At 39.8% G+C, this 112,522-nt stretch overlaps 4 protein-coding genes across 4 annotated transcripts; 2 read left to right on the top strand and 2 right to left on the bottom strand.

The window, feature by feature from the left end:
- Window positions 1-31,950: 31,950 nt before the first annotated feature.
- CALB1 (calbindin 1) lies at window positions 31,951-49,560 on the top strand. Its single transcript, XM_088537016.1, has 11 exons — window positions 31,951-32,081; window positions 32,254-32,330; window positions 36,834-36,908; window positions 42,373-42,456; window positions 42,545-42,601; window positions 45,150-45,227; window positions 47,550-47,605; window positions 47,699-47,738; window positions 47,829-47,882; window positions 48,013-48,084; window positions 48,495-49,560. Exons 1-11 carry the CDS (start codon window positions 32,000-32,002, stop codon window positions 48,606-48,608), a joined length of 789 nt encoding a protein of 262 aa, XP_088393142.1. The 5' UTR covers window positions 31,951-31,999; the 3' UTR covers window positions 48,609-49,560.
- Window positions 49,561-52,990: 3,430 nt separating this feature from the next.
- On the bottom strand, window positions 52,991-64,908 carry DECR1 (2,4-dienoyl-CoA reductase 1). The gene is made up of 10 exons (XM_088537011.1): window positions 64,834-64,908; window positions 63,038-63,240; window positions 61,798-61,855; window positions 61,583-61,669; window positions 59,254-59,401; window positions 57,529-57,628; window positions 55,832-55,904; window positions 53,576-53,722; window positions 53,258-53,320; window positions 52,991-53,159 (listed from the first exon to the last, which is right to left on the bottom strand). The coding sequence occupies exons 1-10, from the start codon at window positions 64,906-64,908 to the stop codon at window positions 53,100-53,102; spliced, it is 1,014 nt and encodes a 337-aa protein (XP_088393137.1). The 3' UTR covers window positions 52,991-53,099.
- A 3,844-nt stretch (window positions 64,909-68,752) lies between these two features.
- On the top strand, window positions 68,753-86,826 carry NBN (nibrin). The gene is made up of 16 exons (XM_088537013.1): window positions 68,753-68,785; window positions 69,126-69,259; window positions 70,397-70,542; window positions 71,886-72,045; window positions 72,538-72,641; window positions 75,107-75,224; window positions 75,351-75,541; window positions 76,405-76,505; window positions 77,748-77,886; window positions 78,191-78,457; window positions 78,757-79,213; window positions 80,109-80,180; window positions 81,160-81,315; window positions 82,798-82,911; window positions 83,292-83,341; window positions 86,307-86,826. The coding sequence occupies exons 1-16, from the start codon at window positions 68,755-68,757 to the stop codon at window positions 86,335-86,337; spliced, it is 2,271 nt and encodes a 756-aa protein (XP_088393139.1). The 5' UTR covers window positions 68,753-68,754; the 3' UTR covers window positions 86,338-86,826.
- A 5,193-nt stretch (window positions 86,827-92,019) lies between these two features.
- Window positions 92,020-106,428, bottom strand: OSGIN2 (oxidative stress induced growth inhibitor family member 2). Its single transcript, XM_088537017.1, has 6 exons — window positions 106,388-106,428; window positions 103,822-103,976; window positions 98,062-98,198; window positions 96,453-96,644; window positions 95,696-95,787; window positions 92,020-93,674 (listed from the first exon to the last, which is right to left on the bottom strand). The coding sequence occupies exons 1-6, from the start codon at window positions 106,423-106,425 to the stop codon at window positions 92,630-92,632; spliced, it is 1,659 nt and encodes a 552-aa protein (XP_088393143.1). The 5' UTR covers window positions 106,426-106,428; the 3' UTR covers window positions 92,020-92,629.
- Window positions 106,429-112,522: the final 6,094 nt, after the last annotated feature.

The following is a 112,522-nucleotide window of genomic DNA, read 5'->3' as shown; positions in this document are numbered from 1 at the left end:
GAAGTGAAATTACATACGGGACAGTCAGCAGGTTTAATTTGTGTTTTCTTCATTGAAACTAATTGTTCTGCTTTCAAGAAGTTATCTAATAGAGATCCAGTTCTGCACAATTCACAGTTTGTGGACATGCAGATTAAGCTGACAGCAGAGTATGCACAAGTGTGTTTTTGTGAAGTCATATGCCTGAACAGCTGCCTTTTCAAGAGGAAGAAAACACTAGCTAATTCCAGTTTACCACTGACCGATAAAACAAGAAATACCTTCTTGCATCTCAGTGAGACCAGAGATAACAGCTGAAGATACAGGAACTGCTCAGTATCAGAGATCTGACATCATATGGCATTCTCTATTCCTATTAACTAACATTTTTCTCAGCCGGAGAAAGGATGCATGGCATTTTCTATACTTTGGTACAGGGAGAGGCATTTGTTTGAAAATCAAAACTGATAGATTTTGAAGGAGGCTTACCATTTATTTACTCAAGCAACTTGCTAAAATCACACTAATAATATGAGAACCTTCCCTCAAAAATCCTCTCAAGATTTAAGAAAATAACCTGGGAAACAAGCGAACCATTTGTCTAATGAATAATCGTTCAAATTACAGTGGAATAAGAGTTAGCAGGCAAATAAATAAAGTCATTCCTACCAAATCAGAACTCCTATTTTGCTAATTATGAATGTTTCAAGTTCTGTACTAATTTTAGGAGCTCTGTATGAAATCTTGGCTCTATTGAAGTTAATGGGAGTTTCTGTCATTTCGAAGGGGTTCTAAATTTAGCTAAATGAATTTTCTCCTCAGTAGAGTTATTACATCCAGTCTTCTGTGCCTCCTCATAATTTTGCTGACGCTACCAAACTACATTTCCTTGCATTAAATATTAATATCTAGTGTTTTGTTACTTCACGTTATGTTTGTTTGAGCCAATATTTAATTATAATTTCCCCCAATCATCTAGTTTGTTTCTATAAGTCTGAGAAATGCCTTTAAAGTTTGGCTACTGTAGCCGTGCTCCTACAAAACACACTAAAAAATCAGGAATTCAGACCCTCCCAAGGCAGCTAATACTGCAAAAGTGCTACAGTTTTGGTTATCCAATAGTGAGATAATCTGTCTCCAGGGAATCACTGCTTCTCTGTATTTTCTTTTGAAGTCTCTTAACCCAGTCTTATACAAATTGGACCCCACTCTTGTGAAGATTGAAGAAGTTTGGTAATACAAGTTTGGACGTATTTATACATTTCCTTCTGAATTAGACTTGATGAAAACTGTTAATTTAGCTCAAACTCATAAATGCAAATAAAATCCTCACTTGACCTTTAGAATTTTCGTTGGGGAGGTTGGGGGTGAATCAGTCAGCGGAAATCAAAGATTTGGGGATGTCCCCAAATAACCCACATCAAAAATAGATTAGCAAGAGACAGCTGTAATGACCCAACTGTAATATTTTATCATGCAGAGAAAAGGCACCAGACATCAGGGAACAGCGTCAAGACAATTTTTTCATCTTTATAAAATATCACTTGGTAATAGGAAGAAACATTCCAAATTGTTAACATTTTGGCTGCAGGAACATTGACGGACCATGTGTCTAGACCAACCTGAGAGAAAGGGAAAGAGGAAGAGGAATTTTCTCTTCCTTTTGGAAACCTGCAGGGAATTATAGGGCCTCTATCACATAAGGAAGAACCCCAGAGAAACACTCGTATTAGCTCTTGATGAGATCTTAAAGGAAATTTACCTGCTTTACTGCAGTACTGTGCCTAAGATAAGGTACATCTGCATCATTTCTGGGATTCAAGCTGGTATCTTTGAACAACACTGCACTGTGCTTTGTGGATTCACCAGCTTGTTCAGGGTCATCATGGGCATCCCTGCACAGAGAGGCCCTGTGGTTCAGGTCTGTGTGACACTGCTTTGGATGCTGGAAACGGGGATCCCTGATATCAGTGTCGCCATGAGTGGTTCCAGGTGCAAAGCGAAGTTCAGCGAGGAGCCTCGCTCTATGCCAGGAGTTTAAAAGCCTGATAAGGAACACCCTCAACACATGCTCAGTCAATCATCTGAAGCAAACTTGAAGTCCAGCTGACCAAACTTCAGATGAAGCCAAACATTGAAGTACATTTATTAAAGAGAGGTCAAAATACCAAGTAAAAGATTCAGCTAGGACTTGGACAAAGAAAATAGACTTGCTGTATTTGAAGTCCTTTTACAGAACCAAGGGCAGAGATGCACTAAATTTCTGCAAAATGCAACAACTTCTGTAAGAGTTATGAATTTTCAGTATTCTTTCTGGTCAGGCCAAAATTGCGCAGATTGAAACAAAGCCAAAAATGGAGAGCGAAAATACCAAACTGAAAAATCAGCATTGCCATGATACTAATTTGGTGTTTGGAGAAAGAATTTGAAAAGATAATCGTATTCCTCTTAACCATGTGAATGACTCACTTTTTGACAAAGAACAGCAGTTTTGTGCCATTTTCAACAGCTGATGTCAGCTTTATCTTCATAAGTCAGGAAGCACAAAAATAGTTTCAGGCTCTCCAGTGAGTGACACATGGGAAAGAATGGCACCGGCTCCTCCCCACTCTGTCAAATTATGCAATTATATGTGAATGTGGGCCAAAACAATGTTTGCCTATGAAGTGAAAGGGAGAGATTTTTGACCGCTTTAGGAAAAAAAATCATAGCTGACTTCTGTTGGCACTACTATTAATGAGATTGCAAAGGCATTGACAAGGACTTAGACACTCTTTGTGGAAGCACTTAGCAAGGAATTAATAGTGAATCATAGTAGTGACTTTCTAAGAAAAATGACACTTTGTCCTTTCTTTTTCTCTTTGTAATGATTCAAAGTTGCCCAATATTAGGTGTGCATTGCTGAAATGTGTTTGTCTGGCCTGATAAGGCTGCTGAGAGCATATAGTTCAAGCCTAGGTTCATTCTCCCTTACTTTGCGTACTTGGCTGAGATGGCTAAATGGCCAAAGTTATTAGGCTATGCCTACTCTGCAGGACCTGTGATCTTCAGTAAACACTCTGTCCTTCAGGACATCCTGATCCCCTCCAAGATCACAGTGATAATTTCCTATGGAAAGAGTCCTCTGATGTTGAGTGCAGCGGGAGCCAGACCACGTGGAGGTCCAAAGCTTGTGGCAAAGTCAGCCTTAGATTCCACTGCAGCCACTGGAAAGGCCCTTTTAAGGACAATGCAGTCTATGTGAATACAACTCTGGCTCCCTGTGCTTCCAATGTAACAAGGTAGGTGCTTTATTTCAGCCGCCTAAGTCACTGTGTACCCTGGCTGCTTGTATCCTCATATAGGCTCTCAAATAATGCCAAACACTTAAATTATATAGGTGCAGAGGACAGTCTTATCCAGCTCCCATTTCTCTCCATTGCATAGAGAAACCAGGTCTGGTAGCCTTGAATGACAGGTAGTCTGAATTATTCAGGTCTCTGAAATCCAGATGCCACATGGCCACCCAAGTCTGTCTTCTGTACATCTGAATAAAGCACCTTTACTTCTGGAAAGCCCTGGACTAGCAGGGGATCCCATGGTGGATCACTGCTACCAAGGTAGCCTGGTATCTAGTTCATTCTGGCTTTGGTCTCCTTACTGTAACTGTCAATAAAAGAATTATATGTTACACAGAATCACAGAGAATCACAGAATGGTTAAGGTTGTAAGGGACCTCTAGAGATCATCTAGTCCAACCCCCTGCTCCAGCAGGGACACCCAGAGCACGTGGCACAGGGTGGCATCCAGGCGGGGTTTGAAGGTCTCCAGAGAAGGAGACTCCACAACGTCTCTGGGCAGCCTGTTTCAGGGCTCTGTCACCCTCACAGGAATGAAGTTCTTCCTCACATAGAGATGGAACTTCCTGTGTTTCGATTTGCACCCATTACCCCTTGTTCTGTGTCTCACCACCATCAAGAAGAGTTTAGCCGCATCCTCCCTACATTCTCCCTTCAGGTATATGTACATAGGAGGGCAATACAACAGGAGGAACAAATCTTGTTATTTTCTCATAATAAGAAAGTCCTGTGCTGAGACTCTCTCCATCATGAAATAAATGAGTAGTGTTTAACACTGCTCTCCGGACAACTTTAGAAGACAAAACAAAAAAAAAAAAAATCTGATATTGACCAATTCAAGTCAGGTTTGATTCACTTACTTGAAAATGAAAGCATCCAAGTTCCAGTCGCAAGGATCAGACTACTTGAAAAGCAGAGAGGTTGTGTGGAGCCCTATAAAAGTGGCCACTGCAAAGGAGAAAGAAAGTCTTGAAGGCGGAGGTAAAAGGTAAAACAGAGTTCACAGATGTGCACTGAAATACAACAGGGACATGGGGTCTAATTTTAAAAATGGTATTGCCTTCAATATTTTTTATATTTTCTCTATTGCTTAAACTCCCATTTATTGATTAAAACTGAAAAGACACTGAAGAAATATTCTTCTTTTTTGAAGAGAGAAATGCTTGTATCTCCCACACTAAGGAATGAACAGCACAGAGGTTGGCACCCAGGGCTCTGGAAAATAATGGGGTCACAACAGGATAAGTGAGGGAGAGGGAAACAGAAAGAAAAGAAATTAATATAGATATGAGAACAGAGAGAATAATGAATCTCTCCTTGGTCTTCTTCCTCCAGCAAAATATTGGATTTACCCTACTGGAAGTTTTCTATTCTCACCCATAAGAGAGTTTTCACCCTGTGCATATCATTATATCAGAATCAACAAGGGCAAGAGCTGATTATATTAACGAACTGTCCTCCTACCAGCTCACAGGTTACAACTTAGAGTGAATGAGCTTTGCTCCCCATGTCCAAGAGCACAGTCCTCTTCACCTGTAAGCCTTGGCTTCCCCTATATCGTATGGGTTGAGCTGCACAGCAGTTTTGTGGAACAGACTTAGGTTATCCCATGCAAACTTGGATTATTTTGCTTGCAATCTCAGGATTTCAGTCTGGAAGTCCTAAACTGATCTAAACTTTCAAAACAAAAGGTATCCTTTCCTTTAACCCATACCGCAAATCACTCACCGTGCTCTACAGCCTTTACTTCATTGGTCAATAAGCAGTTTAAAAAGTAAGAATCATATATTTATCATCCAAAGAGCACATCCGAAGAACACGCAAAAGGTCAGCAAAAAAGGAACTCAAAATAGTTATCTTCTGTTGGATAAGAAACATTGTGTGTGGCACTCAGGGGCCAGAATCAACACTTTTTCTATAACAGTGGAAAGAAAATAAACAAAGAACAGGCACTAATTTACAGGAAACAATGTAACTGTGACCACTGGCCAGGAAGGCTTCTTATATTACATTATGCTACATATGCAATGCCTCTCACATACCCTTCCCACATCATTCGTTCTGGCGTTGGCTTTAGCCTAATCTCCGGGTATTGTGCCATGCCTGTTGGTCGTTCTGGCACTGGAAGTACAGAACAGGGTGGGAGTACAAAATGCAAGTACATCCATTTTCTGAACATAACCTTGAAAACTTTCTCAGTTGTGCATCCCGAAACTTTGTGCTAGAAGGTGAGATGGAAGTCAGCCATAGCTGTGAAGATTAAAAAAGGACTTATCTTTTCTATCAACAGTTGGACTCCCCAAATCTTATAGCAATGAAGGGGCATAAATAACTGATTATCAGCTTGCCTACCTTTGTGCCGATTTATTCTCTGGATATAGCAAATATTTCATACAGGGTGAATGTGTGCAGATCGTGGAAGGTTATAATATTTCACTGACAAATCCGTAAATAAGTTGCATTCCCCAGTGTATTGCCTCAGTCTGCATCCCATCCTGATTGCATGTACTTCATTTTTACATCAACCTAGGAACAATAATAGGGCGTTGAAGCTTAGCCTTGCTCCTTATTGCCATAGATACTACATTTAAACTAGTACTCATGGTCAACTTGAGAGCCCTACTGAAAAGAGGAGGGTGAGTGGGTAGGGAGTACAGATCTAGTTACACTGATCAGATGCATAAATTCATGCTCTCTGCCTCTAGATACAAGTCTCATTTGTCGAATCAGCTCTTATTCTAGTATCCCAAAGTGGGCTCTGTGCCCTTTTGATTTACTGCTTAATAGTAGGCAGTAAGTAATTAATTTAGAAAGTCATGTATTTTTAGTGTATTCTTTATCATTTGCATTGTACTGATTGTACATGAGATCCTAAACAAAACTTCCAGTGCAAATATAATTTCCAGTGACCTCAAGCACATCCTTTTCTTCCTTTGGTACTGCCTGCCCGTGTTATACCTTGTTTTAGCTGCATTGCTGCCTGTATCCTGAACATTTGGGAGGAGGACTCTGTTGCAATCCCAGGCAAACTTTCTAGACCTTCCAAAAGAGCTTTAGTATTCAGCAAGCTCCAGTGTAAGAGAAGTCTGAGAAGTCAGAGAAGATGAGAAGAGAAGACGAGAAGTCATTCCATTTCTTTAAATGAATTATAATATAATAGCTTGACAAACTCTCCTCTAGACAACACTTCCGGAGAGCCATTGCTTGAATTTGCACTATGTGGAAATCGATGTTCACCCTTCTTATCTGGAAAAGCTTCATACTGCAGAGGTTTCTGTCCTGCTTCACTCTACTATAGCCCTCTTCCAGGAACTGCATGGCTGCTTCTTCAGCAGGGTTTGCTCAGGAAATGATCACAGGAAAGTGATCATGGAGAAGATGAGTGGCCAGTGTGTGTGTCGTTTCCATCTCTTACGAATTCTTGAAGAGGGAATTTTTCCTTCTGGGCTGAAATTTTTCCAACTTTTCTATCTTTCTCTGTCCCTCAAAAGACTGTCTCTGTTTACAGACAATCTGGGCTTTAACAAGCTGGATTTGAAAACTGATCCACCATGTCCGTCCATCTGAACAGTGGGAATGATTATGTTTTCCTTGAGGGCCTGCTACTGAGCAATTCTTTTCCATGTTCCCGCGAGGTGTTCATGCATACATGAATGAGGAAAGAAGGGTGGTGCTCGCAAGGAAGTGAGCTGCACGCTCACACAGCGGAAGTGTTTCCCTGCTTGAGTCCCCATAGAAAAATGCCATGTCAAAATTGCATAACAACTATAAAAAATGCATATTAACTAATACCATGAGTTTACTGCCTTGCCAGAAGGTTGTTTTAAAAAACATACACTGCTGTCTCCCATTCCATGCTTGTGGGTGCTCTCAGCACTGTTACTGATCTGCAAAACTCTGTTTCTATCATCATGTCACATAGATGACAGTTTGTCACACCATCCCATGGTCAGTCAGTAGCAAATTCTGCAGAGCTAAAGCTTCAGGATGCTTGATTTTTCAAGGCACTGTTCATACTCCTAAGTGAATTTAATGCTTATATAAAGGGGGTAGCGGGAGACCAGGATCTTGGGCTTATCCTCTGAATATCAACACCAAGGTAAGCTCCCCATCCAGGCAGACCTGCCAGGTCCCATTAGCCCTGTGTAGAAAGAACCACCTCTGAGCTCAGAGGTTTCGTTATGGCTCTGCATCATACAGAGGCTTTCATCTTCTGGTTCTGCATCCATGTGGAGCTGAACATTTGACAAAAGCCAGGAAAACAAGCATCATCTTGGACCAGTTGTGAATATTTTTTTTACAGAAACTGGCTTTGAACTGCTTATCTAGGGACAAAAGGCTTAGTCTATACATATGTATAGTTTTCAATGGGGAGAAAAGTATAGTTAATTCTGCTTCACTTTGACCTCCACCTTCTCTTTTTCAAATTGCTCATGGTGTGGAGACAAAAAAAAAGTATTTTCAGTCCTGGGGAAGGACTATGCTTGTGCAAAAACAGCCAGAGTTTTCTAATGTTTAGTTTTCCAGAGGAGTACACTTGCTCCAGATCTTTTGCTGTAACCAAATCACTAATGGACTCACTGCTTATGCAGTCACTGTTGCTACAGAGCTCAGCACTGAAAGCTGGGGAGGTGTTTATGACTCCAAAGGCTCATAAAGGAGAACTGTAAAATTATTCCTGCTGACCGTGCAGTGGAAAATTGAGAATGCAACTAGTTGCAATAGCATTTCCCAGACACTTTATACTTCCAAGTTAAAGAGCAAACTGTCTAATTGCAGCAATACTCACATCTAAGATAAAGTATAATATCCCTTGCAGAGGGTTTTCCAGTGCTTCATGTGTTCAGCAAGGAGCAATTTACATGTGCTAATAACTTGCTGTATTGCTCTTTTTTTTTTTTTTTTTTGAGCTGAATGGTCTGACTGTAGCAACCAACTTTAGTTCTGCATGATGATTATTTACTTCTTTGCTGTCCCATGCTTATGCTTGTTCAATTGTTCGTTCCATTACCTTATGCTTGGTAAATTACCTATAACTTTTATTTTTTCTGAATGGGATGCACAATGGATTGGGTCTGAGATAAGCATTGCTGAAAACAGGTTTTCTGACTGAGAGTTATGAGGTCAGTTGAAATCATCATAGTGGTCATTTTGCTTTTAAAATACAGAAGTCTAATTCTCTCCATTGAGCAATGCTGATAATTTAGTGTGTATGTTCTCTAAAAGAAAGACAAATACAGTGGTAGGGTGAAAGAGAAAACCATTCCCAGCGCACAGCACTTCTAGAGACTGGAGACCATTAATTAAAAATCATGCAGAATTGATTAACATTTCACATCAGTGTAGCAGCTGCAATGTAGAAAATCATGATGATATTTTTCAAACATTTCTGGAGCAAGAAAAAAAAATTAATTTCATTCAGGAGTAATGGCATTTTCCTCAAAAACAATTCCTTGTAATTAAGAAATTGTCCTACTGCTATGAGGAAGAGGGAAAAGAATCTGTTCTCTTCATCTCCTGTCCACATAGTAGTCCTTCAAACTGACCCTCACAGAAGAGGTGATTCTACAGAATTTTCTGGTTCTTTGGTCCATTAACAAACCAGATGGTCATTAGGAGCATGAGAATACCTCCGTTAGTAAGGGTGTGAACAGGACTGCTTATTGTTTTCACCAAATCTGACTTTTTTTTTTTTTTTTTTGACTTAGTGTTTTTATGGGTGGCACTGAGATCTTCCATTTTGATGTTGCCTTAGTGCTGCCAAGGTCATACTGACAATGAATTCAGTGCTTAGAGAAGATATATATCAGCATTACTATTTCCACTGAGGCAAAACTGTTTGTAGAATAACTAATGAACTGTGGTGTATCGTATATGTATACATTGTATATATATATATAATGATTTCAAAAGTTTTCATCTTCAAAACTCAGTCAGATGAAGGAGGAATTATTTACCCAGAGCATGGAGACGACACATGAAACTGCTTGAAAAGGTCCAGTCACACAAAGCTGGCCATCAAATAAGGAATTTTTACAAAAGGACTTTTAGACCATTCAAAGACATTCTAAGATACTCTGGAGTAACTTCCTCTGATTTATAAGCAACTTAGTCAAAACCTCTGAAGACCAAATTTCAGGCATACAACAGTATCTCAAGGGCTTCCATCAGCATGACTTGGTTTTGGATATGTTTCTCACTCCTCAACAGTATGCCTCAGAATTTTCAGTGTAAGAGAATCATATTTTCATGGCCTCTGGTTTTGAAAAAGATTTCCTTTGTCACATCACAGAGGATGTTGTGATGTGGTAAATTAAACAATAACTGGTTCTAGTGTTCTTTTCCCAATAAGTCTATCAAAATACAGACTGCTGCTGTTGTTCATTGAATCAGGAATTATTGCTACATTTTCCCCATTCATCTAAAGTTGTGCTATAAAGGATCAATAAAATCAATCTGTTATTTAATCACTTGCAATTAAGAATAAAATCTGTGAAATGATCATTAACCATATAAAGGGTATGTGCACTAAAGCCTTCCTGCTTGCTCTTATCTCCCTTTTTGTGAAGTTCCCTATTCCAGCAAAGATGGACAAGGATTAAAGAAATTGCTGGTGACTGCCTCCTTTCTCCTTCTATTTCAGACACAATACCACAAATACCATTTTATAACCTCACTGAAATCTGCTCCTGCATTATGATTCCTCAGTGGGATGCCAAGCCCTGTCTTGCAGAACCGTCACAGCTCCCTCCCTATCTGGCAAACATTAAGTTTACAGCTCCTAAGGGTACAAAAACCATTTCCCAATAGATTGAGAAATGACAAGGAGTATGATGCATAAAGTACTCAGGAGCTAATAACGAAATCCAATTAATTTATTTCTCCCCGAAGTAAAAATTGGTAAATCTTTGTGCAAAGAACTGCAGAAAGAATAAATGTTCATATGAGGCCAGTGGCAGCCAGATACCTAGGGCAAGAGAAAATGAGGGTGAGGGGAGGTGCACTAGGAAGATAAGAGGAAGAAAGAAGAAAGCAGAAGTACCTTTGCCAATCTAAATAAGAAGGTGAAATCAATGTTCACTAATAATAAATATTATTATTAATCATTATAATTAAATGTTAACTCATAATAAAGATATCATTATTAAATGATATCTGGGAAATTCCAATGGAGATGATTTTGTTTTGATGAAAGTACTTATTTACTCTGTTTCTGTTGCTTTTTTCATTGCCTGAGGGAGATTTCGACAGACAAGCCCCGGTCACACACAAATTTCCCAGAAATTTCCAAGACTGAACTAGCACTCACAGTGACCACAGGCTTAAGCACCGATGCACTGCGGAACACTTCAATATTTGAAACATTTAGAATGGCTGCTTTTTAATTAGGCCTTACATTAGGACGTTCAGGGAAAGATGGAGGAGGAAAACATTCAAAAAGCAAAATGCAAGATGTCTGGCGTTGTGTAACAGCAGGAACTGGGTGTTTCATCCCTTCTGATAGGGGGATGTGTTGCTGCACACAGCTCCTCCTGCAGCAACTCACAGCTCCTCTGCCGGCGATTGGGAAGTTGCCCCAAGCAGACGGGATCATTGCAGGTTCTCCCTCCCCTTCCCTGACTCCTCGGTCACTTCCCAAGTGCCAGGTTTTGCTCAAGGGGCTGAAAGCCTTTGGTGAAGGCTTTCCTATGAGGGATGGTGCAACAAAGAGCCCAGGGAAGTAACACCCACGCGGGGAATGCGTGTTAGGAAATGCCACAGGAAATCCTTTGGAAGAGAGGACAGAGGGACGAAAGCATTGCTCTGGTAGATTCCTGCCTCCTCAGCATCTTAACCAAAGCTCGATTGCTAAGGAGCAGCAGCTTGCAGAGATCAGGAAAGCTCCCTGAGGACCTGCAGCAGGCAAAGAGACCTTCAGAGAGCTGCTATTTGCAGAGCTAAGCTGAGGATGGGCTGGGATGGATGTCTAAAGTGGTGTGATGTGAGACGCTCAGTAGTGAATAGGAAGGATGCTAAATGGCTTATTTACAACATCATTTCCTCTTGACTTGCAGATGCTATCAATATTTGTGCATGTATGATATGCTTCTCTAGTTCCCTTCAATTATGGCCATTTTCTATGCCTTAATAAACAGATTTCCTACAATTACAGGGTGCTAGTGGTAGGGACCGGCTGCCTGTAAAGGGCACTGTTCTGAGTGGAGGCTGAGACTCGCTCAGTCATTTGTGAGGAAAAGTCCTAGATATACCAAACCTGGCCCTTTTTGCTGCTATTAATTACCTGGCAGAAAGGTTAGAATTGTCCTGGCGTATCTACCCTAATCAAGTTTGGTTTTGGGCTCCCTAGCGAGTCCTGATAATAGAGCATTCAAAAAAGCATCAGTCACTAATTGATTCTGCTGTGGAGCTGCTCCAATCTGTTTCCTCTGCTCTTAGACCAGCAGCAGTAAAACTAAGATTTGTTATGGGGATAATAAGACCTTTAGCAAGCAATCTTATTAAGTCCTTTAAGGAAAGATAGAGTGGCAGATCTCAGTTTAATGGCCCAATTAACCTCAGCATCAGTTGACAATATAGAAGGCAAATGCCCAGCGTTCCTCAAGCAAGGATATTGTTCAAGCCCCTGGCATGAATAACCACATTTTAGAGATGACCAGAACTGTGATGTAAACCTATTTTACTATCTCTGCAGTTTAGATACCAACTTACAAAGCATTTTCTGGCAAAATAACAGTGGCAGAAAAGGTATAATTTTGAAACTAGCCCTTAGTCTAGGAGAAATTTGACTTTTGTCTATAAATAGCAGCAACACTCACATAACCTAAATGCTCATTTTACTTTAAACTAGTTTAATTTAAGCAATAGAAGTTACACTTACTTTTAATGGGCAGCAGCTATTCATTAAATTTATAATGACATTTAGATACCCTGGTGATAGACATCTCAGAAATATCATATACATAGAGAGAGAAATTCATTATGCATTACAGAGATGGCTTGGAAGCGAAATTAACTTAAAAAAAAAAAGACAATCCTATCAGCTCCATCTGCAGATTGAAAACCCAGGCTGTTTTCTAAGGAATATAACTACACTGAAAAGTGGTATTAGCTAGGGCCCATCCTACAGAAAGTTTGAAAAATTTCCTTGCGAAGATGTGCACAGACTTAGGATTTTTCCACTATAAATGATCACAGTACTACTCCCACTGGAAACAATACTGCTTTCCCTTTCAGTTAGCATGTATATTATTTCCATAAAAGAAGTAAGAGTGGATTTGAGTTTATGCATGCAACAATACATGCACTTTGGAGGAGCTGTTCATTTCTAAGGGGCCCTGGCTGTGCCCTTCTGATGCCAATGGGAATATTTTTATCAGCTTCAGCAGACAAAAGTTGCGACCTGTGCATTAGGGACCAATAAAAAAAATAATTATAAAGCTCTTAGGATGAGAATAAGAAACCTTATTCTTTTATTATTATGAATTCTTCATTCAATCTCTTGATGCATTAATTGCACAGTAGTAACAATCCAATTTCTTAGCTTGGACCTTTTCCTCACGTCTAGTGCATTTCTTCTCTCTAAAATCAGTACTGCTGGGACCAATCTGCATTGCTGGGGTCATTTGTAAACATTAGCTACACCATTTACCGTTCGGAGAACTCAGCGTGGTACCAGGGACCAAAATGTTATTCCCACTTGCACATCACCAGCATTAATGAGGTTATGCAGACCAGTGAAGGTTGTTGGGTGAGAACCACTGCATTTGAGGTGACACCTTTACATCCCTTCTGGCCTTAGGGGAGCTGCCAGATGTTATCCTTGGCATATCATTAAGCAAGCAAAAAAAAAAAAAAAAACCAAAAAGACTGGAAGGTGGCTGTGTTAGTAGGAGAGTACACTTCACACATAAGAATGAACAACAAAGTTGGTTCAACAAAGATAAAAAAAACTCATTCATTTCAGTAGATACAGCTCTGATGATACAGCCTTTGTGTGCATTATTTAATAGCATGGGTCAGTAGGAATAGATCTACAGTGTCTGAGAAGCTTGCACCTGCACAGTGCTTATCCCACAGTTTTCCTTCGTCTTTCACTTCTGACTAGCTCTAGTCCCATGGACTGAATACTGCTTGTGGTTGGAGTGCATTAGTTTTACTCCTAGAGACCATTTTCTGGTTAAGTTTCGTCTGAAAGGAACCCAATTCATGTGTTCAAAAAATGCTTCATGATGGGTACAGATACACAATAAATGGGAATAGGGAGATTTGTTTGAAAAACACACTCCTGCTCTAGAATAAAGCACTAATGTAGATAAATCCAAATGAGGCAGATCTGTTATGCACAGAAGAGCCAGCTTCATGCTGGAGCTGCTCAGAGCAGGACTGTATTTGAATAGCTCTGATGAATTAGAAGCAATACATCCTCACATGGTTCCCTCTGTGCATCTCTCATTTTTCTCTGTTGAATAAGTCCTAGTGTGGCAGGAAACTCATTAGCAAATTCTTTGCTGAAAGCAATGGTTATGTAAGTTGAAGACAAGCATGTCGTCATAAGAATGTTTTGATTAATTTGCTGTTCATTAACTGTACACCTTGGTGATTGTATAGTAAATTTTCTTTCGAAGAGAACTGCAACAATTATGCACAGCTGTATTTTTTGAGAATCTAGTGTTCTGAGAACATTTAATTACCTCTAACAAATGTTCAGTATTTGTTTACATCAGGTCCCCATTTCAACTTTGCAGTGCACACTTGCAGGAGGACTGGCAATCTGAAGTCCCAGAGGGCTTCTTTCAGAAAAGTTGGCAGGGCAGAGCCTTAAAAAAAGGCCTCCTGCTTTTAAAAATGGTCAGGAATGCTTGCTGCCTCACATGTGAATGAGTGATACACCCTAATCCTGGCCACAATTACCAGCATTGCTGCGTATCCAAATTTTGACCTTTTTCCTGAAATAACATACACCTTTTGGTTACCTCTGTCAGAATCTCTAGCTGTTTTGGCTACCAAACTAGAGGCATCTTTGCTTTTTTTCCAGGCAAATCGATGGATTTTAATGAGAGAAAAGAGAGCAACCGAGGAGCTTTGCCTTTTACACCAGGAAAAAAAAAAAAAGAGTTTAAGTGAGGAACTTCTTTCTGTACTGCATCTGTGCTCTCCATTTTAAGGGGCATCATGGTGATGAAGATATCGTCAGTGTACATATACTAACTACAGATCCTGTATCATTCATAGTAAAAATAGCTAATGTAATCTCCTACTAGATTCAGTATTCACTGCAGTGTTGCCACGCACTGCTATAGGAGGACCACTTTCATTCACTTGCTCTTTCTAAGGGGAAATGATAGAGTCCCTGTGCATTGTATGAATTTCTAGGTTTCTAAAGAGCTTTATGATACTTAGCATAAGAGCACTTCTATAAATACGAAACGGCTATATTCTTTTTTTTTTTTTTTTACAATTTGCCACCTGCCTAATTTTTCAATAGACTTGCACAGAGTATGTTTTTCCTGTCACCTGATTTCAGCTAGGCCTAATTTGCTCAAAAAACACAGTTCATCATTTTCACTGAACTGCTGAGCAAAGATGGACCCAAGTGACTTATCAGTGAATAACTGACTAAGAAATTGGCTCTTCCACCTAGATATTTCCCTATTCTGCCACATCAAGTAAGTGGGAGGTGGTCTGCTTATTACTGTTTCTATATCTTGTTGATTTAGAGTAAGGGGCAATGAGTACTGTCCAACAAAAAGACATCTGAAATACAGAATGCTATTAACAGCTTTGTCTCATTACAGAGAATGAAGAGCCATATTTCAGGGTAACAACACAAAATCTGCCAAAAATCTGCATAGAGCAGTTGTAAGCACAAGGAGTACTTTGTGTGCACATGTAGGTAATGGCCAACTTGCATCTGGAGTGAGCAGGTACCTTTCTGAACAGTTTGCTGCTTTTCATCCCAAGGCACAACAGCGTGCACAAATCAAGCAGCCTGATAGCATTACCCTACGGAAATGTGTCCCCAGAGTCCAATGTTCCCTCTTCCTTCTTCAGCACTACCAAAATGACTCCTGCAAAAACCATAGCTTGTTACAGAGATAGTAGGACCTTGAGGAGTCCTGCCCTTAAATCTTCACCAATTATGAAGGAAGAAATTTAAAGGCATGATGCAAGGAGAAACCCAATAAGAAACTCTTGGATCTCTGCACAACATTGTTATTGCCCTGCTATTAAATTCCAGATAATTTTTTTGTTTCAAGTCTTTCTCTATAGGCAAATAGAACTTGAAAACCTTCAGTTTTTAAGAATTACTATTAGTATAAACATCACGTTATATAGCTGGATAGACAAAGATTTTTAGACAGTTTCCCTCCATTCCACAGCCCTGGGAAGGGACCCAGACTGGTTTACCCGGGGCTGGAGATAGTGCAGCATTTCTGAAAGAGATACATGAAAAGCAATACTCTAGGGGAAAGCCACCAAAGCTGGCAAAACAGAAAAGCCCTGAAAATGTGTCTTAAATTTCTCCCTGCTCCAGATTTTCAGCTCAAAATGTTTCCTCATGCAGGTAAGCACTGAGGCCCGCAGGGGATTAAAGTTGCCTGTGAGGCACCAGAGCGGTACCCGATAATCTTCTGACTCTGTGTGCTGCCCTACGCACTGATTAATGCTGCGCCACAGTAACTCATTCCTAAATCTTGCTCCAAGTATTTTTGTTTCATGAACTAAGCAGGAAATAGCCATTTCATTCAGAACACAGATGGGGCAGCTGTTCCCCCTTTCAGCATCTGCAGCTATCTGAAATGTAGAGATCTGCATTTAATTCTTTTTTTTTTTTTTTTTTTGCCATAATGGAGTTAAATTCAGAGCTTGAGAGGACCTTGTCTACTTGCCTCTAGGCTGTTTTGTGGGCTGCAAAAAAAATGTTTCTCCTTTATACTGTAAAAGCTATTTAGTTTTGCTTAGGAAAGTGGGACAGACTTTCTGTGACTGGTTGGAGATGCCTATCTGAGAGAGGAGACACCTGAGTGCTGGTGGCCAGGTGGTTTATATCAAGTAATTTTCAATAAAAGATCATTATAGTTAATCTGAGAAGACTTGTACGTTTTCAAAAGTGCCTAGGAATGCAGTCAGATTAGAAAAATGGATTGTCAAGAAGGTTTCACATTTAGTAGCTACAGCAAGGGTAGCCACTTTGTCTCAGCTGTGTTGGTGCAGCACTCCACATGGGCTGATGTGGCTTCCCTGGCTTCTGTGGTCTCATCTGGATCAACAGAAATTGCTCATCTTCCTTTATACATCCCTGAACCGTGTGGCACTGACATGTCTTTGCTTCTGCATAAGTGCAGCTTGCTCTGAAGAGGTTGACTTCCCACCTAAGCAATCTTCCCGAGACACTAATAAAATACTTCCTGCTGACTTCCAAGACCCCTACAGTCAAAGGCAGGTGTCCTCTTATCTTCAGTGGGACCTGAACTCAGGGTATTTTTCTTCTGAGCAAGTATGACAGGAATAGGCTGGAGTCTTTTTACATTTGACTCTGCACTCAGAGAAGTAACTTCATCCCTTTAAATAGGAAAAATAATTTCCAGAAGAGGATGGGACAGTTTTCCTGCAATCTCAAGAACGATTTTCAAAATTTCAAAATTTTGAAAACAACTGATGCACTTTCAAATTAGGTTTTTCTTGCCTCGTATGTTAGAGCCAGAGCTAGCTTATTATGTCATGGAAAAGCAAGATGGACTTAAACAAAAAAGCCTGGACAGCCCTTCCTGTTTTCCCATTACATTTCTTTATTCCATATAAAAGAGTCTGACCTTTTTTCATTTATTTTGATCTTTTGTTCTTACTTTATTACACAGCTGAAAGATCTGACACTACTTAGTTTCTAAGGTATTTATTTTCACCAAACTACTGTAAGAAAGAAAATTCATGAGTGGGAAACTGAAGTACTGAAGCTCTGTAGAGCTCCAAGGGTCATTCAGGGAGCCAGTTCAGAGAGAACTGAGCCCAGGCCTCCTAAGTCTCACAGCAGGATCTCAGCTATTCAATCATCCTTCCTTTCAATAGTACCACTGTGCCTGTCTCAAGATTGCTCTCACATGATAAATCTTTTTAATGATCAAAATAATTTTATTCGATGTATGTTAATTCATAAAAAGAAAAAAGGAATATTTTTATTGAATTATGTTCATTCTGTATCAAGGGTCTAGGATTACCTGAACTACACCTCCTTATTCAATAAAATAGCTATGTATTCATAAGAATGAATGCAAATAAGTACCATTGATTCCTTTGACCCTTTTAATTCATTAGCCAGGCAGATTAGTTTTTTAGATAAAGTCTAAGGGAAAAAATATACCCAAGGTGAATTTTGAAACAACTGTGTCAAACTGAAACTGATCCTGGATTGATCCTTATCTGCAAACTACGGGATATTTGTTCCATTGAACGTCAGAAGGATAAAATCAGTCTAAAGTCTCATGTTAGCGATTGGCAGCCACTTAAGAGTATTACACCTGAGAACAGGCTTTACTTTATTGACTATAAAAGTTAACAATGTGTCTTATCATTCTACTACTTAGGCAGCAAAATACTTTTAGATGGTAGATTTCAAAGTTTTCCAGTCTATAAGTATGCAATTTTTAAGTGCCTCAAGACAGGCTAGTACTTTTCTTAAAACCTCTCCTCACCACAGACCTCATAAAACCCAGCCTCTGCATCAATAAATATTCTGAACATGTAAGTGCATGTAATGTAAGATGCAACATTTGCTAAGTTCTGTTTTCAGAACTGACTCCAGCCTTTCTGGCTTTTCCTGAAAATTCAAGTAAGTGCTGCAATTATTTTTGGTAGCATCTATCTACCTTTGCTTCCAGAATTTGGAGCTGGCCAGAAGTTAGGGACATTAGGTTCTTAAAAGACAAACTTGGATTTTTCAAAGTATTTTTTCTGCTTGGGAACCCGCAAGGGCCTTACAATATCCACATCAAGGCAGATGTGGAGTAAGATGGTAGAGCACTTTAAAGCATTTCACTTAAGAATATATAAGACTCCTGTTACAATGCAAAGGAGACTCATGAATAGGGAAATGGTAGAATTTAGTTAGTCAAGCAAAGAGCTTTTCAAGCAAGTGTGTAGAAATTGTCAAGGAGAGTTGTAACCTAAGATGAGCCAGGTACCTGATTCCAAGGCAAAGGGAAGCTCCTCTTTCCGCAAAGCTTTTACAACTCTCAGCATTCATCCCACTTTAGAGGCCTGGAACAGACCTCTCACACCAAGGCAGATGCTTAGCTCTTCTTTTACAGCACAGATAATGCTGAAAAAGCCTTTTGTTTGCAGGACCTGGCCAGAGTACAGTGCAAAAGGAAGAGATGTCCCCTCCCAACCCAAAATCTTGTGTGAAGTGTCTGGTGGGATGTGGGTGCCTGGACTATGCCCATCTGTTCTGCCCATAAGGATGTACCTGCTGGGTGGGAGAGAGCTCTCACTCCCAGGTTTCACCTATACTCAAGGGGCAGGGGTGCAATTTTCCCTGATGGAGCTGCAGGATGATTAAATATCAAATGGCCAGAAAGTGAGCATAACTCTCCAACTACTAATTAAGATGCTCATTTGGGCAAGGGGACACCTGCCTCCCATTAATACCTGAATAGCAGCAGAGCTGAGACAGGAAAGCAGGTCTCTTTTCCCCTTTTCTTCCCTATCACTCAGGTTGTTTTACAACCGCTGGAGTTTGATCCTTCTCTCCAGCATAAGGACCATGCAGCTACACTACATGGTGTCAAACAGCTGCACTGAACCAGGAACCACAGAAAGCTTCAGCCTCTGCCAGCCCACCCTTGCACTGCTAGTCAGCCTGCCTGCGCTTCGCCTGCCACGTGAATCTGGTAGGAAGCGAGTGCTAACTGCCTTCCTTTCTCCCACATCTTTGATGGCAGTTGCAGGCAGAGAAGTAAAAATCCTGTTGTAAGGGAAGCAGAATTCTTTTAGGAATCATTCTCATGCCTGCACAACTTGGCCTTCAATAATGCATGTGTGGGAGACAGAAATAAGGAATAGGAGTTGCAATGCTTTCCTAACAGATCACGTGAGCTGGAGATGAGCAGCGCTGGGGTGAGAACTAAGCACGTGGCAAGGGTCTGAGGCCCTGGCATGCAGCAGGACTTCTGATGGCCTTCTGGTTCAGTGCAGAGGCTCAGTGTGTCTTGGCTTGATGGTTGCTTTATGGTCCACCCTAGATACCAAGAAAGATATTGCTTTCCTTTCTTTGGGTATTTAGCCCTAAATCACCTGTGAAAATGGGAAGAGAGTCTCTGAAAATTTTACCTGTGCTCCTTATTTGAAAATGCAAATCATATTCTTAGGTGCAAATGACTTCCAGGCCCTTTGATTCCTTGGTTACACAGAAGAGATGAAAGACAAGAGATTCCTGCAGCTAATGAGAATTCCCATATATGAGACATGGCATGATGAGCCACCACCCTGTGAGCCCTGGCAATGGTGGGACCAGTGCGGCGAGAGCTCTAGTATCCTTCACCAGATGTGCAGCTCATGCAAGAAGATGGTGTACAAGATAGACAGATTAACCCAGTCTTGTACTAAGCAACTGGACTGGAACTGAATCTTATCCTTGCGAATTAGACTAGTTAGGTCACTTCATTCAACTGCCCTTTCAATGGGCGATTATTCTGCATTCATATCTCCTACTGCCTTGTCTAGCCCAGTTTCAAATGCAGAGAGCTGTTTCTATCTATTATGTAAATAATGGACTTTGTCATGTGTCATAGAAGACTGATTAAGTCTTTCCTCCATTTCAAATTATCCAAGTGTACTAAGTATGAAATAGTGGTTTAGAGGGCTCTAAAGGAAATATATTTCAAAACTCTCTGGAGGAAACAGGATTCACCCAAGTAGGACTGTGCTCAACAGGCAACATCTGTGCTGGTATATTTGGGATATATTTGTATCTTTCTAAACTTTGTCTGCATCCACATGAAGAAACACAGAATTTGCAGGAAATGGAGTACATAACTTCTTTTAGAGGCATGGTTTACTTCAGGTGTCAAAATCTTTAATATCCATCCTACAGGTCTTGAATGCATAAATGTCAAGAAACTACAAATAGGGACTAACATAGAAATGATTCCCACTAATCCCTATTTATCTCTAAAGTGCTTGTTCTGTAGAGGCAGAGCTTACCTCCCCAGTTCGTTCTTTCTTTAACGTACTTGGGAACAAGAAACCAGCCAGCCCAATTACAGACGAGTTAATCACAAATCTGACAGCAAATGCAGACTGCAGTGCAACAAACGAGGTTTCAAACCATTAACATGCCTGTACAGCCATCGCTACCAGTTACCAATAGAAGATCCTTTGGCACTGCAAAATCATCACCATCACAAGGGGTACCATGGTGCCACTTGTGCCCCCCGCCTGGGCTTCCCTGTTCTCCCATCTTCCTCTACCTCTCCTAGTGCCCATCAGAGCTGTGGAAAGATTCCTTTAACTGGGTCAGTTTGCTCACCTGACGTGTCTGTCCTGGTCACCACCACACAGAGGTGTCATGAGAGCTGCCAAACCCAATTTGCTACACTTGTGGGTCTCCCTGAGTTGGGGACCATCCAGCAGCTGGTTAGACTGGCATCCAGGCTGCTTCGTGTGCATGATGTTGTGCCGAGCTGGGAAGCACTCAAGCAGTGGTGTCTGGGACTCTCTCCAGCCCCGTGAGAATTCTTGGGCACGGTGACCTGCTACTGGCAACAAGGTGCCTTGCTAAGGCAAGGCTGTGAGAGCTGGTCAAACAAGGGCATTTTCAGGTAGAAACTTGCCTCCTCCACCACCACCCTCCTAATTAAAACTTCTAGTGGAAAAACTGGGGAGTAGATGATTTTCTTTCCCCTCCCCCTCCTTTTTTTTTTTTTTTTTTTTTTTTGTCACAACCACCAAAACTCACAGATTTTAAGCTTTTGTGTCGGCTTCTTTCGTGCTTTCATAAACATGCTTTCCATGCGCTCTCCTTCCAAAAGGAGAATGTTCTGAACCATGCACAAAAGTTTGCTTAGAAAAAGCACTTGCCTCCCAAAGAGGTTGAGCAAAGAGAACAGGAAAGCCGATAACGAAGCCTGAAGCAGAGGTGTATCTGCCCTGGCTTGCACTCATTGACAGCTGACAGAGCTGCATGAGCAATGATTTAATACACATTGTTATAAACACCATGGATTGAAAGGCATTAGAAAGCTTTCAGCATTGTCAAGGAAATCACAAAAGCCATTATACCAGATTCCCTATTGCAGCTCAAAATACTTTTATTTGCCAGCGTAAATGTTTACCAGTGACCACTTCTTAACTACTTTGTCTCTTTTTTTAAAACAGCTGACTTCTTTGTGAAAAACTGGAAGGCTACTGAGGGAAGGAATGAAAAAATTTACCTGGTAAGGATAACACCTGCTAACAAAAATAGAAACCTATATTTAGGTTCTGTTTCTTCATGCCTGGTTAATCTGCAGAGCATGTCCGGGAGAGCAACTGGTGTTAACCAGTCTGATAGTGTGATGCCTGCAGCAATATGAACTTGTTAATCTTAAGTTTAAAATAGATCTTGCACAGTAAGTCAAGTTAACTGTGTCTGATCCGTCTAGTTTTATCTTAGACTATTTCATTTTGTCCTCTCTTTTTCCATGTTTAGGAGAGTTGACACTAATCTGATATAATGTCTTAATGATCGTGTAGCCTGAATTACATTGCAGGGGTGGGAAATCTTTACAGCCTCTCCATACTAATACTTTGATCTCAGTGAGGTTAAGTGGGACATCAGACATGTAGAGTTGAAGATACTTTGGACTCAGTTGTGCATGCATTTTGTTGGCCCTTGCAGTTTAGATCATAAATTAATGTGCCAGATCAAAAATTGGTTTATTCCATTTATGCAGGTTATGAAAAAGTTCACCTTTGCACAGCTTTGCACAGTTCACACCACAAAGACACCTAAACCTGATGATCTTTTCTGCCTTCGGGAAAATGCCTTCATGAAGTGATAGTGAATATCTGCAGCTTCCATTACTTTAACAGGATTTGGTTGTACTTAGGGCTTTAGAAAGTCATATTGTATGTTCATATATGAACATATATAGACTTAGGAGCCTGATATAAATCTCTGAATTTGAGGATATCTGCCAATCTAACAAAACAAATACTATTCTTTTTTCAGACTTGCTTGCTCGTGGGTGAAAGAAATTTTTCATTTGAAATATGCAGCTGCAAAGTGCTATATTTTAACTTGGTTTTAGTATTTGTTAACAACTTTGGTTCAAAGCACAGAAAAATTACACTGGGCGTTCATTTATCTTACATTATTAATAAACTTTCTATATCTCAGGAGACCTTCAAAGATTTTTTATCATAACATCGGGAGTCAGAAACCCAACCCTTTTCCTCTCCGAGAAGTTTCAAACACCAAAGTAAATCAGGTTTTTAGCTTATTGGAATTCATGCGGAAAATGTTTCTCATCTTGAAGCAGCCATTAGATATTTCCTTATTATATAACCACATTTAGATCCCTTTCTTCTTTAAATAATATATTTTTAATTAATTTTCATAGACTTTAGGGTTTTTTTTGTGACATACGACAGCCTCTCATCAGAATCCCCACTTAGCAGGATGGGAGGAAGGGAACACTGTCCTTCTAGTGCCTGCCACCAGCAGCCAAGCCTCCTCCTCCCCAGCACAGGATGCAATGGCCATATTAATAGGTGGTATAGGCTGCCTCCTGTGCGTAAGCAGCAACGAGCAGACCAGTCTGGATGCGTCATCTACCTCCCAAAAGGATGTCCACACAGACATCATGTGCATACGTCGTGGCCATTTGGCAGGGGAAAGATGAACAACTTCCCAGGAACTCTGGGCCTAGGTACATTGCAACCATATTGGTTAACAAGAAAATCCTTTTTTGAGAGTTAAAGACCTTCATAAAAGATTCAAGACTGCTTGCAGACCCCTGTCAGATTGAAGCGGATCTTTCCTACCCTCTGCACTCAGGGTAAGTGCAATCAGCCTGTTTGAACTCAGATTTCCTCCTACCCTGGAGGTCCCCTCCAGTGGGACCAGTGGGTCACTTCCACCTACCGAGCACGCATACCTTTTATTGCCTACCCATAGGAGCATGCTGTTGCTGTGTGCTTATGCCATATTGGTTTTTACATATGTGGAGAGAGGAGATCATGAATCATCCTGACCGGTGATCCCTCAAATAAGTTATTAGCAATAAGAAAGCTTCCGCCAACTTTGTCATCCACAGAATCCAGCCTGCCCACTATGCCATCCTGTGAAATCAAAGCCTCCTCCCACTTCCTTGAATTGTATCTATATCTGCTTTGCACGTTAGCTTTAGGAGCAGGTGACCTTGAAGATTTACGGGTAGCGAAAGGGAAGAACGAGAGTCCTGCATAAGAAACAAGAAAAGTCTTTTTGTGCTGATGTTTCTACATCAAAATGTCATTATAAACCAGACATACACAGGTACATTGTTTTTCTGAGTTAGGCATGCCCTACAGGGAACAAATGTGGTTTGTAATATTTAATAATGCCTCTTTGGGTTACTTGAAGCACTAATTACAATGATTAATCCAGCTCTATAAACTTGTCTTCTCAATGGAAAATACATTATACAGTGAAAAAAAAATGCTACAAGACTCTAGAAAAGTGGCTGGAAAGGTTGGCTGAAGCTATCTTTTTTTTCCAAAGGTAAAGGCTCTAAGTATGCTAAAATCTTATCAGTGCCCCTGTAAAATATTCCTCCGTCTGTACCCTGAGTTATGTTACAAAGAAGATGGGAACAGCCACCCCAGAAGATTTTACTCCTAAAATAAATGGAATGATAGAGTTTTGAATGGCAGAGTAGAGTGAGACTGCTCTAAAATTTGCATGGCACACATAAGGGAAGTGTCAGGTTAGAGGGAGCACCAATTCAGCAGGACAACTGCAGGACATGAGTGGAGCTGTGCTAGTCTCAGTGGCAGCACAATTATTTAATTCCTGTCTTGTCTGTCCTTCAGTCTGCAGAATGGTTTTGAGAATAGTTACTGGAGCTCAAGCTCGGCCAGAATGGGAGTAGTTATTTTCCTCATATATGGTTGGAGGAAGTCACCCACCTTCTGGTGGAGGAAGAACATTAATTTCTTCTCAGGCCTCCCTCAGGTCTATCATGAACTCTGCCAGACCGCATAGTATTGCTGGTGTTAAGTTCTTTTTTTCCATTTGTCAGTTGGTTTCTACAATTCTTTTTAGCTTCCAGGGATATTTTCATCTGCATGTTCTGGCTGTGGATTTGCATTTTGTATTTCAAATTGTTTTGAGGGATTAGCTTTTATGTTCCTAATAGACATTCCATGCTCTTTTCATGGTAAAGAGATAAGTTCTTTCCTACTCACTTCCAAGTAGTGGAGAGAATAGAGATGTAATCAGAAGCAGAGGGACAGTCATATCAAAATAGTCATCCTGAAAATGAGCACCTGATGCACCTGATGCAGCCAGCAAGACATTACTGAAAAATTATTGTGGCCTCAGGCTGCTATTCATAGTGAACCTGGGACAGGTTCACGGCAGACAAGCTGGCATCTGGAAGACAACACAGGCATGGGAATGTGTGAGACTTCCACAAAGAGCCCTGTTGCAGCTAATGGTGGATGCTAAGGAAAGGCTGTCCAAAAATCCTGCTTGTGGGACTGTTGGGAGCAAGGTTTCCTAGAGTAACCTTACATTTCTCTCAAAAAGAGACAAGGGACTAGAAACAGGGACCCAAGGTCTACCTTGTTTTGAGATTAGAGGAGACAGAGACAAAAAAAAAACACATATATATGGGTAAGGGAGTTCATGCAAAGTCACTTCCATGCCAGGTCATATTATGTATTCATCACACACTTTTCATGTTTAATTCAGCGCAAAACCTGATCCGATGACATGCCAATAACAGATACTTTTACATTTCATTGCTTTGCTTAAGTTATATTTATTTAAATATAGGTTGAACTACATTATCTTTCATTTGATACTATTGCTTCCTCTTCATTAAACTGGTAGCTTTACTTATTCTTGTTCCCTTATAGCCCTTAAATGAGGTATAGGGAGAAAGGATACCCCAGGAAAATCTTTCCATAGCAGATATTAAATGACTCATGAGAAATGATGCAGTTGGTTGGACTGTGCAGCCCTTGAATTTCTGCTGGCTCCTGCAACGCTGATATCTCAAGAGAGACTGAGAGAACAATCTTGCAGCCCAGGTATACCACAATAAAGAAGTAACAAAGATCTCTCTGTGAGTTTGGAAAGAGGGTTTTGAGGCTAAAGTTGTAAACTGATAATAGTTGGACATGCTGCACTGTTCTGCTGTGAAAGCCTAATGTTTAGCTTCTGCTTGCTTTAACTTACTAACATTTTCCATTCTCTAGATGTTGTAAATGTCGCTTCTTTCCACAATCATGTGAGGCTAGGCCCTGATCTTTGCTCAGGAGAAAGGGTCCAGCCCCTATATCAAACCTCCACATCATATTTTTAGTGCAAACCTTGGACAGTTTTGATAAATGTTTATGTTATTAATGGATGGATGGAAGGCTTCTAATCTTGAACTCTTTAGTAGCAGGTAGAATGGATCGAATTTTCAAATAAAATGAAATAAATGCTTTTTAATGTATCGCTTACTAGCTTCCAAGAAGCCACTGTGCTTTTCAGATGCTGAAATCATTTCCAGGAGATACGTAAGAGTAGCTGTCAGTTCTCTTCAAAAGTGATACTCCTTAGAGAATTAATAAAGAGATTCCTTACTAAATTTCTTTTTGCTCATCTTGAGCTCATGAACAGAGTAAATTATTTACACTTTTAAAGAACATTGAACATTTTTTTCTAGATCAGAGCCATGGTAAATACTGTTACCCAGCCCATCGTCCCAAAATAATGTTCTATTTTCTTGATAAAATCACACATTCTTTAATTTGTGAGAAATAAGGGAAATACTAAAAGAAAAAGAAATCAATCTATGTAAAAGAGGCTTAAAAGGCTTATATCATTTAGTAGATAAATAGCATATAGAAAAGTCATTCTTCCTTTGATATACAAGTTTACCAGCCATTGATCTTCCTTGAAAGCTGAGCATGGCATTACAGCAGCAATACGCTTGTTGGGATTTTGCAGAGAAAAAGTTAATAGAGTTAAATGTTTGAATCTGTAAACTTCTAGTCATGGTAATCACTGATCACAGATTTCTACCAATACTAAGAACTCACATTGCTCTGTAGCAGCATGAGGTGACTGAGATCTTTGTTATAGCTGCGCTTACGTTATTTTTGCTGATCTGGTTTTGGGTTCAGCAGAGTTGAAAGACGAACCTGTTCACCTTATTATATTGTTTGCTTTAGTTATTGTTTTTCCATATTACGGTTCAAGACTCTCATCATGTAATTTTATTGCTTTGAAGTTGCATGGGTTGACCTGTAACTGTAATAAAATAGTTTGGAACGAGATAACACAACTTTTTCCATTATTTACAAAAGGTTGAGACTAGCTGTTATACACCTAAATACTCCATAGCTTCACTGGAATTAATTATTTTTCAAACAACGAGTATGTGTTGGTAGACCCTTATACACACGGTCTGAACAGGATAGGACTGTGCTGTGAGCACAAACTAGAAAAACTTCCAGTTTAAAGTTTTATCTGAATCCTAATGAAAAAAACGCACTTCTTGTTTATAAATTAATAATATGTTTTTATTGTGAATAACCATTCTAGGACAGAGTTTGTGTCTCTCTTGATTCATACTCTTCTTAAGGAATATTAACTTTAGTGAAGGAAGTGTATGGAGAGGAGAAAGAAGCATTTTGCTCGCACTCAGTTCATGGGAAATTTGATCCCACATAGCAGCACATGACACCTAGTCTGGATACCACCACATTTAATATGTATCTAAGCTTCACCCCAAGATTTTAGACATGCAGTCAGCTATTCTTCCCAGTGCAATAATGTCTGATGGATGAGTTTGGACTGTAGAGCAAGTTCTGCTACAGGGTATGCCCCGAGCCCCAGTCCTCTGCTCACGTGGACTGTGGTACCTGTGGGCGGATGGTGCCGTTTCCTTTCAGCTGTCAGCTCAGCTTTCTCTCCCAAAAGAATCAGTGCCTGGCAAATGAGGACTGTGGGAACTGGGACCAGTGAGGCCTTCACAGCTCTCTCTCCACTGTGGAGTTAATCAAAGCAGGTATAAACGGCCTGTAAACTAGAAGCAGTCTGGGTTCTCCAAGACAGAGAAAGAAAAGCACCCAAAATACTCAAAGAGCCATAAAATCCTCCAGAAAGACTGTCAGTACTCCTAAATCAGGCTCTTGGAATTTCCTTGCAAGACATCTCACAAGACGGATCACAGAAAGTGTCCGTAACCAACCGCAGTGGTGCCAGGCCAGCTCCGCATGGTCTGTGCTGGGTGCTTCAGGCCATCCTCAAAGGAAGGGAACTGCTCCCTTGAGCAAGAGGTTCTCTCATGGCTCCAGGGATCTTACAGGACAGGGAGACATGGTGAAGCACATATTGTGCATACATTAGGCTACCTAATGTTCACCTGTTACTGAGCATTGCCTTGTCATCAGCACACTGCTTGGAAAGCTACAACTTCAGCTACTGTAAAATAGGTAAGAAAAGGATGGATTGGGCTCTGGCTTTTCCTGTCATAAGTAGAGGCTTGAGATGCACTCATGTCATTTCAATCTACAAATGACTAACTATTTTGCAACTTATAGAAATTTGATTAAAACACCTTTCTGAGATATGTGTTTTAGTGGGGAGAATAGAGATTATTTCTGTATCATAGAATCATGTAAAGATTATAATAAAAATCTAGGGATTTGTTTTAAAATGCTTACTATTTATGCAATGGTCCTCCATAGAGAGGGCAACACTGCAGTAAGCATTACTAGACCAGGATTAGAATTTCATCTGCAATGGTCCTCCATAGAGAGGGCAACACTGTAGTAAGCATGACTAGACCAGCATTAGAATTTCATTCTAACTCTTTCAAGTATGACTGTGCTGCTCGTCATCACTAGGTGTCTGGAGGTAACGAAACTCTTGGTAGAGGAAGTCCAGCAACACCTCAAGGCCACACATGTATTTGGCCTTCCAGAAGAAAGGTGACACAAAGGTCCCTTTTACTCGTAAACTGAGTAAACCACTACTCCTGTCACTATAGAGTATCTGTGTTTCCATCATAGGACATTTTTATTAGAGGGTTCATTGGGATCGCTTTTGTACTCTCTGCTCATCAAAACTCAAGTTTGGGATGATTCACATCATACAAAGGGCTTTTTTGCTTTTTTTTCCCCCTTCAATCACACTTTCTGACTGAGAATTATGTTTGTATTTCTTGCTTTTTGACATATATTAGATTGGATTGCTATTATGAATAGTATACTTGATTTCCATGGGTTTTGAGAAGCTCTGGGGATATTATATCCAGATGCTATTCAGACTGCGAGGAAACGAATCTTGAAACTAAAATTAGGAAGCCACTTCAATAATTTTTTTGATGAAAAAATTTAAAGACCACTAATAAACAACAAATGTATTCAAAAAGAAAAAAAATCATAATCACTTAAATTCCAGGTCAAGTCCCCAGCTAAGTTCACTGTAGCTTTCCTGACTTCTACTAGATGTGGATCTGGTTTGTTTTTTTGTAAAGAGAACCAACTAGTCATAGCTAAAATGACTTATGCTCATTAATCACTGTGTATATATGCACATCAATATACACATAATTTCTAAAAATATAAGAGATTTTGTCCTTTTATAAGAGTCAGTGGAAAATTTTGCATGGACTTCATTGGGTTATGGATCACATCCTGTATATATCTGCATTTTTAGATCTTTTTCAGTGCTTTCTGTCTTTCAATGGAAATTAATAGCTTCTTGGAATTGAAATGACCAGTCTCTGATTTAGTTTTTGCATAAAAAGCAGAGGCCAGTGGGATTAAATATGAATGGTGGCTTGGTCTGTTCTCATTAATCATGAGAATATGGCGTGCGGTTAGTTATTTAGTGATTATTTTTGCATGGGAATGTCCACTATTTTTATGTCAATATGCAGAGCCACTTAACGTGCAAGAATACATAAACCAATTCACCTCGACACACTGTTTCACAAGGAATGTATACAGACACGTAAATGACCTGTAGACAGTACTAACTTTGTAAATGTTACCATAACAAGAGGTCATCATGTCCAAGTATCATATTTGCACATAATTATACATGTTCTTAGTGGGGAAAAACAGCATATTTTGGAAATTCCTAAGAGATTTTTTTGAAATCGTCCTGACAACATAAAATCTATGTAAAATATTTTATCCTGAAAACTTCAGAAAATGTAAATATTAAAGCTCCTTTTCATTTAAAAGTCTGAGCAGCAAGATGAGTAAGGTGTGACTGGCCCCAAACAATACAGGATGAGACTTCTGGGTCAGGGATAAGAAAGAAGCAAGAAATTCAATGTGCCATTTGAAAACGATACACAGCAAGGAGCGATTCAACATGAGTTGCAAGTCAGAGGACTATTGAAAGGGGCTTAGGACTCAATTTCCATTTGTGCATGCTGCTGGAAGCTGAAATTCTGCACGACACGGAGAAATTCAATATCCTTGGCAAGTCTAAAAAGTTGCCTCATTGGCAGAGACTTCTATGCAAAAATGATGGAAAAGCCAATTCCATCTTTGTCTCCTTCCCTTGTCCTTTCATGACTAGGACCCCTTTGTCCTTTCATCACTAGGACCCCTAGGGCAAAGGAGAGTTCCCAGCACAGCACAAGCACATTTCTCCTTGCCAAGGCCAGGCTGCTGCCATGCCCTTGCTCCAGGTACGGAAGGCCTTGTGCATACTCTGCTCTCTCGTTGTTGTCATTACTTTATTGAAATGCATTAGATTTAGATTTTTTATTCTATTTTATTTTCAAGACAAGAGGTTGGCAAACTGCAGAAGCTTCAGGAAGTGGCTACTACTGAAGTCCACTACTCTGAGCAAGCCCTACCAGAAAAACAGTTCCTAGATGTGAAACTGACCCAGCCATGATTTTTTTTTTCCACATAGCAAAATAAAAAGCTTGATTACAAGGAAGTATTTAAAATTACTTCAGTAATTTTGTAAGTGCAAATCGCATTTATGGCTGTATAACAAGTGTGGACATTTTGCGCTAATGCTTACAAATATTTTGAGCTGAAGAAACTACATCATAGCTGCTGTTTCATTCATCAGCTCACAAAACACAGACCAACACAGTCTATCTCTTGAAGAACTTACAGCCAAACCATAGAAACATAATGAGTGAAAGCTGCACATAACAGGTGGAGAAACAGGAGAATGGAAAGATGGAGAGAATCAAGTACAAGGTCTCATGATTACTTAATTGCTATGCCCACATCTTGTTCCATAATGCATACAAGATTTCAGCCACCCAATCTACTGAAATCACTTTCACGACATGTCAGTCTTTAACTAAGCATCCACCTCTCATCCTGCTGGGTTATCCCTTGGCATTTTGCTGCCTCCTGTTCCACATTATCCAATCACTTTCCTCACACTATATGTGAGTCTCATTGTATTGTTGTCCTGCCATTGCTCATGTCAATCACATGCACATGGAGATTCCCATGTTTGCCAGCTGTTCTCATCCGCCATCCTTACCATAATGCCTACTGATTTGGCCAATGTTCTACAAGCTGATCACTCATCAGCTTTGCCACCAAACCATGCCAACTCAATGTAACATGTGAGGAACATGTTGCAGGAAGGGGCAAGGCAGATTCAGTGCTTCAGAGTACCTAGAAAACCCCAAGGATTAAATGAATCACCCCAAGGGAGAGTCTAACCATTCCTGACAGTAAAATACCGTGTTCTCTTGTGGCAGAAGGAGGACCTTTGGAGGGCTGCTCCATCCCAGCCACCAACCCACTGCTACAGGAGGTCTCGTGTCCAAAGCTGGTCCTACAGAAAAGCCTCTAGTGCAGTCAGAAGTGATTGTGGCTGTGTCCTTCACACCTCCAGCTGGGGAAAAGAAAGAGTTTGCTAGTGTGGTCCTTCATAACTACCTCTGGAGATGGAAGAACCCGCCACCAGGGCCATATTACTGAATTCAACACGCCTGTTCCCATGAAAGCCCAACAGGCCTTTTAAAGGGTAGCAGCTCTTCAAAGCTCAAGTCTTTGGGGAGCAACCTGCAGACTGTGCTTGGAAACAGAGCAGTCGGAAGCGGCGCAGCCAGGCTGACTCCTCGCACCCACAGGGCCCATCCTCCCGTGCTGTGAGCCGGGCTCCAGCACCCAGGAGCCTTTCCCAAGCGGACCCGGCCGGCTGAGGCGGCGGCTTCGCTCCTGCCGCTCCTCCACGTGCCCCACGGGCACGGAGGGCTGCGTGTCCCGGCGGGGCGAGGCCGGGGCGGCCCGGCCGGTGCCGCCGAGGGGGAGGGCAGCGGCGGGGCGGGAGGAAGGGAGGGCGGGAGGCGCCGCCCGCCACCGGCCCCATAAATAACCCCGGGCGGGCGGCGGCGGGAGGAGCCGCCGGAGCCGCCGCCGGAGCCGCGGGCAGAGGCAGCACCGCGGACAGCGCCCGCCCTCCGCGCCCCTCCGCGCCCCTCCGCGCCCCTCCGCGCGCCACCATGACGGCCGAGAGCCACCTGCAGGGCGTGGAGATCTCGGCCGCGCAGTTTTTCGAGATCTGGCACCACTACGACTCCGACGGTGACTACCCCGCGGCGGGGCGGGGGGCCGCGGCCCGGGGGGAGGCAGGGGCTGGGGCGGTGAGAAGAGAGCCCGGAGCTCCCGGGAGCGACGTCGCTTCCAGCGGCGGGAAGAGCCGGCGGGAGAAAGTTGGAGGGATCGGTGGCAGCAGCCGTAACTCTTTCTGTTGTAGGCAATGGGTACATGGATGGGAAGGAGCTACAGAACTTCATCCAGGAGCTGCAGCAGGCGCGGAAGAAGGCAGGCTTGGTAGGTTAACGTTTTCACTCCACTTTTCTGTCTTTGCCGTGAAAAAAGAGTTTTCTTGAGCAAACTCCGTTGTCCTGGGTGCTTCCGTCCCCTCCTGCCGCCACTGCACTGGGTGTTCCAGCAAAGGGAGGTAAAACGGTTAGAAAGGAGCAGCTTTCAAACCGAATAAATCAGCTTCCTTGGAAAAGTGAGTCCAGGGTCCACCTCCCTGGGGAGAAGGTGCCTCTTGCACCTCACCGGGCTGCGAGCGGCATTTCTTGTAGCGCGGCTGCAAGCCAAGAATTGCAGGTGCCTTTGCCTTCCATCACGGATGAGACCTTGTCCAGTTGGAGTTAACCTGATTCAGATATGTACTAATATAAAAAAAAAAAAAAAAAGAAAGAAAAAAAGATGCTCCAAGTTGCTGGACTCTATTTTATCTCCGTGGTTAATGGGCAGTACAGGCAGAAATGCATTTCTGCCCCTTGGTGGTCAATAAATAGATGTGCAGATGATTGCTAACCACCTTCTGCCCTTCACTAGTTACACATCAGGAATATCAGTACCCAAGCCTGGTAGCTAAACTGCTCAGAGGGGCAGCAAAGTTTTTTGCATGAGTTATTAAAGTGTTATCTGTAGCTTTCCTTCAAACTACACCCATTGGGGGGGGGAAAAAAAAAGAAAAAGAAAATAGAGGAAAAAAATTATTCTCTGTAAAGAATTGAATTATAATAGAAGCAATGCATTTTTAATAAATAAAATACCTTTAAAGTAATCAGTTTATAAAATAGGCCACTTAACATCTATGCTGAAGTACTTACTCCAAAAGTAACTGAAGAAACAGAAAACGAAATTATTCTAACTAGATGACATACGTCATATGTGTGAGATTATAGATTATTACTTTGTGTAAGAATACCTCCAAACTGAGCAATAGCTTTTCAATAATTAATTTTGCTTTTAAAGTTGCTATGTATCTTAAAACTAAATATCAGAAAATTAATATGCATCTTCTACTCTGTGGATAGTGATATCTTGCTATTGGTTGTATGAATTAGTCATGCAGCTAAAATACTGTCTCCCAGCAATGCCTCTAATGTTACTGAAGTCTAGGTACCAGTTAATTCTTCACATAGCCATCAGGGTAAGCATACATTTGCATAAGTGTAAGTTAGAACTAAAATTTCAAAAAGCCTCGAAAAACAGAAAATTATACAAGGACTGCAGTTTCAGTTTCTGTATTTAGGAAAATAAAGTCTATTTTCCTTTGCATAGGAAATGTTGAACATAATTTTAAATGCCTTACCTTTTCAGAATTTCAGCTGAACAAATCTCACGTATTAGAGTGCAGGAATCTTAAGCATGTCCATTGGAAAGAAGATATTAAAGCTTGTATATATTTAGTATGAATGGTATTCTTTATAACAATGTTGTATATACAATATTCCATAGTTAAAAAAGTTAGAAGCTCCAGATAAGGAAAAAATATTTATGATCTTAAAATCAGATTCTTTTCTCTTTCATAGTATGCATCTCCTCTCTTAAAAAATAGAGACATAGAGAAAGCCTTGCAAAATTATTCCTATCTGCCACCTGCTTCATCATTTCTGCTTTTTCTATGACCTCACACTGCAATCACTCTATAATTTGAAAGTGCTCAGGTGTTTACTTGGGTTTTTCCTTTACCTTTCTCTGAGTCAAGCCTATTTTGGGGGGGTTCAGCTGAAAAGACTAGGGTAGCAACACCAAAATCAGCACTTCCTCTATTTGCTCTGCCTTTAGTTATCTAGATACCTTGATCCCTGAAATCTTTTTCTAGATTATGGATAGATGCTATCCTAGGTATCCAATCTAACCTGACTTTTAGATTTGAAGTCTCACTTGCCAAACAAGCATCTCATTAGATTGTGTCTCATCTCACAGGATACTAATTCAGTAACTTTAAATTTCTTTTCTTTTTCCAGAAGGGACACAATGAGAAACTAGTGCAAATTATGTGCAATTTCCTTAGCTGTCCTTCTTTTAACACCCCAAAGCTTCTTTGTCATCATTAACTTCTGCATTTCAGGTCACTCTCCTGCTCACTATTTTTGAAATACTCAATTATGCATTCTTCATAGCTGGATTTTACATCAGTCATGCCTTATGCATTAAAGAATCACATTGATTCTGTCATTGAATAGGATGATTTAGCATTTCCCAATATTCTTCCCAATTACACAACTGTTCTAATTATGTTCTAATGCTAATCTTGTTATTAATCCCTTTAGAAAGTCCGTACTTTTACAGTTGCTTTTTTTGTTGGAAGAAGCATAGCATGCACTCTCATTCATGCCCACACCATGATGGGAACTGTCATCATTCCAGAGGGCAGAATTAGACCTGGAGGTTTTAGGGGCTGAGCTTTTCTTTGATAACACTGTGTTCTCACTTACACATCACATGAAGTACTAAATTGTTCTACTTGCTTTCTGGCATGTTGAAAGATAGACCACTGGCAAAGATGTAAACTGTAAAATACAGGAGTTTGGCTTCCATTTGTTGTGTCCTGTCCTTTACACAGCATGTTCTCAATTTAGGTCTGCCAACTGCTAAGAAGACCTGAGGGGTATAGTGGCTAACATAGAGCTGAAAGACCCACAGTTAGTGGAATTGGAGGAGTTTTTCTACATCTCTTTCCTACTTTCTCTGCATATAAATAATGACAGTATTTCTCCATGACACAGAAATATGGGATTTAATAGGCATTTATGTATGCAATCATGTAAGTGTTTCTGTACTGCCATCTATCCTTAGATTTTCAAAACATCCTCAGAAAAGCTGTTTTTTTCCACAGTTTCACTCAGCTGGATGAATGTCTCTTAATTTTTAAGAGGAGAGATTGAGGTGTGAAGGGTTAGTTTCCTAATTTAATTCCAAAGTACTGCATCTTTAACAAGATCAGGACTACGCTTGGTTAAATTTAGGCAAAATTACTGACTGATTACATTTATTTGAATAGTATGACTTAAATAACTCATCAATCAACCCAAGAGCAGCTGAAATGAACATCATGGGGGAAAAAAATAACTTTCTAAAGAATGCATTAGCGAATTAGAGGAGTTCTGTTTTGTTTAGCCTGTTGCACTTAATGTTTGGACACTGGCACTGTGGAGGTGCTATTTGAAAGATTAGCAAAATATTTAACCAGGACTAATTAAAATCCATGTGTCCAAATTCTTCTTTTTAACTACTAAGCACACTTGTCCCCACTTTGGGATCATTAGAAGAAAGGTGACATTGAAATGTGTTTTATTAATAATCACATCTTAATTAAAGTCATCACAAATTACTAACCTGCCATGGATGACTTTGGCAGAAATAGGATACTAGGCCATGATTGCATCAGTTACAGAGAATTGACATTTTAGTAAGTTATGGTAGATCAAATTTGGGACAAACTGCAATAGACTTTGTACAGCTGAAATTCCTTATGTCTCCAGTGAGAGAATGACTTATGGCCTATATAACCAATCTATTATAGCAAGTAAAATTTCCAAAGACATTATATCTTCATCTATAACCATAGATTGATTAACTATTTTAGTGTAGCTGTAACCCTGCTTCTTGCTGCATGGCTTTGCTAGCTCAAACCTGTAAGAAATACAATGAGCAATAAAGAGGATTCAGTATGGAAGACTATATCAAAACAAAGTGTGTCAAATCAAAGTGTCAGATAAAATATTTAGATATTCACCCCAAGAGTGACACCTTTGTCATAGCCTAAAGTGGAGGTAGCCGTCGAGAACAAATGTGGAGCTGGAGCCATAATTCATGCAAAGAACAGTTAGGCTGATGTTACTTTGTCAGATTTAAGGTACTGCTCCAAGTTTTCTCCTTCCTTTCTTTCTACATTATGGCAGTAAGATACCCATTCCATTTTTCTGATAACTCAGTATTGAAAAATATGATATCCTCATGGGTTCTTTTAGGGTTAAAAGAGCACTCATTGTTCAGGCCAAATCAGCTCAAACATATGGCTATGTTTGGCTATATGGCTATTTTGGTGTTCAGACATGTTATACTAAAATGTTCCTTATTTTGAAGGATTTTGCACAGCCTTCAAGTTATTCACTTACAAAAAAAAAAAAAAAAAAGGAGAGAGAGAAAGTGACTAATAATTACCTATGAACTTTATTGTCATTCTTAAACAAAAGAGCTGCACATCTGTCTATAATTTTCCTATTCTGTAAACTAAAATAGGAGTTCAGAGTATTTAGATGCCAATCATTCATACTGACTATAATATAATTCTTTGGGAAGTAAAATTTATCATAATGAGATTATTCATCATTTAAAAAATAACTCAATTTCATTTAAACTGCAGGAATCCAGCTGCAGTAAGTGTGAGTACTAAGTTAACTGTAGTGTATGTTATTATCTGGAAATAATTAATGGAACAGAATAATAATAACCAATGTTCAGTACTTTGCATGTGCTTCTCTCCATCTTCAAAATAATGATGTTTTTATTGTAACTTCATAGGATTTAACACCTGAAATGAAAGCTTTTGTGGACCAATATGGGAAGACAGCTGATGGAAAAATAGGAATAGTTGAGGTAAGACAGACATTTTATAACAAAGTACTGGCATGTTTACTTGTGGAGAGTACATTTAATGCAGAACAATATGAACATAACATGTAAATATACTTCATTTTCCACAACATGGAAATTTTATTCTTCTGTCCCAGATCTTTAGTAATTTTCCACTAATGATTTTTTTTTATTAGCAAAAAAGAACATCACTTTTCAGGCACTTCAGTGGACTTCATTTAACTTTGCAGGCTTTATTCAGTGCAAATAAACATCACCAACAAGTGAAATTTCTGCAAAGTAGTTAACAACTTGATTTCAAAAATATTAAGTATGAAAGATATTTGTGAATTATTTCTGCATATGATTGTAAACTAATGCTCTGTTACAACCCGTACAGTGAGGAGACACAAAGGAACGCAATGTGGCAGTCTTTGCGTGTAGTCTGTTGTAAAAAAAAAATCATATGTGATAAAATAGCATGCAGCTTAATAACCATGTTAAATTTAAACATTTTTTTAACAGTAGTTGTGATGCAGTTTGTGAAAGATATGGATTTCTCATGAATTTCTTTACTGAATTTTAACAGCAATTTAGGCAGAAAAATTGGCTGTTCCTTACTCAGCTTTCCAAAAGAGACAAAGATGCAGCCAGCCAAGCTCTTTTACACTTGCCCAGCTCTCAATAATTTTGCAATGCAGGAAGAGGGCAAAAAGGAGAATTCTTTGGGTTACAGTTTGAGAAACCACTATTTCAGGCATAACTCTACAAGTCATTTATGTCACATTGAGTGCAGTGAGACTGGACTCATTTATCATTAAATGATATTACTTTTTTTTTTTTTTTTTTTTTTTTTGGTAATGAGAGATCCGACCTAGAGAGCTAATTAACAAAAAGTTGGAAGCAAGCCAGGTCTTCAAAATTTCTACAATGACCAACTTTGTGTCAGTAGCTATTTTTAAAATAGAGGACTGAACAGAATCTATAAAAGTCAGTAGGAAGCATTAGTGCTGATGTAATAGATCATTCCAGGGTATCTTTTCTCCCCTTTCCTGTGGCTGAATTCTACATACTTGTCCAAGTGCATATCAAATTAAGACTAAACTTTCATGGAGATTTGGAAACAATTTGTTTCACTTGAGGTTTTTCACAACAAATGATTAAAAAAATGCATCTTTTGACAATATTTATCACTGGTCAAACAATTCTGCATGTGTAAATAACCAGTGGTTGGACTAGCATGTTTATTTTTGCACTAACTTTTTTTTCATTTGGTATTGAATAATCTTGTTTAATGGCAAGTGTGTGTAGAAGTATGCTTCTGGCATAGCAGGCACTGCATGCAAGATTGTACAGCCAGTGCCAGGAAAACACTGTGGTAGTTTGCTTTGTAAAGATAATTGAGAGTTTAACCTTTCAACTTCTATTTCTGTTTCTGCTATTGACTTAATAGGTAAAGGTGAGCAAATCCTTTAGGGTCTAATACTATAAGGTGATTACCAAGCCCAGGGAATTGCTAAACATGCTCAACACCCAGAGAAGCCATTGACTATTGAGAATGCTCAGTCGCTGACAGCAGGGTTCTTCTCTCTTAATATAGCAGTTTTCTAAACCAATAGCTATATTTTATTTCACTTACATCAGCGTGAAGCTTGATTTGGAAAGTGCTGATGGGACTCAGAACAAAATATGAGCAACACAGCATTAAAGTTGATATTTGGACTTGATTCTCTAGCCCTATAAATGAAAATGTCTAGTAATTCCAAATTGCTCCCATCTCATTGACATTGTACATCAACTAGTTTTTCTGAAAGAAGTGTAGAATGTGGTTTGAAAAACTTGTGAAAAGGCATCCGGAGTCCCAGCCATAGTAATGAATACCACAGGACCTAAAGAAAATTGTCCTAGTGAATAAGAAGTTTCCAGAAAAGCTCTATTCACTGGCAGGAAACGGGGAGTTTTAAGAGTTATATTTATATGAATTATAATGAAAGTTATTTTAAATAGCATTAAGTATCAGTAAAATTTACTTTGTGAATGATTTCTAGAAAAGAGTTCAAATCTAATTTTAAACATTCAAAGTATTTTTCCTCTTAGGTAGCCTATTAAAATTTCTCTCTTACCTCTCACAAGCTTGCAGCTGAGTGGAGAGAAGTCAAGCCTGTCTCAGGCTTTGGGAATGCTCCCTGTTGCTTGTCATGCAGAGATAGTTGACATGTTCTCCATTAAAGTAGCAGAGCTCAGAGAAATCTTCACTAAACCGCTATTGCTCCTTGAGAGGCTGCCACTGCAAATGAAAACATGCAGTAATCCACGATTACTCACGAACACTTTTGGATTCTCTCTATTTTTGTGCTCAAAAAGAAGCCTTTTTTAGAAATAGTGACAGGTAAAAACCTAGTGGTGGTACAGAGAGAACCTGGAAGTCAAGTGGTGATTTCTCCATCCCTTAGTAATACAATCTCTCAAGGAGAAAGCAATTTAATGCTATTTGATGTAAAAGCTAGAAGAACTGACCTTCTCTTTGGCTATATTGCCCCTATTACCCCATAGTGCATGAAAGAAAACAGGAAAGATCTATTTTGTCAGAAGGCTGAGCTAATGCATTGGATATTGAACTACACTGTCTTTGAAAAGTAAAAGCCTGTGCATTTCTCAGTGTGAGAGTTGCAAAGTGTGGGAGAGACAGTTTAAAATAATTTTCTTCCAGAGGTAATACACTCTGCAGCCCAAGTCTAGTTTAGTACTATTAGTGAGTTGTTACTGATTCTTGCATCTAACATCTTTGCAAAACTCTCCAAAGTTAGCTCTAGCTAACAGCACACCATAATGGACATTTTGAAATAACCATGTGCTTCTAAGGAGGACTTCAGTGTGTCTCTGATTGCAAAGTTGGGATTCATTCATGAGGGTTTCATTCCATTCCATTCATATCCACTGTAAGCATAGGAAAGTATTTCTACTGAATTAGGCATCAAGGATGTGTTGGAAGTTGTGCGCTTGCACCAGACTTGCAGGGATTTTCTAACGCCAACCAGAGTTTTATTATTTCCTTTTATAGAAAATCTTCCTCAAAGCAAACGGGTATTTCCTAGTGCAGATGTGTTCTCACATACATGAAGAAAATGTTGTAAGATGTTGTAAGGAGCCAAAATCCCATAGAGTGATCTAAGAAGCCTTTTCACAAGTTCATCGGGGGTTTTCTTACAAATGGTATAAATGTGTGGGCCTATGTCATCTATAAACATGGTTAGTTTTTCTATTTTCTGTTTGGGGCAAGTACTGGCCCACAAGCTACTTTGTCCCACCAGTTATGCCTGTTTTTTTTTTATTATTCTTTTATTCACATAAATTCTTTCCCACTGCTGTAATCGGCCCTCCCTGTCAACCCCTGCTTATTATTATAACTTTGTGCCCAATTCGACTTCTGTTCTTGAGCAGGAAGAAGTGATTTACCCCTAAAACCAAAGCCCCCTGTCACAGCAGAGAAAAAAGGCATTTTTTTCCATAAATCAGTACTAAGTAATGCATATATGAACACATACATGTAAGTATCTATGACCACATACTTATCCACATGTGTATACTCTATTTCTATCTATAATGGAGTAGAACTTGGAAAGCTGCTAAAAAAACATATTGTTTTAGTTGATTAAATTTGACAAGCAACCATTTAGCAAAAGCACTGAGAATGCTCTCTGATAGTCTATAATCAACTGCTCCATTACTGTAGGAAGCGTGCTCTGATGTATGTTTTCAATTGCACTAACAGTTAGCAAATACAACTGATTTCTTGCACAGATAATTTTAGAGAAATGAGGGATCTGTTTCCATCTGCTTGATGTGCCTGCAGACCGAGTGTGAGCTGAAGTCGCCTAAAGCGCTGCTGAAATCCAATAAAAAAGCCCAAGCAATTAGGACAATTGCACTGAAATAGGCAGATGAAGAGATTTTAGGGCATGAATAGAATGAGCAGAAACAGGAATTTGAATCAAAATTTTGACACAAGGCTCCAAGAAGTCTGCAGATGTCATTTTTCATAAAATGAAAAGAAATCTTCATTTTTGCATGCTCTCCTCCTAGTAAGCACAGCTGGTCTATTCAAGTAAAAGATTTTCTTCAATCAAAACAGATTTCATACACTTTGAGCAAAGAAAAGATATTGGGCTTTTGTTAAAAACAAATCAGGATTTTACATTAAATTATATAGCATATTTTCCATCTGAGACATTTTTCAGTGGTTGAAATTGAGTTATAGTAAATGAACATTTTCAATAATCAGTACAGTAATGTCTGAAGAACCACCCCTGATTCTGCAGGGAAAAAAATCCCTTTTGATTTCTTTCTGATCTTTATAGCTCATCTTGAACGCATCTCTGAACCTGGTAAATGATCACCACTTTCCATCCCCTTATCCCTTCTGCTTTCATTTTCTCTTGTTCTTTTTTTTTCCTGCTTTCCTTACACATGTGTGTGCTTCATGTCACATCCCTTTTTCCTTTTACTCAGTAAAAGGAGGTGTTCTCCTTTTAGTTTTGCTCAGTACCTGCCAGCAGTCTTTTTTCCTTGCTTCCTTACTTCACGGTGCTTCTTGCTCACTCTCTAACATCCCTCTTCTTTTTTCTTGTTTTCCTCTTCACATTCATAATAAAGCTTTCACCACAGATCCAAACTTTGCACAAGTGATATTTTTCCCTAGTTAATCCTTTGCTACACATCTTTTCCCTTCTCTTCCTTTTTTTTTTCCCCCCTGACTTTCAATTCTGTTTGACCTTAAATATGGCAAAACTTCAAGCCAGTGGCTTTACAAAGGCATCTTCCAAGCATTTCAGCCTAAGGGATGAAGCTTCTTCTAGGGCTTTCTTATAGGTTGGAATGAAAAACACTGGCAGGAAAGCAAAGGAGAGATAGTCTGAGATGTGGAGTGTTCAACATGCTTACATCAAGGTGGGAACACAGATATCTGCACCTCCACTTGTACATGGGTCACAGCACCAACCAAAGTGAGAGCACCCAACATATGGGGAAAGAGCTGTTGGCAAAGTCCTGGCTTTGGGTAAATCCTTTACTAGCAGCAGATATGAAACTGGAACAGAAATCCCAACTCTAGGGACAGCTCAATTCTATGGAGGCTTCCCAAGATCTTCAGTGGGATTAATGGAGTCTAAATTATTGATGTTATGAAATTGGAAGTAAAAGCAGTAATCTTTCTTACCTGGGGAGCAATGTTACCTAATTCTTATTTGTGGGTTTCACATATCCTCCAAAGATATGGGTAAAAATATATGGTAAATATATAAATAGGTAAAAGTATAACAAATGGGTAACAAAACTTGAATTTAAGTTCTTCTTAGCTCAGTCATAACTAAGCTCAAACTTAGCTCAAAAATAATTCTTTTGTTAGATCACAAAGTATTTCATATGCTTTTAAAGGTTCAGGCAACCTAATGAGGAATCAAATTTTAATCTTTCTTAAAATCTATTGCAGCTTGCTCAGATATTACCGACAGAAGAAAATTTCCTGTTGTTCTTTAGGTGCCAGCAGCTAAAGTCAAGCGAAGATTTCATGCAGGTGCAGTATGACAATTTTCCCTTTGTAAAGTCCTTCAAGATTAGCTTTACCTGAAGATATAATTAAATCTTTCGTGTTCTGATTGCAGACATGGAGAAAATATGACAGTGACCACAGCGGTTTCATTGATTCTGAGGAACTAAAGGTAACGCTATCCGAGGGTATGCGGGAAGTGTGAACGAGCATTGGATCGCAGCCTGGGCTGCTGTTTCCTCGCACACCCACTCTTGCATGTTTTTGCATTTCAGACATTACTGGAAGGAAATATGATTAGCTGATGTTTTTATCACTTGTAAATTACTTTAAGTGAAACCCAACTCTGATACATGTTTCTAAAAATGTTGTTTAATTCAGATCAATGTTTGTCTCAAGTGCCTCAAGGCAGCAGATACTCCAGTTTAGAAGTCAGGTGATTTTAGCCTTGGGAACGCAGAGAGTTCTCTGAAAGCTATATACGCTTATATGTATGCTGGTATTTTGGTGAGGGATGGTTTCATTTTATTTCCAAGGTCATTGCTGTCATTAATCACTATACTGCAGGACAAATTACACTCTCTCAAATATCTTGCAACACTGCTGTTTGCACTGAAATATTGTTAGGTCAACACAACTGGAATTGCATTGCCTGTGCTTCATTAAATTAATGTGAATTTGGTATCAACTTCATTATTCACAAAGAGCAGAACCAAGATAACCATATTACCCATGTTACTCTTGCTAAACATCTTATCCTTGGAAACCTAACAAAGGTTAAAACTAGCAGGAATTCCTTCCATAATCATAAAATTCATAAACTTGTAGACGCTGACCATACCTGGGGAAGCAGACGCTGAGTGAGAAGGTATTATTTTCACAGTTTAATTACACCTGGTTAGTTACTGTAGCTTTACACTCAGAGTATCCAAAACAATTCATAACAAGAGAAAGACCTAGCAGGGTTCATCCGTCTTATTTAGGCTATATAGCCCATTTGTGGCATTCTAGAAGACCCCCTTAAGCATTAGCAAAAGCACCCGAAGGTCAAACTGTTTGAAATCTTTCCAGATTGTTTTTTTTTTTTTTTTTTTTAGAAAAGAGAAGTCATATAGTAAAATCCCTTTTTTCTTTTTTTTTTTTTTTACCTTTTTCCCATCCTCTTGGAGGACAGTATCTGTATGATGGTTGGTGAGGATCTTGCCTCAGGGTAGTCCTTAAACAGAATTGGTGGATCGAAAGTTTGCAGGATCGGGGAGAAGTTGTGGGTCATACACAAAGCATTGAGGACTTCCCATTTGTTATACAGGCTCCTAAGGACTTTTGCCAGCTAGTGTGACTTAAAGTAGACACTAAAAGATAGGACTGATGGAAGAGCAGCTGGAGAATTAAGAAATTTTACCTAGATCCATGGTGGTCTCATACTTCCTGGGCTGAGAGAGCTTGTCTGCAGGAGAGAAATACCATCATTTAAATATTATGAAAATATTCCAGTTTTATGACTGATCAGTATTTCCTGAAAAGTTCACACATTTTAAGCACATGCTCTGTATAGAGCACACTCACTTATAACTTTTTAAGAGAAATTTAGGTGGAAATTAGGAAAAGTTTAGTAGTAATAATAGCCATGGAGGAGGAGGTAGACTCTCCATCACTGGCTATATTTAGGAGTAGTCATAAAATATTAGACTGTAACTCAGGAAGCTTAGATACAGATGGCCTGTTTTCTATGAAAAGCACAAAAGATTAAACACACCTCTGTGACTTCTATTTGCAATACTTCTATGATGCTCTTTGTATACAAACTAATAAGAAGGCTTTTCAGTACAGAAGGGGTCAAACTGAGACAACTATACTGGCTATCACTAATGTGAGCATTGACGCAGTAGCATTCAAGTTAAGGATGTCATCTGTATAGAAATAGATTTTCTTAGGAGCTCCCACCAGTTCTATCTTGAAATGAGGCCCAAATTTCCGACGAGACAATGATGTCAGTGAAACTAATTAGAGGGGTTATTAGGTACTTTGCTGTGTGTTGAGAGTCCTACAGAAATTGCAGGTCTTGTAGTGCCTTGGCTAAATAAATATTTTTGTCACAAAACTAGGGTAGCCATTTAAAACAGTGAGTGGGGGAAACAATTCTATTCTTTATAGAAGAAATGGCTGGTGATGAAAGCTATGGGATAGCATGTCCAATTCTTAAAAAAAAAAAAAATGGCTGCACTTACCTGAAGTATAAGGTGAGAAGGAGCAACATAAGTTCACATGTTCATTTCTAGATACTGCCATAGGCAAGGAGAAAACTTGATTAATCATTGATCTATTCTGTAAAATTGTTAATATGTTGCAAGAGGAGATTAGGCATTAGGTTTTTCAAGCAGCTTCAAGGTTAATTTATGTAATTTGCTGATAGAGCTGATTAGGAAACAGTATACTTGGAGGCCACTCTATTTTTTCAAACCCACAGATAGCATATAAGGCATGAAGTTCTATGAGTCACTTTTTTCGAATTAGACTCTGCAGCATATTTGAATCAGTCAAAAGAAACCGTTGTATTCTTAATGGTAAACTACTACTTATTTTCATACTTTTTTTGTACTTCATTAGTTATATTAAAGTGAGAGTAAAATAGAATATGCCATCATTTTCCTCTCAAGTTAGCAAGTTAAGCATTTTATACTGCAGACAAAAATTCAACTGTTACTCCTCTATTTTAACAGAGCTTCTTGAAAGACTTATTACAAAAAGCAAACAAGCAGATTGAAGATTCAAAGCTAACAGAATACACAGAAATAATGGTAAGATTTTCTACAGACATTTCATGCAGCCTGGATTAATCCCAACTGTGTTTCTCTCTAGGCACTGAAAGGCTCCGTATGACAAAAAGAGCCCACTGAGCCCTAGTCTTGCTATATCAGTCATCCAAATACATCTTGGATGCACATCACAAGCACTTCTGCAGCTGCAGAGATGCTATCTGAGATCGAAAGTTTGCAGCACTGCTAAAAAAAATCTCAGGATTTTGGAATCTTCTCAAGTTTTATGTAATAGTAGATCATACCATGGCATATCTCTGATAAGTGTCCGTGTGCCACTAGATGTAAAAGAGAAGTCTTCACAGTTCGTAGAAGAAAAATTGTACCTGTCATAAGATTAATTACATTATTATGTTTCAGTCTATTTAATTTGGGATTACTTTTTATATTCTGTCTTTCTAGAGTGCTGTAGGGTCTCTTGTCTCAAACGCCAGAGCGGTTTCTTATCGCATTTGCAGCATCTCCCTTTTCCCTTTTCTCCCCTTGCAAGGAGGAGAAATGAATGTTTTAGGTAAATACCAGAACAACCTGGCACTGCCCAGGAGTTAAATCCGGCTCTCCTTAGGGCATCCCTCCCAGGCCAGCGCTGCGGGAACGCCGTAGAGACCAGGGCTGTCTTCTGCCCTGGATTCCAATTCTTGTCCTCAGGAAAACAAGTGTATAAAACTGGATGTTTATTTCACTGAAATACTTTGACTTGTTGAAAGCAAGCTAGATAGCAACAGCCCGTGAACTGGCCCAAAAGTAGATGAGAAAGGTTACTCAAAACCTTTCCTGACTGGTGATTTATTGGACCAATATGAACCATTTAAGGAGAACAGCCCTTGTTTGTTGACTGGTGAAAATATTATATTTCCTTTATGTTTAGGAAGCTTCCAGATCTTCATCTTAAAGTGTGCACTGAGTACTGCACCTGAAGGAAGACATAATGGCAAAGAATTAACAGCAATGAGAAATAGACTTAAAAAGCCAAAGCTGCTTTAATCACCCAATAAAAGAAAAAAAAACAACAACAAAAAAATAGAAAACATAAGGTAGTGGCCAGCCACTAACATCCCATCAGAAATTGTTAATATTAGAGCTACCTTTGCTTACTCCCTCCCAAAGTAAATCTGTTTTCACCTGAAACACATGCAAGGCAGATACAAGGAAAGAATGGGTTAAAAGAAAGCAGGAGTTTATATAGAAATGAACATTCATAGATTTTTTATTTTCTAGTATTCCTAGGAATCTATTGTGAATCAGCAAAATAGAATTGGGTCTTTTTCACAGCATTAATTCCATATTTAAAAGGACACATGCTTATCTCAGTGCAGGACTCTGTTTTTCCTCTTATCTACAAATTACATCTAAAATTACTATGATTCAAAATGATGGGATAGAGTGTGGGTGTTTTCAGTACAATGTCTAGCAATGTTTTGTACCATTTGCTGCCTTGTCATTATTTTATGTAGTGAAGGCAAAATAATATATAAAACTAGAAAAATGGAGCTATGCAGTAAAAGTAGAAGTGCTAGGCCAATATAATATCTCCAGTGATTTCTAAAAATGAATATAAGCTGTTCGTGCTTCCTAAGCAGCAGGAGCCCATCCTTGCAACTCTTGAAAGGAAAAGATTTTATGATGACTAAAAAGTACTAGAATTACAATTCGGTCATTTGGTCAAATTACATATTATATTAATTCCTGTAATTTAATTACAATTATCTGAAGGCATTTACTTTCCTGTTTTTATGCCACCAACAAGATTTATCGATTATCTAGAGCATCTGTTTACTCTTTTCTTGAAATATGTCACAGAAGAAGTATCTGGTTTTTCCTCATACTCTTAGACCTGGCAGTCAACTGAATAAAAATGTTTAGTATTTTATATCTAAGGAAGTGAATGCCTTAAATTTTACTATGCTTTACCTGAACGCTATTTTATATATAAGGATAAAGAATTACGGTGCTATAAACATGCTGAAATCAAGAGTATAATGTTATCATGTCAACATTTGCCTTGCTGTTGAATAATGACAGGCCTGCTTCGGGTAGGGGATATTCACACTGCAGTCTAGAGGCTCATAACAGGTTAATCAGAATTGCTTGTCTGGTTTCTGATGTAGCAGAATTAATTACTATAAATTCATTATTTTACATAAATGTATTGCATGGCAAATGCAACAGATTATAAAAAAGGGGCCATCATTTCAGCATTAAATAGAGGCACATTTTCCCTGAATTTAAGTTTCCCATAGATACATTTACTTTGTTAATGTGGATAAATTGTAATTGATAATGTAAAAATATATATTCTTTCAGCTCAGAATGTTTGATGCAAACAACGATGGAAAGTTGGAGCTTACTGAACTGGCCAGGTAGGTCTTGTCTCTTTTCACAAAAAATATTATCTACCAAAGGCTGTTACAGAACTCATTAAATATTTTGACTTTTGTTTTTTCTCTCCAAAGGCTACTCCCAGTACAAGAAAATTTTCTTATTAAATTTCAGGTATGAAACTTCACATTCTTATGATGAAACTGCTAGCGTCACACACAATTAATGTAATTAATAGATTCTTTTTATCCTTTTGGTATTTAGGGTGTCAAAATGTGTGCAAAAGAATTCAATAAAGCCTTTGAGATGTATGATCAAGTAAGTTACTGGAAAACCTTTATTTGAATTGAGCAGTTTGATGGCATTCATTTTCTGAACTTGCAGAAAATAAGCCATAACCTGTGGAATAAAAATCAATGTTTGAAGTCTTATTAATGCTGTTTTTCAGGATGGCAATGGTTATATAGATGAAAATGAACTTGATGCTCTCCTGAAGGATCTGTGTGAAAAGAACAAAAAGGTAAGCCTAGAGGGTTCTTTCTTCCCCTACAAGATTAGATTTATTTTGGATTTTAAGGACACTTTAATCCACCCAATTCAGATAAATGTAGAACTTCTAAGTCATAATTCCTGAAGTCCAGTGCAATTAAAAATCTTGGCAAAAGTCAGAGCAGTGTAAATCCTACCTAAGGGAGCTGTGATTACATCGCAGCTCCGTCGGAAGCTCGTGTCTGAGCCATTAGCTGTCAGCAATCTAATGTTCACCTACAAAATGGGTAAAGTTCAAATACATAAACAAGAATTTCAGTGTGTCACTGTAGGACAGCCTGGGAACACCTGTATTTCCTATTTAGCTTCCACTATAGGCAGCAAACTTGCTCATGCTGGTAACTAAACTGGATTATAAAGCATTATCTGTTCTTTAAATAGGAATTAGACATCAACAACCTTGCAACATACAAGAAAAGCATCATGGCCTTGTCCGATGGAGGGAAGCTTTACCGAGCAGAACTGGCTCTTATTCTCTGTGCTGAGGAAAATTAGACCTCTTCTAACATACCCACCTAACTAGTGATGTACTCTATCTACACAATAACTGTGCACTATAAGGAAGTAGGCTGTATTTTTAAATTGCATATAGAACATTAGCCAGGATGTGTGGCACATTCCTTTCAGTTTGTTTCTATACTGTTTGTAATGTACAGTTTTTGTAACTATAAGATCGAAAATGAGAATGTCTGTGTTTGGGCCGGTCTGTATATTCAATAAGAAATTAAACTATGTTGGAGTTGGGTATTTTTTTTTTTTTTGCTTTCATAAAAACAGCTGGAAAAAAATTAAACTTGCCGACACTGTTGTGGGCCCCACATCCTTTGACACCTGCAACGTTTTTTCTTCTTGATCTCTGTAACAAAAATTTCTAAAGATGTCTCTACAAGTTACAACTAAATATGGGTTTTTAAATGAAAAAAAAAATGTGAGGAAAAAGACTTAATTTTGCTTTAGGAAAAAGGGAGTTGGAAAGACATTCTCCAAAATTTACCAAGGCACTGAAAAACATTTTCAGCTGCCAAATCATCCACTTACAGGTCTGTGATCTCTGCAGTTTTCAATCACTCTTCCCATTACAAACGCCTTGCACATAGACAAAGCATTTGCAAGCAGAAGAAATCTTGGATAGCTCTCCCTCCAGCCGTTGACAAAAATATAGTGTTTTCAATCTAGTTGTTCAACTTTATTGAATTTAAACATAGACATTGCGGACACAAAAGCCTATATTTTGTCTTGGAGTCCTGGCTATGGCAGGTAGCATAGTTAATACACACATTAGCACATGATAGCATAAGTGTACCTTTCATGACTATTGCTGTGTCAGAGAATACGACAATCCATTTTCTAAACTATTTTCACCTTTTGCAGGTTATAATTATTCTAGTAAATTGCTGTTTTTACATCATATTCTGTGTAATCTATAATTAAATTTAATATCCTAAGACTGTTGGTGTCTAGTTTGTCTATCTCCCACATTCTTTTTCTGTAGATGACAAAACAACTGTTTGGGAAAAAAAAAATGTGCCTCCTTGGATCTTACATTGAATGTCTAAGCTATAATAGTATAACCACCTAACACCAAAAGGGACAGAAGATCTATTACAGATTTTGTACCATGTTTAGTTTACATGGTGTGCTCTGCCTTTTAATATGCTTGAGAGGTATTTTTTAAATGGGAATTACAGTACGGAAATGGCTTCTTCTGCCATATATATATTTTGGCCTGGCTCTGTTTTTATTTTACATCAGTTTTATGCCAGCACATTTCTGTAAGTGTCCAGGTGTACTGGTGTAAGAAGGAAATCAAGCTGTGTCTTAAAGTCGATAAACCTAAGATGCCTCCATAGGAAACTGCATTTCAGCAGCAGGCCCAACTTAGTGGATTAGCTATATACAGCCTCTCAAATGTATCCCAGTGTCTAATTTAGCAAGCAGAAAGAAGCATTTTAGTTGAAATGAGGTGTCAGAGAGCAAGGCTTGAATCCCACAAGGTCCTTCTGTCACATAACTCCCACTGATGCTAATCCTCCAACTCAGGCCACACTCCAGCTTCTAACCCCGCTTTGAGTTAAGGGGTGGACAGTGGCACTGGCGGGGGGAAAAGGCACAGAAAATTGACATAAGATTGACCTAGGTGATTTTCACTGCTTTACTCTACCCCATGCACAGTGATTTAACTTCTCACCTGCTTGCTCTCCTCTATTCTCTATGCAATGTGAAATATAATTGTGTATGTCAAGCAAAGGAACAGTGAATAGATTATCTGCCTATCAGTACAATAAATGATTGAAATTGTTCTAAACTGTGCACTTGAAACGCTGGGTTTTGCCTTATTTTAACATTTTAAAAGTGTAAAGGAAAAAAATCACCTTATACAGCAATAGATGTGATGTAAAGTGACTGCTGAAGTCAATAGGGTGGAAGATGAAGTGTTTAATGTGCTTTGACAAAGAGTCATCACAAAAACTGGCATCTATCTTCCTAAGCACCAGTAAAGTTACCCATTAAGGCTCTGTTCACACTTCTACTACTGCTCTTACTGATCAGTGCCCTGCAGAAAATATACCTAAAGCAGCTCTCAGTCGTGTCTGTGCAGAATGTTTCATATAGCCATTTCTCCTAGGCATAATACGGACTAAAAGAGAGCACTTTAACAGAACAGTTCTAGCAAAGTGTGGGTCACATCAGCATAAAGCATAGCAAATATGGCTAAGTCAAAACTGCTGCGGAAACACCAGAATTAAAGATCTCCAAAACATTCTTGGACAGAGCTCTCTGTGCCAGGGTCACAGCGATGAGGCTTGGTGCAACGAGACAGCTGGTGGTAGGGAAGACTGCAAGCTCCTTTCTTGGGATAGATACTTGGTTACAAGAAGCATATTAACGTAGCAGCATGTTAATTATGTGCAGCAACGCACCTGCTAAACAGAGGAGCTGACGTACAGGTAGTTACGTGGGATCTACATTGTTGTTAACTATCTTACTGCCTAAAAATACGCATTTTACTACAATAGAAGCAGCATGGTGACTGCACAGGCCATCAGTGCCGCCCAGGGGCCGCACCACAGCAGGAGACATCAGCAAGGCACAAATGGTGGCTGCCACGCGAGCCCCTGGCTGCAGAGAACACCTCATTCCCAACGCGGATTTTCCCACCCATGGGATCCAGCACAGGGCTCCAAGTCAGTGCTTCAACTACAGCGCTGAGGCCCTTGCAGGGCTAGTCCCAACGTTTCACGCACCGTAGCAGGGTGCTATCTACAAACAGTGCTGCACCATTTTGTCTCACAAAACAGGCACACATTGCTTCTAAAACTGCATTTAAACTAGGATTAAGTGTTTATATCACTAGGCACTCCTAGCTTTTTAGCCCCATTTCCCCTTTGGCATCGTGCATTTCCACCAAGCCCTCATCATCATCCTTGCATTGTTGAAGCACTATGAAATCCCCATCTACTTGCTACAAGGAGACTCCCTATTTAGGCAACAAACTCTATGCAGCTTTTCTGAAATGTTGAGCACCTCCAGATCCCTCTGAAACCACCCAAAGTTGATCTGCACCAATTAAAATCAGGCCAAGGCCCTAAAACCCCGCTGAGGGTTCACAGAAGAGCTTCCTTCCCCGGAAGGCTCCCTGTGAATTAAAGCGAGTTCCCCTCAGGTGCGAAGTTGGCCTGATTCTCTCTAGTGAGGCAGGCAATGAAGGAAAGAGAAAGATCCTTTCGGCAGAACAGCTGCATTAACACAACGCAGACATAAGCTACGAGGTGGTTTCCAAGGCAAATGTCAGCAGATGTTGGCTTGAAGGGTGAGTAAAAAGCAAGACAACTTGACTAGGCCTCACTTGCAGGAAGACACCCTGAAACTGCTTTTATATTCCTAACTTTTCAATCACTGCGTATCAATCTCAAAGCACATAAAAGCATGGACAGAATGCTGCATGCAGGGATGGAAAAAATTTGGGATAACACACAATTTTTAAGAACTGGTGGAGATTTCAGGCTGCAAAGGCCAGATCTGAAGTTAGACTTCCTCCTTGGAGCACTGCATGTATTGTTAGAAGAGGGGAAAAACAGGCAAACTCCACAATTCTGGAAAACTTCATAATTCCAAAAGAAAGAAAACAATAAGCTTGCCCTCTTTTTAGTAGCCTACTTATAACTAAGTTGACACATTTCTTTTGGGATTAATGAACTTAACTACACGCAGAAGTAATGCCACCTTAGAGCTCCTTTAGTACCAACCTGTGAATGATAATGGAATCCAGGTTTCTACAGACCTCTGCCAGTAAGTTTCCACCGCTTTCAGTCCCAAATTACTAGTGTCCTTCACTAGTGTAAGTAAGCCTTTTTATGCTGACACTAGTCACACACACACATTAACAGCAAATGAGGTTTTAGTTTCTCACTTTCAAGAACATTAAGTTAATCTACGATAAAGACAGAGCAACTCAGGAAGGAAGGATTCGTCCCTAGATACTATTTTTAAAGTTCAGCAGAAGATAATTAACAGATTGAAAATGTCAGCAAAAGCTGCTACTGAGTAGGTTATATATCTCAAAACTTAGTATGGGGAAAAGATTACCTTAGAACTTACATTCTGTCTTTACTATATACTATTGAAAACTTGGGAGACACTTGCAAATTCAGGACTTATAACTGAGCTGCAAATAACAGGGCTTCCTTAGTTTATCTTAGATTAACAATTATGTTCAGGTATGATGTTCCTGAAATGCTACTGAGATTACAATATTAAAAATTACTTGCATATACTTGGAAAATGGAAAATGCTCTGAAATATTAAAAATAAAACTAACCATAGACCACAGCATGGCTTTGCAAGACATTATGCAGAGTAAAATTTTAATAGTGTCAGCATATAAAATGTTTTGAAAGCTATTCCTTAATAGGTCATTTCTAAACATTGATGATTTCAGTAGTTTGTTTCCTAAAACCATCACCAGGAACACAGTAAAATGGTACTTTAGGAGCCCTTTGTTTCCCTGATCTTTGCTTCCATCACATCCCACTCCTCCTTGGTAACCTAGTAAAAGAAAAGAACATTTTATTGTAATTCAATATGTATTATTACACATCCAAGTATTTGTCTGAATGCCAAAGAGTAGGTAAGAAATTTACTACCTTCCTCAATTCATTCAATTCTCCTGCTATAGCAACAAATTCTCCACCATCCATTCTAATAACCTACAGAGAACAAAAACAGTATAGTTAATAGTTTTCTTAGACATCTACTTAAGTCAGTTATTACTTTAAAAAAGTGCTTTTTCAGGCTTTAAATTACTACAAAATACAATGAAAGTGTTAATTACAATTGTAAAGAATTTCAACTTGTTTCGTTTAACTTCTCAAATGTCATATTATAACCAAGACTAGGAGACTGGTAGCAAAACTCCGACCTCACAAAAGTTGATTGTACAAGCAAGAATGATTAAAACTTACTGCTCCATTAACCCAGCTCGCGTAGTCACTGCATAAATAGGTAGCAAGATTTGCAATTTCTTCTACAGTTCCCACACGGCCACAGGGAATCCTCTCTATATATGTACCCTCAAATGTGCCTGTTGGGTCCAGACGGCTAAAAGCACCCTGAGAATTAAGAGAAATATTTGAACAATTGTTGTATCAGAAATTAAAATCAGAAGAAGATTAGATTCCTTAATATGGAAGACCCAATATGGGAACTACCATATTGGGGGCAAACTGTACTACAGCTTTGTCAGAAAAAGGGAAAAAAAGAAGAAAGCAGGAGACAGAAACACAAATTATCTGTGTTGCACTGGTATGTGCTCACCCACCAAGGGTGATAAACTGGAATTATACTTGCTTGGGATCATCACCCACCAACTATCTATGAAACAAAAAGGGATTATTATAATCCTTTATATTTTTTTTTCCAAGTGCCTGGCAAATTCCTGACAAGTATTTGAAGAAATAAGCAAGCCTCAAACCTGATGCATGTCCATGGAAGAGGAACCAAGGGGCAGTAGGGAGAGGAATGAAGAAAGTGACAGGAATAAATTATACATGCCACAGAATAAGGAAAAGCAAAAAGCAGAAAACTAAGTTTCAGTTAAACTGGAACAACAACTAGAACTAAAGACACTAAAATTTGCTATCCAAATACCTTAGAATGTCAGGGAAAATAGAAGAGATTTAGTTGTTCCTCCTGGCTTTTCCACAAAGAAACCATTTGGGATTTGGGAAAATCAGAATTAGTGTTAGTAACATTTATGTTACGTTAAGGCAGTTATGAGAGTTAATGACACTGAAGCTTATGGCTCTGCTATTTAAGTATTCTACAACAGGATTTTTTTTTAAATGTAAGCTTTTACAAGGGATGCTTCTTTCTCTTCCTACCATGCCTTACAACAGTGCTTTCTAAAGACAGGGCTACGCTCTAGAGCAGAATGCCTCCATTTGCAATATCTTGTTTTAAATAAAGTAGGCCTTGATTTATACAGTTTCTCTAAAGCTGTAACTCTGATCAGTATAACAAATGGAGTAAAGGCTGCTTGCTTTCTTCAGAATACACATTATCTCAAATGTGATAATTTCCATCTAAATGTAAATTTACATCTAGATTTACATCTATTTACATCTAAAATAATGATGGTAGGTAGCAATACTGACAGTTAAAGCAGGTTAACTGTCCAAAAATTATGAGAATCTTTAATTCAAAGCGGATGCTAAAAGTTTGCACAGATTCCAAAAAAGAACAAAAGACAAAAAATAGCAAGTAAATCCATGGAGATCATTACACTATGAAAAAATAACAACTACATCAAACAATGCCATAGGCCAGCAGGGGCTGGAACATAAAGAGGAAGCCTCGTTACATGTTTTTTCTTAATTATACTCTTATCTAACAAATTCCTAAATATAAGGCCTAGAGGACTTTTGGTATCATTTTATAAGGTTGTTTCAATGCTCTTACCACCATGCTGATAGGCACTTATCTTTCCTTTCAGTCAAGAAAGAAAAACAAAACAAAACACCTCAGTTGTCCAGTGAAGCATCTAAGACTGATGAGAGGAAGGAAAAAAAAATTAAAAAAGACAACACACAGCAGCACCTCCAGAAACCACTGCTAGGAGCCATTACTGCTCCTGACTTTCCTTATTGGACTCGTGTGAAGCAGTTCCTCCTCTCTGCTTGCTGTGCTACCATTTTCCTCCTATAACAGCTGCTCTGGCTGACCTCCTTTGAACACTTTGCTCCTTTTCATTCATTTCTAAGTTGTACATTCATCACTGCCTTATTTTTTCCCCTCTAATGTTGCAATTTTTGATAAAACTCACGAGGTTCTGTCTTCTAACAGGGTCTGCAATTTTAGGGTTGATCAAATACTTATAAATGAGGCACTCAGACAGAAATAGGGAGCTGCACTTCACCAAGCTAAGAACTCATTTCACTTGACAAACTGTAATAGCTGGGTGCTTTTAAGCAACTGTATCATTAAAGGCAGACGTGGGTTTCACTTGCATTAGCGTGGCAGAAGGGGCAGTGGCAGGTTTCAAAAGTCTGAAACATTCTATTTTACAACATTTTACGCATGAAGATTGAGAAGAGAAGCAGTGTACTTAGTAGCTTTGGATCATATTTTGAATTTAAAGGTTATAGAAAAGGTTAGAACATCTTAAAAGCAACTCTGTACTACACAAAACATATCCAAATGTTTTGCTCCATGCTATGTACCTTTGTTTTTACTGGACCTGGTTGAATCACATTGAATCTCATGCCATATTTACCCCATTCAGCCGCAAGAGACCTAAAAATTCATTAACAGAATGCATCACCATTTTAAACACAGTATTTTATCATGCTATTCCGCAAAGAATCATAATCAAAATGAAATGCTAAAATTTGAGTCCTAAAGCATTTAAGATTTTTTGCTGTTCCTGACAAAAAATATTTCCAAAAAAGTCACATTCACAAACAGAGGAATTCCGATTCTATATATATATATCGTAACTAAAGTAAATTGAAGGAGTGATTCTTTCCATCCATGAAGCACAGAAAAGATTTTGGCACCCAAGCTCCTTGCAAACAACTGTTAGGCCCCTACCCTCCTTTTGCACTTTAAATCACCTTAGAAGTACGACATCTTCACCACAGTTCTCAAAGATGCTCTGCACTTTCGGATAAGGGGCCATTTTTGCTTCACGGCAGTTTTTTTTTTTTTTGAACAAACACTTTAGATGTATTGTCTGCTACAGAGGATTAATAAGCTCAGTGACAAAGTCTTTTAAAAGTACATACTGAAGTAGTACTCAGCTCTATAAAACAGATCATGACTCTGTTTTCCCTTTTCTTTTATAGATAAGGAATTCTACTCACCAAAAAAGGCTGCAAAAACATTCAGTTGCTTCTGCTGAGGTGCAGAGGAGGGACTATTTATTATCATAGACTGCAATATAGTTATTAATGATAGAAGCCTTTCCCTTTGCTGAGTAACATGGTTATCTGTTACATGCTACTGTTATGAGCTACAGTATAGCTGCAGACCTTAATTTAAAACTGAGAAAGGAAACATTTCTTTGTGAAACTAGCTATGTTTCAGTAGAGTAGCCTCTACTGAAATACAAACACACCTTTACTATTTACATAAGTAAATGGAAGGCACTATGAACATTGAACAGTTCTCCTGATGACCACTTGCAAGTGCTGGTTTGCCTGTGACAGCCAGCAGGGAAAAAGAATCGCAAAACTCCGAAATTCTGTAGCTTGCTGTTACCAAAAGTAGTTTCATTGATTTCTCCTTATCCCTTCCCATCAAAACTTTGCAGTTTAGTTTCTTATCTTACACTGGCTCTCTAACAATCATCCCATTTTTTTGACAACTCATCCAACCCAAAGAGGCTAAAGAGGTTGGGAGTGGGCAACAACACAGCATCTTTTCCTCCCTGCCCTCCAAACTACTGATTTATTTTTCAACTTCTGTTACACTTAGGAATTCAGAACTTTCCACAGTTTTGCAAGTGAAAAGACTTGTATCAAAGAAATGCTACTCTGCCATTTCTTTCCTCTTCTAACAATAGTCAAAAATACTTTGTCTGACCACTTGCTAAATTTTCCATTCAAAAGTACTAACAGTGTTAAAAAGTTGCAGAAGATGGTCCAGATAAAACATCTAAGCAGCAGAATTCCTAATAACTACATGTGTGTCTATGCACACATGCACTCATGCATTCATGCTTTTGCCCTGATAAAAATTATCACAATAATGTCATTTAGTATTCCCTCCTTTCAGGAGCTGTCAGGATACTACTTTCTTGCCAGAATAATGAAGGCTCTCTTCCAGTATAATGGAACTACAAGGACTATACCAACCAGGCACCAGTTACTCTATGTGACGAATGTGAAGAACAGGATGTGCTTTTGCTGTTACTCACTTGCTCATTGCTTCTACACCAGCTTTGGCACAGGCACTTGGCATCACAAATCCAGAACCACTCTCTGTGTAAATTGTCGTAATAGCCAGGAACGCTGCTCCTGGGAATTGCAAAAACATTACAAGGAATGAATAACCATAAAAAAGTTCAGGCTATGAATTCAAAGTGAAAAACAAATGACAGCAGTGCAGACGTTTGCAGCTCAAGTGGGAAGGATACCACCCTTTTCCTTTCTGTTCCCCCTTTTCCATGAACAAAAACAGATGCTGGTTGGGCTTCAAACCACAATCTGAAGTCACAGACTACAGTAACAACGAACACATATGGGCAAATTTAAGTCTACACAGAAGGAAGGCCTAAGACCTTACAATGTCTTTTTAGAAGCTGCTGCAGCCAACTGGTTACTAGTAACCAGGCATTTTGTCCCCAATTCCATCAATTCGTAGCTAAAATGACAAAAAAAAATCAGTATGGAAAGCTAAGTTTGGAAAAGTGTTAAAATTACACAAGTTCATGGCACAGTTCACTACTTGTGCCACAGAAACTAAAGCACCTGCAGACATAAGTATGTGCCAGTGGTTTAGACACTGTCAAACATACATCATCCTGATAGATAGCAACTAAAAAAACAGTGACGCTTTCCATCATTTCTGAAACTAAGGTCCTTCTGCGCAAAGAAAAGGACGGGCAAACAAGAAAAAATGAAGGTGGGGAGTGAAGGGGCAAAAGGGTAACATCTGACTTACTTGCAAAACTTTTTTTTTTTTAAAAAAGTCTTAACTACAAAGTTGTGCATGCAGAATCACCTAGATAGCAGGCATACAGGAAACAGTAAAAGACATTTGTACATTTCTACATTAGAAGAGAAAGGATGACAGGCAATACGAAGGGAAATGGCTGAGACAAGACTCTGCAGAATTTGAAGCCATTATGAAATATGAATAAATGAAAACTATTCTTCTTCCCGTTCAACTTTTATTAATTTTAACTTGTTGCAGGAGATCAAACAGGCATCTGGAAGGCCATAAAGCAGATTATTGCAATATTTTGCTATAATGATAGTGAAATAAGAGTTGAGGATGTGGATTTTAAAAGTGTCATTTTGAATACTCTACTGCTAGCATCCCCATGTTATGTGCTGCTGATGCATTTAAGAGATATCACGTCATCAGAACTGTTGCTGAGATCTGTATTTAAGATTAACTTTATATTGTTATAATTAATGTTGTACAATCCCAAGTATTTGGTTTAGAAATGCAAGTATGGAGAATTTTTCAGGGCAAGTTTTGCAGAGACTCATCTTGTTCAGCAGTTGAGAAAATACTGTGCAAATAAAAATAAATAAAATAATAATAAAAATATAATTGTATATAATTATATATTACATATTATATAATTATGTATTATATTATTTATATAGTATATATAATAAACAAAATATATAATAACATATATTATACTATGTATATTATATATATCATATATAACCATATTATATAAATAAAACTATATTATAAAAATTATTTTATATTAAAAAAACATAATTTTTAAAATAATACAATTTTAATGCAGCAGCTGTATCAAGGAAAAAAGGTATCATATACATAACATAGACATAATTGTTTGGTCAGATTTGGTCAAATTTGACCATCAAACACAACAGCGAGAGAAAACTATAAAAAGATGTTAGATGCTTAGCTACTGCTTTTCTTAAATGAAACATACCTTTTTGTGCTTTAATGAGCTCCTTCCCAATTTCCAGAGTGACGAAGGCAGTACCGTTAAGCACAATATCAGTTATTGTTTTCCATGCATTAGTAGAAAGTCGCTCAGAAGGGCAAATGAAGTTTCCAGCTGCATTGTTTATCACAATCTGAAACAGATTAATAAAAATGTAAAAGTTGCATTAAAATTAGTTCATGAGCCTAGTATTCAGTGTTAATACATACTTAACAACTCCACCACTTAAGTATTTTCAATACTGCCTCAACAGCATCCCAGACGAAAGCTACTGCCTCCCAAGTTCTGAGGTCACGTACGTTATTGCTTGAATCACTAAATAAATAAAGCAGTGATAAAGATGCAATAACAAACCTAGTGAATTAAAGGTGTTATGAAACAGTATTATAGGAATGTAGGTGAACAGGACTACCAAATAAATTATACAAAAAAAAAAAAAAAAAGGACTGCTTTCTAACTGGGAATATTAAGGATGGAAAAACAAATACAGAAGGAGCAGAGGCCCAGTGGCAGTGATGCCCAGACTTGCGATACCCATAAACATACCTGTCGCATGTCATGAAAAACTAGATAGAAAAACTGAATATTCATTCACTCTGCAGTCTCTCAGATACATAAAGTAGGTGAAATTAAAGAGACACAAAGTGCCTGTAAAGAACACTTAGGACACAGTTTATTCAAAATCAGCTAGTGTATTGAAAATGTAACAGAAAGCAAGAAGACTCCTCCCTCTCCCCATACAGTTAAAAACCTAGAGATAAGGACGTGCTTGGGCCAAGAAACATATAACTCATAGTCAACATAATATATGAGAATAACCTTCTAGCTATTAGAACACGGAGCAAGCCTTACAGCAGTGCTACAGCACACAGCTGTGAGAGGCACATCCTCCACTTTGGACGTGCCCCGCGTGTAAAATTTCTCCTTCATGTCATTAGTAAGCTATAAGGTGCAAATCATCCACAGTACACCACGTTTAAAATATCACTGCATATACTATTATACTATACAGCAGGATTAATGTCTTTATCATATATTCGATCAGCTAGCAAAACCTAAGTTGCTCCTATCACTAGCAAATCAGGATGGGCTGCCTATACTTGCTTAGATTCCAATACATCATGCTTGATGCACAGTCTAAGGGCTCTACATTTTCTGACAAACTATTGAAAGATGTTTAGCTCTTGACTGATTTTAACGGAATTCAGTTTTCAAACTGGACCTTCTTTGTATTTTTAATAAATCGTAAAAAAAATATAGATGCTTACTTGTGTTTCTAATTTGGGAGACATTAGATTAATAAGCAGCAGGCGTAATTAGGCACCACCACAGGTAAGGCCCCTTTTTAAGGAAGATTTTAAGGCAATATTCTGTTCACTTAATTTATATGAATCTCATCACAACTGTTTCATTTGTGACCTTCCACTTGACTCCCGTTTGGGCTTAGGACACGATCCCTGCTGCACGTGCCACGTGCCTGATTCATGCTGGCAGCAGAGCCCCTGGGCTAAGCGAGAGCCACACGGGCACCACATACTCAAGGACAAATGAAAATGGGATCTGTTATCCTTGCAGTTTTATAAGTAACTCCTTGTTAACACCTGGCAAGACCAAAACCCTGTAGAATTGAGCAAATTCCTAAAATCACCTAGTAAACAAAATAACTAATAGGGACAGCAGAGACTAAACTTCAGAGCTGAAATGGAGGAATAGGTGAGCTCCCCTAGAGGCCTTTGAAGCAACTCCTCCAGCAGCTGCATTGCTAAAGCTCTTGTGCTTCCCAGAGCAATGTAGAGGATACTCCAATCGTGATGGAGGAGGGAGCAGCACTCTCATTCTCAGCTAGGTGGCCAGTTTGCTCAGAAGTGCACAAACTTGCAATTTGTGAATTAGCAAAATAATTAATTAGTGAATAGAGAATTAAGGAACTAGAAAGCTAATGACTCATCCTAGTGGATTAACACCTTGTTTGCTCTTTCACCTAATAAGCTTGTGAAAATAAGGTCTGTTTCACACAGTGCACTGCTCTGTAAATGTGAGAGATCACAACAAACAGACAGCTTAGAGAAAAACAGTTACTCTTCAAAATGGCCACAACAGTGTTCTATTTGGCTACTACATGTTTCAGTAACTACAGAAATAGAGTAGACAATACAAGTGCCAAAGTCAGCTTTATCTCAAAGTACAGCCACTTTTTGTCTAAGTGTCTTTAGACACTATTGCTTTTCTACCATATTAATTTTCTTCCTATCTAGCATGCAGAATGTTTTCAGTAAGGAAGACCGAAGTTCCTCCCTTTAACTAGAACACTTACATTAGGAGGTCCTCCAAGTTGGATTAATTCAGCGACAGTATTCTTAACAGAAACAGGATCTCTCACGTCACACTGGATTGCATAAACCTATATAATTATGGAAAAACAGCTGTAAGCCTTCAAAAACACATTCATAAGTTAAACAATCCACAGAAACTTGTTCAGGAATAAAACCTTTTAAGAACTATTCATATTCACAATCCTGAACACTTTACCTTATTCCCTGTTTCGGAAGAAATTTCTTCAGCTGTTCCTTTCAAAACATCAAGCTTCCTAGGAGAAAAAAAAGAGCATAATTATCACTGGATTTCAATTAAATAAATTTACAATTCTGATCAATATAATCTGAAATATGACTTTCCTTCTGAACAGAGTTAAAACTTAGAACACCATATGTGTGGGTGCACTAAGTTTAGTGAAATCTTACTTTAAAAAAATACACATAGTTGCTTATTTTCTGAAAGAAAATTATTAAAATCCAAGTCCTCTTTCCTACTGCTACTGAAAAGCAACTCGAAAGTGACTACAACAAAATTATTTTGTGCTAGTCAAAAGCAGTAGGCTAGCAAAAATATTTATATCTAAGTAAATATTCATAATAAATTTAATAGCTACTACTCTACTAGTACTCTATGAAGGAGATTTATATATATATATATACACACACACACACACACACACATATAAAGACTTGAAATGATCTATATCACTAGAAAAGTGTCATAATGTTTTTATTTCAATTAAAAAATCTTTTTTCTTTACTGAAATACTATCTAACAAAATTTTAGAAGTATAATCTTCATAACAGGAAAACTATAGCTGTGCAAAGTCTTAAGAATTAAAGAATTTAATTTGACAGTGAGGGTGACAGAGCCCTGGAACAGGCAGCCCAGAGAGGCTGTGGAGTCTCCTCTGGAAATCTTCAAAACGCTCTTGGATGCAGTCCTGTGCTACGTGCTCTGGGTGGAGCTGGGGGGTTGGACTAGATGATCTCTAGAGGTCCCTTCCAACCTTAATGATTCTATGATTCTAATTATTTCTGGAAGTTAAAATCTACTGTATAGGAATCACCTGCAAAAATATACTCAGAATGATTAACAACATGCATTTCAATTTTGTGCTCTTTTATACTTTTGTGGAATTCAATTTTTAACTTTTGGGGTTGTTTGTTTTACTACTACTTTTCATATTTTTCTACTTGTTTCTTCCTATTGCTGGCTTCACAGCAGATCTAAAGGCAACAGACAGTTCAAGAGTTAGATATTTGTAAATATATCAGCATGTTTTTGTATTTACCATATAACATTGTAATTTAAAGTTTCCCGAAATAAATAGAAGATATTATTTTTTATTATTCTTTGTAAGCTTTTACTTTCTTCGGCAAAACTGTGCAGATACATCAATTCAGCATTCAGTACCAAATGAAAGCTCTAAAATAAGTTTGTTAGTATTTACCGGCTTGCTATAACACATGTGGCACCCAAACTGGAGAGGGCTGTTGTCATCGCTTTGCCAATCCCAGTACCTCCACCAGTTATAAAAGCCAATTTGCCTTGGAAGGTTTTCGGTGGCAACATCACGTTTGGGACAGCGGGAAAGAACACAGCTTGCGGTGCATTGCTGTACTGGTGCAACACATTAGGCCCACGGCTGAAAAACTGAAAAAATAAAAAGAAAATAAGTTTTCATTTGTATATCGAAATTCTCATTTCTGGATAGAAGATGTTATATCTCCATCGTCCTAAGAAAATCTAATTCTGAGTAGCAACTAAGACAGCTTTCCTACTAAATGTAAAGTCAGGGACATCACCTAACACTAAAGCCTAAAGACCTTCCTATAAATGCAAATATGAAGAAATCACCTGAGCTATTTTAGACTCTTTTATTCCAATGGAAAAAATTACCGAAAAAAAAAATACTGCTGTGGTATTTTTCCTTATGTTCAGTATTATTCTTATGCCTGTCACTTTTGCTCATATGTGTGGAAATTCTTTGAGTCCACCAACTCATTTCATACCCTAAAGCCAGATTTGGATTTTAGGGTCATAAATATGTGGCACTGAGGATTAACAATAACCTTCCCGACTGTGAAATCACATGTATATATAAGTCTTCATAGACTCAGAAGCTTCACTAGTAGCTTCCAGGCTTTGATCCGTTGCTATTACAGTCCACAGAAGATTCTCCTTTACTGGTTTGAATGGCGTGGAATTAAACTGCATAAAATATTTCCCTTGCCATTAGCTGGGCTCTTAAGCAAACTGATACAGTCTTCTTGACAAATCTGGGCAAGGTTAGGCATTAGCACCACACTCTGTCCTAGTAAAAATATTATTTATAGAAAAATAGCTCTAGCAAACTAATCTCAGCAAAAAGCCATGCCACGTACTTTAAGAAATAAATAATTACAATAGTGATCTAAGTAAAAATATTCCAACAATGCAAAAGAACCTGTGGTATTTCGAAACACCTCAAATAATACAAGTTTTTTGTTTACTAAATCCTGTTTCCAACACTGAAATTAACAGATTGTTTTTAGTAGTAGTTGAATAATCATAATTGTCATGCCTCATCCTGTATGGATGAGGATTTCCTAGTGCTTAAAGACAACCCAAGAAACTGCATGCACACTTTTGTATGCAGTAACACACATGCAAGCAAACAACACAGGGAAAAAATGTGGAATTGCATTTCTCATGTAACAGCTTGTGTTTCAATAAAATGATTAAACAAAAAGTAAGAATAGGGAAGAGGTGCAGGCACACTAAAATAAAGACAGAAAAGTTTAAACTAAATTTATCATGAAAGCAAGGTAACACAAGCCAGAACTACATATTAAACAAGTAATTCGGGCATGCTTTCTGGAACTGGCACCCTTTGGCCGCTTGCAATACAGTCTTCAAATAAATAAATAAATGGGATTTAAGACACACAGGCAGCTCTAATAGAGAGTCCAAAGATCACTCCAACATTTTTTTCTGAAGTGACAAAACCCTATTTGATCAGATCTGCCACCGAACGATGGCATAAGGGTTAAAACAATAAATAATAATAACAACAGGGATCCCCTCGCCCCTGGCAGCGCCTGCAGCCCGCGGCTCGCGGTCTCCCCCCCAGCCCGCGCCGCGGTCGGGACAGGGAGAGCCTCCCTCGCCGTTTGCGGCAGTTTCCCGTGCCGTGCCGTGCCGTGCCGCGCCGCGCCGTGCCGTGCCGTGCCGGCCCCGCGCCGTGCCGCGCCGCGCCCGCCTCACCCGCCGCGCGCCGCAGAAGCAGGAGGCGCCGCGCACGCCCGCCCGCGCCAGCCGCGCCGCTGCCACCGCCGCCATCTTCGCTGCCGCGAGCCGGGGCGGCGCCGCGAGGCGGTACCGCAGCCGGAGCGGGGCCGCCCCGCGACGAACAGCCGCGTCCGCGGTGGCACCGCCGAGGCGGGGGGCGTTCACTGGAGCTGGGGACGCTCCCGCCTCACAGACAGCGTGGACACGGGTGCCCGTTAGACACGGGCGCGCAGGCCGTGCCCTCGCTCGTCCCGCTCAGTCTTCCCTGCGGCCTGGGCACGGGCCAGGCCGGTCGCTGCTGGGGGTCACCGGCTCCCGTGCTCAGCTTTGGGATCCAACCCTGCTGCCTCTCGGCCAGTGTTGTGGGGAGAAGGCTGCTTATTTAGGGAAAGCTGTGGCAAAACAGTGTGACAGCTGGGATTCCCAAATCCTCCCTGATTCGTGGTGAGATTACATGAAGCATATTCACAAATCCCTCCCTTACAGCAGCAGAAAACAGGATCCACGGCAGCTCTGTCAATATTCCAGCTACTTTTGGCTTCACTGTGAAACAAAGTTTAGTGGCAAGATGCCTATTGCCCTTTGCTCATTTCAAGTTGAACAAGGTGAATGACATTCAGAAAAAGCCTGAGCAGTTTACGAACACAAAACCATGCTAATCCACAAGGGGTTATTTTGAGATAACGACATTCAATTACCTCTGTTGGGAATATAGACTGGCCACTAAAAGCAACAACATATTCTAGAAATCTAAAAATGTTGAGTAGAAACGACCATAGAGCTAGATTTGTATGGTTAAAAACTCGATATGAGAGATGATGAACACATCACTGCACCACTGCACCTAAGCTACCTTGAATTAAATGGAAATTGAATGCTATGGAGGCTTGGAAGCGTAAGAGTTAAATTCATAAGGCTTAGTATTCAGCACACTATATATAAAGTTAACTAACAACATTCAATGTGTAGATTAAAAAAAAAGTTGATATTGTTTATTGGTAAATTCTACAGCACTTTATTATTATTGTTACACACTTTACAGTGGCCAATGAAGCAATAGCAGCAAAGCATTAAGTAACAGTCGCCACAATATTACTACGGTAATTTTTTAAATGTCTGGTAGGTGTTAAAGATTTGTTGTAAGTTTTGGATAAGAATATAAAAAAGAAAAAAAGCACAACACACTGAGACTCAGGAGATGTGTAAGCCCCAAACATGGGCAAAGAAAAATTGTTACAAAAAAAATCCATCACTGTACACAAAACAAATACTTCACTGTAACGAAGCTATCAAATAAGAGGAAAGGAATAACAAAGGCAAATCTTTAATGTATAGAAGCACAAAAACATGCCTAAGAGAACCAGTAATGCCAGTCTTAAAAAAGGCAAGAAGGAGGACCCAGGCAACTACAGGCCAGTGAGCCTCACCTCTGTCCCCGGAAAAGTGATGAAACAGCTCATATTGGCCGTTGTCTCCAGGCACATGGAGGACAAGAAGGTACTCAAGAGTAGTCAGCATGGAAATCTTACTTGACTAACCCAATAGCCTTCTATGATGGAATGACCAGCTGGATAGATGAGGGGAGAGCGACTTCACCAAGGCTTTTGACACCGTCCCTCACAACATCCTCCTAGGCAAGCTCCAGAAGTGTGGGATAGATGAGTGCACAGTGAGGTGGATTAGGAACTGGCTGGATGGCAGAGCTCAGAGCGTGGTGATCAGCGGTGCAGAGTCTAGTTGGAGGCCTGTAGCTAGCGGTGTCCCCCAGGGGTCAGTCCTTGGTCCAGTCCTGTTCAATTTATTCATCAATGACCTGGATGAAGGCACAGAGTGCTCCCTCGGCAAGTTTGCTGATGATACCAAACTGGGAGGAGTAGCCGATACCCCAGAGGGCTGCGCTGCCATCCAGAGGGACCTGGACAGACTTGACAACTGGGCGGTGAAAAACCTCATGAAATTCAACAAGGCCAAGTGCAAGGTCCTGCACATGGGGAGGAATAACCCCAGACACCAGGACAGGCTGGGAACCGACCTTCTGGAGAGCAGCTCTGCAGAAAGAGACCTGGGTGTCATGGTGGATGATAAGTTGACCATGAGGCAGCAGTGTGCCCTCGTGGCCAAGAAGGCCAATGGGATCCTGGGGTGCATTAAGAAAAGCGTCTCCAGCAGGTCGAGGGAGGTGATCCTGCCCCTCTACTCAGCCCTGGTGAGGCCACATCTGGAGTATTGTGTCCAGTTCTGGGCTCCACAGTACAAGAGGGCTGTGGAGCTGCTGGAGAGAGTCCAGCGCAGGGCTATGAGGATGATCAGGGGCCTGGAACATCTGCCCTATGAGGAGAGGCTGAGGGAGCTGGGCCTGTTCAGCCTGGAGAAGAGAAGGCTGCGAGGGGATCTAATCAGTGTCTATAAGTACCTCAAGGGAGGCAGTGAGAAGGATGGTGCTGGCCTCTTTTCACTGGTGGACAGAACTAGAGGAAACGGCCAGAATCTAAAGCATCGAAAGTTCCACAGGAACTTAAGGAAAAATTTCTTAACAGTGAGGGTGACAGAGCACTGGAACAGGCTGCCCAGAGAGGTTGTGGAGTCTCCTTCTCTGGAGATCTTCAAAACCTGCTTGGATGCCACCCTGTCTCGATGACCTCTAGAGCCTTAAGCATTCTGTGATTTTATGAACCGTTGTACTATAAAAGTGAATAAGAAAATATGTTCAAACAGAATTTCAGAAGGTGCTTTTCAGTGTCTTTCATTGCTGAATTTCAATTTCTTTATCAGACACACTATTTTCAGGTAATATTTTCAGGAAAAAGTTGTCTCAAAGACTGAGAATCAGACACATTTTAAAAAATGCAATGTAACCTTGATGCCTCAAATAACAGCAGCAACGTTCACCTAGCTGCTATGATAAAAATAAAACATAAATGAAGATTGCCTTAATTTTAAAATGAAATGAAATTTATTCTGATTTACCATTCTCGCTTCAATTTGGAAGGGATTCAGGTGTGAATGTAGGAGATCTTAAGAATGGATTAACTGAACTATTAAAGCATCAAATCTCTGGTTTAAAGCAGATCAGGAGGTGTGGAGAGGAGAAAAGGTCTGCATCGAGAAACATCTTGTAGGATAACCTCAGGAATTATAGGTGTGTACACATGTCATTGGCTATTACAGCAATTAAACCCAGTAACACGTAGAACAATGTGATCTAAAATGCCTTTGCTAGCAGCAGTCTCCTCCAAGGGTATTAGTGTCTCAATAATCTCTTATGGCCTAAGAACTAATGACCATGTGAGAATTCACAGACATAACTTTAAAAATTAAAATATGCCTATATATTTAAAATATTTTATCCTGAATTCTCCCCTTCCATCTCGGCTTTGTGGGTTACAAATTGCCCATGGACAAATCCGAGCAACCTTGAGAACAGCAGCTGCCGTTTGCAAGGGCAGAGGGCCGCCACCAGCATTCCTTAGCTCAGATGCAAGCGCATTCGGGAGAGGGAAGGAATTTCCTCTTCACTTTCCACCTAAATTCAGCCGTGGGCACATGGGAATTCGACACCCCGCTGTTCCCCAGCTGAGGGCACACGGAGAGCACGTAGAGGTCGCCCAAGGCCGCGGAGATTAGCAAGAGCAGCACGGATCCTCCCGCGCGGTTTCCTCGTTGATGTGGGAATTGCCGGGATTTAATGGCGCCGCTTCCAGCTCCGCCCGCCGGGGCGGGGGGCGCCGCGGAGGTGGGATCCGCGCCGGGGAGGCACCGCGCATGCGCGCGAGGCCGTTGCTCCCAACGGCCGGGACGGCGCGGCGCAGCGGAGACCCGGGGCGGAGAGCGGGGCCTCCCGTCCCCCGCGGCGGCAGCGGCGCGGGGCGAGCCGAGCCCCGCCGGCCGCCCCCCGCCATGTGGAAGCTGGTGCCCGCCGCGGGAGCAGGTGAGGGAGCGCGGCGAGGCCGCGGCGCCGCCGCCGCTCTCCTCCCGCCCCGCCCCTCCGTAGTCACGCGGCGGGTGGCACCGGGTGGCGGTTGGGGAGAGATGTCCCCAAAATGCGAAGCCTCCTTCCGCCCTGTGACACTTCGTTTCTCGTCGCTCAGGTGTCCGCTTCCTCTGCCGGCAGCAGCGGCGGCTCATCCCGCTCGGCGCACCGAGCCTGTTTTCTCTGTATGCAAAACTGACATTCAAAGTGTATTAAAGAGCCAAGGGGTTCCTGAGAGCTTGGTGGTGTTCTCAATGAAGCGAGCTGACTGTTTTTCTCTTGTTTTGCTTTTCTCCAGGAGAGCCGTATCGGCTTCTGGCTGGCACCGACTATGTCGTGGGGCGCAAGAACTGTGCCATTTTGATACAGGATGACCAGTCCATCAGCCGGAGCCACGCGGTGCTCACTGTAACTCGTCCTGAGACAACCCTTGTAAGTAGCCAGAATTTTGCTACATTACCGATATACTCTGGGTGTGGAAGACTGCCTCAGTCTGCTGTGACTGTAGAGTTTCACTTTCATTTCAGCTTCACTGGTGTCTTATAACTGGAAATGAAACAGTGATCACTTGTCTTTGCTTAGTCTTTAATTCTCCTCCAGCTTGCAGCAATATGTTGAGAAATTGAGTGCCATAGTTCCACTGGCCCGGGTTCCCATATGGGCGTTCCTTCTATCCCCAAGTGAAGATTTGTTAGGCGTTTGCATTAAGATAGTAGTATCAGAAAAAAATAATGTAACTAAGTTTCCCTGTTTAGACAAGGATTAGGTCTTGGTTCTAGAGGGCGTTTCAGTTGTCATCTTCCCATTGCGGTTCTCGAGGTCATGCTTGACTCCACACCATATTTGTTTAGAGAATTGTGGAAATACTTATTTCCCAAGGAGGCTCAGCAAGCAGCACCTTAGTATCCCTTGCACATTCTCATTTTTACTGACACTTAAAAAAAACACTCAGTGGGAATTTCATTTTTGTAATGATGCATAATATTTGAAAGAAAATATTCAAAATGTATTTGTCCATGTTAATAATATACTGGATAACTGTGTAGCAGAATTTTCTAAAAGTGAGCTGAGTTTCCTCACTGCTTACGAACTGATGTCTGACCATGACAGTATCTATCTAACCTGCTCTCAAGAAATTCTGGTGTCGCCAGACTTTGCAGCTTGCAGAAGACCAAAAATGCCTATAGGAGGAAATAGGGTATCCCTTACTAGATGCCATAGGTGCTAAGTAACTTGGGCACCTATGCCAGGGCTAAACAGCAGGTTAAAGAATCAAAAATAAATCTCAGAGTCCTGCTACATTGTGATTGCAGAGGCTCTGGGGTAGCCTTGCAAAACCTCCAAAAGTACTGGATATAAGCAGTATTAAAGAACTGAAGCTGGAAGTGTGTGCGTTTTCCTTCCCTGCTTTGCAGTAGGAAAGAGAGATGCACAGCCAGCATCATTTTCCAGAATCTTTACTTAGGATAATATCTTATGGGCTTTTTCTAACATATCTACTGCTTTAATATATAATAACAGAAACTTGTTTCCAGTTAACTAACAAGGCTTATTTATGCTTATTTTCAGAGCCAGTCTCTCTCAGGCCCTCTATTAACAATAAGAGATACCTCCAAATATGGTACCTTTGTTAATGGAACAAAACTGAATGGCGCTTCAAGGACTTTGCAGTCTGGTGACAGAGTCAATTTTGGAGTCTTTGAGAGCAAGTTTAGGTAAGAACTAGTTACACTGATAGTAAAATGCCAGTTAGATGATTGCGGCTTTCAATAGGAGTATTTTAGCACGTCCTGTAATGTTACAAGAAGAAAAAACAATAAAAAATTCAAATTGCAGGTTTTTAGAAAGCAAAGGAGATAAAAAAGTATTATTTGTTTATATTCTGCACTGACTACTTCTGACATTGGCGTTTTGGAAGATGTTGTACCATGTACACTGAACGTCTTCAGACTATTCTAAATTAAGAAGAGCTTAGTTAAAGTGTTAGTTAAGGAAAAATAATTCTAAAACAAATTGCTCCGAAGAAAAGAGGGAAGTTTAGGGGAGAGAAAGAATTTTACTTAGTTCTTAGTAGCTGTTTATAAGGTAATGAGAAGATAATTGGAGAATGCTTTAGCTATCAGATGCTGTTACTGTGACATATGCCTGCTTCCTCTTTAATGAACAAAACTTGCTATTCATTTTCAAATTTAATGTGCAAATGAGCAAATCCCTGCAAATATATAGCAGCACTCCTTCAGGTAAAGTGGCAGATAAATAGCATGTTTACTAAAGACCTCTAAAATATGTATTAAGGCAACCACAATTTGGCCTTTTTTCTTAAAAGTTAAGTACTCTATTACTACTTCTATTATTTAATGGTAAAAGAGCTTCTTACAACAATTTGCTTTGGATGTTTTAGATAAACAACCCTGAAATGTACAGGATCTCATGTCACAAAATCAAACGCATTGTGACTTTTGCACCTGAAAGATGATTTTAATCTCTTTTTGCCTTATCCACTGAAGGCAAACCTTGGAATCTAGTATGCTGTAATTCCATGTGGAATTCCGTTTATGTCTGCAAATGTGAATAGGCATATGGTCTAGAGTAATGGCCATCCATCAAAAATTACTTAAATTCTGTGGAACTTCTATTTCTTAAATATTAATTAATTTACTTTACAAACTCTTCTGTTAAACATACTTTTTACCTCTAGAAGCGCTTTTTACCTTGGGGAAGAACAAACAACAGCAACAAAACAAAAAAACCCAAAAAACCAGCCTTGCAGCACTCTGGAGGCACTCATGCCATGAGAGGTCTGTGTATTTTTTGGGACCAGAGCATTTGGGTAGCCTCAGAAATATTTTAGGCATTAAATCAAAATGCTATTTATATTTTCTGAATAAAAAACAGTATTTGCATTCTTCAGTTAATTTTAAATCCTAATTCTTGTATCCTTGATCCATGTAAGATGTATGGGGTTGTTGTGAAACAAACATAGTTAACAGTCATATCTGTTTTTCACAATTCTTCACTGAAACTACAAAGACGATTCCTTTATGTTTGTTCCTTGCAGAGTAGAATACGAGTCTTTAGTTGTCTGCTCCTCGTGTTTAGACATCGCTGGAAAAACTGCTCTGAATGAAGCCATCCAGCAGCTGGGAGGCCTTGTAGCCAACGAATGGACCACCGAGTGTACTCACCTTGTTATGGTGTCAGTGAAAGTTACTGTTAAGGTATGTTGAGCTGCTGAATACTGATTGAGCTGCTTTGCAATTTTCCTGCAAATGGGAATGGTTAAGTTCTGGGCCTGCTCAAGACTGAAAAAGATGCGTTTGACTTTAGCTGGACAAATTTTCCCTTTGCAAAGCAATACAAAACTATTCTTTTTTTTTTTTTTTTCCAAGTTTAGAAAGAGATGTACTTTGAGAGTTTGGAGAGAAGAGAAAATGAATAAAGCTATTTAAATAAAGGAGAGAGTAGGGAGGGAATGGAGAAAGATAAACATGCATCTCTATTTCAAACAAAAATGTCAGTGCAGAGTGCAGAAATTAACAAACAATTAAAAAAAGTTAAAAGCAAAATTAACCAATTTCTCAACAACAAAGTCAAAATTGTATTCATTTGTGCAATATTTTCCACTTTTGAGAACTTACAAAACTAACGTTAGTTGAAGCATATTCTAGATGAGCTTTTCAATGCAGTAAATTTATTTTCCATCTTTTCAGACTATATGTGCTTTGATTTGTGGTCGACCGATTATAAAGCCAGAGTTTTTTATTGAATTAATCAAAGCTATTCAGTCCAGACAATGTTTGCCAGCTCCTGAAAGGTAAGTATCATATTTTCAGTGTCACAGAACTACATTTATGGGAAATAAATTATCAAATAAGTATACATTTATCTGCTCACCTTTAACAAACAGTATGAATTGCAGTAATTTTAGTTGCAGAGGAATGCTTAATATGAAACAAATTTTAATGTTCCGAAGCTGTTCTTGCTTTCATCTCTGGAGTTCATGTTTATAAACATCTCCCTCTCCCTCCCTTTCTCTCATACATATATATGTTAACTCTTGATATTTATTATATGTATTGAGATTTTACTACCTCTGCATTGGAATTTGTTGTCAGAAGTTGCTCTACAATCTCCATAGTAATATGTTTGAAACAACCTTTATACTCTTTGGAGAGTAGATAAATTAACACCATTTTTATGAAAAAAAATTTTATAAAAGAAAAGCTTATTTTAGTATGAAAACATATATAATACAGTTTTAGGGATTAAATTAACATGAAAGGGTAATTCTTATGTTGAAATAAATAAATATTGCAGAATAGCCCTTCTGGTCACTTTTTCCATGTAGACAAGTCTAAATAATCCTGTTATTCTATGAGAGAGTTTCACCTGAGCCTGTAAAGCAACCATTTTTATCATGAAGAGGGAGACTGTCTGCTTTTTTTTGTATGAACACATAATTTATGCAGGTAAGAAATTCTCATCATGTATTATTTTAAAAAAAGTAAATTCCAGATACCTGTTCTTTAATCATTTCTATTCCTATCATGCTTTCAAAGACATTAAAAAAATAAGACAACAAAGGCAAGTTGAAATAGTACTTGGCATTTGGAAAATAACAGGTGTTGAGCCCTTATCTTAGTTAATAGGGAAAATAATTTGTGAAGTCAGGTTATTTGAAGTGCATTAAACCCAATAGGATTTTTCTGGATGGGTTGTTTTGCCAAATGGATACCAGACCGTTGAGGTAGGTGAAATGAACTCTGAGGAAGAATAGAAATAACTTGGTTGTTTTTAATTTTTATTTATAAATGTGTGTGCGCGTGCACATGTATGCGCATCCACATACACACTTGTATGCTTACAAATCTATCCATATGTGTATGCATGTCATGACATAGAGATTTAATTAATTTTTCTTAATGGGTCTGGTAATAGCTGTTGATAGAATAGTTTCAAGGAGCAGGGAAAGGGCAGGTAAACAAACCTCAGTGGTGTCCCCAGGGTAAAGGGAGGGGAGCTGTAGAGCATTCAGGAAACTTGTAGCTGTTTGTTAGGTGTTAAATATATTTCACAGCATATAACAGTGCCTTGCTGGAACAATAGTGCCAGTCTGGAGCAAGTGGTAGCAAAGATTCTTTTAGTTTCTAGATGCTGTTTTACAATTGCAGAGGTTTATTCAATGTATCAAACTGGCCATCTCAAGAGTTTTTCATCTTTAAAGCTCATTTATTTTCCACTTTAGAAAAGAAAGGCAGAAACTTGGTAAACTTCTTTCTTCCACTTAAACTTTTGTGTTGTGTTTTAAAGCATGTGGGAAAACTAAAGAGAAACTACTGAGAGTTCCTGTCTGGACATCAGTTGTGTCAGATTGTTTGTTTATGTTACTGCCACTGAAAGCCAACCACTGGTGGCCTTATCTTAGATTAGCTTGTTTTAGTGGTACCTCCCTGTGAGGCTGCTCTTACTGTTTATTTAAACCGCTTAGGCTCTTAAAAGTGGGGTGTGCACTGTCAATTCTTTAAGTATTGAAGTCCTGAGAGCAGACAGTGTAATTCAGCGGTCAAGTGCCCCCTAAAATAGAATTTGGTAGGTATGTTTCTCTAACATTTTTCTTAACTATTAAGACCCTCAGAGGAACTGAGCAGTACTCATAGTGGTGTTGCTGAATTCAGAGCTTTTGAGGAGAGTAGGAGAGTTTCAGAATCCCATGATAGAAAGAGAGTATGTCCCCTTGGAACTTAAATCAGGACTGGAGGGGAGTTTCAGAGGAAAATAGATGAAGATTGGTTGAGAAGGAGAAAAGAGAGAGGGAGGAGGAAAAAAAAAAAGGCAAGTTGATCTTCTGAAGATTGCTGCTGAAATTCAGTTTCCAACAGGGAAGACAGTCTCCCCCTGAGGGATAGAGGAACCATTTTTGTTTGGAGATTGCTATTAGCTACTAGCTAATAGCTTCTCATTAGGTGCAAAATGAGATTGCATTCTCATTTATCAATATTATTAGTTCATAATGTACCATAGTTGCTTAAAATAAGCCGAACGCTTTCCTGAAAGTGTTGTGCTTTTTAGCCAAGGAAGGAGGAAATCTTGGTCTTAGCTTAGATGCTGAGAAATGAGAGACTCTGTTGCCTTTTTCAACTTCTTGAAAAATATTTATATAAATAGTTTTAATGGAAACGAGTACATTATTTTACCTGTAAAGCTTTCCCATTAAGTAGAAAGAAGTATTAGTAAATATTGATTTCTAAATCTGAATTTTATAACTCTGATTTTCTGCAGCTTTTATCCCCCAGTTGATGAGCCTTCCATTGGCACTGAAAAACTGGATCTATCTGAGCATCGTGAAAGGAAAAGGATATTCAGTGGAAAAACTTTCATTTTTCTAACTGCCAAGCAGGTAATTGGGCTTTTCATTCCAGAAGTATTGTAATCTGTGGACTCATACTCATTCAGTGCATCAGGATGTAAAGTTTTCCATATATTTATCTTTTTACATGTTACTTATTTTTTGCATTCTCTTTAGCACAAGAAACTGAGTCCAGCAGTTACTCTTGGAGGAGGAGAAGCAAAATTGATGACAGAGGGAAAAAAAGAAACTTCTTTCCTGACTGATCCGGAAGTTTGTGTTGTTGATGTTGGTCTGACAAACTCACAGATCCAAGTATCTGAGTCTGTAAGGAACTGGACTGATTCCATTCTGACTCTTCTGCATAGGTGAAGCATTGCTCTCTTATACTGCAGTAGAGTAACTTCAGATTTTTTATCATGATTACTCGTGGTGTTTGCATTCTTACAGTGTAGGATACCTAGAAAGAAGGCATGTTAATCATTGCTTTAAGTACTTACATAATGTAGTATTGTAGTAATTTATTTTTTGAACTAGAAAGAAAGGATTTGACTGATTTATGCTTGTTTTTTTTTTTTCTTTTTTTATTTAAGTTTAAAATGAATATATTCTGAAATGGAAGCTAGATTATCTGTACTGATATTGAATGAGAGAACAAGCATCTTAAAAATACTACCTTGTATAGTAATATATTGCGAAAGAAACCAAGAACCCAGCTCTGTAAAACTAGTAGGTAACACTGTTGAGTTCCCCTGAGTTTCCTGTAAAATGCAAGATAGAGGGAAGGCCCCACTGTGCTTACGCTTTCTTGGCTGTTTTACAAAGAGAGCTGTTTGTACTGAGATCTATCTCATCAGAAGTAATTGAGTCTTTCATGTCACTGTTGTAGTCAGGTATAATTTTGAATTAACGGAACACCGTATGTGGTTGAATGCCCAAGTCTGACACCAAGCGGAGAACGATGCATCTCCCAGATTCCTGGGACCAGGCAAGCTGCAGCAGCGAGAAACATGGAAGTTTGTACGTTTGGGTCACAAGTATGTTGGTGGAGAATTAGGCTGTCTTACTGTTTTGTGGAAAATTGTAGCGTAGACTGGTGTTTTTGCTTGGAGAAGGAGCGGAGCATTTTGTACTATGCCCTGTTTGTGATCATTTGCTGCTTCATCTTTGAATCTCTACTGAGAAGCATTTATTTTAGTGCTTTGTCTTAATATTGTTTGTATGTTGATAGCAAGGATCTAAGGGCTATTCCTGAGGCAGAAATTGGACTGGCAGTTATCTTCATGTCCACAGAAAGGTACTGCAACCCTCGAAAGCAGCCTGGAGACAAAGGTAATTGGAGGAAGAGAACTATAAAGTTAACAACATGGAAGAGGCAGTATTTCTACAACTGTGGGTTTTTTTGTTTTTGTTTTTTGTTCTTCGTTTTGCTAGTCTTAAATGTAGTCGAAAAGGTAACTCTTCTTTAATGGCCTTGCAATAAACTATGCTGAAATGTAAGATGTACGAGCCCAAGAAGGAAACATAACAGGGTATTCATTCAGTGTACAGCAAATAAGAAAAAATAAGAACAAATTTTAGAAATGGGTAAATAATGGGTCATGAAAATAATGAAATTATCATAGAAACCCTCAGAATTACATAAAGGAAAAATGCATGTGACTGAGAGATGAGTGGCAATTAAAAATACATTATTTTGTGTTGTAGAATCATCATGAGACAACTGGAACAGGCTGCCCAGAGAGGTTGTGGAGTCTCCTCCTCTGGAGGTCTTCAAACCCCACCTGGATGCCACCCTGTGCCACCTGTTCTAGGTGTCCCTGCTGGAGCAGGAGGGTTGGACTAGATGATCCCTAGAGGTCCCTTCCAACTTCAACCATTCTGTGATTACAAAGTGTGAAAATAGTCCCTGTCAGTGTCCTTTGATATAAAGATGAGGTGGTTGCATGAAGGCCAGGAGTGTAAACACAGTATCAAAGTTCTATAGTCTCTTCCTGCTCAATGGAGCAATAATGTAACTGGCTAAACAGAAAGCAGCAAAAAATGCTTTAAGGCATTCCCTCACTATGGTGATTGTGAGCAGCTTGTCTGTAGAGGGCATTTTATCTCTCTCTTTCTCTTTTTTTTTTTTTTTTCCCCCTTAAAATATGAAATAGCGGTTCTGTGCTATTAGGAGTAATCCAAATTATAACTGCTACATATTAGAGATCACTATGAAATGCTGAGTGCAGATGATACTGGATCTTGTGCTCTGCTTTTTTTTTTTTTTTATTATAATTAAGTCCATACTACTGTATAAATTCCACAGATCATTTTTAAATCAGTAAAATCCCATAACTTAGTGTATTTTTAACTAAAAATGAATGCCAGAATCCTCCCATATAGAACCATTTCTCTTTGATTTATCTGGACGATTTCATGATTAAGAAATAAAAAGCTTGAAGACCACTTTGTTAAAATTTCACTTGTTCAGTTACCGATGGTGGTAACATGATAATACATACCAAGAAAAACAGAATGGAAAAACAAAATGGATGATAACATTTTAACTTTTTTTCTTATGTTCATTTGCAGCTGCATCTAAAGCTGCTTCTACATCAGCTGTCCTAGGGCCAGCCATTTCCCAGAGTTTGGCTGTGGATGAAACCGTAGTGCCAGCGACTCTGGACAGCACAGTATACATAGCTGATACCCAGCTGGAAGAGCAGGCATGGTGAGCAGGAACAGAAATAGTTTCTAGCTAATATTTGCAAATAAAGTGAAATAGGTGGCAGAGGAGCTATATGATTGCCATGGGGAATGATGTAGAGGGTCTGAAATGAAATGACAGTAAACTGCCTATAATGAACTAATTCCTGATTTGAGATAGATACACTTATAAACAGTGTAAACAAGTCTGCTAAAAGTAGGGGTACAGCTTAAAAAAAAAAAAAAGATACTGTAAATCTGTGGTAACTTTTTAATGTTTCAACTTTTTAACTTTTCTTTTTCCCCTTCTTTCCCCCTCTCTAATACAGCACGGAGACAGTGAAAACTCCCCAGAGGGACAGAAGAGGAAAAATGGCTTTTCAGGATACAACTACTGTAAAGGGAAATCCTAGTATAAGTGGCAATGTAAATACAGGAACCTTGATGTCTAGAATGAACAAAACATCTGGATTTAGCCAAAAAAGTCATCCTCTCTCACCGGGTAAATTTTCAGAAGTGGCTAAACCTAAAGAGAGTGTCTCGCATCAGCAGTCCAACTCAATTACAAACTACTTCCAAGTAGCTAGAGGGAAAAGGTATGTTGAGACACTGTTTCTAGAAACTCACTTTAGCTCAAGGGTGTACATTTTTTTAAAAACACAGATTTGACTAGTATAGAAATAAAAAGTGGTGCTGCACTTTATTTATTTTCTCTCTCTCTTTTTTTTTTTTTTTTTAAAGATCAGTATTTTAAATCGTTGTCTCAAGGTAATTTATGTTCATATTTTGCAGTACAATCAGTAAAACCTCAGGAAGCTATTGTTTTGCTATTGCAGTTAATCATATTTAAGTATATATATTTTAAATTTGTTTCTTTAATTACCTCTTGGCTAAGGGAAAGAACTGAAGAAGGAGGAGAAACATCCGTACCTAAACTGGCAAAATTGGAGGAAACTTTGTCACCAGTTTTCAAGCATACTCAGTCCACAGCTTCATCAGCAGGGTACATCAAAGCAGAACAGTATCAAAAGGAAAGAAAGATTCTGGACCAAAAAGCAGATTTTGCACTGGAAGACACAGGTATAAAGAGGGAAACCAGTAAACTAGCAAATGATAAAACTGACAATACGGAAAAGCAAGCACCAAAGAAGAGAAAGGAGCTGGAGGATTTGTCTGAAGATACAGAGGCACTAGAAATTGTGTTTGGAAGCAGAGACCTAGACTGGAAAGATGACATGGAAGGTTATGGCCAGAAATCCCAAGGCAATATGCTAAAAAAAAGATGTTTGGAAGCAAGAGGAAGCAAAACTGAAGAAGTAAATGTAACCCCAAGAGAGGAGAGTAAAATACTGGTAAGTTATTTACTGAGGCAGCCTGACCTTTGGAAGTTACAATTTCATTAGAAGCATGCAAATAACTAAAGCTGCATAATTTAAAATATTTTAAAACTGTACTATTATTTTTACTTATGTAACCTTATACTTACTTCAGGCATCTTCTGTTGGATATTGTAGGAGTGTCTGGCATCTTTTCAGTCAGAGAATTTCTGGGAGTCTCACATAAATGTTTTGAGTTCTCTTGGGCAGGAATTTTAGGAATCTTCTATGTCCCTAAAAATGAGTTATTGGTAAACTGCACATATGAAAAGTCTGGTAAGCTTTTGTGAAAAAAAATGTAGTTTTAATGCTGAACAAACAAACTAAAAAGATGGAAAGTTTTCTGTCAAGTCAAAACAGGTGCAAATCATCTGAATATGAAACAATCTTAGTAATTTAGAAACTTAGTATCTACGGAGTGCATAAAGCTGATCTGATCATTTCAACCACTGTAAATAACTTAGGAAGTACCAACTTGGTTTTAAACTATGGGAGGAAAGGCACTTGCAGAATGCTTTTCCGTCCTAGTAAAGAAATGTCCTGTTGGAAATATACGAAATTGAAAATATTACTGTTTATATTTGGAAACCTTTTTAGCCTTTTTTGGAACCTGGCAGGACTTTGAAAGTTGTAGATGTGGACAAAGCTTTTGCTGCCTGTGTAAAATAAAAACATGTGAGCAAATAACTGTATTTGGTAGGAAAAAAAAATAGTGCAGTCAATTTTGTTACTGTTAGTGCAGTCAATTTTGTTACTTTTTTACTATTGAAAATTTTAAATTTATTGGAAGGAGTAGAAAGTAGTTGTATATAACTATGGAGTCATAGTTGCACTTAATTCTCGATTGTTTTGACAATATTTTCTCATACAGAAAGAAGAGGAACTTCGATCGGTTTTAACTCCTGGAAAGAAAACTGATATTAAGCAAGAGTTGTCAGCCATGGTAAGGAATACATCAATTGTAACTTCAAATGCCTTTGAGAAATGCTGACAAATAAACATCTAAATTTTTATTTTAAAATCATATTAGGGGATCTTATTTTAGGGTAAGGGATCTAATGGTTATACTCCTTTAAAATAAACCTTTGTAAATTTGAATAGGACAGTCTAAGTTCTTAGCTGGGTAAGGCAGCGAACTGTAGTTCATCTATACATCCATGTACTGATCCATCCGTTATGGATAATTACCATGACTGAAACTACCTAATGTAACTACCTAATGTAATTTTCTTGCCCCTTATTGTGGTTAATATTGGTCCTGGCATTTTTGTTAGGTAACTACTTAAAGACCAGACAAGAATGGGGTGGTCTTGTCTGCTCTAAAGAGATCACAACTAGAATGGAAGAGATGGAGTGTTGGAAGAACGTGTATAACATACGCACGTTAACAGCAAATAGCAAACAGCAAATGTGGGTTAGAGATAACCCGGGATGAAGAAAGGAGGGAGGCATAGCTGGGAATGACAGAGGAAAAGGTGAGGTGGAACAAAACTGAAATGGAAAATTTTGCAAGAAGAAACAAGCCAGTGAATGAGGGGCAGGATGGGTGTGTGTAGGGAGAGCAGTCCGGCAGGGAAAACGCTGTGCTGGTTTCCAAAGTGCGGTAAATCTCTAGTCTAGAATTTTGCTGAGGACGTTCAGCCTCATCTGCCTTGGAATCAAATGGAGTTCCCGGTTAAGTGAACAATCCTGGTGTTACTGGTCCAAGTAGGAGGCAGGGCGTAGAGAAGGAAGAGGGAAGTAACTCTTGGGTGATAGCTTAATTGCAAGTAAAACTGTGACTTTTTTAATGGAAGTGTATGTTGAAGCAAAATCCTAGTTAATCACAATGTCAAGGTTCCTCATTTATTACAGTGTTTTTTTAATAGTCTTGCTTTATCAACAGATTGTTGGAATTTAACCTTTCTTTCTTTCTACACAAGAACCACAACAGTCTTCAAGATGACTCCAGCAATCTTCCTAGCAGACTGCTGCTGACTGAGTTCAGGTCACTGGTTGTCAGCCGAGCAAAAACAAACAGTCACCTCTTTACAAACACCAGTTATGGGGGACAGAAAAATTTCAAGACCTTCAAAAAGGTTAGTGAATAGTTGAAATGGTCACAAGGTGGCACTGTTTTAAATATTTTTATAAAGTACTATGTTAATACCATAGAAATTAACAGTAAACAAAATATTGGCTCATAAAATAATATGCTAATTGTTTTTTTTCCCCTATAGCTACCATCATTAAAAAAAAAATTTCAGTTCTCTAGAAAAGTATCAGACTGATTAAAAAAAAATGTCCCAAATAACAAACTTGGAATAAGAGAGCACAAGTATCAGACAATCTTTTAAGTGGTGTGTACCATAATGTCAGCTAGAATCACAGAATGGTTGAGGTTGGAAGGGATCTCTAGAGATCTCTAGAGATCATTTGGTCCAACCCTCCTGCTCCAGCAGAGACACCTAGAGCACGTGGCACAGGGTGGCATCCAAGCAGGATTTGAAGATCTCCAGAGGAGGAGACTCCGCAACTTCTCTGGGCAGCCTGTGCCAGGGCTCTGTCACCCTCACAGCAAAGAAGTTCTTCCTCACATGGAGATGGAACTCCCTGTGTTTTAATTTGCACCCATTACTCCTCATCCTGTCACTGCCCACCAACAAGAAGAGTTTGGCCGCATCCTCCTTACATTCTCCCCTCGGGTATTTGTACATGTTGTTAGATGTTAAAAATAGTTGCCACAAAAGCAAACAAAAGTCTAGACAAGACACATCTTGGCAGAAAGTTTTTCTAGGTAAATGAAAGGGAGATATTTTCAAAGATTCCATAACTTCAGGTTGCACCTCCAAAAGGTCACCATTTTATTTGCAGGAGACCTACGCGGAGCATTTGATGAATCAGTCTTGCATTAGATAAATTAGTCTTGCATTTTATCTATTTTTATCTGTTCGCACTTTATTTCTCAGTAGCACGAAAAACTGTCACTTCATGAAAACGAGATTATTGCTTGCTTGGCTTTTGGAACTAACTTCAAGAAAATCCTTTGGTGGTCAGTGTAAAAAATATCACTTAAGCTCCTATTAAGAAAAACACAGTACGATGTAAGATTACTAAAAATGTATTTCAGTGAAGAAAAATGGGAGCATGTCAAATACGGCAACTTTTAAGCTATCTGAGAGGGTGCTGTCACTTTTTGAACATGTTTTAAACTTCTGAATAAACTTCAATATTTTTCCCACTTCTTTTAAGTTACTCATCTATTCTGAGTTAAAATAGAATCTATTAGTATATACAATCATTTCTAATGCTTTTGAGCTTCATTTGATATACTAGAGCAAAGTTGCCTTTGCAACTGGTTGCCTATTTAGCAGAGGCAACTTGTCATTTTTTTTTTCCTTTGGTAAAAGGAAGCAGTTAATAGCTTGCTGAAGATACTGGATTTCACCTTATCTGATGAATTTTAATCAGACAGACTTACTTTCATGCTATCTCAGTAGACTTTCTGAATTTATTAAAACAGACCGTTTACTTGTAGGGTGGTGCCTTGCATTGTGATTGTAAGCATAATTGTTGAACAGGTTGCTTATCCAGGGGCAGGACAACTTCCGTACATCATTGGAGGATCAGATTTGATTGCTCACCGTGCTAAAAAGAATTCAGAGCTGGAAGACTGGTTAAGGCAAGAAATGGAGGTAAGGAATTCTTTCTCAAAGATGAACAAAACGTAACTTGACTCCTGTCCAGTGGTTCCAACAACCAGTGGTCATTTCTGAATTATGCTTAGGGGAAAAAAACACAAAAACAAACAAAACACTTCTGATAAAAACTCAACTTAGCAACTAATAGATTAGCTTGTATAATAAATTTGTGGCTGCCTACAAACAAGTGGCCAAATTTGAGTAATGAAATATTATCCAAATTATCCGTTATGATAATGCAATAAATGGAGTAGTGGTGGTGGGGAAAAGTTACTTCTAGAGGGAAAACTGTTAGTACTGGACTGCATTGCTTTTCTCTATTGTTCATTATCCTCCTCATTAACATTAGATATTGAATCTTCTTATTTTGCCAGGAACAGAATCGACATGCAAGAGAAGAATCACTTGCTGATGATCTCTTTAGGTAAGAATTTTGTTTTAGTTGGAAGTCTATATTTTACATCACATCTTTGAACAAATTCCAGTTTTATAATAGAATACTCTTTACTCTTTTCAAAAATCCTTGTATTTCCACATCTTGCATATACTCAAACTGACTTTCATCTTCTGGTGAAGAAGATACCTTCAACTTTGTGTGCCTTTTTTGCCTTAATTTTTTATGCCTTAAATTTCCAGCTGCATTCAGACTTGCTCCATTTTCTAGAGTGAGTGTTCTCAAACAAAATGTTGCTATGTCTTGTCTCACATGCACATAAGCTGGGCAGGATTCCGGGGCCAGGTTATCTGACCTCAGTATTTGCCAGAGCCTGATGAAATGGTTTAAGGTTGCAGCTGAGTCACTTTCCTGAACTTCTAATCTGAACTCCCAGCAAAAAATGTTAGTGTCTAACACTTGCTTCATGCTGGCCATGGCACTTGTCTGTCCCTCTGCCGAGTCACTTGAGGGAGCTAAAGCAGCAGAAAAATAGTTCCATGACAACATTTTTGGCAGCACTGCTTTCTTTTCTGCTAAGGTCTCTGATTGAGTTAATAACTCCCATTTCCAGAATTTAAAGCAAAGATTTAAAAAAATCTTCAAGCATTCAATATAGCCCCTGTGTGACTTATCCTCTCTAAACTGCTTTCAAAGCCACACATAATAAAACAGAGATAAAAGATATCCTGTCTGTTTTCTTTGTTAGAAACTCCTGGAATGCCTTACTGCCTCTCCAGTCTTCAGACTTGGGAAAGGTGGCATTTTTATACCCACAATGCTGTGCTTCCAGTTTGGTTTTCTCTTATCAGAGTTTTAGACTAAGAGTTTTCAATCAGGTCTTAGTCGTTACTTGTGTCACAGGAGTGTGAGTGGGGTTTTTTTTGGAAGATGCAGGTTCCCCTTGGGATATTACTCTGTTGTAATTCTTTACATTATTCATCTCTAAAATACAGTCTGGTTCAGCAGTTTCCTTTCAATACCCCACACTTCAGTTATGCACCACATTCCCTAATCTCTCTGAATAATCCTATTCAGTTAACTTTTTGTCCAGTTTTTCAACTGTAATTCTGTTTTAATAATCTATAACTATTCTCTAATTTAAAAAAAATCTAAAGTAATTAAGTTGGCCCCTGTATCAAGTTTTTATCTCTGAAGTACAGCATTTAAGTATGACAACTATGAAAACATTTATAAAAATGTTGTGCAGCCTCATTATAATACTATTCTAGGATTTAAACTAGTTCAAAATACTTTGATTAGTTCTAGCCTTTCAAAACACAGCAGTAGAAACTTAAATCATGCGTGCTTATGCTTAGAAAAGCTTTTTACCTCAAAGTTAGTTCATTTCAGATGTTAAAATGCACAGTGTTCAACAGATTGTAACCAAATTTTGTGCTTAATCCTGAGTAATACCGCTTGGCATAATGCTAGTTTAATGATTGCAATTTGCCATGAAAACTGGATTTAAAGATGATGAACCCAGAAATGTTTGTAAGGTGAGTTGCTGCTAACTCAGGTCATGCTATGGTGCAGGAGGATGGGAAGCCCATATCACCCTTTCTGTTAAGCTGCAGATCAGATGGATTACGCTCAAAAATAGCCCTTTGTGATCATCATTCCCTGTTCATAGCGAGCTCTTTTGTCTCTCTGTGCCACAGTAATGGCATCTTTGTGCTCCTCTTTCCTGTTCAGGCCAAGACCATGCGCAGTTTTCTTTCTCACATAGTGTTGTTTGATTTCTTTCTGTCTGCAAAACATCATTGAGGATTCATTTAATGAGGAGAGATGGGTGAGATGGGCACAGGATGATGTTCAGGACTGCCGGTGTCTGCACTTGCAGATGGGTTAAAGCTGTGGGTGCCTCCTGGCAGGGTTCTCTGTACCATTCCCTTCTGCTCATCTGACTCTATTCCCCCCTCCTCTTTCCATAAAAGTAAGAGTTAGTGTCTGGAACACGTTCTTCAATGAAAGAACTGATTTGTAGCAAAGCTTTAGCAATAAAGTCAAATGTTAACAGGTTAAGTAGAAAGATGTTTTGGTTCAAAAAAGATTTGACTTACCTTAGTTTTCCATATGTGAAGAAACAAGCCACCACTGTGTGACTTTCAGCCTGTTAGTCAAATGCGTGCGCCCTGCTTCCACACCGTGGGGGTTTCAGTTCTGCCCCAGGGGCAGCGCAGCAACAGCAGTGGTCTCATACCTGCCTCGCTAAGTGGTGATGTGATTTGGCTCACAAGCTACAACAACAAAAAAAAAAAAGTGATGAATGAGATGAGAATTAGTGGAAGTGAAGCTGCCTGCTCATTCCGTTGTGTGTAAGGTATTCATGCATGATGCAAAAGCACATAAGGTATTCTAAAAAATGACCCAGGGCTTGGTGGGGGGAAAGAGGGCATGGGAGGAGTGATGCACAAATACAGAGAGAGAAGACCAAGTGAGAACGATACAGTTATAGTGTACAGTGTACAGACCAAGTGATAACAATATAAATATGTTGTAGTAAATCAGATCAATAGCTGGTATCCAGAAAGTAGGTATAAATAACTAAAAAAATGTAAAGGAGAAGAAAGGGCAATGAAATGCTTTACAAAGCAGGAGCCAGCAGAAGGGTTTTCTGCACAAGTCAAGGACAAGTCTTGTACACCACTGATTCACTCTGTACCCTCTTAAATGAGGAACTTGTACTGAGACAAAAGCTTGAAGGAGTTTATGTGTGTCAAGTAGATACTAAGTATCTAGTTTTGAGTTTATTGCACAGGTTTGAGCTTCTGCATCCCTCAGTGAAAGGCAACTACTGTAGTTAATCAAAGATATGCAGTCCAGGAAAGAATTGAACACCATCTAGTGCTTAATTGTGAATGCACTGTAATGCATAGTAAAGCTGCTTACATCACGTTCTTAACATTGAATATCATGAGATTTTGCTTCTTTATGACAAATCTTTTTCTTACAGATATGATCCTAATGTGAAAAGGAGAAGATAAATTGTGACCTGAATGTACAGTACTTCTCTAGCAAAATCTGCTTTCTGCTGCTTATAAATGTTTACTGATTACAATGTGTAATATATACATATACATGACCATTTAAACTGCTATTGTAAGACTTGTTTTTAAGTCTTGCTTTTATTAAAAGAGGAAAAAACAGTTTCTTTCACCATTTGGTTTATAGATTAGGCATGATTTCAAGGCCTTAACGTTCTTGCTTCAAAGTAATGAAAACTTCAGCAAAATACCATAGGTATTTAAGATTTCATTTCATGTTGTTTCTTTCTACTGTTTACTTTTAGTTCTGTTATTTGGTGGGGAGGGGGAAGAAACGAGTATCAGGCTTTTTTCTTTTTAATTTTTTAATTCTTTTTAATTAGACTTTTTTGGGGGGGTAATGTCACTGTATTGTTCTGATGTGGGAATTTTTGAAGACTTGTAAATTACACAAAATTTTAATAAACTTGGGTCTGAGTAGACAGAAAATGTTTACTGAGCTTAAACTTCTTCCCATTTGTGAAGTTGGTGACATTAGCTAGCCACTAGTTTTGTGAGATTGCAGATATTGAAACAAATGCTTTAATTTTAAAAATTCAGTCACTTTTGCCATGTTACCACTCTTTAAATTTCTGGTACATGTCTGAACAGTCTCCAGTTAAGTCAAACCCTCTTATACATTCAGAAACAAAGATACTGTGCCTCGGTAAGCCTTGCAGCAGTGACAGTTTAATTTCGGGTTCCTGAGAAGAGCGAGGTAGGTGCAGTTTCATTCTTTGGATGTTTTCTTTCGTGTGCAACTAGAGTAGAGGTTGAAAATAATTGTTCAAGGGAAGCCTAGAAACTACAACTATCAAAATTTTACATTATCTATATGCTTTCCTGTACAGGAGACAGTGAGAAACAGCTACCCCTATACCTCAGAAGTAAGAATTCTGATAGAGCTGCGTCTCACATCCTGTAACTAGTTTTCAGTTGTATCAGGACTCAAGGTAGAAGGCAGGAAGATTTGTTGGGAAGGATTTGATCATTTCCAGGAGCCAAATTAACAGAATAAAGCAATGGTTAAAGTGTATTTCTTTGGCTGTGGGGCACATTCACCAGGGCTGGGTGACAACTCCTGCCTTCAGAGATGAAGCTGCAGCCTCCTTGACTGTTCTTCCTTCCTCACCAAGCAAAATCTTTTTCTTTGCAGTTCGATGAATTTTTGAACTGAAAATGGGAATGCTTCAGGTGCACAACTGCGCACCAGTCCCCTCTTCAACTGATCCTGGTGATAACTATTACTTATTTTTAATAAGGAAGTAGAAAGTGTAGCTTTCTAAAATTAACCTCCTGTTCCTCTGTGGGTAGGAAATGCCTGTGCAAATATTTCTGCTAGACACTTGTCTTGGCTTTTTGGGGGGAGGTGTTTGGGTTTTTTAGTTTTTTTTTTTTTTTTTTTTTTTAGGCTTAAAAGAGGTCCCTTCTTTGCCCCTTTGAACCCTCTCTTTGGGGAAGACACGAAAAGTTCCGTCTGAAAAGGAAAGAAAGATTAACTTGAACTTCAGAATGGGGAATGGCATGGGAAATAATGTGTGTGACCCCGCGCTGAAGACTTGGGCAAAGGACGATGCAGAGGAGCCTTCCTCAGAGAAGGGGAGGAGGAGTTACCTGAGCCGCCTTTGTGCATTTTCAGAAGTATTGCCTTGAGGAAAGGTAGCCTGGGGAGAAACGTGTGGATCCTGGAGCTGAAGGGAGAGGAGAGAGTCTCTTGTTTGAGCTCATTTGAATTTGCAGCTTTAAATCACTTTGAAGATCCATTTGTTTAAAAGGTCTTAGAGGCCAGAGATAAAGTCTTCATGACATGTAGGTTTCCACATGTATTAGATCTAGTATTCACATCTCCTCTTATCTAGATCTTTTTTTATGGCTTTTTTTTTTGAATGATTTATGTTTATCACAAATACTAAGTCGTTAAAGCTTTTGGTATTAGGGGTGCTTGTGATATTTTATAGGCATTTTTGTAGTGATTTACCTTTGCATTTCTCAACTGCACGAAGCTAAACGTCCTCGCAACACAAGAGAGGCAGAGCGAGGGCAGCGTTGCTGCGAGGGCAGCGTTGCTGTGGTGCAGGCGCTGTTTTCCTCCAAGGCCCAGTCCCTGGGCACTGTGAGCTGTGGCCCCGTGGGGACTTGTCCCTCCCTCGCTTCAGGGTTGCCGTGAAGCAAACACGGCCACCCCGCTCCAGGGCGGCTGCTGTGGCGGCCTGGAGGAGATCTCTCACCACCCCCCTGGCTTTTCTCTGGGAGGTATATTTAAAAAGGCAGTAACAGACATGATATCTAAGCTCTTCCCTCACTTCAAATCACAACCTGCAGCCCTCCCCTACCCCCTCTTTGACAAAATCGTGCTGTTACCTAAAAATACCAAGCAAGGGCTTATCTTCTTCATCCCTCCTTGTCTGTCTGTGTAACCACAAGCTCATCTGCAGCTGCGGCGGGGGGAGGAACTGCCTTTCTGTACCCACCTCGTCTTCGCTCGCGCAGGAAGGAGACGCACACAACGCACAGACTGAATATACTCTTTATTAGCAAGGCTTTTAAAGCGCAGTCTGGCATGCGGCGGCTCAGCTGAGCGCAGAGGAAGGCGGCGGCGCTGGAGCTGCTTCACGCGCCACCTCACTGGAGCTTGGGCGCCACATCCGTGCAGTGACAGCGCGCGCTCAGCTTAGCTCGCACCCGCCTCAGGCGACTGCCCCCATCACTGCCTTTTTCAGGAAAACCTAACAAGATTTTTTTCCTTTTCACTGTTGAAATTTTTCTGCCCCTGCCTATCCTCGCTCCCCTCTTCTCAGGGGGAGCAGTAGTGGGAAGGCCCCAGCGCCCCCATCCCCATATACCCTGAAAACGAGCTGCTTGTCTGGACCAGCTTCCTCTGTCTCACCCAATTCCTCCGTGGCTCCAAGCCTATGTCGCTGCCCCTGTGTCCCACAGGATCCATTCCAGGTTTGCCTCCACCTCAGTGCATGCCTGGCACACCAGCTGAAGAGCTGATTCAGCCTACTGAAGGGCTTACTGCACAGCCCACTTGGTTTCCCAGGGGGTTTCTCAGGCCTCACGCTTACCATGCCTTTTTCCTAGCACTTTCCCTCCCTTCAAAACTCACCCTTCTCTTTTTTTTTTTTCCTCTGAATCCATCTACTGTCACCTTTGACCACTTGCGTGGAGTCCCAAACTCACCATTTCTGACCATATTTCTAGTTGATCACCTTAAAATCTAAGGCAGAGATGGCAAAATATTCCCGCTCTCTCCTCACTGCTCCTCTTTTACCATTTTTCTGACCCTCTCACCACATTTCCAGGGCAGTAGGTCTCATTTGCATAACATTTTCAAACTCCCTCCACTAACAACTTTGGCAACTACTTTAGCAACCCTTATATATCATTTTGCTTCAGGTTTCACTATCAGAACCACCTCCAGTAGGAGCTACAGCACCAGATCCATCCCAAACGCTCAGCCAGGTTGTCATTTTTTTCCCTACACCTCTGCACATCCCTCCGGCACCCCCAGGGCTTCGCCCTGCCCTCTGCTTTAAAGGGCTTCTCCAAACCGTAATACTGAACTTCTAGGTGAAACCGCTTGAGTTTTATTCCTGTTTCATTTCATCTCAGTGCTCGGTTTGCACACAAGAAAACACACACGAGCTCAGCATGCAAGACTTGGTCGGGGTTATCATCTCATCAAAGCTGAGGTTTTGCTCACGAGTCACTTGTAGCTCAGGAGGAAGATGCAGTTCAGATGTTCTCTGAAGTCCTGTTTATACCACTCTCGTCTACATAAGAGCACATAACCCACAGGGATTTCACAGAGTCACAGAATCACAGAACGGTCATGGTTGGAAGGGACCTCTAGAGATCATCTAGTCCAACCCCCCTGCTCCAGCAGGGACACCTAGAGCACGTGGCACAGGGTGGCATCCAGATGGGTTTGAAGATCTCCAGAGGAGATTCCACAGCCTCTCTGGGCAGCCTGTGCCAGGGCTCTATCAGCCTCACAGGAAAGAAGTGTTAATCATGTTTGTCGCTCTCCGCTGGACCCTCTCTAGAAGCTCAATGTCCTCCTTGTACTGGGGAGCCCAGAACTGCACCCAATACTCCAGGTGCAGCCTCACCCGGCCAAGAGGGCACACTGCTGCCTCATGGTTAACCTGTTGTCAACCAGGACTCCCAAATCCCTCTCTGCAGAGGAAGCAGAAATACTGAGGCAGGAAGCATGGAAGTTGGGTTTGCCCATAGCTCTGGCTCCAGGCAGGGCACCTCAGAGCATCTTCCACCCCCAGGCACAAACCTTTACCTCGTTTAAAGCTCTAATTCCACAACCGGAAACTAGATCTGTAGGAATCACACATGCATACCGACACAAAATGCAGCAGTTTCATCCCAGTGCAGGTGTATTCCCAACCAGTAATTGCAATGAATTTTCATGATCATATGTCATACTCAAAATTATTATGTATCACAGGTTTAGGTTACTTACTGTTTCTGCTTAAAAAGGCAAATTATTTTCTTCATAATCGCATTGAGATGCAGTAAGTCTAGAGCTCAGCATATTTAAGACAACCTCAAATAACATTAACTATAAAAATGAGCATCTTAACTATATTGCCAATGCATGGTTGAATTCATACCATGTAGGCAATGCACAAATTAATATAAAAATCACCTCATTTATGTTTATCTTTATGCAATTAAGATGGCTCTAAACTAAGATTTATTACAAGCATTTTTATCATTTTATACTTGACCAAGAAAGGAAGGCTTTAGACTTCCACTGATAATTATGTCATTTTAACCCTTCTGCTTTTCAACTTTATGTAGACGTATCAGTAAGTTACCCGAGCTTGTGTGGAGAGGCCTGTAGTAGGTGCAGAGAAAAGACACTTATAGCATAAAGATATCTCAACAAATTATGGAAGTCAGACACTGGGACACCACTAGCAATTTCGCAAAGTCTAAATCCAAACCTAATTTCCTCTTTCTAATCTGCTCAAGTTCTAATACAGACATTTTACTCATGCAAATACAATACCTTAATCTAACATGACATTCTTCAACACGCACACACAAAAGCACCCACAGCAGGGAATTTAAGTGGATAACATCTATTCTATCACACTGGGCCTGACTTAAAATGTTTGGAATGAATCAATGAAAACCAAGCACGTGGCCATGGAGAATTCAAAAGATAATCTAATCATTTTCTAACCAGTGGTTGCTTACCTCACTACAGAGAATAATCCCTGAGTTTCAAAAACTGCAGACTAAACTAGTTTTAATGTTATATGCTGCTCCATAAACAAACAAACAAACAAAAAAAAAAAAAAAAAAAAAAAAAGGAGAAATAGCCAAAGCTTGGTCAAATGGCAAATGAGAATATCTATCGTTCATCAGTCTTCCTGAACTCTGTGCTGAGGAAACTTCTCATACATTTTTTTTTCTGAATTTGTATTTCCAACATTTTTTTTTCATTAGAATATTAGATACTCATCATATTGACACCGTAATAAGAGCACTTACATCAGCACTTTATTGTTTGCGTTAATCATACCACTGCAGAGGAACACATCTCAGGTTGTATCTCTCTGTTCTGCCCCAGCTCGAAGCATACCACTGAGAAAACATTAATGCATTGACATATCATGCAGCAAAGGGGAAGGCTTATTCCTTTATTCCAATTCTCCAGTAGGATAATTTGTAACTGTTGAGCAATATGCCTCTGCTTACAGAAATCTTGCTTTAGTAAAGGCCATTTCACTAAGTGCTCAGAGTATTACTGTGTTACTGCGGCAAATAAATAAATCCTTGTTTCAAACAGAAGGCTCCAAACTTGCTTTGGGACCAAGAATCATTTTATACTACTAGAGATTTCTGCTTTTAGAAGTTAGCTGAATTTCAAGCTAAGAATATTTTGTGGAATTTGACACTAAAATGCAAAGCCATGGTGGCAGGCTTGTTTTTCCCAGAAGAATTCTGCTCTTTGAGCTGAGCAAGGGATGACAGGCAGGTCACTATAAGTTAGTCTCGTTTTCTGTTTATCTGGGAGCTATTCCAGTCGAGTAGGGATCAGTTGTAATAGCAGACCAATTGCTGTATTTTGAAAAGATGAAGCATTGTAGTAACAGCATCCTTTACTGAGCAATACAAGTGCAGGTTACTTGTACACAACAAAAATGTGACTACTAATGACTTCTGTTGCGAGGCTGTTAGACTCCATCTGTAATTCCATCCGTGACGGTTCCTAATCTCTCCCCTATGGTACCCCATCACCTCCTCCATCCCTGCTTTCAATCAGTTCGTGCTTCTTCTTTTGTCTTATTGCCAAGCATCGTGTAATGCCCAATGCACCTCCTTTTAAAAACCGTACAAAATTGTCTCCAACCAGAGGACCTAAAGCGAAGAGGTTGGCTTCTTTAGTGCACTCATAAGTATATGGGTCGATCTCGATGGGGTTCCCCTTGCACGTGATGGGCTGATTCGCGTGATGCCCTATGCCATGTCCTTGGTCCTTCAGAAAGAAAAGATTTGGATGAGATCCTATCAGAACTAAGGCTAGAGAAAACTTCAAAATTTTCTTCAGTCCGGAGGCACTCTGAAGAACACATTTCATTTCAGGCTTGAAAGAAAGCACATTGTGTTCAGGGAAACTGGTGTAAGCAGGATGCAGACTGGAATCTACAGAATGTGACTGAGTGCACATCATGTGATAGACTTTGTGGTACTCAGGATAAAGCGTTTGGGGTAACTGCTTGAAAATCAGACTGGTGTCAGTAACTCTTCTGCGAAACACGTGGATCACAGGGATGTTGTTGTTGTAGGCACACAGGACCGCGTCAGCCGCCGTGAGCCCGGCGCCCACGATCAGCACAGGGTCTGCCTTCCCACGCAGCTTCCCTTTGCTTACGGCAGCTCCAAAGTCAGTCATGGAATGAAGCACAAAAGGAAAGTCCTCTCCCTCCACCTGTAGTCGGCCGGGGGAATCAAAGGTCCCAGTCGCGAGGGCCACGTTCTCAGCAAAGAGGCAGAATGGCACGTGGGAACCATCTGCTGCTCTCTGATAGCCTCTGACTTCCCAGTTTCTCTTAATCAGTGATTTCTGTCCCTCTTCCATTTCCATTTGCAAACGCTGGGTTGAATTTAGTTGACTTCCATCTTCATCATCTGTTCCTCGATAGAGTCTGGATACCGATGTTATGTAAACATTGTCTCTGAAGTTCTTTTGGAGGCCCATGACTTTGACATAGTGCTTATAATAACAAGCTATTTCTTCTGGCATTACTCGGTCACTCTTTATATTTCTAAAACAAAATTGAAAGGTTCCAGTTAATATTTGGCTGTACTGGTAGCAGCATCACACTTGACAGACTACTTGACTCAAATTTCAGAGGGTTGATACTCAGTATTAACTAACAGAGTTCACTACCGTCAAACTCATTCAAGATGTTTTACGTACTGATTCCTGATGTACAAGACAAGATTTACAACACTAAGAAACAAAAACTTGAAAGTGCTGAAGTAACAAGCAAAACCAGCATAAAAACATTCTAACAGTATCAGAGCAGGATAGCAATTCTCTATGGGAAGGTTTCACAAAGCCAGTTTAATCTCATTGCAGTCAGCAACACAACACCAGCAAAAACTGTGCTCAGGGAGAACAGCTTTACTTGGGATAAAGTTGTCTCTCTTAAGTGCCATCTTTGAAAGTCTTACGTTCACTATATTGTGTTTGCCAAGTACAGTAAGGAATACTTCACTCACACATCCCTTGCTTACAGCTAAAATCAGTAGGTATCAAGTAGTTTCATATCACAGAACTTTAAGTCCCACAGGAATTAAAAGAGCAAATATTACAGAGGAAGTTAGAGTGATTTTGATGTTTGAATATCTAATTAAAAATAGTTCACTGAGATCCTGATATATGATCTATGTCTTTCTCATTGTGTTTGCTGCCTTATCACTTATTTAAAAAGAAAGCTGAAAAAATAGTTATCTTCAGCAATCACATTAATTTGGCTGCTGCTCTTTTAAAGAGAATTCTAGGAGACAGCCAAAAGAAAAATTAGTACTGACCATCAGGGCTGGCACTGAATTATGCTTAAAAGTATATTTACAAGAGGTCAGGCTACTTATAGATTACCAGGATAATAGTATACGTAATAGTAAATGTTCAGGTTATTACTCTGCAAAGCCCTGTGAGATACTTACTGAGATGATCATGATCTCTTACAAGGAAACTGAGAAAAATGTTTACGTGACTAAAAGTTTTCACATGCAATCAGTACATTTAAATATATTTGTTTAACTGTAGTAAAACAGGTCAGCATTTTTTAGTATTGTTCTAATTTAAAATATAAACAAATTAGCTACAGATAATAAGGATCTTATAGGACTTAAGCTACTAAGGAGGCAAGATTACTGCGGTTATCTAAGTACACGATTAAAGTACAAAGGTCCTGTTTCTTTACTGCAAATGTTGTCCTAAAACAAGGAGCTACCTGCTCTTAAAGGTTGCTTTAATTCCATTCCTTTAATTCGAACCAGATAGAGCAGAAGAAATTATTCATTTTACTTAGAACAAAGCTAGGAAGATTCAGATTTTAGAAGAAGTCTATCTAAAGGGCCCAAGTTTATGTTTTAACACAAAGGCTTTTGTAAACTAATTGTATATCTGATGTTTGACTGAGCTCGTGTAAGATAGTCATCTTATAATTTCTATTTTTACAGTCTCTGAGGTTGTACAAGATAGTATTTTTTTTTCTTTAAAATTTGCTCAGGGAACTTACTACTGTAAGTTCTCTTACTACACAGAAAAATACTTAATTATTCTTTTAAAATTAAAACCCACATATAATTTTTAGATGCTGCAGCACTTTTTTAGAAAGCAAATGCTGAAATAAATTTTCCCAAATTAAAAAACAGCTACCAGGCACAGCAACTTAAAAAAGAGGAACTCACAGTAGCTCTACAGATTTTAAACTCCTCTCTCAATTCCGATCAGAGCTGCTTATAGAAACAGCACTCCTCTGTGCTGCCCAGCACAGTTCTTCGTGCAACTTCGACAGCTGCTTGCAAACATGGAATTGTTTTATATATATTTTCAATGCATTCAAAATCCATTATTTTGGCCAACCACTGCCAATCTTCTTCCACCAGAGCATATGGGGGTGAAACATTTCCACTGTCATGAAGCAATTTATTAAACAAGGCAAAAAAACCCACTCCTGTAAGCAGTGAAGCTGTTTTGCAGTTCTTAAAACAAGGCTATCTGGATTCTCATAGCAGCTACATATCTTTCAAATATGCCAAGTGATATTTTTACCTGCGTATGTTGGCTGCCCACTCTTTAAATGCAAGTCCAGGCAATTCCATCCAGTCTCCAAAACTGATTGTTAACATAGAGCCTTCCATAGACTGCGGTGAAAAATAAAATGTGTAACCAGATAATTTTTAAATTAACATATTTATGTAAAACATGGAGAAATTCTCATTATACGCAGGGTAGTAAAATACTAGAATATAAGAATATGTGAATACTATATGAAGTGCTGAGGAAATAAGCTTTCATATTACAGTTAGACACTCTTTTAATAATCACATGATCCAATAAAGTTATCAGAGAAAAGCAGAAAGTGGACAGAAAACAAAAGAAAAATGAAAGTGAGTTACTGAAAACTCCAAACAGGTATAAGAAAAGGCTGAAACCAATGGGATAGAACACTACAATTCAAGACAGCTTAAAGCACCTGGAAATAATGCAAAGATAGAAGAAAAGTCTCAGCAAATACATTCCATTATGAATCTAAGATAACAGGGGAGGAAAAAAAAAAAACCTAAATCAAAACAAAAACTAAAAAACAAAACCACGCAGACACAAGACTACATTCATGCTCACAAATCCCCTTCATGGGTAACTTTCCCTTCCTCTTTTTGTATTTCTAACATATTTGTGCTTTGGTAAGCTGAACAGTTGGAACTGCAACAGCCATTAGTATCTAAAAAACAAGTCTAGAGAGCAAAACCACCGAAAACACAAAATTATAAAGTTATCCTGCAAGTGACACACAGAATTTACTTACATGCCAGGCCCCACCAGGTGGTCCTTTACCCAGCACTATATGGGGAATATAGTGATGTTGCTCCAGCTTCCAGTGCAGCGTGGATGGGTAGTCGTATCCGAAGTCGGCATCGGGATGCAGCAGCGTATCGAAAAGCACCGCCACGGGGTTGGGGGAGCGCCCCTCGAGGCCTTCCGACAAGTACTCGAGATCCTAAAACATGGGAGAAAGTTCTCCATGTTCACGCAGCTTTTACCACACGTGGTATCACTCTGAGGTACAGAAGTTTAATTTCAACAAAAAGCAAAGAATTTAAGCTGGAATTTAAGTACAGATAAATATTTAATGCAGAGATGCGCTCAAAACTTTTTTTAAAAAAAATAAGCAAGATTCAGGATTTCTAAAACAATGCAATAACAAATATTTGAAGAGAATATGGAAGCCACGAGGCCAAGTTTTACTGACAAAAGATAGTTTAGCTTCCCAAACTGGGAAAAAGATTGAGAGGAAGAGGAGATAAGAAGAACATGGAGTGTCTGTAGCCAAAAACTAAGGCACCTTACTGTCCTGCCAAAAAATCAACCTTGATACTTAAGATCAACATCCTGTGAGAACAGTGTGGCATTAAAACAAACAAACAGAAACACACAGCCAAAAGACTCTTACTCTTCCACTAGAAATACACATGCATGCTTCCAGTCCAAACAAATCATAGATCATAGAGACAATGCAGTTCATAATAGCGCTGTCAGTAATCAAGAGTGGAGCGAGTAGAAGATAGCAATGTGGCAAACAAATTGTGGAAGTGTGCAGAAAAATAACACACAGGAGAAAAATAGTGGAGGAGATTTAACCATTCAAAAAAGACAGAAAAATCAATGTATACAAGGATAACAATGAGCACAAGAGTCACTGTGACCAGAACACAAATAGTGAAAGATGTGTACTGTTCAGAAGAGAAAAACACGTTCATCTCTCATGTTACTGAAAATTGAGTTCTAGGAAGAACTGTGCTACTTAGGAATAGTCTAGACTTGAAGCCTGCATACTTAAGTACATTGGTAGCAGGAGTCCCTTAGTCCTTAATGATGGTACCAGCACGTGAAAGTCAAGATTCCTTCATCAGCTACTCATTGAAAGACCAAGTGCTGCTTTATACAGTTTTTGGCAAGTAATTAGGACATGACAAGCAGTTTTTGGTGTGGCAGTAACTTGATTCTATTTAAATTAAGTTGCTTATTAAATTAACAGAAGAACAAAAGAACTTGTTAATGCATTAGAAATATAACTAGGTAAGTACACTAGCTTTCCACGATGAAACATGGGGGGATAAATAGTTTTCACCTGAAACATATATAAATTTGTTAACAGCTACTGAAGAAAGTATATACTGTCCTTAAGAAAAATGAAGTCAACAGATCAAGCCAATTGCTTGAGGCCACACAGTTACTGAGCTTTATTGGGCCTATTCTTTGCAGCTTAAGAAAGTTAAGCCTTTTTTTTTGTGCATGACACTACTTTTATCAAAACTGCAGAAGTATTTTAAACGGGATCACGACAGAAAGCTTACTGTTCTGTAACATATTTTGTAGGAGGAAAAGATCTGGGTAAGACGGCAACGAAAGCTTACTTGATCAACGATGGAAAGATGCCGAGCTGCTTCCAGCTTCGTGTGCAGCACGGGGTTTGGATGCACGGCCTCAGGAGACAAGTACGGCCTGTATCCAGACAGCAGGTAAGAAAGACAGATTCCCGAAGGGCCATTTCCTATTAAAGGAGAAAGCCAGTAAAAATATAAGCAAAAGTTTACATGTCACCAAATAAGCAGAAGTAAAATTATACACTGGAAATATAGTGTGGCACCATTCCTATTCAAAGAAGCTTATAATGTTTGCAGTAAACTAAAACCTGCCTGGAACTTCCTCCAAACAGACTCAGTAAAATCTTTTTCAGATGACAAGAAATTAGCTTAAAAGTACAAATATAGTATTTAAACTAATTTTAAATTTTTGATTACACTACCAATGAAATGCAACACATGGAAACAAATTTGTATGTATGTCTGTTCATGACTGTTTACATTATGCAACAAAATTAGAATTTAAAAAAATCAATAGCTTAGCATGCAAATTCACCAGTGCTGTATGAAAAGGATAAAATTTGGTCTACCTGTCAATCACCCATATGTGAATAGTTTTACCATCTTACAACTCTTGTGTTCCACTTAGACTGGGTACTGCAGAAAACAGAAAGACAACCACGAGCGTGTGCTACTTAGGTGTGACCACTAGAGAGGAAGAAATAAACCACAAAAACAAAGCTCAAAATGGTCCCAGTCTGAATGAGAAGCTACAGACCCAGCACGACAGACACGTAAAAGCTGAGCGAGAGCACATACATACAGCAGAAAAGTGCTAAAGTACATTAAACTCATTTAAGACCATGTTCATCCTTAACCATATCAGCACCAGTATTCTACATCCTTATTTGTTTTACACTATTTTATAATTTATTTGCATAAATTACTGTAATTTTAATATCCTGTTTTTCAAATATCCCAAATAGATGGGGCAACTACATAAGTTAGCACAAATATCAGGTAAATATTTCTATTCCTTTGATCAACACCAAAGAAAGTAAAGGATCATATTTGTCACATGCAAATGCTCAAGGTCTTGGAGTAATGTTCATATTGCAAAGTCAAAAAGCAAGACTTACTAAATACTATGTCAGAAAAAAGGACATGATATGATACCTAACATAAACGTGTGACTATGTACTGTTGTTTCTATAGCTCCCCTTCCTCATGAGCTGAATGAGAAGCACAGTGTTATCCTGATGAGACACTACTCAACATTTTGTCTTTGTTTTCGAGCTGAAGTGGCACACACAGTGCTCTAGCTATTCACATTCTGAGCTAAAAACACAATCACTGGTTTCTTCAGGGCTTTCATACAGCCTCATGATTGGGATGTTAAGTTCTTGCTTCCTGCCCTTTCAACCCTTCTTTGATCTCCTTTCACTGTCCCCCATATCTTCTCACCCGCTGCTTCCGTCACTAGTTTCCAATCCCACTTCTCCAATGCCTCCCTTCTCCAATTTCCAAGCCCTTACATTCCCTATCAGTTTGCCTAGTCCCTATATTCTGGTCCTCCTGTCCACTCACTCTCTCAAATTGACCTCTAATCAGCAAGTTTTTCCAGAGGTCTAGAAAGGCCTAGAACCCAACATATACATGAGACAGCACAATGATTCCTTGAAGTGTCTCTTATTGAATGCATACCTTTTGCACCAATATATGGAGGCAGAAGCAATACAGTACTTGCCAGAAAACTGTATACTGTAAGGAGCATTAAGTACTGGGAGAAGGTTACCTAGGAAAAATGTGGATTTCCAGCACTGGGATCTCAAAGTTAGAACAAAAACCTGTAAGGAATGGTTTAAATATTTGTGACCCTGCCTATGTATTTTCCAGACCGCGTTCATCCCCGTTTGTCCATTTACAAAGAAGAGCTCAAAGGGTCTTTCAGACAGTAAAGCTTCCTTCTCAAACCATCCTACCCTCCCACAAACAGATGTCAGCAAGAGACAGCAGATAACACTTCAGTTTAAAGCTCAGGATGGATGCAAACCCCTCTTAACATCTACTTGTCATGTCAGATGTGAGAGAGAACCTTAACAATGCACTGAAGCCACCTATAATAAAAAGGAGATGAACTATAGACACAATCAGAGTGTTTTCGCAGTTTCAGGAGTACTCCCAAGATTGAATTATATATTTAGTGACTTTGAGGAGAATTACAGGGGGAAAAAAAATAGAAATTTAAACCTGAAGAGTTTGGTCTTTATTCACACACAATACTTCCCATAATGCTTCTCATCATGTCTGGGAGATTAGATACTATTATATAAATTTCAGGTTTATAGTCAATATATTCCCAATATCCATAGTCCTATTTAATTTTGCCTAAGTTTGGAAGAAACTTCAGATCAACAGCAACCTACAGCAGAATTACCTTTGCTTTATGTGCCTAAATTTAAAGCAAACAACCAAAGATTGTTATTTGGCTGAAAATTTAAGACCATATTGTGTTTACCCTGTAACGATCAAAGCTTGTGCAGGAGATGAAAATGTTTAGCACAGAGCATCCTCTGGATTTCGAGCTCCTACATGAAATTTTGCACTTCCAACTCATCCAAATAGAATTTGTTTCTTCACCATTTCTTGGGGGAAAACAGATACAGCAGCACAGTACAGAATTTACTTAAAATTATCACCAGTAACACAGTACTCTATGCCAAACAATTTATCCAAATAAGAATCAAATCATAAATGAGACCTCATACAGCAAGAAATGAAATGGTGAAACTAAAGGAAGGGCAATATAAATTAACATTCAACCATGAAGTCAATTGTTTGGACATATGTGCCATCTCCCTCTGATTATTACAATGGTGCTATGAGAAGGTAACGCTGGGAAATTAAATAAGAACTTTTTAATATAATGATGTACAGAAAACTGCAATCACCAAGATATTCCAGAAATGAAAGAATAGCATGGAGAAGATCAAAACAGGGAGCTAAGGTGGGGAAAGAACCTACTTCTGTGTTCTGCTATAGTTTTATATCATATTAGGTCCTTTCTAAGGCTTCTTCAGCCATCTGTGAATTAGAGATAATAGGCTGTCAATGGAGAAAATCGACTTGAGATTTTTTCCTAATATAACCGAGGGACAAAAAAAAAAAAAAAGACATTCAGGCAATTTGGATAACGTATTTGTTTGCCACTGGAGACAGTCAAGGTAGTTGTGATTGGTGTGAGCACACAGAAAGGAGTTTTAGACAAAGCAAGTACTGAGCACAGGTATTTGCATAATGCATATTTACAAGATCAAACAGTGAGTCATTAACCATATGGCAAACCTATACCAAGGTTGAGCAAATGCCAGGAAACTGCTGCTGCTCAACTAGGATGCAGATTTCACCAAGTGATTCATGTCTGCCACATGCACGTTAATGTATTACACGAGCACTACTTTGAGCTATCACTGAATAGAGCTTTGAGAAGAGGCACTGCACAAACACTGCTATTGCAGAGCTGCGTAGGTTTAATGTGAACGTATCACATGGAAACATCATTCTCTGCATTATCTCTCTGCTTGCTTGCTGTTGGCTTGCTGTAGCCCAGATAACTCACTGAAGGCCTCCTTTACTCGAGGCCTTTCCTTTATCCTTTCATCAAGTCCTGGCAACAGGGAATTGGCGACCTCCTGTGCTGAGAAATCCTGGCCAAATACAAACCATCCTGGCACTCTCACCACAAGCTTTCCACCTAAGGAGCCTGTTCCTTCTTCTGTCCCTAGCCTTGGCAAGCCTTTACAACAACAAGGCCTCAACTATTTAAACAAGACTACACTTTCATAGAATCATAGAATCATAGAATGCTTAGGGTTGGAAGGGACCTCTAGAGATCATCTAGTCCAAGCCCCCTGCATACGCAGGGACACCTAAAGCACGTGGCACAGGACTGCATCCAAGCGGGTTTTGAAGATCTCCAGAGAAGGAGACTCCACAACCTCTCTGGGCAGCCTGTTCCAGTGCTCTGTCACCCTCACTGTTAAGAAATTTTTCCTTAAGTTCCTATGGAATTTTTGATGTTTCAGTTTCCGGCCATTTCCTCTAGTCCTATCAGTGGCCACCACTGAAAAGAGACCATCCCCGTCCTCTGCACTCCCTCCCTTGAGGTATTTATATACACTGATTAGATCCCCTCTCAGCCTTCTCTTCTCCAGGCTGAACAGGCCCAGCTCCCTCAGCCTCTCCTCATAGGTCAGATGTTCCAGGCCCCTGATCATCCTTGTAGCCCTGCGCTGGACTCTCTCCAGCAGCTCCACATCCCTCTTGTACTGTGGAGCCCAGAACTGGACACAATACTCCAGATGCGGCCTCACCAGGGCTGAGTAGATGGGCAGGATCACCTCCCTCGACCTGCTAGAGACGCTCTTCTTAATGCAGCCCAGGATCCCATTGGCCTTCTTGGCCACGAGGGCACACTGCTGCCTCATGGTCAACTTGTTGTCCACCATGACACCTAGGTCTTTCTCCGCAGAGCTGCTCTCCAGAAGGTCGGTCCCCAGCCTGTACTGGTGTCTGGGGTTATTCCTCCCCAGGTGCAGGACCTTGCACTTGGCCTTGTTGAATTGCATGAGGTTTTTCACCGCCCAGTTGTCCAGTCTGTCCAGGTCCCTCTGGATGGCAGCACAGCCCTCTGGGGTATCGGCTACTCCTCCCAGTTTGGTATCATCAGCAAACTTGCTGAGGGAGCACTCTGTGCCTTCATCCAGGTCATTGATGAATAAATTGAACAGGACTGGACCAAGGACTGACCCCTGGGGGACCCCACTAGCCACAGGCCTCCAACTAGACTCTGCACCGCTGATCACCACTCTCTGGGCCCTGCCATCCAGCCAGTTCCTAATCCATCTCACTGTCCACTCATCTATCCCACACTTCCGGAGCTTGCCCAGGAGGATGTTGTGAGGGACGGTGTCAAAAGCCTTGGTGAAGTCGAGATAGACGACATCCACCGCTCTCCCCTCGTCTATCCAGCCGGTCATTTCATCATAGAAGGCTATCAGGTTAGTCAGGCAAGATTTCCCCTTGGTGAATCCATGCTGACTACTCTTGAGCACCTTCTTGTCCTCCATGTGCCTGGAGACAACGGCCAGTATGAGCCGTTCCATCACTTTTCCGGGGACGGAGGTGAGGCTGACTGGCCTGTAGTTGCCTGGGTCCTCCTTCTTGCCTTTTTTGAAGACTGGAATAATTTAATAATTTGAACTTTAATAATTTGAACTCGCTAATTTGACATGGATTCACTTTGGTGCAGACAAACAATATTTATGTAACAGCATTGGATACAACAGAAAGAAAAAGGCCATTAATGAGGAAGTTTTGTACCTGAGCAGCATACAACACATATTTTACTGTATGTGCTCAGCTGCCCCAACTGACCACACAAATTTCTACCAGTGCAGCACCAGCAGCTTCTGTGTGACCTGATGCAGATGTAACAGCAAATCCAGTCCTGTATGACCAACGCTACAATCAAAACAGTTCTGTTAATACTCATTATTTGTTGTCAAATGCAGTTAAACTTCATCAAACCACATCTTTATTGCAAACATACTTCAACAGCAAGTATTTTAACAAAATTCAATGATACTGCTGTTAACCACAAGAGCTGTATCAGTCTCAAAGTTATTTGCTGTGCCAATTATTTAATTATAAGTAGCTTTGTACAGCAGGTCTGCAGAGGCAATCACAGTCCCAGGGAATCAAAAAAAAAAAAAAAAAAAAACCCACACAACAGGATAAAACAAACCTTACCTATTATTACTACTGGCAGAGTGAGCAGAGGGTCCCCAGGCAGGACAGTTTCTTCTATTAAAGGCATTCTTTTAATCTTGCTCCCAAGGCTGTCACCAAAATACTGGGCAAAGGAATTCAAAAGTTGTCCTTCGGTTTCAGGGCTACTGTAGCTTCTAGTGCAAAAAAACAGAGGGGATATGGCTGAATTATGATCAGAATAGCTCCTTCAAAAATAAAGTTGCTTTGAGAGCTACGGAATTTGCAAAAACAAGGGTAAAACAGATACTCCTCCTCCAGAACACAGAGTATTACTCTTCGGTACAGCTTTTCTAATAGAAGTAGAAAACAAAAAGTTGTTTCCTCAAGAAAGTCTACAGAAAGATAACACATGGACAGATGGCTCCACGGAAATGCAGGTCCCTCCAATTTAGGCATATACAAAACCAGCAAAGTACAACCAACAACAAATATTATTCTGCTCAGCAACACAGGGGAATTTGGTTCTCAATGGCCTGATCAGAACAGGAGAGACAGAGCCTGTGCCTGAGCAGCTAAGGCACAACCGGAGTCACCTGCAGCCACCAGCCTCTGTCCCGGCAGGGACAGGCCCTGGCAGCGCTGGGAAGCCCAAGGAAAGTCTGATCCCTACAAACACCAGGTGTAACCTGTTCTATCGCTGATAGGCATCTAGAAAGGGAGCTGCCACCCATGCCTGGGTCAGCTCTTGCACAACAGCCTGTTGCCCCAGGCAGGGGGCTGCGCGGGTCTGTTACCCAGCTCGGAAGCCCCTCCAGGTCTTTAGAGCAGCACACACTATCTGTGCAGCTAAAGAGGCAGCGCCAAGTTTAAAAAAGTGTCACTGGCACTTACTTTAGGTGGGCCTCTGAAATAAGGACTTAACAATAACTTTTTGAAGGGCAACGCTCCGATTATGTATTTTTCCTGTAAAGAGAGCACACATCTATTTCCTAAAAATCTGCAAGCTCTAAAGCTGTTCTAATATTTCAAAAACTGTTTTCTCCGTGGGACCTAAAAGCACGAGCTGCATCCTGTTCCCGTTGCCTTCAAGCATGGCCTGAACCCCAACCAGGCTCACGGTTCTGCTACGAACTTCAAAACCCCAAACAAACAAAAAACCTTTCCTCAGTTCTAAACCGAAGGTAAAATTAGAGACACAGCAGCACGGCAACAGCACCGCTGGTACCTGCTGTGACACAATCCTACCGGGATCATTATTCCTTTGCTAAAAAAGTTGGGAAAAAAGCTCTTCTCGGGCATTAGTAATTTCAGAAAGCACAGGCTTGACGTTTACAGCCGCGCAGGAAACACAGATGCAAAATTTGCAAGTTATGACTTTGGTGATGGACTGCCCTACAGCCGCACACGAGCTCGTGGCGGCAACGGAACGGCTGGAGCTGCGCGGGGGCGCAGGCAGCGCCGCCTCTGCGGCCGGAGCCCCGCACGGCAGCGGGACCCGCCGGCCGGGCTGGCCACGAGCGAGCCGCCCCACGCTGCGGAGCGCTGCCCGGGAGCACGCGCTTTGCGGCGCTCTCACTGTCTCTGCGAAACTGAAGCACTGGGAATTATTCTTCCATGGGGTGCACGCACAGGTTGCAGACGAGCCTAGCAGTAAAAGCGGCTTCGGTAGCGTGCGGCCGAGCACAGGTCGAGCTCCGAACCCAAATTCTGCAGGGCACCGGCGCCCGCCGCACACCTTGGCGAGGGCATCACCCCCTGGGCGGGCTCGCACAGCCCCGGCTCCCGGAGCGGGGTGCGGGCGCTGGGCGGCAGCTCCGCAGGCAGCAGAAACCCTCACATTAGAGCAAGGAAACTCCCCCAGGATCCGTGGGACGAGGGCCAGGACCCAGGCGAGCCCATCACCACCCGGCCGCCTCCGCTCACCTATCACTGTTACCCATCACTATTTCTGCATTCTAATGATTTCAATGAATTACTTTTAAATAGCTTTAAAAAAATAGAGCACATACAGAAATGACCCCTTTAGAGGCAAAGAATAAACCTTTCCTTATACATCCTAATTTGCTTATTTAGATAAGTAAGCAAATTTTCTTTTCAAGAAATAGCTCTAAGGCATCCTGATAGATCTTTTGCATACTTCCCCCCCCCAAAAAAAAAAAAAAATGAACAGACTCTACCGGGTACTTAACAGAAACTCATTATAACTCATTATATAAAGAACACACTACTCATTTAACGCTGAAGCCTGCACTTCGTGGAGCGAAATTCAACATCACCAGAACATTAAATAATAATAATAGTAATAATAACAGCAATAACCACGGCGGCACGAGGGCCCGGGGCCGGCGCGGCCCGCGGGGGCAGCCCCGCTCCGCAGCACCCCCCGCCGCAGCGCGGCCGCCAGCGCCGCTTCCCCGGCCGCGCGGGAGGAGCCGCCGCCGCCTCCCGCCTCACCTGCCGCCGCCGGGCCCGGCGCGCCGGGCGGGGACACGGCGGGGCCCCCGCGCTCGGCGCCAACGGGCGCCCGGCGGCCGCGGAGGCCGCGCTCGCCTCGCCCGCGGCCCGCGCTGCCCGCCCGCCCCGCGCGCGCGCCCGCCCGCCTCACCTCAGCGGCGCGGCGCAGCGGCAGCACCACACGGGCATGGGCGGGCGGGCGGCGGGGCCTCCCGCGCCGCCTCCCGCCGCCGCCACAGTGGGGCCGGCGCCGCCGCGTCCCCCCGCCCCGCTCGCACGCGGCAGGAGGAGGAGGAGCCGCCGCCGCCGCGGCCTCCGCCCCGCGCGCTGCGTCGCGGGGGAGGCGGCGCGGGGAGACCCGCGGCCGCGCGCGCAGCCCCCAGGCCGCGGCATTGGGAGGGAGCCGGGGCAGCTGCCGGCGAGAGCGAAACCGCCCCCCAGCGTCTTTATTTTATTTTATTTTATTTTATTTTATTTTATTTTATTTTATTTTATTTTTGTTTTTAGCTTTTATTTTTATGTTACTGTTATTGAGGAGGGAAGCACCTCACTAGTCGCTGAGGGGACTCACCCAACGTTGCCTGCCTGCGTTGGTTTCCCGCTGGGGCTTGCTCATTTTGCTCTGTGAAATCGACAGAATTGGAAATCTATGGGGCAGAAGGCCGGCCAGACTAGGAGATTTCCATGAGCCATTTGACTAATATGTACCTCTTGAGGAATTACATATTTAGTTGGCTGTTTCAAATGATACTTTCATAATAAATATTGTGCAGGTGTGCTTATTTCAGAGAAGCCGTTTTCCAGCCTTTCCTTGGTGGTGGAAGGGCTGAAGGCCCCTCTGGAGACACTGCAGGCAGGGTAAGATGCAGGGCTGCATCCAGCCGGCCGTGCGGATCTGCAGAGCTTGGAGATACCACAGCCTCTCCAGCCTGTTCCAGTGTTCAAACTCTGTCCCAGGCAGGAAATTTCTTCCTGTGTTTAAAGAGACTGTCTAGAGTGACTGGCGGCAGCTACAGTCCAGTTCACCTGTCGGTTGTTCATTCAACAGTCATGACTGCAGTGAACGAATAATTCCTGCTTAGTCGCGTTGGTCCGGTTTCCATTAAAAGGGATGATATCATTTTAGTAGTGCGTATACAAGCCCCCCCCCCCCCAAAAAAAAAACACAAGTTGGGATGTCACGCTGACAAAGTATAGGATCTCGATGCAAAAAAAATCATTTGGAATGTACAAAGCCTTGACATCCAGTTTAAGGTTTTGTTCTTCCAAGATACAGTGTTGGGTACAACAGGTTTTTACACCAAAACAAACAATCTGAAGTTGCTTTCAACTTGCTCTTTTATCACTTTAGAAGACTGTAAAGAGGGACTGTAAGTCGTAACATTTCCAGAAAAGTGCTTGGATAATGTGTACGTTGACCAGATAACTCATCCTATATGAATGTACACTTTACAATCTTTAATTGTATTAGCTAATATAAAGCATCTCTGTTTCACTAACACTCATTATACTATTTTAGGTAATAAAATCATTTTAAAAAATCAGTTGAATTTAAGAAATTGTTCTGCCTAAAATACCCAATACGTCTACATAAATCTGAGGTAATAATGCATGCTGTTGGAAAATAGGTGAAATCAAATAAAGGAACTTTGACCACTATCTTTTTTAACATAATCTTCCTCTTGATCAACCAATTGATAATTAAATATCTTTAGTACCAGCTAGAAGAAGCAGAATTCCTGACAATCCTATAGAAAAATGAGAAAGAACTTCAGACTGGGGGGACTAGGGAACTGTTGTCTCAAGCGCTGAGAAGGGGTCCTTGGCTTCATCCTCTTTAATAGAGAAAACACCAAGTCTAAGTGCAAGACACCAAGTGCTGAGGAAAGGAGATCAGGAAGGCCTGAGGTCATTCACTCATACTGTTAAGCAAGATGGCAAGTAGAAAATCTAGTTGTAAGACAACTTTCTGCTAGGTAAAGGAAGAAGGTTGGTAAAAACAAGGGATTTTTAATTGGGAATTTCTGCTGCAGGTGTAACAGGTCCTGTGGAAAGGTGAGGATACTTGCCAAGAAAATGAAGACAAGACACCTGGAGAGCAGGATTAGAGGAGCAGGTCTGTCATGCTGAGAAGTTCTGAGATCTCTTCATTATCTGCTGAATAAAAGTCATAAATGCTTTTTTTTTTTTTTTTTTTTTTTTTTTTTTTTGGGGAACCAGCTTAAAGGGGCAGGTCTGTCGTGTTCAGAAGTCCCTGGAATCTGCTGATTTCCTCTTGAAAAGGAGTCTTTTGCTTGGTTCTCTCCAGAAGTTTCAAAGTGGTAGTAAGAGAGTACTTGCTGAGAGAATAAGTACGCAGCAATTACTGTACCAAAGAGTGAGATTAACAAAGGATTGACAGGAGGGTCTTCAGTGCCTTTTTCCACTCCAGGGAGATGTATCTGAGTATCTCAGAAGGGGTCTATGTAGTGTTCAGGGATGAGAAGAGTTATGATGCAAGGTTAAAAACCCCAGCCAAGGGTAAATATATAGATGTTACAACATCATTAGCACGTGGAAGGAACTGCTGTTTGTCGACACTACACTGGGCTGCTTTTGACAGATGGATAAAATTAGATTGAGAAAGAGGGAGAGATTATGATATGACTAAGGGTAGAAGCACAAGTAATCTGTGGAAAAGGTACACAAGGAAGAGATCAGCCGCTTGGAGTCTGCTGATGGTGTCAGTCTTCTGGACATTTAGGATGAGAGTTTGCACACCTGACCCTACTGGCAGCAGTTTATTAATCGAACAAGTCAATAATTGTCTTCTGCAAGGCAACTGCTGGTTGCACTGTAATTGCGGGGGAATTTGTGTTACCAAAATTTAGCAGGAGTGATTCTGACCCCCTCTGTGCTGCTTGACAGTATAGGGAGATTAGGGACATCAGTTTCCTAAAAATTGTTGCCTCTTCCCTAATAATAATAAGCATAGTATAGACAAATTGTGCAAATGCTGTTTCAGATATATAGTTAGTCCAGAAATTCTCTTTCTTTTGGCAGCTACATTTCTCTAATGGAACCTTTGGTCTTTCAACACTATCTGCATGAGTAAAAATAACATAAGCATTTACATTTCTGAAAAATACACTTGGAAAGTATGTGAAAGATATATTAAATTGCTCTACAAAAACCATGTCAGTTTATAAGGCTGTCTATTTATTTGACCACAGCAAATGCACACTCTGAATCTATGATATGATAAATTTTCATTTCACACAATATTTTCCACTCTTACAAGCATGAACTTTGTTTTGTCTTCTTTATTTATGAAAGTTATTTATGCTTCTAATAATTCTACTATCAAAACAGGCCTAGTTGGCTGCAAAAGAAGAAATATCACAGAAATATTATAGAAAATATTCAATATATGGAGTATTCTACTGATGCAAATATAGTATTGCTTTCCAGGCAGCCTTGAATCGTTCCTGGATGTAGCTGTAACTTATTGCCTTTGGTAACAAGCAGAAGACACTACTGCTTGCTTTCTATTTGTAAGAGAAAAATAGGCTCATGTCAGTGCTTGCATCTGTCCTTGCAATTCTGAGTTGTTTTTGCATTATCATAAGGAAAAAAATAACAATAACAAAACATTCTGCATGGTGACATGAATAACATTCCGTATCTGATCTGAAATACAAAATAGAATGCAAGAGCAGATTCCAAAACAGCAGAGCAAAGAAAGAGACTGTGGCTGTTATTTAAAACTTGGAGCAGTGACTTGCTTGTAACCCATTTGCTATCAAATGGTTTGTGGAATGTGGAACTTCACAATTGCAGAATTGTGAAATTTCTAGATCACGGAAGCACGGTGAAGCTGGCCTCTTCTTGTATCATCTCCCAAAGAAATCTGCAATAGAGTTCTTCAAATAGATACTATATATGGAATATATACTTACTTCTCATTTGATAGTCTTCCTTTCTGTATTTTTGCACAGTATGCTCTACATTCTTCTAAAAACAACATGATCCTGAGTGGCCATTCTCTAAAAGCTAGATGCTCCATCAGAAAACAAAATATTTCATCAACCTGATCCTCTGTCTTGTAAACTGTCCTAGGGGTAGACAGGGCTCAGTACCTGATTTAAAGAAAATGTGGCATAATTCCTGTAAGGATAACTGTGTCTTGTCCACATACCACTAATACTCGTATCTTGTTTATTTTAAAAAGTCTTAGTCTGTGAATAATTTCATCTAAGCTTAGTATTAATTAGTTTTAACAACTACCAATGCTTCACATATAATTTAGCAGATGTAGATTCCTTTGGGGGTAGCGGGGAAGCAATTCTTTGATTATTAATTATAAAAAGCTTCCAGTTACCTGCCTTACCAGTGTAAAGACTTTAGATTATTTACAAATAAATGTTTTTTAAAGAGCAGAACCCCTGCCGACTAGTACTGCCAAGTACTGCTTGTTGTTTACCCAAAGTCTAATTCCTGGAAACAAAAGATTATGTTGGTTTTCATGTATAAACTAGGCTGTGTCTAATCCTCTTTCCTGAGAAATCAGGAAAATGTGACTCGATAATACTCCTGATGTACAAAAACTTAGTCAAAGGTGACTCGTTAAAAAGAGTGGGTTCCAACTCCATGTATTTTGTAACTTCTTCAATACTTGGCGTTTGCTATCCTGTGTTGCTTTAGCTTCCTTTGAATGTAATGCTGTGATATAAAGAGTGTTTTTACATTAATACAACAATAAACCACTTGTTCCTGAGCTTCATGCTGCCTTCTTAGGGTCACTAACACACACTATGTCCCGAGTATTGAGGCTCAGGATAGAAAAAGTTGGGAAAAGAACAGCGTATATGTAAAGATGTTGAAATTTTAATTGAGTTTACCGCAAACTTAATGTTCCACAACTCTTACAAAACAGACATTATTCCGAGTCCCAGTTATATTATTCCTGAACCTGACACCTCTAAAAGTCAGGTTACATCTCTTGGGAACAGTGACAAATATACGGGGTTGCTTTGCATACCAGCCCTGATGAAGGGCAGGAAGCAGGAGTGTCGGGAAAGCCAACCTGTCGAGGCAGGGAGGTAAGATGCCACAAAGGATATGGAAAATAATATAAAGAAAGAGGTCAGCAGTTTTCAAAAATCCACTATTAGTTACAAAAATCCACTATTTATTACAGCTGAAATTCTTCAGTTACAATAGTTTGCAGATTAATGTAATGTGGGTTGCAGCCTATTTTTTTTTCTAATGACTCCCTCCTTCAATCCATTCAAAATACAGCTCTTATAATCATCCTAATGCTTTTGCTATTTCACACATTTCCTTGAATCACACTTTCTGTGTGTGTGTGTGTTACCCAAATGGGAATGAAGCAGGGGGTGGGAGAGAAGCATCATGGCAACGGTAGTTGGTAGTTAAAGATCCAATATCCAGGAATAGCCCTTAAAAGCTATTAAGTTAACAAGGAAAACAAGTGTGTTCAGTCATTGAACTGGATAATGTAATTACTCAGTGGGTCTTACTAGAAAAAAATTGGTTTTTTTGCTGTTTTTCCTTAGGTTTGCCCTACTTATTTGTAGCATTTTATTTCAGATTATATTCTGACAAGAGCCATGCCAGCCTATGAGCTTGTGTGGTAGAAGCCATCCTGGAGCCTGGATTCTCATTCAGTTCGATTATCCATGCTGTGAACCAAATTCAGTAAATGAAGATGGAAAATAATAAAAAAAAAGCATATCTGATCAAAATATATGGGGAAAAAGTGCAGTTACAAACGATGTGGCATTTTATTAATCCAACTAAGTTTGGGGAAGTTATTTCCTAGTGTCTAAAACCCATTATATATCCATTGCATACCTCTTGACTATTCCTCATATAGGCATCAAAAGAAACCAAAAGAAAAGCTGCACTAAAGGTTTTATCCCTTTAAATATTAGATTTCTAAATTTTAAGAATAACACAGTCCCCACGGACAGGCTGGTTATAGCTACACCTCCTTAGCAACTGCTATATAATGTTATCCAAATTTGGCAGTTATATATGAAAATGTATATTATTATTTTGATGGTCAAATATATCAATTGCTTCGTATCTGTAAAAGATGAGAGACTACAAGGATCAAGAAATTTAAATAATGAAACAATATTTATGATCAATAAATAATAGATTACGAGGTTGGAAAGAGGTTGCAGGTTGTGGTGTAGGAAAGGAAAGGGAATCCAGGTCATTTGTGTGCCCTTGGTTGTGGTTTAACAGCACACAAGTGTTCAAGGAAACAACAAAAACC

This window comes from Tinamus guttatus, unplaced genomic scaffold (assembly GCF_059628265.1).
Source record: "Tinamus guttatus ecotype Peru unplaced genomic scaffold, ASM5962826v1 Tinamus_guttatus_pri_ptg000713l, whole genome shotgun sequence".
Classification (NCBI taxonomy): domain Eukaryota; kingdom Metazoa; phylum Chordata; class Aves; order Tinamiformes; family Tinamidae; genus Tinamus; species Tinamus guttatus.
Note: the sequence above shows the minus strand (reverse complement) of the source record. Positions and strands in the feature narration are given on the sequence as shown.

Excerpts from the sequence above, each read along its gene's own strand:
- CALB1 (XM_088537016.1), top strand. The coding sequence starts at position 32,000 with ATGACGGCCGAGAGCCACCTGCAGGGCGTGGAGATCTCGGCCGCGCAG. Across the intron at positions 42,602-45,149 it reads TTGATTCTGAGGAACTAAAG|AGCTTCTTGAAAGACTTATT; the intron begins GTAACGCTATCC and ends CTATTTTAACAG. Across the intron at positions 47,606-47,698 it reads GAGCTTACTGAACTGGCCAG|GCTACTCCCAGTACAAGAAA; the intron begins GTAGGTCTTGTC and ends TTCTCTCCAAAG.
- DECR1 (XM_088537011.1), bottom strand. The coding sequence starts at position 64,908 with ATGGCGGCGGTGGCAGCGGCGCGGCTGGCGCGGGCGGGCGTGCGCGGC. Across the intron at positions 55,905-57,528 it reads GGTGTAGAAGCAATGAGCAA|GTCTCTTGCGGCTGAATGGG; the intron begins GTGAGTAACAGC and ends ATGAATTTTTAG. Across the intron at positions 53,723-55,831 it reads CAGGTCCAGTAAAAACAAAG|GGTGCTTTTAGCCGTCTGGA; the intron begins GTACATAGCATG and ends CTTAATTCTCAG.
- NBN (XM_088537013.1), top strand. The coding sequence starts at position 68,755 with ATGTGGAAGCTGGTGCCCGCCGCGGGAGCAG. Across the intron at positions 68,786-69,125 it reads GGTGCCCGCCGCGGGAGCAG|GAGAGCCGTATCGGCTTCTG; the intron begins GTGAGGGAGCGC and ends GCTTTTCTCCAG. Across the intron at positions 69,260-70,396 it reads CTCGTCCTGAGACAACCCTT|AGCCAGTCTCTCTCAGGCCC; the intron begins GTAAGTAGCCAG and ends GCTTATTTTCAG.
- OSGIN2 (XM_088537017.1), bottom strand. The coding sequence starts at position 106,425 with ATGCCCGTGTGGTGCTGCCGCTGCGCCGCGCCGCTGAG. Across the intron at positions 103,977-106,387 it reads CGCTGCGCCGCGCCGCTGAG|AAGCTACAGTAGCCCTGAAA; the intron begins GTGAGGCGGGCG and ends TTTTTGCACTAG. Across the intron at positions 95,788-96,452 it reads CACCTGGTGGGGCCTGGCAT|TCTATGGAAGGCTCTATGTT; the intron begins GTAAGTAAATTC and ends TTTTCACCGCAG.